At 49.3% G+C, this 142,386-nt stretch overlaps 4 protein-coding genes across 5 annotated transcripts in view; 1 reads left to right on the forward strand and 3 right to left on the reverse strand.

The window, feature by feature from the left end:
• The window catches only part of SIN3B (SIN3 transcription regulator family member B), a 35,944-nt gene extending 25,276 nt beyond the window's left edge, over window positions 1-10,668 (reverse strand). The window contains exons 1-5 of the mRNA XM_040629092.1: window positions 10,531-10,668; window positions 10,179-10,285; window positions 8,760-8,913; window positions 2,271-2,471; window positions 186-329 (exon numbers count right to left, since the gene is read on the reverse strand). Coding sequence (XP_040485026.1) covers window positions 186-329; window positions 2,271-2,471; window positions 8,760-8,913; window positions 10,179-10,285; window positions 10,531-10,647 — 723 coding nt within the window. The 5' untranslated portion in view covers window positions 10,648-10,668. The remainder of the gene's footprint in view (window positions 1-185; window positions 330-2,270; window positions 2,472-8,759; window positions 8,914-10,178; window positions 10,286-10,530) is intronic.
• An 8,780-nt stretch (window positions 10,669-19,448) lies between these two features.
• NWD1 (NACHT and WD repeat domain containing 1) lies at window positions 19,449-75,877 on the reverse strand. Its single transcript, XM_008703968.2, is given in 19 exon segments — window positions 19,449-21,651; window positions 23,200-23,305; window positions 25,747-26,297; window positions 27,793-28,069; window positions 29,792-29,946; window positions 34,257-34,347; window positions 35,664-35,936; window positions 39,676-39,884; window positions 46,143-46,265; window positions 49,032-49,229; window positions 53,745-53,903; window positions 54,560-54,677; window positions 55,286-55,445; window positions 56,449-56,652; window positions 62,535-63,807; window positions 69,133-69,430; window positions 73,706-73,822; window positions 75,798-75,832; window positions 75,835-75,877. Coding segments are annotated over 19 exon segments (4,692 nt in total). The 3' UTR covers window positions 19,449-21,349.
• Window positions 75,878-99,053: 23,176 nt separating this feature from the next.
• Window positions 99,054-119,886, reverse strand: TMEM38A (transmembrane protein 38A). The gene is made up of 6 exons (XM_040629093.1): window positions 119,689-119,886; window positions 105,793-105,949; window positions 105,343-105,527; window positions 102,995-103,082; window positions 101,462-101,579; window positions 99,054-100,649 (listed from the first exon to the last, which is right to left on the reverse strand). The coding sequence occupies exons 1-6, from the start codon at window positions 119,810-119,812 to the stop codon at window positions 100,422-100,424; spliced, it is 900 nt and encodes a 299-aa protein (XP_040485027.1). The 5' UTR covers window positions 119,813-119,886; the 3' UTR covers window positions 99,054-100,421.
• A 960-nt stretch (window positions 119,887-120,846) lies between these two features.
• Window positions 120,847-131,449, forward strand: SMIM7 (small integral membrane protein 7). Of its 2 annotated transcripts, XM_008703971.2 has the most exons (5): window positions 120,847-120,945; window positions 121,029-121,070; window positions 121,554-121,606; window positions 125,417-125,507; window positions 130,333-131,449. In XM_008703971.2, exons 1-5 carry the CDS (start codon window positions 120,920-120,922, stop codon window positions 130,346-130,348), a joined length of 228 nt encoding a protein of 75 aa, XP_008702193.1. In that variant the 5' UTR covers window positions 120,847-120,919; the 3' UTR covers window positions 130,349-131,449. The 2 variants fall into 2 exon arrangements, with proteins under 2 accessions (XP_008702193.1, XP_008702192.1); XM_008703970.2 differs by lacking the exons at window positions 120,847-120,945; window positions 121,029-121,070 and adding an exon at window positions 121,145-121,455 and having other exon boundaries at window positions 121,528-121,606.
• The last annotated feature ends 10,937 nt before the right edge of the window (window positions 131,450-142,386 follow it).

Consider the following 142,386-nt stretch of genomic DNA (forward strand, 5'->3'; position numbering starts at 1 on the left):
CTCCTCACCCTCTCTGCCCTCTGCCCCCACTCCGCAGTCACTGCCAAGCCTCAGACTGCCCCCACCGGCACCTTCCCATAGGCACTGGTTACAAGCAGGTCTCCACAGCGGGATGCTCTCCACCTCCCAACAGGGTCCCAGCTGAGGAGGTGGCCCTTGGGCCAAGGTGGGCACTCCGTACTCACCAAAGACCGCTTGGCTTCAGGCAGGAACTGTCCAAACTCGGACAGCAGGTCCTCCTGGCCCCGGAAGAGGTTGGCCACCTCGGTAAACACCTCCTCTTCAGACATGCCGCGGAATGGCCGGCCCTTTGTGCTTAGCTGCTCCTTCTGCCGATTTTCAGGAAAGGGAAAATGAGTCATTAGCCAAGGAACGAGGCACCCCAGGCTGTGACATTCAGGCATCCCACCGTGGAGGGGACAGAAGGATGACTCACGAAACAGAGAACCGCCTGGCAGAGCCCATGCCCGCCACCGCTGGGAGAAAGGAACCCAGTCCACCACCCTAACAACTCGGGGTGCCCTGAATGCTTCTGTCCTCGTCCCACCCCACAACAGAGCCCGAGCCCTGGCCAGGGATGGGGCTTACGTGGGAGTGGGAGGGGATGTGGTCAGGGACACAGTCATGGAATGATCTGGCCTCAGTCTTTGCGTGTGCTCAACCAGAGGCAGGGGAAGTACATGGTCAGTGACGAACCCACTGCCCTCACAAGGGCAAAGGGGGCCCTTTAAGCTGGACAGGGGGCGGGGAGTGGGGAGCTGGCACTGGGCCTTGGAAACAGGGTGACGAGGGAAGGAAAGGCACTACCAGGACAAGGGACCTGGCCACCCAGAGTCAGAAAGACCCCAAGAGTTCAAGGAAGATGGCCTAATCCAGAGCTTAAAGCAACAAGATGAGGACTGAAGGGGACCCGGGTCGGGAGGGCAGGAACTCAGGAAGCAGAACTCAGGATGGCCATTAGAAATACATCCCTGTCAACTTTACCCCCGAGAATGTGACAGAGCAAGAGGTGGCGGTACTGGGGCTCTCCCAAAGCACACAGCTCGAGATTCCCACACCGTGGCTGGAAAGGGCATGAGACGACCCCTCAAGAGCCCTTGATGTCTCCCTCCCCTTCCCTCAGGTCCCCTGAAGCTGGCGGTCTGCTCTGACCCCCAGGATTTTGCATAGGCTGTTTCCAGTACCGAGAAAGTCCACTCTTTGTCTATACTCATTTGCCTGATGGTTCTGACTGATTTCTCAGGATTCAAGCTGAATCGGCCCTTCCTGACAACCCCACCCACCGGCCCCAGTCGGGGCTCGCAACCGTGAATCCGGACAGACTTCTACACGCTTCCCTTTTTCCCACCCCATCCATCTCTAAGTCTCTTCCACATCCCGACTGAACTAAGCAGCAGCCATTCATCTCCGCTGCCCCGCTGCCTGGCCCAGGGCCCACTTGTAATCCACTTGTAATCAGCATCAACAGAGGGGAGCTGTGTTGTCAAAACACTAGCGAAGCCGTCTTATAAAAAGAAGACCATCTTCTCAGGTTCTTTCTAAATCCCTGTACTGTGAGTTTCCTAGCACTTCTTGGGATGCACAGGGGCCTCGAGGAGCAAATGAAAATCCTAACAAAACCAAACTCCAACAGGTATCTGGATGCCCCTGTTCACAGCAGCATTATTCACAGGAGCCAAAAACGGGAGCAACTCCGGTGTCCAGGCATGGATGAACAGATAAACACAAGTGGTGCGTCCAGGCCATGGAATGTTCTCCAGCCTTAAACAGGAAGGAAGTTCTGACCCAGGCTACAACACGGATGACCCTCCGGGACATCACCGTGAGCCAAAGAAGTCAGACACAAAAGGACAAGTACTGTATTATAGGAGTTCCCTCGAGCTGTCGAATTCACAGAGACGGGAAGTGCGACAGTGGGAGCCGGAGCTGGGGGAGGGGCTGCAGGAGTTACTGCTCAATGGGGACAGTCTCAGTTCTGCACGATGAACAAGCTCTGGGGATGGATGGTGGGGAAGGCTGCACGCATGAATGTACTTAATGCCACTGAACTGGACACTTAAAAAGGGTTAAAACGGTAAGTTTTATGTTATGTATACTTTATTACAGTAAAAAGAAAAAGATTAATGCAAAGGGGAAAAAAAGGGAAAAAACGCATTGGAATTGTACAGGATTTCATGAATTTCAGACCAGAAAATGCGGAAGCCTCAGATGCCCCCTGAAAGCGGGATGGCACCACCTGCACCCACCCAGTGTGATGCGGGGCCTCGTACCTGGTAAGTGTGCAGGATCTCCAGGAACGACCTATAGATCTCTGGGTGGTCTAGAAAACGCGTCTTAATCTTGTTCACGTAGCTGATGGCGTTGTTGAACTCCACGGAGTCCGACTCCAAGGGCACCTGCGGCTTGTCCTCCTTATACAGCATCTGCGGCTTGAAGTTCTCTGCACAGTCGCTGTGGCTGTGCGAATTCTCCTGCCAACAGCACGACAGTGAGTTACGGGCAGTCCCGACCCCGCAAACAGATGTAAGAAACACCAGAGCCACGGTCTGTCTGAGAGCAAGCGACACCCAGCAAGGAGCCAAGGTTTTTAAGGAGATGCAGGAGAACGTTCCTTGTGGGGGCCTGGAGGGAAGGAAGCGGGGAGGGGGGGCCGGGGGGCACACACAGGCAGGTAACCCCTCCCTCACTGCGCCGTGGGTCTGCCCCGTCCTCGGTGAGTCTCATGAACCCACCTCCCTCTGATCAAAGAGCATGGAAGTTTGACGGACACCCGACACCTTGAAAAATGAGCATGCAGGAGAAATAAACGCGAAGCGGGATCGTTTAATCCCCTCTAGAGTGGAGTTTGGGGCTGTGTTTACAAAAGCCACCTTCCACATCTCCTGCCAGCCCATTCAGCAAGACTGTTTTGAGGCGTGAAAGCACCTGCTGTCAGCAGCGCTGGGCAAGTGGGGACCCTGGAGGTGGGGGGGGCCCACCGCCCAGGTTGTCTAGGACCGTGGGACTCTTGCTGCTAAGCCGGGGGTAAGCCACTTAAGAGAAGAGACGGGCCCTGACCAGTCATGGTGCTTGCACTCCATCTGTGTGCTTTTCTGTCCATACAAATAAAAATAGAAAACAGACACACACGTCTCTCTCTAGAAACCCAGAATCCTGATTTGGGGTGGGACTGATCCCACCCCCCTGAAGGACGGGATGTTTATGTTTCTAAACTGAAATTTTATGCATGTCTGATGACTCCCCACAAACCACGACTGGGCTGTCAGGAGTGACCCCCGGCACCCTGCAGGTCCGACACACACAGGGGCTGGTTCTCGAGCAGGTCAGGAACCCCCCAGCGCAGCTCCAGGCATCTGTCAGAGGACACCTTCTCAGCAAGTCTTCCAGAACGCGGGGCTCCAAACCAAAATGGCCTCTGTCTCCCAGCACTCCGAGCCCCTTTTTTGCTCTATTTTTTTCTGTGGCACATGTCACCTTCCGACACACACGTATTTTACTTATTTTATTGTCTGTCCACCCTTGACCAGATGGCAAACGCCCTGAGGGAAGACAGTCCACACTATTCACTGCCATAGCCCAAGTGCCTGGAACAGTGCTTGGAACAGAGTGGGCTCCAGCCAGTGTTGGGAATAATCAGACGAATGGATGAAGAACAGACAGCCTGGTGTTTCCATCCCCCTCGGCACGGGGCACCAACCACGGACCCGAAGACTCCAGCAGGATGGGGAACGCCGGGCACAAAGCTGCAGAGCTGTCATCAGGATAGACGCACTTGCTGGGCATGCTCGCTCTCACCGGGGCGGGTGTGTCCCACTCTGCTCAGGCTGCCGTAACAAAACACCAGACTGGGCGGCTTACACAACAGAAATTTAGTTCCTCACAGTCCTGGAGGCTGAAGTCCACGATCAAGGTTCAGCAGAGGTGGGATCTCTGGAGGCGTCTTGGCTTGTGGGCGGCCGTCTTCTGTGTCCTCACGTGGTCGTCCCTCTGTGTGGGGGTTGCTCCACGTGTCCAAATGTCCTCTTCTTATAAGCACACCAGTCAGACTGGATTAGGGGACACTCTAAGGGCCTCATTTTACCTTAATGACCTCTGTAAAGGTCTCCAAAAACAGTCCCATTCTGACGTACTAACAGTTAGGACTTCAACCGATGAATTGGGGTGGGGGTGGGGGGTTGGGGAGAGGACACAATTCAGCCCAAACTGTAGGTGAGAGGCAACTCTAGAAAAGTCTGAGCTGAGACAAGCAGAGACACAAGAGACCCACAGCAGCCACAATTCTAAATACCATCTCTCCCTGGCAGTGGGACGCTTCCTAAGGCCCTCTGGGGACTCTCTTACTGATTACCACATTCCTTCCAGGTGTGCTGGCCTGGCAGTGGAAGGAGCTAAAAGGAGCCAGGGAGGCGGGCAAGGGGGCAGCCTCGGAGCGGAGATCTGGTTCAGAGGAGGCTGTGAGCTCGTGGGAGCTCCGCACCACTCCTCAGGGGCATTTTCAAGCTCCGTGCACCCCTTCCCATGCCCTGGACTGAGGCGCGGGGACAAGATGGAGAAGCCCCTCAAGGCCAGGGCTTGGCAAGGAGGGCCAGACAGTAATGGTGCAGCTGCCGCCGCCAACAGCCTGGCAGTTTTCCACAAGTCAAACGTAGTTACTGCGTGACCCGGCCAGTCCACTTCCAGGTATCTACCCGAGAATCGCGAACAGGTGTGCCAACGACCCAAACGTCTACCAAGCGGTAACGGATAAACGCACATGCCGCATCCCTACGACGACCTATTCCTCAGCTCTAGAAAGGAATGTAGCTCTGACACGGGCTGCGAGGATGAACCTCGACACCATCATGCGGGGTGGGGAGGGGGCCAGACACAAGGAGTTACACACGATTCCACCGAAACAAAACGAAACGTCCAGAACAGGCAAATCTGCAGAGACAAAGTGGATTAGTGGTTGCCAGGGGCTGGTGGGAGAGAAGAACTGTGAGATACGGTTTCTTTCTGGGGCGATAAAAATGTTCTGGAATCAGGGGGGAGTGGTTGTAAGATACTGTAAATACGCGCAAACCTGCTGAATTGTATACTTTAAATAGTTACAAAAAGTGAGTTTATGTTAATATTGTCATAATTTAAGAACATTTATCTCTGGAAAATGTAAAAACCACTCTCCTACAAATACAAGCTGGCTCTGGCTCCTTGGCCAACCCCTGCTCTGACCCTTCCGGAACAATCCAGTTTCTTCTCTTTTGTGCCTGCCCTGGGCGGCCTAATCCAGGCACAGTCAGGTATACTCCTAGACACCGATGGGCAGCCCTGCACAGCCCACCTCTGAGTGGCCACACACAGCCCCCGGGATACGTACGAGACACCTCATCCAACAGCACATTCCAAACACAGAGTGGCGCCCCTGCCGTCCCCACCGCTGCCAGGCCTCCCTCACCCCAGCAGGTGCTGCCACCTTCACCCAGAGCCTGAGGCATCCTAGAATCTCCTTGGACTTCCCACTCTGACTCCCTGCCCCCCCCAGTCCTCATCACCACCCACTCTGCCTGGATCACCGGAGCGGGGGGCGCCCCCCGTCCACTTCTGGCACCACAGCCAGAACGGCCTTTTTGGAACTCTCTACGGGTTCCCCCATGCTCCTGGCTCTCTCCCCCACCCTCTCCACTTTACCTCTCAACCCCACAGGCTCCCTGGGCGTTTCTCAAGCACACCCACTCATTGCCACCTCAGGCCTTCAGACCGGGCCCAGGAAACCCCCGCCCCGAGACACAGGCAGGGTTCCTGAGCTCTCACGTGGCCTCTGCCCATGGCCCCTCAAGCCCTGCCCCTGCCTTCACTCACTAAAGCCCCTCACGTATTTCTCATCTGTCCACCCGCATCTCACGAGTCCCCACCTTGCCATGCAAGAGCCCCGAGCAGACTCTGAATAAACCCCAGCGCCTGGCACAGAGGAGGCCGCCGACACCTGGTCCGCGTGTGACTAAGACACATATATGAGAGACAACCCACCAGGGACTCACTGAACTTCTAAATGACCCTCCCCCCGAAAGAGAACACGGCAGGCCTGCCTCTGAATGTAAAGGGTCACTTATCGTACGAGCTCAAGGGTTAACCTTTACCTGTGTTCAAGCCGGCTGGGGCCGGCTCCCAGGAGGCAGGGTTGGCTCTGAACGGAACCCGGGAGCTGAGATTCATCACCTTCCCACCGACACACGGTGTCTTGCTCCTCCAACACGTGCCTGGCACCGCCCCAGAACAGGGACACAGTCATGAACTGGACAAGGGTCCTGCCTGATCTGGGCTCAGTCGGCCAGGCGAGGCCGACCAAGACACACTGGATTTCCAATTTCAAACCCTGGCTTTGCAATTTTACAATATACAAAATGGGGCTGTACAAGAATGACTGGGGGGTGGGAGCAGAGGGCTCTCTGGGGAGTGATGTTACAACCAAGACCCGATGACCAGCTCCAACATGATACTGACTCAGGAGGCTGTAGCCCCAGCAAGGGGACATTCTTCCCACCATGCTGCCGTGGCTTTCCTGGGGCCACATGCCCCACATCATGGCACATGTCTGTCTGTCTTCCTCTTAGACTTGTGTTCTCAGAGAGGCCCGTTCTGTCCCCCAGAAGGCACTTAGCGACGTGTGGAGACACTTCTAGGTTGTCACATGGTGGAGGGTGGAGGCCGGGGCTGCTGCTCAGCCCCGTAGAGTGCACAGGACAGCCTGCTCCAGAAAAGAACAATCTGGTCCCGAGGGCAATAGGGCCAAGGCTGAGAAACCTGCACCAAGGGCTCCCCACAGCCTGGGACTCCCCGGCTTCCTCTTCCCCAGCACCTCAGAGCTATTCCCTCCCTGCCTGGAGTTGACAGGACCCACGAGGAGATGAGAAATGAAAAAAAAACAATGAAGGTGAACCTCAAAATACGGAAGCTAGAAAAACCAGTAAAACAAAAAAATCACCAGGGCATGGCACGTGGGGAGCCCTGAGCCCTGAGAAGTTCTCGGGCTACTGTGGCCTCTCAAAGGACTCCAGAATGCCAAGAGGCCTTCTCGCCTACGCCTAGTGGGAAGGAGTGCTGAGAAGCAGGGCAGGACACCTGGCAGCTCAATCGATGTGGACAGAAACAGAGTGGGCAGCGGAAGAAGGGGGCCCTAGACGTCGTGGTTTCGGGCTTTAGCAAGACCACAAAGCCGGGTTACATAGTAGCTGTGAAGTCAGGGGGAGACAAGGCCGGTCTGGTCTCGCTCTGTCCGCAGCACCTCTCCACGGAGGGAGCACAAGAGCAAGGGCCTTATGGCTACTGACCGGAAGGGCACCTCCAAGTGACCACGGTGCGGTTCACACGGAGATCCAGCCGCACAAGCTGAGCTGCTCCAATGGTCCGGGACTGAGAAAGGCGATTTCTACAACTGAGGTCTCCGACCTCCGCTCTTTCTTAGGGAGTGATGGTCACAACACACCCATGTTCAGACTCGTCCGAGTGCTCCCTGCGCACCGCTGCAAACGAGCCTGCTTTTCTTCCCAGCCGTGATGGTTCCGCAGATGAATCCGTGATGGCTCTTCATCGTCCGGAGCACCGAGCCCTCCAGCTGGCTGGCCGCGCTCCATCTGTAAATGTGAAATGGAAGCAGCTCTCTGGAGTTCAGCGGCCATGCGCTTGCGAATTCCTTTTCAAAACTGAGACGCTCTCCTCGGCTTTAATGAGGCAACATGCTGGTGGCGGAGCTTGCCTCGCATAGAGAGAAGGCAGAATTGACATGCGGGTCCCTCTCGGAGAGGGAGGTCACTGTCACACTGCCTCTGGCTGTTCTCCTTCCAAATGCGACTCCTGTGTTGATACAACACCGCAATCTCCTCCATCAGAGGCAGAACCAAAAGAAGGCTTCCTGGGGTAGATTTTTATATCCCCACTAAAACCCAAAGCCCTGTGGCAGAGACAGAAGAGGCTGAAAGAGCTGGTTCACGGAGACCAGGGGTTCTCGATGTTGGCGATGGGGCTCCCAGCAGTCATCTGGCAATGTCTGGGGACGCTTTGGCTGTCGCCATGGGGGAGGGCCTCGTGGGTGGAGTCAGGGACCCTGCTAAGGCATTACAGCGACGGGGCCAAGGTGGAGGAAAGGCAATGGCTACTTTATAAGAGGAAAGCTCATGCAGGCTTTCGTTTCCTCAGGGGGTCTGGTGGGCTCAGGCAAGAAGGGACTGTAGGGACAGAGGAGGCAGCAAGCCGCCACCAGAGACAGAAGGAACCAAGCCACAAGCCTGAGCTGAGCCAACGACCCTGCTGGCAATGAAATGCGGCCCAGAGACAACAAAATGGTTATTCCCACACGCAGCTCAACAGCTTTATTTTGTGGCTGGCACCTGGGATGATTAGAGAGAGCCCATACCGGAGTACAAGTGCGGCCTGCCTGGCGCCCTCACGGGGAGAGCCTCAGGGTAAGAGCCTGGTGATGGTGGGTGGTTATTTCGACAGGACATAGAACTGTTAAAGAGAATGCCCCCCTGACACAAACAACCATATCCACTCTTGATCTGAATCCTCCAAATGGATCAATGGGGGATAAAAAGGCTGGCTGGGTAGGGATTTTGATCTGTTTTGACCTGTGCTAGAAGGGAGCAGCGTGTCTAGAAAAAGACTAGATCTTCGCTGGCTTTCCGGCAACAAGCTACACAAGACGGGCTGCCTGACCTGAGTACCTGGGTACCAGGGCGCGCCGTGTTAGGGCCAGATCACTCCAGACCACCAGAGCCGCATACCTGGCTAGACAGAGGCGACTGTATGTTTAACTTGCCGTTCTTGGGAATGTCTATTCTGTACCCGAGGGGAAGGAAAGCGTTGAATCCAACAATGAGGTCAGGGTGTTCGTGGAAGAGCTGCGACACGCGTCGGATGACTCCAGGCGTATCGATGCTAGAACGAAAAAGAATAAGAGTGGGCAGAACAGTCCTGGGGAGCACCTGGAAAGCGAAATCTACTCCCAGCTCGCTTGACAGTGCCACCCAATGAGCTTCTCGAAGGACAACAAAACACCCTGCAATGTGACCAGTGTGATTCAGCCAATGTGTTATGTGTCATCTACTTCCATGGTAACCAGGCTCGGGCTCCCGGTGCCCTCCTAGCGAGAACCACAGGACATTTGCATGGCACAGCTCCCCCAAAACACTCCGAGCACACACGCGCTCAGTTCTGAAAATGTCAGGAGAGCCAAGTGAAAGTCCAGGACTCCAAGAAGTGGCAGGAGGCCACAGCCCTCTAAGCAACGTGATGAACTATGACACAGGTGCTGATCCCAGCAAGTGATGGCAAGGCATAAATACCAAAGGCCTTGCGAGTATGGGTTACACAACAATGCCAGGGGTCTCCCTCATGGCTATAGGGGGGCCCCCTCAAGGCTTTAGCTTGTCTTTCCTGGAAGGAAACCAGGCTAGCCCTGCCACATTTCCTCAGAGGGGGGAAGCAGCCTGATGGGGATGAGGCCATTGAGAATCTAAGAGTCAGAGTGCCCGCGTTCTAGTCCTGACTGCCCCTAAGGTTGGTCTGGGCAAGCCCTGGCCCACTCTAAGCATAAGCGAGCCTCCTGTCTGAGGATGGCATGATCTCCAGGTCCCCCATCTAGCTCTAACCCTCCTGTGTGCCTACAAAATCAGCCAATGTGTTTAAAACCCTTTCTATGTGCCAGGCCCCTTACAAAGCATTTTATGCGCATTACTGTCCAACAGTGCTGGGACTAGGGTGCCGTTGGGTGAGGCACTCACCTTGGTGACAAGATTTAAGGGGGAGAGGGAGCCAAAACACTCAGTAATCAAGACAAACAACATTTTAATGTAGTGCTTAAAAAAATTAAAATTAATTTTAAAAAATCCTTGATGAACAAAATTCATTTAAAAATCAATTTGAGTAAAGACAGGACCGGACTCTCGCGCTTGCGGACTTCTCTCTTGCTCTCTCCTCACCCCATCCCTGCTCTCCTTCCAGGAATCCCCACAAGAGCTCCACAGGGGGATACTCTCCACTCCCATTTTTTAGAAGGAACTGAGTCTCTGAGAGGTTCCACGACCTGCGCAAGGTCATCCGACTGGGGCGGAGAGGCAGCCGGGATGGGGGGTTCCCACCCCGCTCAGCCGGATCGCGGCCCAGGGCGGCCCCCCCGGGGTGGGGAGGGGTCCCGCGGGTACCTCTGGCTTTTGAACTCCTTCATGATCTCCAGGAAGCCGTTATAGGTGGCAGGGTCGCTGCCGAAGCGGATCTTCACCTGGTCCAGGTACGTGAGGGCGTCCTCCACCTGCGGGGAGGGGGAGGGTCCCGGTGGGCGGGGGTCGGCAGAGGAAGGGACGGAGGACAAGGGTCCCTGGCGGGGAGGGGGACGGGGCGAGCCTCCGGGGAGCCGAGGTAAGGGGTCAGGGGACTAGGGTCCGGGGCCGTGAGGATAGGAGGCCGAGGCGGGGCCGGGCGGGGCCCGGGCGAGGGGCATCGGCCCCCGGGGGCCGGACGACAGGGTTCCCGAGGGAGGGTGGGGGCTGCACTCACGTGCACCGGCAGCTTCTCGTGGCCCGCGGAGCCCGAGCGACCCCAGCGGGCGCCGCTCAGCCCCCGGCCCGCGGGGCCGCCACCGCCGCCGCTGCTGCCGCCGCCAGCGTGCGCCATGTTGGAAGTCGGAGCCCCGGCCCGCCCCGCCCCCGCCCGAGGACCAGCCGCGCATGCGCAGGCTCCGCCCCGTAGGGGGCGGGGGCTTGATGATGTCGTGTGAGGGGCGTGGCTCCTTGAAGGCCTTGCTCCGGGATCTTACTCCCAAAATTGAAAAGCTAACCAATGCCTTACATAGTGCGACTGAGCAAGCCAAGTCCTGCCGTTTGTTTTGTCCGGCTCCACTAGCGAACTCATAATGGTCTTCACATTTTTTAAAGTTGGAAAAATTTCAAAAGAGAAGGCTATTTCGTGACACGTGAAATTTCTGGAATTCAAATTTCGGTGCCTGTAAAATAAAATTTTACTGGAACACAGGCACACCCACTCGTGTACCTATCATCTGTGGCTACTTTTGCGCTACGACAGCAAGGTGAGTAGCTGTGACAGATCCTAGGATGTGCAGACCGTCATATATTTACTAAAAAATATTTGTGGACCCCTGCTTTATAGGGTTCATATGACAATGGGCCAGGGACACAAAGCACCACAGGGGATCTTGCAAAGTGCGTTTTTTGCTAACTGACTGCTGACATAGTTCCCTTTCTCTCTTCACTTCCCTAGCCCTGATCGCATCATTTCCCCAGTGGACCGGTTCAGGAGCCTCTTAAGAAGAAAAATTATTAAATTTCTCTAATACTTACAGCGCATTAACAAGTCCTTGAAACAGGCAGAGTAACCTTCCTCTAGGGACTCAACTGCCTCAATGTTGATACTTTGTTAAGGGCAAAAAGCAGTCTTAGCCCGACCCCCAGGATCCTGTAAGTCTACTTAAACATATAAAAATTCCTTAGGAAACTTCCTTTGTCTCTAAACCCCCCAAGATACATGTTGGCAATCATCCCCCAAGCATATGACTCACCTATATACATCTGAAGGGTCTCAGGACTCAGGTTTTACTAGACTGTAATAAAGACTTTCCCAGCAGTAGCTAGCCCCCTCAAGGTCCTGGAAACCTTGCTTCCAAAATTCCTTAGAGACTTACGCTATCCCTAACCCCCTCCCAACCTGAAAGTATATTATCGGCCACTCCTCATGACCTCGGGGCAGCTCTTTCTGCCCACGGTCCCATCCTGTGCTTTAATAAAATCAGCTTTTTGCACCAGAGACGTCTCAAGAGTTCTTTCTTGGCCATCAGCTTCGAACCCTGTCCTTCCTACATCAGCAAGAACCTCGCTCTTACAAACCTTTTCTTGCAGAATTTTCCACCCACCCTCACTACCTCTGTGGAACCTCTGTCAGTGCCTGCCCAGCCTGGCTGCTTCCCGGCCCCATGCATCAGCAACACACCATTTCTCTTGTCAGAAGCCCTGTCCTATCTCTTCATTACCCAGAAAACACCTACGCATTCTTCAAAACACAACCTCAGGACCCCTCCTCTGCCTTCCCACCATCCCCTACACCTCACCTTCTTTTTGCGCTTCCTCTCTGACACAAATCCCTGACATGGAGCCACATTGGTGAGAGTTTATCAAATGAATGAACATTCAAGCAATGACCAAATGGCATCTCTTTTTTTGTGTGTGAGGAAGTGCGGGAAAGCTAAGAACACCTTGGCAGGGAGGGAGTCATTTGCCAAACTCCGTGTCAGGATTAGAATGGTGACCAAAACGGGCAAGGCTTTTGCCCTCATAGAGGTTTCAGTGTTTCCAGAAAGACAGGGATCAAATAGTCACACACACACACAACGAAGTTTAAACTGTAACAGTTCAAAGAAAAGGTACAAGTGTTAACACTTATTATATTCCAGTTACTGTGGCTGAGACCAAACCACCCCAAGATTTAGAGGATTAAAATGACAACATTTATTTGTTCTGCAGTCTGTAATTTGGGCAGCCGGGCAGGGAAAGCTCATGGCTCTGGCCCCTCAGTGTCCGCTGGGTGGTTGGAAGGCTGGGGCTGGAATCTTCTGAGAGTTTACTCACACATCTGTCAGTTGCTGTTGGCTGTGGTTTGAAATCCGCGCCACGGCTGTTCCCAGAAGCACCTACCCACGTGCAGCCTTGAAGCCCAGGAGAACGAGGTTCTTGTCTCACAGAGTCGAAGGATGAATCTCACGGACAAAGGAGAGTGAGCAAAGCGGTCGAGTTTTATTAAGCAAACGTACAGAAAAAGCTCTCGGGAGTGAGAGGGGTCCTGACAGTGTTACCAATGAGGGCTTTTCATCTCTGGCCTTCTATTAGGACTTTCTGCGGAAATTTGCCCGTGGTTAGGTCAGGGGCCTGGAATTAGAGAGGATGCTTGTACATCGCGTGTGAGTCTTTGTTTCTTGTGACATCTGTGATCTATAGATGTGTTTTGCTAGGTCTGGTTAATCTTTATAGTGAACTTCTCCTTTGAGGCTGATCCTTTTTTGTGGTTAATTTCTATTTTCTGTGGTTACAGTGTAATTACTTAGAAAACCATGTGAACCCTAGCAGTTGGGACAGGGGTTCTGGTTTTTCTTCCTTATCTCTATTTTTGTTCTGTCCCAGTGTCTGGATACCTGAAATACCCTCAGAACCTAGTCGGGGCCCCTGTTCTTTCCCTACCTGAAGCCCCACCTTTCCCTGTTCAGCCTGAGCATTATGGCAGCAGTGTTCTAAGAACGATTGTCCTGGATCATTGCCCTGATCCAGCCTCGGAAGTCACAAAGAATCATTTCCATGGTAGTCTTTCCGTGGTGGCTGTTACAAATTTTGTCCCTGACAAATTCAGGGCATCTGGGTGGTGCAGTCGGTTAAGGGTCTGACTCTTGGTTTTGACTCAGGTCGTGATCTCAGGGTCATGAGATCGAGCCCCACAACGGGCTCCACGCTCAGCATGCAATTTACTCGAGAGTCTCCCTCCCTCTCCCTGCACCTCCTGCTTAAGCTCTCTCTCTCTCAAATAAATAAATCTTAAAAAAAAAAAAAAGAAAAAGAAAGTCCATCCCAAATTCAAAAGGAGGGGAAACAGACTCCAGAACCTGGGGAGTGACCAGGCTCTGGAATGGCACAGGGGACAGGAAATATTGCCATGACTGTTTTGCCACCCCAGGGATTTAACCCAGTCTAGCAGGGGATGAGGAAGGCTTCCTGGAGGAGGTGGCGTTCTAGATGAGTTTTAAAGGTTTCGTAGGCATTCACCATGAGCTGTGCGAGGGCCCATCGATGGGAAGCAAGGTGGTACATTTGAACTTAGAGCGAGAGACAGAGACCCCAGGGTGGTGGGACTGCAGAAGAGTCAGGGGTGGCAGTGGGGGCAGGGAGGTGCGGATAAGTGTGCTGAGGCCAGAAGAGGCAGACCACTCATCCTTATGGAATGAATTAAAAATTTTGGTCCTGGGTAGAAATCGCGCATGGGTTTTCTGTGAGGAGCTGCTTGAGCAGCTTTGAATTTGGAAGTGAATGCCCTGGCTGTTCTGCAGGGAAGTGATTGGAGGGTGGCCAGGCAGGGTGCGGGGAGGCTGTTTATCATTTAGAAGGACGATGGTGGCTTAGACCAGGAGGGGAGCAGTGGAGGTGGAGAGAAGGGGGTGGAAGGGAGCGATATTCAGAAGGTGAAGCAGAGAGAATGTGGTGCTGGGTAGATGGGTGGGGGGGTGAGGAGGAAGAAAGCCTCGAGGATTCAGGGCTCCCAGCCCAGAAAGGGATCCAGCTCAGTTTCAGCGCATTCCTGTATGAACATCCGCTAAGGCGGCCTGCACCTCTTGAGGCCACCAGATGTCTGGACTGTCATTCTCACACCAGCACCCCCTGGCAATCTACTAGTCATTGTCCTGGAGGGCCAACTGCACGTGTGGGCTTTGGACACACCGCGGGGTCCTCCCTCGGTGCCTCCCCGCCTCCAAGGCGGATGAGTGTATTCACATTTCAAGGATCACTTGAAGTTTTCCATTCTTTTTACAGATCTCACGTGATCTGAGAAAGCCCTCACTCATTTGGAGAACAGGAAACCACAAGCCAGTTCTACCTCGGATATGTGTGTGCGTGTGCGTGCCTCTGTGTGTGTGTGTGTGTGTGTGTGTGTACATTCAATATGTGGACAACAGTACACAGACATCTTTCATTTTTATTTTTATAAAGCATAAAAAATGATGAGTTTTTTTTTCCTTTACTGTTTTTGTCTACACGGATGAAATGAAAAACCTTAAAGTTGACAGTTTAGATGGACCAACACACATTTTCCACCATTTTACAAGCGTAATAGCATTATGGTAAGATTCATAGGTAGGTCTTTTCTTTGGACAGTATTTTGGCAGGGTTAAAAAAATCAAAGGATCCTACTTTGAACTAATCTGAATCTTTCCGGATAGCAAACTTTATGACCAAAATCTCTAAAGTCCAGAATCACGTGTTGCGGCAGGATTCTAAAGCAGGCCCCAATATTTTCACCCCTGGTGTGTGTACCCCATCTAATCGCCCATCCAGGAGTGTGGGCAGGACCTGTGAGTATAATGGATGTCACTTTTGCAACTACATCACACCGCATGACAAAGGATGAAAGGATTTTGCAAGTGGGTTTAAGGTCCCCTTGAGTTGATTTTGAGGCACCAGAAGAGAGATTATTTGGGGTGGGCCTGACCTAATCAGGGACATCCTTTGAAAGATGATCTGGAGGTCAGAGCCTCAAAGCCGCAGACAGGTGCGATCCTTCCTCTTTTAAGGAGCCAGCTATGTCGTGCATGCCTATGGACAGAGGCAGCCTTTTGGAACCGTCCTGCAGCAATGAGAGCTCAGTTCTGACAACAACCTGAATGAGTGGGGAGGAGGGCTGTGAGCCTCTCCGTGAGATCCCAGCCCGGCTCATGAGACCCTGAACAAAGGACCGAGCCACAGTGAGCCTGGACTCGCGACCCACAGAAACCGTGAGATCATACACGGCTATTACATGCAGCTGCTAAGTGTGGGTACGTTGTCACACTGCAACGTGTAACCAATCCTTTATGAAGTCGTCTTGCCAAAAATGTTTACCTTGTGATGATGATGTGTTAAAAAACAAAATTCAGCTGAGTAAATTTAAAGATCACATTGACTTCATTCAGTGATTCATGAATTGGGCAGTATCCCGTCTAGCAAACAGAAAAGAGCGCAAAGGAGCTGTAAAAAATGGAAGGATTTTATAGACCGAAGGGGGCAGGAAACAACAGATTATCTTTCTTTGGGGGATGGAGGGGGTCCTTCAGGTGGATTACTTCACTAGCGCGGACCAGGAAATTCCAGACTGACCGGTTAAGAGTCCAGTCCTGGGAAGGGCTATCGAATTAGGTGTTAAGGGTTGGTTTGCTGGTGTGGAGCTTAGCCCAAGTGACTGTTTTAGGCCTGTTGTTTCTTCTTTAACAGATGTGTCAATGCAGGTTTATCAAGTGTAACTAAGGTACCATTTGATAGTAGGGAGGCTGTTCGTGTCTTGGAGCATGGGGTATGTGGGAAATCTCTGTATCTTCCACTCAATTTCGTCATGAAGCTAAAACCGCTTTTAAAAGTCTGTTAGGGGCGGGGCGCCTGGGTGGTTCAGTCATCAAGCGTCTGCCTTCGGCTTGGGTCATGATCCCAGCGTTCTGGGGTTCTGGGGTTCTGGGATCAAGCCCCATGTCGGCGGGCTCCCTGCTCAGTGGGAAGCCTTCTTCTCCCTCTCCCACTCCCCCTGCTTGGGTTCCCTCTCTCGCTGCCTCTCTGTCAAATAAATACATAAAATCTTAAAAAAAAAAAAAAAAAGTCTGTTGGGGTGCCTGGGTGTCTCAGTCAGCTAAGCTTCTAACTTCAGCTCAGGTCATGATCTTGGGATCCTGGAATCGAGCCCCACCATGGGGCTCCTTGCTCAGCGGGGAGTCCGCTTGCCCCTCCACCACTTTGTGTGTGTGTGTGTGTGTGTGTGTGTGTGTGTGTCTGCGCGTGCACACATGCTCACTCTCTCTCAAATAGATAAATAAAATCTTTAAAAAATCTGTTGGGACGCCTGGGTGGCTTGGCTAAGCATCTGCTTTCAGCTCAGGTCATGATCCCAGGGTCCTGGGATCAAGTGCCGCATCGGGCTCCCTGCTCCACAAGGAGCTTGCTTCTCCCTCTGCCTGCCACTCCCCCTGCTTGTGCTCTCTCTCTCTCTCTGACAAATAAATAAATAAAATCTTAGGAAAAATTTTTCCTCCTACCTTATCCTTCTTTAAGGAAAAAAAAATCTGTTAAAAAACGTTTTACTTTGAATCTAATCAAGCTTTAAGACCAGGATCAGCACACTTCTGTAAAGGGCCAGGTTGGCTTTTGGAGCCATACATTCCCTGTCACTAATGAAAGCTGCCATAGGCTATATGTAAATGAATGGGTGTGGCCATGTTCCAATAAAACTTTATTTACAAAAACAGATGGCAGGGCGCCTGGGTGGCTCAGTCGTTAAGCATCTGCCTTTGGCTCAGAGTGTGATGCCAGATGCCAGAATCCTGGGATCGAGCCCCACATCAGACTCCACCACTGGGAGCCTACTTCTTCCTCTCCCACTCCCCCTGCTTGTGTTCCTCTCTTGCTGGCTGTCTCTCTCTCTATCAAATAAATAAAATCTTAAAAAAAAAAAAAACATAGGTGGCAAGCCTGATCTGGAATATAAGAGATGAAAGAGACAAAACAACGACGTGCAGTATGTGAACAAATCTTGATTGGGCTCTAGTTTGAAAAAAAAAACAGCAATAAAAAATGTTTTAGGGCTGATTAGGAAAATTAGGGATGCCTACTGAGAGATATTAAATATTAAATAACAACTTCATTTTCATTGGTGTGTGGTTATGCTCAAGAATAACTTTATTCCTTTTTTTAAAAAAGATTTTATTTATTGGACAGAGAGAAACACAGCGAGAGAGGGAACACAAACAGGGGGAGGGGCAGAGGGAGAAGCAGGCTTCCCAATGAGCAGGAAGCCAGATGCAGGGCGTGATTCCAGGACCCCGGGATCATGACCTGAGCTAAAGGCAGACCTTGAACTGACTGAGCCACCCAGGAGCCCCGAGAATAACTTGATTCCTGAAAAGATGTCTTCTGATGCATTTTGACAGTGAGGTGTCCTGACATCATCAGAGCCGAAATGAGGGTAAGAAGCAAGTTCATTCAAGTGCAGGGTCAAATCCCATCTATAATTTAAACTGTTGATATTTTGTTCAACGTGCATTTTTTAATCCATTTTGAGTTTTTTAAGAATATGGAAATAAAATATTACTTCCTTTGATTGCTGAGTTTTTTGGTGCACCCTTAAGACTTGTGCCTGAGGGGTCCCCCTGGGTGGCTCAGTCCGTTAAGGGTCTGACTCTTGACTGTGACTTGGGTCATGATCTCCAGGTCGTGGGATTGAGACCTGTGTCAGGCTCCGGTCAGAGAGTGGAGCCTGCTTGGGATTCTCTCTCTCCCTCTGTCCCTCCCCTAACTCTCGTGTACTCTCTCTCTCTCTTTCACTCAAAAGAAAAAAAAGCTTTGTGCCTGAGATGAGTACCTCAGTATCCTCGCCCAGTCCTGGCCCTCACTTTTGAAATGTTTTAGCAGAAGATTGATAGTGATAGGGCGGTTGTTGAACCTTGATGGTGAGCAAATTCATGTTTATTGTCCACGTATTGCAACTTGGCTATAGGTTTGACCATTTTCACGTTGGGATAAGTGAATAAATAAGAAGTCTGTAGACTTTTCAAATAAAGTAAAATTTTAAAAAATAAATTTAAACTTCAAACTTAAAAAATAAACCCCAAACTTACAGATACAGAAAACAGATTGGTGGTTACGAGAGGCAGAGGAGAGGGATGATGGGAAAAGTGGGTGAAGGTGGTCAAAAGTTATAAGATAAATCCAGTTATAAGATAAGTAAGTCCTGGAGATGTCATGTCCAGCACGGTGACTGTGGTTAATAATACTGTACGGTATATTTGAAAGTCGCTAAGAGAATAGATCTTAAAAGTTCTCATCACAAGGGGCACCTGGTTGGCTCAGTGGGTGAAGCATGTGACTCTTGATCTCGGGGTTGTGAGTTCAAGCCCCACATTGGGTGTAGTGATTACCTAACTAAATAAATCTTTAAAAAAAAAATAAAATCTTTAAAAAAAGTTCTCATCACAAGAAAAAAAATGTGTAACTATTGTGGTGATGGATGTTAACTAGATTTATTGTGGTGATCGTTTTGCAGTATATGCAAATATCAAATCGTTATGTCATATACCAGAAACTGATACAGTGTTATAGGTTAATTATATCTCAATTTTTAAAAGTCTCTGGAATTTCGTATAATTCCTGCTGCTACTAAAGGGGTGTCTATTCCACTCATCTTGGGACAATCCAGTTTTTTTTCAATGGTCGGGAGTAATCTTTTAAAGCCCCACCTTTGCTCTCAGAAGTGTTCCAGTTTGGATGCTATGTTACATGGTCCTGCTCAGTGTAGGAGATCGAGGTGGAATCGGATTGCCGTAAGCTTGCTTTCATCCTGGCTCCGCCATGGCTGGAGGACCTTGGCTAAGTCATACCTCCCTAAAGCACAGTGCTTGTCAAACTGTCAGAGCAACCAAACTCTTTCTCGAATAAATGAGAGCTCACTGCAAAGAACTCCAATAGAACAACAATTCAGAGTCACATTTTATTAGTAAAATATCTCCTCCTACGTTCAAAGTAGTATTTACGTACAAGCAATGGATTCTCACTGAGGCTGTTGAGCTGGACACACACATCTTTTTTTTTTTTTTTTAGGGTTTTATTTATTTATTTGACAGAGAGAGACAGCCAGCGAGAGAGGGAACACAAGCAGGGGGAGTGGGAGAGGAAGAAGCAGGCTCCCAGCGGAGGAGCCTGATGTGGGGCTCGATCCCAGAACGCCGGGATCACGCCCTGAACCGAAGGCAGACGCTCAATGACTGAACCACCCAGGCGCCCCTGGACACACACATCTTAAACCTGAAGTTGTGGCTGAAGTCTTACTCTGTCATGACGTCCTCTATTTCCGCAATGGGCAAAGCCCCCGGTTCACAGAGAAGTAGTGGCCAAGAGTAGCTCTCCTCAAGGGCTCCCATCAAAATCTCAGTTAAACGATGATGGAGGGAGAATCCTAAGTGAGTTTTCTCCAGCACCTTAAAACCTGCTGCCTCACCCAGCTGACCATGCATTTTAAAATTACAGTTTAAAATATTTTTTCAAAATGGAATTTGATGCTAACATCTGCAGAACTGCCAAAGCCCCACCCCCACCCCGGGAACCCTCGTTTGGGAAATGACTGAAGAAGACAGTCAACGGGGTCACATCTAACTTCAAAGCCTCTGTTTCTAAGGTTGCGTTTTCTGAAACTGTCTGGAATCCGACAGAGGGGAGAGGGCATAGCACCTTGAAGTTTGGACTTTCCTATCTTTATAGCGCAAGCCCCAGAAGCAAGGGGGAGCTTTCGGAAGGCTGTGGGCAAAGAAGCAAGATCCATTTTAGTGGAACAGAAACGGTTCCCTCTGCTGAACTTGGGGAGAGCAGAGCTGGTCCAAAAGCTCAGCACAGAGAGGTCGGGAGCTCGTTTTGTCCACTTCCAAGAGCCTCCAGTTTTTGAGATAAAAGAGGATCTTTAACCTCAAAGTTTGGGAGCCAGGGAGTAGGGATGGAAGAATGAAAACCGGTTTATTGTTTTCATGCTGGCTTGGGTCATGAAGTCAGCTCCTGAACTAGAGACACACAGGCTAAATTTGCCTGTGGATGTAAATTTGAGCCAATCGCCGACTTTTAAAAATGGGAATATTTTGCATAGAAATCTGGGCTTCTGGCTTTGTTTACAATAACAGGAAGCTCTTGCTGCTTTTCCCCGTGGCCATTCTGGGGTAGAGTCAGGGTGCCAATGTCCACCCAAGGCAGAGCACCCATCCTCCTCAAGACCCATGGTCCCCATCAGTCTCTGCTGCTCACCCGGGTGCACGGCAATCATCTCAATTACTCGCTGGCCCCGTGGGCATGTGAGTGTGTCACCTGTGGAATAGTCATGCTTCCGAGACTAAAATTAGAGGGGGGTGGTCCAACAGGATGGGGATAGGACGTCTCCTGGCTCTCTTTTCCCAGACCTCTTGCACTTCAAGCTTGTGAGCCTGAGAAAATCACAGCTACCTACCAAGGCTCAGTTCCCTTGTCTGTAAAATGGATGCAGAAACTCCCACCCTCCCTGAAGTATGGGCTGTGATAGGATCAGACCATAGCACCTAATGCTTTATAAATTATAAAGCTCTATGGTCCACATCTGTGGTTTGATCAGTCTCACATCCATCCACCCTCCCTTTGCCTTGTACCAGCAGCCCAGTTCCCCTCCCAGGATTAGCCTCTCCCACGCTCAGGCAACCTGGGTGGGTGGTATTTACTCTATCCTCAGCCCTGGTGGGCACGGGATCAGGCTGGCCAATCACAGCACTGCATTCTCCCAGAGACAGGTGCATGAGCCCACTGGGGCCAACAGAATCAGGGCCAGCATTTTGGTTCAGACTGCTGGCAGGGGGAAGGTCTCTTTTCTACTGACCTTGGCTGTCATGTTGCTAACCTGGGGGTAGCCAGTCTTTGACTGCAGCCAACAAGGAGAGAGGAATAGAAGTGTGGCGAGAAACAGGGTCTGAGTCATATAATCTGAGGCTTTGGGTCCAGATATACATCAAAACACACATACTCTTTGTGTCAGCCAGATTGAATGGGGTGAACTCACCGGAGTCCCATGCCCTTATCAGGGGGTTCTACACTAGCAGGCAGACTTGTGAACGTTTGTTCGATTTGCATTCATTTCTCTGGGCACTTGCTGATCTTGAGCCTTGGTGTGCTCCTGCAGCAGCTGCCAGCTCTTCTCTCTGTCTGGATTTGACCTTCCACACTGCCTTCTTGAAGTTCTTGAGAGGGTCCTGCTGCAACGTCCTTGACGAAGGGCACTGGAAACGCTCGCGGATGAGATAGCCATGTCTAGTGGGGGCGATGAATCCATTGGAAGTTGGAATGATCCTGTTCACCACAGCGTGGACAAACTGGACAGCCAGCAGGGTGCCTTTTGGGGGTAGAGGGCAGGGCACTAATGAGAGAGTGGGGGCTACAGAGATCCAGTTTCACCCATTGGAGAGTTGGCTGCATGGGGTCAAATCCTTGCTATGTTCCTTACTAGCTTGTGCACACATTCTAAACTCTTGGAGTCCCTCTTGCTTCATCTGCAATATGGGGATGATAACTAAACCCACCTGCAGAGGGGAATTCTAAGACTCGAAGAGGTCACGTGTGTCAGGTGCTTTGGTATTAGTTTCAGCCCAGAGTGAGTTCAGTAAATATTATTAGTGGAGGAGGAGGAGGAAGAGACTTTGTGAATCTGCCCAGGATGGGCTTTTACGGCCACAATCTGCAGCTCTCAGCTTCTGAACCATCTGTGACTTTTTGCCAGGCATCTTTGCCACAAAGTAGTAGACTACACTATATTTGATTGCACTGTATCTGATTACAATGTATTCAAATCTACCTGATCTTCATTCACTCACTTGCTTTGTGACCTTGGACAAATCTCTTAATCTCCCTGAACTTCAGCTTCTTCACTTTGGCACCTGCCTCCCTGCCAGTGTCATAAGGGGTCCTTTCTCTATAGGAGACTATGTAGGAGGGTGACAGGTGACCATGGGGACCAGGCAGACCAGCTGCGAACTACTGCCTACCATTTATTCACTGTGTGACCTTGGGCAAGTCACCCCATCTCTCAGAGCCTCAATTTTTGCTCTGTAAAATGAGGTGGCTGTCAAGAGAGTTAAATAGCTTAGTGACAGTACCCAGTACAAAGAAATGTTCACTCTCATTAATATGCCTTTAGGGTAGCACTGAGCAGACCAAGAGATGTGGCGTTTTCAAAGCAGTTGGTCTTAAGCAAGCTGTCCCTATCATTTACAAGACCTGGCGCAAGAGAAGGAATCAAGGCCCATATCCTATAAGGCACAATACGTAAATGTTGCAAACCTAGCTGATAAACTATTAAGTGAAATTTGCTCTGTCCTCCTACACTGATGGATGTACTTTCAGAATCACGTGGAAGGTCATGTTTGGGTAGAGAATCACCAGGCTTTTCAGTTCCATTATAGAATGTAATGGTGTGGGAGAGCTAGTCCCCAGCTTTATGCAGCTTGGCCCCCTTCTCTTCCCATACCCAGCTCTGTTCTGCACTCCTAGGGGCCTCACACATATGCATGCAAACCGCCTGCCCAGCTCACGCATCCAGACTCCATGCTCATCACCCCATGGCCACCCCCAAGTCTAGGGGTGCTCCCACTAGGGGGCACAGTCCACCCTCAGAAGGATGAGCCTGGGGAAGAGGACTGCTCAGGCCCTAAAGAGGGCACCATCCCAGGTGGGGAGAAGGTTTCGGGGTTCCAGGTACCCAGAGCATGGGTCTAGAAGAGGAGATGTAGCTCCAGGGGGGCCTGTCCCCTTCACCTGCAGACACCTCTCTCTAAGCAGCTCCCCCCCAGCTGGGGAAGGCCAGGGCAGGGCCCTCCAACACCCAGAACCCAACACAAGGCCTAAGATCTAAGCTCAATCTTCCCCTCGAAGCAAAATGACTCACCATCCTGCACACTCCAGACGATGATGGAGCGATCCTTTAAGCCCGCATACACATAATTGTCATCCATGGAGAAGCAGACACACTGGACTCCTCTACAGTAAGAATTCTGTAGAAAAAGACAATGTGATCTGGAGTTCAAACTGAGACACCCAGGAGACCCACCGCAAGGCACTTGTATCAGAAGCCAGGCATGTAAGCCTCCCATGGGGATGGATCCAACGAAACCCTGGAGAGATGGGTATATTCCATCACCAAGATTCCCAGGACCAAAACACATTTTCATAGGGATTGGACTGAAAGGTTTGCAGACAGTTGGCACTGGAAAGCAGGAATTACCAGATTTAATTTCCTAAGTGACCTCAATTCTACAAGCAAGCGTTAGCTCTCATGGTCTCTAGTTAAAGGCTATATGCTAATTGCAATAGGGCATCCTAGATCAGATCCTAGACCAGGAAAAGGAAATTCACTGAAAAACGTATGATCCCAATGAAGATGGTAGTTTAGTTAACAATCCTGTCCCCGTGGTAATTTCTTAGTTTTGACAAATGTACTCGAGTTACGTAAGATGTTAACATCGGGGAAGGTGGGTGAGGAAGAGGTAGAGGGGAACCTTGTACTATCTTCATGACTTTTTTGTAGATCTAAAATCGTTCCAAAATTAAGTTTATTTAGAAACAAAAAGGGAGGGAGTGCCTGGGTGGCTCAGTCAGTTAAGCATCCTACTCTTGATCTCAGCTCAGGTTTTGACCTCACAGTCATGAGTTTGAGCCTCACGTTGGGCTTCACACTGGGTGTGGAGCCTACTTAAAAAATAAACAAACAAACAAACAAAACCAACAAGCTAGGTGTGTTTAACTTCTATGGTGGCATTTCCCATCTCAACAAGACAAAAGATGACTGACAGCTCAGTATTAGAGTGGTTTCATAAAAGTAAAGGTCAGATGGGACGAAGGCCTTTTAAGACAAAACTATCTGTACTCTCTTCTCATAGTTACAAGATCGTCTCCCTAGGTTTATGAATAGTTTTTACATCTTGCAACCAAAAGTATGGTCTTCATTCCCCATTTGAAAAACTGGAATAATAACACCAAACTTATAAGGTCGTTGTGAGGATAAAACTTTAGGATGATATTTTAATATATGCATTTTATATAATATGTAATATGAATATATGAATATATTTATTAAAGCCCTTAATTATATGGATATAAAAAAACTGTCACAGCTTCTTATGAGATGGGCAGCGTGGACTCTGAGATACTTCTTCTGTTAAGGAGTCAGTTTCCATCTTCAGAGCCTTCACAGCTGCTGTTCCTTTTGCCTAGAATGCTCTTCCACCAGACTTAGTCTACCTTCTTTTTTTTTTTTTTATTTATTTATAATCGCCACACCCAACATGGGGCTCGAACTCATGACCCCAAGATCAAGAGTTGCATGCTCTACTGACTGAGCCAGCCAGGCGCCCCCAGACTTATTTGACCTTCCTAAATAGCGGCCCTTGCCATTCTACCCCATTTACCTTGTCCTATTGTCTCCTCAAAGCTCTTGTCACTCCACAGCCCATCATGTTTTTGCTCTTTTGTTTTTATTTTTTTATTTTATTTTTAAAAAATATTTTATTTATTAATTTTAGAGAGAGAGAGCACAAGCAGCAGGAGCGGCAGGCAGAGGGAGAAGCAGGCTCCCTGCTCAGTGGGGAGCTGGAGGTGGGACTCGATCCCAGGACCCTGGGATCATGACCTGAGCCCGAAGGCAGATGCTTAACCGACTGAACGACTCAGGCGCCCCCACTGCCTTGTTCATATTCTACAAACATTTACGGAGCCCTGAGGACAGGTCGGGAGCTCTCCTAGGGATGGGGGCCACCTCTGTAAGCAAAACACAGAAAGATCCTGCCCTCCCGGAGCTCACGCAGTGTCCCCTCCGAGAGCGGGGCTCTAAGAGGCAGGACGGTGTGTGCCCTGGCCACGGCTAGAAAGGGGCCTACTGCAGACCGGGCAATCAAAACTGTCGGACGCAAGGACGGCGGGCAGGATTAGGGTAAGGAGGGGCAGGCAGAGGTGTGCTGGGGCAGGACTTGATCCCGTCTTTATTTAAAATGATATTTTGGGGGCGCCTGGATGGCTCAGTCGGTTGAGCGTCTGCCTTCAGCTCAGGTCGTGATCTCAGGGTCCTGGGATCGAGCCCCGCGTCATTGGGCTCCTTGCTCAGCAGGGAGTCAGCTTCTCCCTCTCCCTCTGCCCCTTGTCCCTGCTCTCTCTCTGTCTCTCAAGTAAATAAAATCTTTTTAAAAATGGTATTTTGTTCTTTGTGGATTTTTTTTGTATTTGTTTCGATGTTGGTAAACATTGCATTAAAACAGCATCTCTCTTGATTGCTGAGTTTTTGGCTGCCCCTTAAACTCTGCTCCCAGGGTGAGCGTCTCTCACTGGCCTCACCCCGCTCCCGACCCCGGGCGACAGTTCGCAGTGTGCACTTAGTACAGGACACCTGTCCTCAGCTTTCTAAGGCGGGGACCTCGCGTCACGTGGTGTGTGGGCCACGCACCGTGTAGTTCATCTGAAACCTCCACTTGCAGGCCTGCAGGTCCCAGAGACACAGCAGGGCTTCCTCGGACCCGCTGACCGCCAGCTGCTCCTGGTGGCTGACCTGCATGCAGGCGACCTGGCTCCCGTGGGCCTCCAGAGGGAACACTTTGGAGTTCGCACACTCGTAAAGGAAGAGGTCGCCGTTGGTCATGCCGTAGATCACACGGTAGTCGGCCAGCACGGCCACGCTGGCTATGGTCTCAGGCAGCTGGGTGTAGAAGGTGTAGGTCGGCCCGTCGATGACGGGACAGGGATCCCCGGGGCTGATGTCCAGCACCAGGACGATGCTGTCATAGGCGATGGCCAGGCGCTCCTCGCCAGTGCTAAGGGCCATGCAGTTGATGGCTTTCCGGGCCTCAGGAGGGGGAATGCACATCACATCCTGTCTGGAATTCAGAGGGAACACCAGGACCACCCCCGAAACGAGGCCGGTGAAAAGGAGATTGGCCCGCTGGGCAACCTCCAGACACCTGACCTCATTGGAGGTGTCCAGGGCATCTTGTTCCTCCCCTGCCACGGAGAGAAGACCACGTCAAGAGCAGCTCGGAGGAATGCTCGTGCCACAGTTTTCCTATTTCTAAGGATTTTAAAAACTGCTTTCCTGATCCGTACTCCCCAACGTGTCCACTGCCATCCCCTTGCCTCCACTCCCGTCCTGCCATCTCCTCACCACCCTGCCTACCACCTTCCAAGGATATTTTGCTCCCCATCGGGACAGACGGACAAAGGGACATGCATGACCTCTCATCCCAGACCTTTCCTTTACAAACGTCTGGAAAGGGTCGGAGAGTAAATATTTTTGCCTTGCGGGCTGTATGAGCTGTGAGTGCAAGCTCTTCACAAATGGGCTTTAGTTTGCACACTTCTATCTCATGCCCCACTGTGCCCCCTACCTTTGTGCCCGGCTTCACCCCACAACTAGCCACAAGCACCTCAAACATTGTAACCTCATCCGTCTTGCTCCCTGCCAACCCCAGAGCCCGGCTCCACAGCTGGCACTAATCAAACATCTGCCAAACCCACGAAAGCAGGAGGGTGAGAGTCAATCTCTTTTCTCATAGTATTTTATCATTAACAAGGAATTTCCGTACCTCCGTTCGCCCCGTGGAGATTACAGCAGACACCATTGGTGACGTGCCCAGACCCCCTTTACCGGCCAGGGCGCCCAGCCCCAAGGCTGCCCACTGCCTCCAGGGGAAGAGAGCCCCTTATCTCAAAATGCTTGGGGGGCTGGGCTCACCACCCAGAATGGCCTGCAGCCAGAGACTGCCCGATATGGGGATACAAAAGATTGGCCCTCTTGCTTTGAGATGGAACAACTCTGAGCTGCAATTTATACTCCAGGCCCCCCCTGAGGTCAGGCTGAGCCCACCTCCTTGTTCAGCCCTCCCCCTGCCCCTGCCTGCTTCCCTCACTCCCTCTCGGGTTTCTCCAGGAGCTCCCCTCCACCCACCCCTTGTGCAAATATCCCCGTCACATGCCCTGCTTCTGGGAAACCCGAACTAACACAGGGATTGATGACCAGATGGCCAATTACCCGCACGCTGGAAAAGGTATAAAATCAAGTCCTGTCTCTATTAGCCACTTTCAAACTCACTGGAGGTATGGGGGTGTTATGGACTGAGTGGGTCCCCCCATAGTAACATGTCAAAATCCTAACCCCTGATGTGATAGTGTGGGGAGGTGATGAGGTCAGGAGAGCAGAGCCCCCACGATGGGATTAGTGCCTTTACATAAGGGACTGGGGAGCTTGCTTCCTTCTCTGCGCTCCTGTGAGGACATAAGAAAGTGGCCATCTGCAACCAGGAAGCCGGCTCTCACCAGACACTGATCTGCCGGTGCCCTGGCCTTGGCCTTGGCCTTCCCAGCCTCCAGAACCATGAGAAATAAATGTCTATTGTTGAAACTGCCCAGTTCGTGGTGTTTGGTTCTAGCAGCTCAAGCCGACCAAGACAGGGGCTCTCGCTCTTCCCCACAAGAACGACCATGCTTCTATCTTACCAACCTTCCGCTGAGTCCCAAATGGTGACTTTGTTCTTGTCCCCAATCTTGGGGAAGTAAACGTAGCCTCCATTGTGTGACACTGCAGTGAGGCCGGTGCGATCCAGAAACGGGGTGCAGGCCCTCGGCTTCTGAACGTCAGTGAGATCCCAGACTTTAAAAGATGAGGACTGCTGGGAAGCAGATGCCACCAAGGCCCCACACCAGGCCAGCAGGTTCATGGGGGCCCCAACGCCTTCCAGAATGTCCAGCAGGGTCCCCTGCTCTGACAGACTCCACACCTAAGGATGGACAGCAGAGGGCCAGAGCTGACTTCTTCCTTCTGCTGTCATAGCTCAGAAATAGGCATAAGTCTATTTGTCCACCCAGGGTGGAGTCTCAGGCTGCAGTTCAGGGGCCTTCACCAGCCCCTCGAACTTCCCCACACCTCCTCCCATCCACTACCACAGCAATTCTCAAAGTGTGTTCCCAGGGAACCCCTGGAGGGTACCTCCAGGGATCGTCAGGAAGGCATGCAAAGGCAAAACTGTGTTTATAATAATTCAAGACGTTATTTGCCTTTTCTACCCTCTTCCTCTCACGAGTGAGCACTGCAGTTTTCCAGAAGCTACGGGACATGTGCTATCATAACAGATAAGAGAATGCAGAGTCAAATATGAGAAGCCGGTTTATCTTCTACTAAGCCAGACATGAAAGAGATTTGTCCAAATGTGCAACAATGACGCTCTTCCCATAAGTTTGTTTGTTTCAGAAACTATAGTTATTTTCACAGAAGTCTGTTGTTACACTGACGTGTAATGTTCATGAATCGATGGATATGTATTTTTGGATTTCCTCATGTCTAATTTTTAATATGGTAATTACCAATAGATACTAAATACAACGTGGGATCCTAGATTGGATCCTGGAGTAAAGAAAAAAAGGACATTGGTGGGAAAGCTGGTGAAATCAGAACAGAATCTGCAGATCAGTTAATAGTATTATCTTAATATAATTTTTTAGTTTTGACAAAGGGCTCAGGTGGCATGAGATACTAATATGGAGCAAGCTGGGTGAAGAGTAGATATTTAGATATGGGGCTCTCTGCTTTTTTGGCAACTCTTCTGTAAGTCTGAAAACTATTCCAAAATAAATCATTTGGTAAAAAATTATCAACCAAAATGATATAACAGACATAAACAAAAGCTTTTTGGGGTCCTCAATAATCTTTAAGAATGTAAAGCAGTCCTAAGGCCAGAATGTTGGAGAACGGCTACTTGTGTTATTTTTTTATTTTTTTATATATATAGACAGAGAGCGGTGGGGAGGGACAGAGGAAGAGAGAGAGAATCCTCAAGCAGACTCCCTGCTGAGTATAGAGCCCCACATAGGGCTCGATCTCAAGACTCTGCGATCGTGACCTGAGCTGAAATCAAGAGTCAGATGCTTGACTGACGGAGCCACCCAGGCGCTCCGAGAACCGCTAGTTTATTATGTACTTCTCTCACCAGCAGGACAACTTTGAGCTCAATGGGAATTTTCCTCCATGTACCCCCAACCCTGCCCCACTCTGAAGGCCAAAATCCTCCCAGGTTTTCAGGTTTCGGTGGGAACGCTATATCCTTTGTTGAACATTTTGGTAATTCCCGCCCCCCACCCCCAGGTCTGTCGCTGGGTCTCGGGGATCCCTCCCCCACATCCTCCCAATGACCTGCCCTGTTTCACCTGTACTAGGGTTTTTTTTTTTAATTTTATTTATTTATTTGACAGAGAGAGAGCCAGCGAGAGAGGGAACACAAGCAGGGGGTGGGAGAGGAAGAAGCAGGCTCCTAATGGAGGAGACTGATGTGGGACTAGATCCCAGAACGCTGGGATCACGCCCTGAGCCCAAGGCAGAAGCTTAACGACTGCGCCACCCAGGCGCCCCTCACCTGTACTAGGTTTTATCTCTATATTTTGAAGCAAAAAGACCCCTAAGGAATCATACTTTCTATGTCAGAGGCGGAGTGAGGCTGATCCCTCACCTGAATGAGTGCGTCCCGGGAGCTAGTAATAATCAGATTGTTCTCAGGACCAAAACCGGCTGTCTCCACTATGTCCTCATGTTCAAGGTCAGTGGCCATGAATCGATGAAACCCCTGTGAGTCGGCCAAGAATATCCGCACAGATCTTCCAAACCCTGAAATGCAAGGCATGGGATTACCCCTTTCACTCCTGGAGGAGCTCGAGAGTAATTCAGTTCAGTCAACAAAGATTTTTCTGAGCACCTGCTACAAGGAGGTGGGAGGAATACGGTGTTGAACAAGAGAGACATCCTCACCTAGCCTGTAGCTGCGGAGAGGGGGGCAGCAGACCGCATTGATCAATAACCTCACAGGAAACAGCCAAGTCATCTGTTATCACAAGACTATTTGTTTCTGGAACCCTGGGACTGCCTGTCTGGGCTGCTCGCAGCGTCCCAGAACCAGCACAAAACTGGACATACGTAGGCATGTTTTGAAGATGGAAGGGAGGGAAGGAGGAAGATAGGAAGGAAAAGAAAGCAGTTACAGTCTGTGATGAGGACAATGAAGTCAGGGGACTGGGTGCCGTGAGATATGACGACACAGAGACACACATGGCGGTGAAGGCAACATGGAGGCAGAAGCAGAGACCGAGACATGTGGCCACAAGTCAAAGAATCACAAGGCAGAAGCTCAAAGGGCAAAAAAAGAGAGAGAAGGATTCTTCTCCAGAGCCTTTGGAGGGAGCGTGACCCTGCCCACATCTTGATTTTGGACTTCCGGCCTCTAGAACTGTGAGAAGAGAGATTACTATTGTGTCAGAGCCATCACGTTTGTGTGGTCGTTTGTTACAGCAACCACAGGACATTGGAACAGCCATATGAGAAGGGGGCAGGCACTGGAAGAGCAGGAGGTAGGAGAGGCCTGGGTATGTCTCAGGAGCAACACAGAGGCCAGTGTGGCTGGGGCGGAGTGGAGGAGCGGGAGATGAGGGAGAGAGAGGGTTGCTAGATTTAACACAAAGCAACACAAAGCAAAAAACCCAAGGGACAACTCCATTAAATTTGAATTTCAGATAAACAGTGAAATTCTGATTAGTATAAGTATATCCCAAATATTACATGGGATATACTTATACTGAAAGCTTGATTGGTTGTTTATCTGAAATTTAACTGTATTCTGTATTCACAATGGGCGTTCTGCATTTTCTCGGGCTCCCCACCCAGGGCGACTAGCTCATGTGTGTTCCAAAATGGGGTGGGTGAATGCTTTGTTGAGAGGACCCCTGGCGGTGCAGGAAAGTGGGCAAAGGCCAGGTTATGCAGCTCTTCCAGGGCCCGCAGCCCTGGGGGTGATGGTTTGGGGCTGTGTGCTATGCACCTGGCCTGCACCAACTCAGTTCCATTTCCTGGAAATGCCAGAATCAAGTCGGCGCAGGAGAAGCTGGGGGCTGACAGCCCATCTTACTGCCTCTCCAGGCCCTCCATGGAATTGTTTCGCTGAACTCGACTGGAACCTGAGGCTCACACAGAAGGACGTTACTGGAAACGGATCAAGTGCATCAGGACATCTGCTATCCAAGGATATCTGCATTCCATTCTTGAGCGGTAAAGGATTAACTGAGCAGCTTGGTGTTGTTGACATCCCGCACACGCATGGTTTGGTCCTTGCCTGGCTCCTGAGAGCTGCCCTCTAGGCCCCTGGAATGCCCTGCTTGATCAAAGTCTCCTTGTTTTCTGAGGCCTTGGGCCCACGGGATGGCGTGTGCTCACATGTGATTTATGGTGGGAGCTTTGGGACACGTGGTATCGGCTTGACCTCAGGGGGTGTTAGAGACTGAGGTCAGCTGTGTAGGTGGTCAGCCGGATCCACATAACAGACCCCCAGGAAAAATCCTGGCCATCAAGGTGGGGTGAGCTTCCCTAGTTGGCGGGACACTGTCGTCACACCCTGTTGTTGAGAGAAGTAGGTGCTGTCCCCGTGACTCCACGGGGAGGGGACAGCAGGAAGCTCGTGCCAGGTGCCTTCTGGACTCAGCCCCAAGTGCCTCTACCCTTCATTGATCTTCATCTGTATCCTTTCGAGCACGAGCCTGAGTTCTTTGAGCCCTAGCAAATCATCAGACCTGATGGTGATCTTGGGGACGCCAGAGCCGCAATTCCGTTTATGACACTTGGAAGAAATCCCTGCCTGATCTAAGTTGGGATCAGGGTACATCTCCTGAGCAATGGGTGGGGTCCCAACATTGTGGATGGGGAAGCCGTTCAGGCCCCTCTTCACTGGCTGCTGGACAGAGCCCCACTGGAGACCCACTGTGATGAGGCTCTAAGTCACTGAGGTCCTCAGTGCCTTTGGCCTTGGTCCTGATTCCATGGTGTGCCTCTAGCCCTCGTTTTTATTTCTTCTGTCATTCCTATTCCCCATGCTGCATTTCACACATACTTACACCACCTAAAATTCTTCTGGAAACAGGATGGAAGATGTATGATCAGTCAATCATCCATCAGTCAGGCTCAGAGGCTGTTTATTTCTTAGACCTGCGCTCTCCATGTGGGTATGGTCACCACGAGCCACGTGTGGCTCTTACTGTGGCTGAGCCAAGTTGAGACGAGCTGTCAGTGGACAACATGTGCCAGGTTTCATATCCTTCGCACAAGAATTTTTTAAAATGTGAAATAGACCATTAATAATTTTTATATCAATTTCATGTCGAATTTTTGGATGTGTTGGATTCAACAAGATATGTTATTAACACGAATGACACCTGCATCTTTTTGCCTTTTTCAATAGGGTCATGAGGACACTCGGTTACAAACGTGGCTCACGTTTGTGGTTTGCCTTACTGGACAGCACTGGTCTACTGTTGTCTTTGATTGCTGGAAATGGCTTTATAAAAATCAGGCTGGGGGCGCCTGGGAGGCTCAGTCAGTTAAGCATCTGCTTTTGGCTCAGGTCATGATCCCGGGGTCCTGGGATCGAGCCCCGTGTAGGGCTCCCTCTCTTCCCCGCTTGTGCTCTCTTTCGCTATCTCTGTTGCTATCTCCACCTCTTTTGCTCAAATAAATAAATAAAGTCTTTAAAAAACAATCAGGCTAATTTTAGGGCAGAACAAATACCCTGAGATTATGATGGTGAACATATATCATTACACATGAGATTACGTCTGTCCAAACCCACAGAATGTACAACACCCGGACTGAACTGTAAGGTAAGCCACGGACTCTGCGTGACAATGACGTGTCTGTGCAGTTCATCGTTTATAGCAAATGCGACCCCCTAGTGGGGGGGGTGCTGATATTGGAGGAGGCTGTGAGTATAGGGGGTAGGAGGTATAAGGGAAATCTCTGCACTTTCTGCTCAATTTGGCTGCAAACCCCAATCTGATTTTCTTTTTTTTTTTTTTTTTTTTTTTTTAAAGATTTTATTTATTTATGTGACAGAGACACAGCCAGCGAGAGAGGGAACACAGCAGGGGGAGTGGGAGAGGAAGAAGCAGGCTCCCAGCGGAGGAGCCTGATGTGGGACTCGATCCCGGATCGCCAGGATCACGCCCTGAGCCGAAGGCAGACGCTTTAACGACTGCGCCACCCAGGCGCCCCCCAATCTGATTTTCTAAAAATATTTATTTATTTAAGTAATCTCTACACCCAAGGTGGGGCTTGAACTTACGACCCTGAGATCAAGAGTCACACACTCCTCTGACGGAACCAGCCAGGCACCCTTCAAAACTGATCTTTAAAACATAGTCTTAAAAAAAAAAAAATCAGGCTGAAGAGTATCTGTTGGTCACCGCCTAGGAAGCCTTCCCTGATTGCTTCAGACTCAAGAAGGGAAACCCGTCACACCCTCCTATAACCCTTGATTCTTGTCTGGTCATTGCACCAACCACTCTTCCTTGTGGCTACCTTACCGTCTGCTAGCCTGAGAGCCCCTAAAAGCAGGGGTCGCGTGGGCTGGCTCACCCCTGAGTGCACCCCATCCTCTCACGCGGCACCCCTCCATCCCTGTACCCGTCTGGCAGGGATAACCACCCCATCTCAGAGATAACGAACAGGGGTTGGCAAGCTACAGCCCATGGGCCACAGCTGGCCCACCATCTACTTGTGTATGACCTGTGAGCTCAGAAGACTTTTCACATTTTTAAATAGTTTCACGAAAATAAAAATATGATTCCTGTTTTCTGACAGGTGAACACGATACGAAATCCAAATTTCTGCCTTCATAAACGAGGTCTGACCGGCGCGCAGCCACGCCTACGTGAGACAGCATCTGTGGTGGCTTCCACATTACAGGGACTGGCTTGATTTGGGTCGACAGAGACCACCGGGTCTGCAAAGCCAAAAATGCATACCGTGTGGCCCGCTGCAGAAAAGGTTTGCCAGCCGCTGGTCTAAGACGGCCTCCCTGCCTTGCCCCAAGCCCGTCTGCTCTTCCAACCAAACCCGGGGTTGCCTCCTCATGGCTCCGAATAAGAGCTAGACGCTACCTGCAGCAAGAAGGGACTCGTCTTCAGAGAGTACCAGGAACCTCACGGCTTCCGGAAGCTTCTCCAGCAGGCTGTCTCCTTCGGGGGAAACCTGTACAAAGTCAAGGGTGCCTATCAAGTATTTTCAGGGGTAAAGGGTCCAGGGTCGGGAGCTTGGATGCAAGGCTCTGCCACTCATCAGTTTCTAAGCAAATGCCTTAGCCCTTGGGTGCCTTAGTTTCCTGATCTGTGAAATGGGCAATGATACAAGACCACGGCACAGGGCCATCATGGCCTGAGAAGTGCGTAGAATGCCCACCGCCCCCACCCCCGGCACACAGTCAGCCTTCAAACCCTGGCAGCTAGTATTATTGTTGTTGATGCTGTTTTTGTAATCAACTCAGAGACCTGGAGAACATTCCAGCATTTGTTTTCTGCCCCTGGGGGAGTGCTGGAGATCTCAGATAAGATCGAAACACTGGTTTCTCCCCGTTCCCGAGTTTCAGAACTAATTTTGTTCAGACCTAAGAGGATGGTTCATTCCTCAGTCCCGCAGCCCCAGTCCAGCTACTGACTTCTGAGTATCTGACCGCCACCAGTCCATGAGCCAAAAGCTGTCTGCTAGTTATCTCAGTGAGGGGCACAGACGGGACACATGGGGGGGCCAAGAAAAGTGAGTTGTTTGCACCAATCCAAGCCAATACTTAGAAAATATAAATTTGTTCACCTTTATTTAGCAGGGGTAGGAGAAAGTGAATTTCCCCGTGGCTGTTATTGATGATTTTTTTTTAAACATGTTTCTTGGGGCGCCTGGGTGGCTCAGTCGGTTAAGCGTCTGCCTTCGGCTCAGGTCATGATCCTAAGATCCTGGGATCGAGTCCCACATTGGGCTCCCTGCTCAGCAGGGAGCCTGCTTCTCCCTCTCCCTCTGCCCCTGCCTGTGCTCTCTCTCCTTTCAAATAAACAAATAAATAAAATCTTTAAAAACATGTTTCCTTTAAAACTTAAAAAATTAAACAACAATACCGTATAAGGTGGGGGGAAAAAAAGAAGTATCCAGAGCACACCATGAACCTCTCTTCACCTTTCCTGCCATCCTCCCCTCCCCCCAGAAGGGACCGTTGTCTGCTTTGCGGGGCATCTGTTTGCAGAGATGAGCACTTGCACGACCCATCAGAGACACTCTTCTGCAAGTTTGCTTTGTTCACTTTATGTGTCCGGGGCAGCGGTTCTCAAGGGGTGGGGAGGGCAATTTTGTGCCACCCCCGCCGGCCGAGGACAATTGGCAATGTCTAGAGACATTTTTGTGAAGACACCAAATGTCATTTATGAAATGATCAAAGGTGAAGTGGCTTCTCCCCACTTCTGGGACCCCTGGGCACGTTGGAGCTGAGCGGTGCGGGCACCACATTCAGGAGAGGGACTTACCCAAGAGATGGAGCCCTTGCTAAACCCCGTCACCATCTTGCCCTGCTTCTGGACCGAGACCCCACAGGTAGGTGTTTCTTCTCTGACGCTGGACAAATGTTGCTTCCCCTGCAGTTTTCCTGTGGCTGAGCTCCACAGACTGACCACGCCAACCTCAGACACGGTCAGCAGCGCGGCCCGAGAAGCCAGTGCCGCTGTGCACATCCATCGGTCGGAGACATCTCCCAGGATATGGAAAACCAGCTCTGCAGTTTCCAGATTCCAAGCACTGACCTGATGGAATCATGCCAAGGAAGAGAAATCTCAGTGAGAGACTCTGGAGTCGGCTGCAAAAACTGTGTTTTTTCATAGTGCGTGCATTTTATTTTCAACAGTTAGTGCCAAAAAAAAAAAAAAAGGCAGAGGGGAGAGGTATCCTGGATTAGATCCTAGAGCAGCAAAAGGACATTTGTGGAAAAACTGATGAAATCGGAGTCAAGTCTGAGTGAGGTTGCTAGAAACTTTACCAGTATTCATGCCTTAGCTGTGACAGATGTTTCCTGGGTATGCAAGATGCTGACATGACCGAAGACTGGATAGCAGGGTATACGGGAACTCTCTATAATAGCTTTATAACATGTCCATGAACCTAAAATTTCTCCAAAATAAATCTTAAAAATGGGGGAAAAAGTCAGCCATACTGTATGCATTCATGTATCTGTCCACTACAAGTAATTATTGAATACGGCAGGTTTCATAGTTAACCTCACCAAAAAAAGTACCTTTTAAAATCAATAGTAACCGGGGCACCTGGGTGGCTCAGTCAGTTAGGAGTCTGCCTTCAGCTCAGGTTGTGATCCCAGAGTCCCGGGATAGAGCCCCTCAGGGGGAAGTCTGTGTCTCCCTGTGCCCCTACCCCCACTCCTGCTCTCTCTCACTCTCTCTCTCAAATGAATAAATAAATAAAATCTCTTAAAAAATCAATAGCAACCATTTAAAGAGTAAACATTTGCCCATTAATTCTACTTTTGGGGTTTACTCTAAAGAAATAAGGAGAGGGGCGCCTCGGTGGCTCAGTCGGTAAAGCGTCTGCCTTGGGCTCAGGTCATGATCTTGAGGACCTGGGATGGAGCTCCCCGCTCAGCAGGGAGTCTCCTTCTCCTTCTACTCCTTCATCCAACTCGAGGGGGAGGGCACACATGTGTGTGCACTTGCTCTCTTTCTCAAATAAATAAATAAAACCTTAAAAAAATGAGAGATACAAAGATCTATGTATAAGAAAAGTTGTCTCAGTTATTTGAAAGTACAAAGAACTGGAAACAACCTATATGTCCAGTAGGAAGGGATCAGTTTAATGAACTGATAGTGGAGTCAATGCAGGACATCTCACAAAATCACTAAGCCTGCTGTTTCTGAAGAAAGTTTGAGGTATGGGCAAATAAAGATAGATTTTTAAAGCTGCATAGCTAGCTTTCTATCCCCATTTTTATCCCCATTTTGTGTTATACTTACACACACATACACACTTGTATGTGCACACACATTCCACAGAAACAAACTCATACATATGTTAAAACAGTGGTTGTCTTTGGGATTAATTCTTATTTCTTATTTCTTTTTTTTAAAGCCTTTTTAAAAATTTTTTAAAAAGATTTTATTTATTCATTTGATGGAGATAGAGACAGCCAGCGAGAGAGGGAACACAAGCAGGGGGAGTGGGAGAGGAAGAAGCAGGCTCCCAGCAGAGGAGCCTGATGTGGGGCTCGATCCCATAACGCCGGGATCACGCCCTGAGCCGAAGGCAGACGCTTAACGACTGAGCCACCCAGGCGCCCCTTTTTAAAAAAGATTTTATGTATTTATTTGACAGAGAGAGAGAGAGAGAGGGCACAAGCAGGGGGAACAGCAGGCAAAGGCAGAGGGAGAAGCAGGCTCCCTGATGAGCAAGGTGCCTGACATGGGGTTTGATCCCAGAACCTTGGGATTATGACCTGAGCCAAAGGCAGACGTTTAACCGACTGAGCCACCCAGGTGCCCTTATTTCTTTTTTCTTTTCTTTTCTTTTCTTTTCTTTTCTTTTCTTTTCTTTTCTTTTCTTTTTCTTTCTTTCTTTCTTTCTTTCTTTCTTTCTTTCTTTCTTTCTTCTTTCTTTTAGATTTGTTTATTTTAGAGAGAGGGAGAGCAAGAGAGAGTGACTGAGTGAGGGAAGAGGTAGAGGAAGAGAATCCCAAGCAGACTCCCTGCTGAGTGCAGAGCCCAACACCGCCTCGACCTCACAACCCTGAGATCATGACCCCAGCTGAAACCAAGAGTCAGATGCTCAACCGACTGAGCCACCCAGGTGCCCCTATTATTTCTTATTTCTTTATTGTGTTTCCCAAACTTCTGCTGATAAAAAAAAATGATTTCTTTAACCAGTTTTTGAAATCAGTCAACACGTCTCTAATATTTAAGCCTGCACTGTCAAGAACAGTATAATGCAAGCTGTGTGACTTCAAATTTTATATTAGTCCCTTTAAAAAAAGTAGGAAGAAACAAGTGAAATTGATTTAAATAATGTATTTTGTTTAACCCTATGTCCAAATGTTATCATGGCAACATGTAATCAATATCAAATTCCTATTGAACTCTTTTACATTGTTTCTATGGTACTAAGGCTTTGAAAGCCAGTGTGTGTTTTGTACTTACAACACATCTCAATTCAGAATAGGCACATTTCAAGGGCTCAGTAGCCACATTTGGCTGGTGACCTGCCATATTGGACAGCACAGTTGATAAACCACCAATATTATTTATGTTAACAACTGCCCGCTACTAATAAAATATAATAATTAATAGCTATTGAGTATTTGGTGCTTACTATGCACCAAGCACTATGCCAGGTGTTTCAGTCACAATCTCATCAGGCAGATGAAGAATGGAGGCAGAGCGGGAGGGTGACATTCAAGATCACTCAACTTGCAAAGAAGTCAACTGGGAGTTAGGTACAGACTTTCCCCCATGCCTTTAGTTCCTAAACTTTCTTTCACCCGCTGTGCTACTGTGTCTCTATTCATCACACACTCAGATCATAGGGTTATAATTGACATAAAGGAATAACACAGCAGAATACATATTGTTTTCAGATGTATGGGGAACATTTACCAAGAGAGACCCTAAAATGAGTCTCAATACATTTGAAAGTATTCATCATACAAATGAAATTAAGTTAGGAAGGAAAAAAGTAAGCTACCTGGGAACTTTTCAAATATCTGGGAATGAAGAGCATACTTCTAAATAGCCCACGGACCAAAGAGCAAATCAAAAGGGAAATCTGAAAGTATTTTAAACTGAAGGTAAATGATAACATGACAGAGTAAGGTTTGTGGGATGCAAGTAAGGCTGTACTCAGAGGGAAATTTATAGCACTAAAAATGACCAATTAAAAAAAATTAAGTGTACCTGGGTGGCTCAGTCAGTTAAGCCTCCAACTCTTGGTTTCTGCTCAGGTCATGATCTCATGGGTCATGAGATGGAGCCCCCCGCCCCATCAGCTCCCTGCTGAGTGGGGAGCCTGCTTGAAGATTCTCTCCTCTGCCCCTCCCCACCGATACTTTATTTATTGATTATTTTTAGAGAGAGTGTGTGTAAGAGAGTTCAGGGAGAGGGGCAGAGGGTGAGGGAGAGAGAGGATCTCAAGCAGACACCCCGGTGAGCCTCAAGCCCAATGTGGGGCTTCATCTCATGACCTTGAGATCATGACCTGAGCAGAAATCAAGAGTCAGAGGCTTAACCAACTGAGCCACCCAGGTACCCCAATAAATATATCTTAAAAAAAAAAAAAGGTGAAAGATCTCAACTCTTAGGGTCGGAAAGAACTGTCAAGATCATCTAATCCAAGTTTGAAACCCTTTATGGCATCCTATCCAGCGATTGTGCACCCCTGTTTATGCCCGCCCCGTATCGGGGAGACCCACCTCCTAGAAATAGCATATGCAGTCTTGGAATGTTCTGGTTGCAGCTTTCCTTTGCAAACAGGGCAGGTGTTAGTTACCTTTGAGCCAGATGCCACATACACAACCTTCTTTGCTTCATCCATGTGAAGACTCCAGATCTCAGGGTCAGTGGGAGATTTTGAACCTCCATCCCAAATGGTGAATTTCTCCTGCCCAGAGAGTAAATCCCACAAACGCAGTGTGTGGTCCTTTGAGGCAGAGAGGGCGAGCGTCCCTTTGGCAAACACCTCCACACACCTCACCTCTCCTGCAGTAGACCAGGGTTAGGGAGAATATATTAGCTGGAAACATTTTTGACTTCCAACTCCCAAAATGCCTGTTGGTTTAGAAAAGATGATGGATTCAAACATAAGCAAATTACAAATAATGGAATGTGGCAAAACTCAATTAAGAGCCCCAAACTGGCTGTGATTAAAGCAATTGTCCATATGTGAATGTGATAAACAGAGATCGCTGAAATTTACAAAAGTTCAGCATCATCCAGGGAGTGCTTAAAATCAATAAACGTGTAAAAACAAGATAAGGTTATAGAGAAGACTTTACAATCTTGGAGAGATATTTTCCAAGCAAAACATGAAACTTGGAAGACATAAAGAGGGAAATTTGATCAACTGGATTACGTAAATATGCAAAATTTCAGGAGGATAAGTTGAATATATAGTTGAAAGTCATATGACAGATGAAGAGAAAATATCTGTAATATATAACAGATAATGGATACTCTCCTTAATAAACAAAAGTTTCTTCCAAATAAGCAGGGAAAATGCAAACAACCTACTCAGAAATTGGACCAAGAATATAAACAGGAAATTTACAAATATAGTACACGTACACAATAAGCATTAGAAAATGATATGCAACCTCACTAGTAATCACAAAAATGCAAGATGAAATACCAATATACCATTATTATGCAAAATATTGGCAATTTTTTTAAGAGAGAGAAAGCACGCGCATGTGTGCACGCACAAGTTGGAAGGGAGGGGCAGAGGGAGAGGGAGAGAGTCTTAAGCAGGCTCCACGCTCAGTGAGGAGCCCTACACAGGGCTTAATGACCCTGAGATCATGACCTGAGCTGAAATCAAGGGTCAGACATTTAACCTAGTGAGCCATCCAGGCTCCCCTGGCAAAAATTTTAAAGATTGATCCCTGGACTGCTACCAAAGATACAAGAAATAAGTTACTTTCATACTTTGCTGATGGAAGTATAAATTGATATGAATTTGTAGAGGGTAATTTGGTAACACTTACTAAAAGTTAAAATGTGTTGTCTCTTGGTTTTGTTAATACACTATAGTTACATAAGATGTTGCCATTCTGGGAAAGTGATACAGGGTACGAGGGACTTCTCTGCACTATTTTAGCAACTTCTTGTGAGTCTAGAATTATTTGGAAATAAAATGCTCAGAAAAAGAGGGGAAAAGGGAAAATGTCCATACAATTTGCCTCAGAAATTTCACTTCCAGGAATGTGTCTTTGCTGAAATAATAGCATAGGTGGGTAAAGATATAGGATGTTAGTTGCAGTGTTGTCTTCTAAAAATAAAATTACAAACCACCTATTTATGAAAAGGGAGTTGTTAAATAATATCGTACATCCTTATAAAGAATGTCATGCAGCCATTAAAAATAATAAGATAGATCTACATATACACTTAAACGTAATAAATTATTACAACAGCCAATACTTACCGGGGGTTTTCTATGTGCCAAGTGTAGTGGTTAGTACTTTGCATACATTAAACTCCTTTAATCTCATAAAAATGCTATGAGGTACTATTATTATCCCATTGTACAGATACGGAAACAGAGGCACAGCTGAGTACAGTAACTTATCCAAAACCGCATGGTTAATAAGTAGTGGAGCCAGGATTCCAGCCCAGAGCCCAAGCTCTCAGCCGCTACAAAGTATCATTACAATACATTGTGAAAAAAGCAAATTACAGATCACTGTATAAAATAGCACCACCTGCTTTTGACAAAAACTCAAAGTACATGAGCCTATACAGAGCTATGTCTGCATAAGCCCAGAAAAAAATTGCTTATGGCATATAACAAACTGTGAGTACTGATCACTTCCATGGAGACTGACGGATGGGAGAGACCAAAGGGAGTTTTACTTCTTTATAATTCAAATAACAGGAGGAGAGTGGGTAATTTTTATTTGTTACAATTTGGATATATATATATATATATGTATATATATTTATATATATATATATTTATATATATATATATTTTAAAGATTTTATTTATTTATTTGACACAGAGAGAGAGCCAGCCAGCGACAGAGGGAACACAAGCAGGGGGAGTGGGAGAGGAAGAAGCAGGCTCCCAGTGGAGCAGAGGAGCCTGATGCGAGGCTCGATCCCAGGACTCTGGGATCATGCCCTGAGCCGAAGGCAGACGCTTAACGCCTGATCCACCCAGGCACCCCAATTTGGATATTTTTTAAACCCAAAGTGTGTATAAATAGTAATGTGTTACAAAATATCCCCATACATGGAACACTATGCCACAGTTAAAATGAATTAGATATATACGTAATATGGAAAGAGGCAAAATATGTGATGTTACGGGAAAAAAAAAACAGGTTATACAAGCAAAAGCTTACATGACTTTCTATAAAACCACATATACTTATGTATGCCCAAACAGTCCTTGGGGGAAGGGACTAGAACAACAATATGCTAGTAAATGTCTCACAACTGGCTCTCCAAGGAGTTTGGGGAAAGCCCTGATTTGTGGCATTTGCCAATTTCCTTGGCATAAATATTCTCACCCCTGGTTGATTTCAAGCCACTAACATGATGTCATTGAATGTAGGATTGTAAAGAGAAACCAGTAGCAAGCACCCCATTTCCACCACACGGGTATAGTAGCCAAGAGCATGGGTAACAGAGTGTGTACAATACCTAGAAAGTGCTGAGTTTTGGACACCTGGGTGGCTCAGTTGGTTGAGTGACTGCCTTTGGCTCAGGTCGTGATCCTGGAGTCCTGGGATCGAGTCCCGCATCGGGCTCCCTGCCCGGCGGGGAGTCTGCTTCTCCCTCTGACCCTCCCCCATCTCATGCTCTCTCTCTCATTCTCTCTCTCTCAAATAAATAAAATCTTGAAAAAAAATAAAGTGGGTAGGCAGTGAAAGAGAAATATCCAGGAGAGAGCAAGGTCATAAAGGAGGAGAGCCAGAGAATTTGCCTCAACGTTATCACAGAAGGGAAAAATGTAAGGACCTGGTGTTACAATGTTAACTCTTAAAAAAAAAAAAGCGATGAGTTTTGTGTATTTATTACCTTGTTTTAATAGAACTGATTTAGCTGCAAGCTTCTATAATTGGATATTTTATAACGGCTGTGTTTGGGGCCCCGGGGTGGCTCAGTTGCTTGCTCAAGCCAACTCTTGATTTTGGCTCAGGTCATGATCTCATGGTCACGGGATCAAGCCCAGCATCGGGCTCTGCTCACAGCACGGAGTCCGCTTGTCCCTCTCCTCTCTCTCTCCCTCAAATAAATAAATAAATAAAATCTTTTAAAAAATTTAAGAAAATAATGGCTGTGTTTGACAACCGTCGCACCACATTCCCAAAAACTTCACCATCATTCCTCACAAGCCAGGACAAACAACATCCAGCTTGCTAGCATGTGATGGGAAACATTCACTTTCCTTAGTATATATGCCTCTAATGTTCTCTGTTTTGCCAATAAACTGATTACTAAGTTTCCCTAATTACAAAGTTTGATGACTTTTTCAAAAATAAATCAAGGTCCATTGGTAAATGGGTTCAGGTCTTGAACAGACGGCTCACACTCACAAAAATAAAAATATTCAATAGACCTATACAGAATTAGCCATCCCGATGATAATAAAATGAATGGAATCTTATTTGACAGACACTCTATCAGGACCCACCTCACTCCCAGCCCTTGGAAGAAAAAAAAAAAAAGTTGAGAACATCTGATGCTGGTGTCTTTGGGGTTGGGGAGGGTGGTTATTTTGTTACATACATAGAGCCTATTTGGAAAGCAATAAGATACCACTTCTCAAAACCCGCAGAAATGCTCCCATCCTCCAATTCAAGACTCCTACTCACTGGAAATATTCAACAGAAGGGAAAAAAAACATCGATGAGAGTAAAAAGAGATTCGTCTCAGTGTTATCCGCAATAGCAGATAACTAGAAGTAGCCTAAAATAGCAAGAACCAAAAAATAAATAAATAAAGCGGAATAAAATAAATTACAAAAAAGTCATGTAATACATTCTGGAACATGATCTGTTGCAAAGAATGAACTATTTTTGCTGCATTTCAACATGATAAAGATGACACCCGATGGATCATAGCAGCGAGACTCATACCAGCCTCAAACTGGAAACCATGTAAATGTCCTTCAACCAATGTGATCAACTGATAAACACAGGCTGTCCCTTCCATGCAACGATGGACTCGGCAATGCAGAGGACCAACTACTGCCACATGGCACAGCGAGGACGAGCCTCACACACGCTGGGCGGTGCACCAAAGGATCACATCATGTGCAATTCCACCTGCACGAAATGTCCAGAAAAGGCAAGTGGATAGACCCAGGAAGCACCTCGGTGGTTGCCACGGAGCTGGGGGTGGGGGTGGAGATGGACTACAAAGTGGGCAGTCAGTGCAAAGAGAACTCCTTGGGGTGCTGGAAAGTTCTAGGATTATGGTGACGGTAGTGCAACTCAGTAAATCTACCAAAGATTGTTGTATCCTACGCTTAACACGGGTGGAATGGTATGCCAATTACAACTCAATAAAGTTGTTGAAAAAAGAGTCAATGGAAAGAGAAGAATGATTATGGCCAAATGTTGAGAAAAAAATGATGAAACAGTATATATACTTGGTTCACAATGATATAATATTTTTTAACACCTTTACTGAGGGACACCTGGGTGGCTTAGTCGGTTAAGCGTCTGCCTTCAGCTCAGGTCATGATCTCAGGGTCCTTGGATCGAGCCCCACATGGGGCTTCCTGCTCAGCGGGGAGTCTGCTTCTTCCTCTGCCTCCCCCTCCCAGCTCATGCTCTCTCTCTCTTTCTCAAATAAATAAATAAAATCTTAAAAAAAGACTTTATTGAAATATAATGCACAGGGGCGCCTGGGTGGCACAGCGGTTGGGCGTCTGCCTTCGGCTCAGGGCGTGATCCCAGCATTATGGGATCGAGCCCCACATCGGGCTCCTCTGCTATGAGCCTGCTTCTTCCTCTCCCACTCCCCCTGCTTGTGTTCCCTCTCTCGCTGGCTGTCTCTATCTGTGTTAAATAAATAAATAAAATCTTAAAAAAAAAAGAAATATAATGCACAAACATAAAATTCACCCATTACATGGACAATGGTACAATTCATTGGTGTTTGTATGGTCACAGAGCTGGGCAACCATCGCCACGGTCTAAATTTAGAATATTTTCAAAACCTGGCATTCTCTCCCCTTCCTCTCCTAACATGTACACCATTTGGAGGTGTGCAATTCAGTGGCATAATAATTCACAACGTTGTGCAACCATCACCTCTATCTGATTCTGGAACATTTCCATCACCCCAAAAGGAAATCCCATCCCCATGAGCAATCACTTTCCATTCCTCCCTCCCCAACTAGCAACTGCTATTCTGTTTTGTGTCTCTCTGGATCTGCCTGTCCTGGACATTTTGTATAAATGAATCATATCCACAATGTGGGCTTTTGTGACTGTTTCTTCTATTTGACACAATGTCTCAAGCTCCAGCCTCATGGCTTCCTTGCTGTTCTGCAAACACGCCAACCTCCTTCCTGCTGTCAGGGCCTTTGCACTGGCTGCTTCCCATTCCTGGGATGCTCTTCCTCTCCCTACCCCTCTGCCCTCCGCCCACCTCTTTCTTCGCACCCTTTGTGTCTTGGCTGAATCGTCCCCACTGGAAGAAATGCCTTACCTAACTGCCCTAAGTGGGTCACTTTGGTTACTGTTGCTGATGACACCCTGTTGTCCTCATTACAATATGTAACTATATTTTGCCTTCCCAAATACCGGAGTCTGACTTGGGCCAGGATTAAGGTAAGGCGAGCGAGGCGCTCATCCCGGGTGCCAAGTTTAAGCAGGTGCCAGATTACTGAGTTTCCCTTTTGCCGCTGGCTCCCATATGGCTTGGCACAGCCCTATTGCTGATCCTGTCGTTAAGACAGCTTGATATTTATTCATGGTGGATTTTTTGCATTAATTTTGATTTTTTAAAACATGGCGTTGAAACATTATTTATCTTTTTTTAAAGAACATTTTATTTATTTATGAGAGAGAGAGCAGGAGTGGAGGAAGGGACAGAGGGAGAGGGGGAGGGACAAGCAGACTCCCCACTGAGCAAAGCCGGACGTGGGGCTCGATCCCAGGACCCTGAGATTACCACTTGAGCCGAAGTGAGATGTTCAATGGACTGAACCACCCAGGCGCCCCGAAATCTTATTCATCTTGATGACTAAGTCGACAAACCCCACTTTCCGAGCCTCACCTGTGTGTCCAGTTAGGATGTGAATCACCTGCTGTTCTCCCATGTCCCACACAGCCACGATGCCGTCCTGGCAGCCAACAACCAGAAGCTTCTCCTCCAGGCTCCACGCCATGGCAGTGATGCCTGCGGCCACACAGACACAACAGTGACCACATCAGCTCCTGTGCTTAGCTACGGGGTCCTCTAATGGGCCTCTACTTCACAGATGGGGAAACTGAGGCACACATTCAGTTCCCTGTCCAGAGCTACACTCCTAGAAAGTGGCAGAGCCAGGATTTTGAAGCCAGCGCTGTCACAGGCCAGATTCAGATCTCAGCTGTAATGTTTATGTTGCTCTTAGGGACCAAATCACATCGAGGTCATAAGTGTCTCTCAAGTTCGGTGGTTCTCACCTAGGGGCGATTCTGCTCCTGGGGAATGTCTGGAGCCTGGGGACACTGGGCAATGTCTGGAGACATTTTTGGTTGTCACAACTGGGAAGTGGGGCGCTACTGCCATCTGCTGGACGGAGGCCAGTGGTGCTGCGGACCACCGTGCAGTGCAGAGGATGCCCCCTACCTCCCTGCAGAGGATGACCCAGTCCCAAATGTCAAAAGTGCATGGTTGAGAAACCCTGCCCTAGTTGGACAAGACGCAGAGATGGAATTATATTGGCTGAGAACAAGGACTCTGCTTCTGACTTCTCTTTGAGTTCAACATGTGTGAAAAAATAAAGGCTGGCGCTCCAAAGAAACAAAACATCTGCCGATAATTTGGGCAAACCCAGCCCAGGGCTCGCTGCTGGGTCCTGATTGAAACATCGCTGAGGAGAGAGAGGCACCAAGTTACACGGGAGAAAACACTGGCCCAGGTAGCTGGAGACCAGACTTTCTGAACGCCTTCAGGTAATTCCTTCCCTTGTTTCGTGCCTCAGTTTCTCCAGATGTAAAATAGTCATGGGGGAAGTGTTGAAATCAGAGCCAGTCCAAGTCTGAGAAGCCCGGATTTTGTTCTTGCCTCATTGGGACAGGGAGTGAGGACATGGGATCTTTCTTTCTTTCTTTCTTTCTGTTCTGGTCACTTACGGTGTGACCTTGGAAATGTGAACTCAAATTTTCATTTACAAAATGACCAAACTGGAGCCCAGAGTGGGTAGAAACTTTCTCAGCTTCGACAGGACTGGGGCTTGTATGAGAGGCACAGTGGGTCCAAAACACAGAACATCTCCGCACCGGAGGGATGGCAAAAACAAAACTTCGCTCTGACTGTAACTTCTACGCCTGTGCTCCGCTAGACACCACAAATCAGTGACTGCACTATCTGTGATTTGTCCCCTGGGGCCATTCTGTTGTGTTTCCTTTTGTAACCAAGCCCGCAGCGCACAGATGTTAGCAGAGTCCGCACTCACCCTGACCCCGTAATTCCCAGGCTCCCTTGCAGCTGGAGATGGCCAAGTTCTTGCCAATGAGACCCTCCTCCCAGGGGTGACAAATTCTGCTTCCAGAGCACGCCCTCAAAGAGAAGAGATGTGCCATCCACCTCCCCTTCCCACTTCCCACTGGCTGGAAGGCCATGGTGTGAGTCAGAGCGGGAACAACCATTTTGAACCATCAAATGGAGGTTTCGCATTGAAAATGGCAGCAAACAAGACTGAAAGAGTCTAGGTCTCTGACCCCTTGGAGACTTGGAGTTTCACCTCCGCTTACGCCTGGACTATTATGCGAGAGGGAAATGAACTGCTATTTTACTTAAGTTACTGCTATCCTGTCCTTTATTATATAGCATTTGAACCTGTAACCTAATAAATACAGAGCCTTATCCAGGAAACTAGATTCGGCCTCAGAAGGCTTCTTAACACAGCATTCAAGCAGCTGTCCCGAAATCAATTCCTCCATGCATCATACTTAGTCTCTTAGAATTTCTATTTTGGAAGCTCTGTGCTGTGGGAACGTACTGACATTTGAACCACAAGTTAATTGTCTATTTGGTGGCCTTATAGTTATGCAAAAGATTACGGGGGGTAGATGAAGGGCTGGAGGAGTGGAGGTAGACTGGTGCATGAGGGGATAGCTAGATGGCTGGCTGGATAACTGGGTGAGCGGATGGATGGGTGTGAGAGGAGTAGATGGATCAATCAACTGATAGATGAATGGGCGAGCTGATGAATGGCTGGGTGGATAGATGGCCGGAGGGGTGAGTGGATGGAAGATGTCCAGAAGAGGGAAATGGAAAGATGAGTGGTGTGGAGAGAGGGATGGAAAGAAGATAACTAGTGAAAGTATGGATGACTGATGGGTGGATGGAAGGAAGAAAGGAAGGAAGGAAGGATGATAGATGGATGATGGATAGACAGAAGGACAGACAGGAGAAGGAAGGAAGGAATGTAGGAGGGAAGGGAGGAAGGAAGGAAGGGTGGATGGACGATGGATGGATGGATGGATGGATGGATGGATGGACAGAAGGACAGACAAGAAGGAAGGAAGGAAGGAAGGAAGCAAAGGAGGGAGGGAAGTGAAACATACAGAGTGAACTAATCAGAGTCTTGTCTCTCTGATGTTCTGGTGACCTGGGGAGGGGGAGGGGCAGGGGCGGGGTGGAATCTACTAGTTCCACCAGCCTCTCAGGGGCCCGTCAGGCAACAATTCCTACCTTTGGACTTACTAGCACGAGCCAGTGAATCACAAAACTATCTGTAGGCAGTCAGTACCCCTTGCTCTGGGCTCATTAGCAGTATTTACAATACTAATCTACTGTCCCTGGGGCGCAGAGACAGTCGAGTCAGCGTGAGACAGCAAGGGCACACCCTGATGGGACCCTCGGGGCCTCCCTACCAACAGAGGGGAGCCCCAGAGAGCTGCCCTCAGGCACGACAGGACCTGGCAGGACTTTTGCTGTGCTGGGGAGACTCACCCTTGTGACAGCCTGTGAGGGTTGCCCGGAGGGGTCCTCCTGGGGGCTGCAGGAATCCCCCAAGGGGTATGAGCACAGGGTGGGGGCACACCCGGAACCAGCTCTGGGCCTGTTGGCACAGCTGTCCCACCAGTGCTGGATGTGAGGCGGCGAAGAAATGGAGTCTGGCCAGGAGTTCTGTATACAGGACGCACCTCTCTGCAACAAAGTGGACTCAGGTTAAGGGAAGGGCACTGTTGACGGTCGAGTCCCTCTCCATCTTCTCCTGCCTCCTTCGGTCCTTTCCAAGGATACTCACCCCTACTTCAAGGGCACCAGGTGGTTCCTAGCCCTGTTGGCCAGGCAGTTCCCTCTGCCTGGAACACCTCCTCCCCCACCCCTTTCTCATGCTAAATATCTCGTTTTGGCTCCAGGGTTATTTCTCCAGCGCAGCCCTCTAATCCACCGGCCGCACTCCCCCAAGCTCATTAGAGCTGCAATCGACATTTCTTTGTGTGTTTATTCCCTCACTACCCTAGATCTTGATTTTCCCCAAGAACAGGGATGATGTCTGTCTTGTTCATTGTGTTCTTAGCTCCTAGAACATCACAGACACCCAGTAAATTGTAGAGGTTGCTTTTCAGCAAGGGGCTCGAACAATTGAATGCAGAGCAGGGAAAGGGGCCCACAGCGACCACTGAGCTGAAGACAGGTCCATCAGGCGAGTCACCACAAACTATCCAGAAGCCCTAGCTGACCAGAGGGCTACTGACAACCAGGCACAGTTAAAAAAAAAAAAAAAAGGCGGGGAGGGGGGGCGGGGGGAATTTCCATATGTCCCATACCGCCTGACCTTTCCCCTTTAAATACAGCTCCTCCCACTCTCTTGGGGCAGACAGCCTCCCCGGTGTGGTCCTGCGCAAAGCTCCCTTGGTGCGTATTCAATAAAATTTCATCTCCTTTGTTCTCGAACCTTCTGTTTCCTTTGTTCTAGAAACTTCTATCTCCTTTGTTCTGCCTCAGGTGAATTCTTTCACTGCTGGAGCCTGAGCCACCAGCTTCCACCCGGTCAACATAGCCCCACTCTCCATCTCAAGTTCCTTAATTTAATCCGGCCCTTTGCCATATAAAACAAGAGTCACAGATTCCAGGGATTAGGAAGTGAATATGTCTTTGGAGGGGGGCAGTGTTTTCTGCCTACCACAACAGAGGTATCATCATTGTTATGCCAAGTTCATAAAGGGGGAAATTGAGGCTCAGAGAGGGTAAGCAACTTGTGCAAGGTCATACAGCCAGTAAGAGGCAGGAATCTTCCTCGAATGAAGACCAGGGACACTGAGGGCAGGTGGTTCATTGTTCCTGTTGTTGTCTTGTCCTAACTGTGGGGTTTGGGGCAATGGTGATGATGCCCTGTGCCTCGGTTTGCTGGTGGGTGAAATGAGGCAAGGTCAGGACCAGGGGCAAGTGCCCCACTCACCATGGCTGCAAAATTTAAGGTGGCACCACAAAACAACCATCCAAATAAATACTATTTTAATGCAGTATTTTTAAAAATAAAAATTAATGCCCCCAAACCCACGACGAACAAAATATCAGCTTTTAAAATAAAAATAGGGTCAGAAACAGCACCACACCAAATCATACCGGAGCCTGAGGCAATAGGAGAAATCTGGTGGGCTTTGCCTAGCAGGCTCAAAGTCCTGGAATGTGCTGGAACTCACATTCACCACTCAAGGTTGGCCAGCTGCGACCTCTGGTGGCAACATTCATTCCTACACTTTCTCGTGCAGGCCACAGGTGGTCAATCAAGGATTGTTGAAAAGAACATGCCCTGATCCGGGCTTTTAAATCTTCCCTCAAACTGGGCAGTTGTTCCCAAGGCTGTTTTCCTGATAAATCACTCCCTGTGAGGTTTACAACTGCTGAGCATGAATGCACAAGAAAGGCCAGACTGATGGTGGGCACCGGCGTCTTCCACTTGGGACATACTTTTAGTTCAATCCCATATTTTGCAGATGATGGAAGCTGAGGCTCCATGCAGAAGTGACTCGTCCAACAAAAAAGCCAAGGAAACAAACAACAACAACAACAACAACAGAAATGGCTCATCCAAGGCCGTTCACCTCAACAATATTGATGCTATCATGTGACAGTATTAGGACTCTTGGATGGCGTCATGGGGACAGGCTCTGCAAGAATTGACCTGCGTATCTTTCCTTGAAGCTCTAGGTGGGGAGGGTGACCAGCATGCCCATTTTGCAGATGGAAAGACTGAGGACAGCAAGGTGGAGGGTGGGGTGGGGAGCATAAGGGACTTGCAAGGTCACACCACCAGTAAGTGGAAAAGCCCAGATTTGAATCAACACAGTGGGGCTCAAACTCTGAGTTCTTGGCCAGGACCGGTCTATGTGGTAGGACTGGCAATTTGGCAGGGAGCAAGTGGGTGATGCCCCTGCCGTCGCAGAGCTCAGAGTCTGGTGGGGCCCACAGGTGATACAAAAGAAAACCGGCAGAAATAATAATTAAGAACTAAGACAGATGGAGAAAGGGTGCGGTGCTGGAGAATGCAGGGACTGGGGAGCCGGAGGGGGGGGGGTTCAGGTTCAGTGGTAGCTGGACAGGCTTCTCCTAGGAGGAGCATTTGGTTAAGCTCCAAGGGAGCCCCGGAAGGGATATAGGGACTTAAACACCTTTATAAAACTCCTTATAAAACCCTCGAATGAAAACCACATGGGAGTTGTATAAGAAAAACCGCCCTGGGGGCCCCTGGGTGGCTCAGTTGGTTAAGCGGCTGCCTTTGGCTGGGGTAATCATCTCTGGGTCCTGGGATGGAGCCCCCTGTCTGGCTCCTTGCTCAGTGGGGAGCCTGCTTCTCCGTCTTCCTCTGTACCCACCCCCCACCCCCTGACTTGTGCTCTGTCTCCCTCTCTCAAATAAATAAATAAAATCTTAAAAAAAAAAAAAAAGGTACACTGGCCACCTCATACTCATTAGGATGACTATTATTTTTTTTTTAAGATTTTATTTATTTATTTGACAGAGAGAGAGACAGCCAGTGAGAGAGGGAACACAAGCAGGGGGAGTGGGAGAGGAAGAAGCAGGCTCCCAGCAGAGGAGCCTGATGTGGGGCTCGATCCCAGAACACCGGGATCACACCCTGAGCCGAAGGCAGGCGCTTAACGACTGAGCCACCCAGGTGCCCCAACTATTATTTTTTTTAAAAAATCAGAAAATTGGGGCCCCTGGGTGGCTCAGTCAGTGAAGCATCTGCCTCTTGGTTTTGGCTCAAATCGTGATCTCAGAGGCGTGAGATCGAGTTCTGCACGGGGCTCCACGCTCAGCATGGAGTCTGCATGAGATTCTTTCTCCCTCTCTGCTCCTCCCCCTGCTCTCTCTCTTTCTCTCTCTCTCTCAAGTAAATAAATTTTTAAAAATCCAAAAGAACAAAATCAGAAAATTAAAAGTATTGGTAAGGATGTAGAGAAATTGGAACCCTTGTGCTCTGCTGGTAGGAATGTGAAATGGTGCAGCCACTGCGGAAAATGGAATGGTGGTTCCTCAGAACAAAATAATCAGAATTACCATTGGATCTAGCAATTGCATTTGTGGGTGTGTACTCCAAAGAAGTGAAAGCAAGGACTTGAAAAGGTATTTGTATACTCGTGTTCACGGTGGCATTATTCACAATGGGCAAAAGGTGGAAACAGCCCATGTGTCCATCAAGGGATGAATGGGCAAACAAAATGCTGTCCATCCCTACCATGCAAGGTTATTCAGCCTTGCGAATGAAGGAAATACAACATGGACCAACCTGGAGGACATCATGGTGAGTGAAAGAAGCCAGTCACAGAAGGGCAAATACGATACGATTCCACTGATACGAGGTCCCTACAGTGGTCAGATTCATAGACACAGAAAGTAGGATGGCGGGTGCCAGAGACTAGAGGTGGGGGTGGGGAGTTGGTGTTTCGCGGGGACAGAGTCTTGGTTTGGGAAGATGCAAGAGTTCTGGGGATGGATGTGGTGATGTTTGCACAACACTGTGCACGTGCTTAATGCCGTTGAGCTGTGCACTTAAAAATGGTCACAATGGTAGATATTATAGTCCGTGTATTTTACCACAGTTTAAAAAATGAAGATAAAAACAGACCAACGAAACACCATCCTGGACAGAGCATCAGAGATTCTTCAAGCTCTAGGGCAGAGAGTGGACCAAACCCAGCCCCACGGCTTACCCCGGGAGCTAAGGATGGTTTTTACGGATCAATATTTGCAATGGACGGGGTGGCAGGAAACGCTGACTTTGAACCCCAATTAAGCAAAACGTTTCTCCCAGAGCAAACACTCCCCTCTTCTTTCTCTTGAGTAGACTCGTGTTGAAAAAGTCATGTTCAATTATTATGATTGTATTTTGGATGTTATCAATAAAAAATTGTAGGAATGTGTTTTCTCTCTTGTGATATTAAGTACTGACATAATTTCCTCAATTTTTGCCTGAGATTTTTCCTTTCTGGCCCTTTCTAGAAAAAGGTGTGGGGCCAGGGAAGGGGGTGGACACTGCTTGGGGAGTTTTCATTCCAAAGCTCTTCCAGGTTCAATTCAAAATTCTAGAAACCCTGCATGTGTAGACAGGAAAGGTGTGCGGGTTAATGAAAATCCAGCTGGGGGCTCAGTGAGGAGAATGGGCTTCTAGAAGTCAGTGCAGAGTGAAAGCCCCCAGCTGGGCCGACTTACCCATGCCTCGGAGCTCCACAGCCGGGCGGCACAGCTGGAGAGCGTCCCGGACCAGGCTGACCTCGGGACAGTCCAGGTGAGGGGCATACAGGTCAAAGTCGTCCAACAAGCCCTCGATACCCCCAGAGATGCCCCGGCAGGAAATCCAGTTCATGCTGCCTGTAGGGGGAAGGGGGCGTCGTGGGGGCAGGTGCCTCCCTCGGGTTCACACTGGGAGTCGGGTTCTCACCTGTCCATTTCTCTGGGGGTTCTCAGCCTCGGCACTGCGGGTGTTTGGGGCCGTGTACTGTAGGATACTGACCAGCACCCCTGGCCTCCACCCACCAGACGCCTGTAGCGCCTCCCCAGTCATGATAGTCAAAAACGGGAACATTGCCCCAAGAGTCCCCTGGGTGCAGAACCACCCAGAATCACAGGGGGGAACACATGGCTAGATAGATAGACAAATAGAAAGATGGATGGATAGGTGGATGGGTACACAGGTGACGATAGATGGAGATATAAAGATGAAAGATGATAGATATGATAGACAGACAGACAGGGTCTCATTCTAAGACCACATTTCTCACCTCTGCACTATCAACTAGCACTAGATGCCAGTAGCGTCCCCCTCCCCCAGCTGTGACAACCAAAACGTCCCCAGACATTGCCAGGTGTCCCCTGCTGATTGGGGGGGGGGGCACAGAATGACCGCTCACCAGGAGGAGCCAAGGGTTCTGACTTTTGCCCTTTACCCTTGCCAAGCCGCGGGAGGCGGGAGCACAGCGGAGGGCTGGCACCCGCTCCCTGTCCTCTGCAGCGGGCGCGACTCTTACCCAGCACCTCCTGTTTCAGCTCTTCGATGCGGCCTGAGTGCACCAGGTGATGGGGCAACTCCTTCAGCTTCCGCAGATTTGCCACCGTGTCTGAGAACCACAGGGGCTGAGGGGCCACCTGTAGGGGAGGAGGGGGCTGGCAGTCAGGCCGTGATGACACAGGCTCATTCATTCACTCCACAAACACGGGCCAAGCCGCCACGCGTGGGTGACACTGGAGGGGACGGGGACACAATTCCAGACAGAGATGCCCCTTGCCCACCCCAGGCAGGGCCAGGACAGAGGGAGGAACTTGGCGTTCAGGGAATCCAAGGGGCATCAGAGCTGGGTCTCAGAGTTTAAGTAGGAGTCTGTCTGGGGAGCCCTATCGGAAAACAGTGGTATTCCCAGGCAAGGGAATGGCACGTGCAAAGGCCGGGCGGGGGAGGGGGGCGGTTTCCAGGAGTTCAGGGTGGTTCTGTATGCTCCTGAATGTTGTGATTCTTACCCTGTACCCTGGAATGTTGGGGGTGGGGGGCATATTCTTCATCTGCTGCTCCCCATCCCCCCCATTATGCTCAGAGGCTGAGGGGACATTCTGCTTTCTGTGGGAAGGGAAGGGATGGGAAGGGAAGAAGGGCAGGAGGGCTCCTGGGTGGCAAAGAAGGAAGGATCGAGGTGGTCCTTGCCTGCACAGCAGGGTGGGGCCTGCAGGTTGAGAGCAGGGGTCCCAGACGGACACCTCACCTTACGGTCCAGGTTCAGGGGCTTCCCCACCAGTGGCAGAGTGATGAGTTTCTTGGTGCCCTGGCTCCAGGCCCCTGAGAAGAAGTCAGCCAAGACTCCGTGCCTCTTGGCTCTCTCAGGCCCAGGCAGGTAGCGCTCTTGGACCACCTCGGCCAGCTGCCTGCAGAGAGGGGACACGGGCTCATGGGCCTGGGGGATAGAGTGAGCTCAGAGGGGGCCACCAGCCTTCCAGGAAGCTGTCCCCAAATGCAGGTCCCTCCTAGACCACCTGTCGGATGCTTACTGGCTCTGCCGACCACCTGTCCTACTTGTTACCTAATATTCATCTATAAATTGGCCCAACTTCCTTTTTTGCCCTTAAATATATTTACTTCGAAAAGGAACATTTGGAGTCCTCAATAAGTTAAACTTCAAATGAGGTACTGTAGGACCCAGCAACTCCGTTCCTGGGTATAGACCCAAAAGAACTAAAAAAACAAAAAATGAAACAGATATTCAGAAGAAAACTTGTGCTCACGTGCTCACGGCAGCACTGACCACAATCCCAAGGAGTGACCCAAGTGTCCATCAGTGGCTAAACAGATAAACAAAATGTGGTCCATCCACGTAATGGGGTATTACTCGGCCGTGAAAAGGAACGAAGCCCTGATTCATGCTACATCATGGGTAAACCTTGGAAGCCTTATGCTGAGGAAAGCAGCCCGACACTAACGGCCACATGTTGTGTGATTCCACATATATGAAATGTCCAGAATAGGCAAGCCCACAGAGACAGAGAGCGGATTCGTGGGTGCCAGGGGCTGGGGGCAGAGAGGTGGGGGGATGGGGAGTGACTGCTGATGGGGACCAGGTGTCCTTTTGTGGGGATGGAATTGTTCTGGAAAGATTTAGAGGTGATGGTTACACAACACTGTGGGTGTACTCAATGTGACTGAATTGTACACTTTAAATGGATGAATTTTATGTTATGGGAATGTATCCTCAGTTTAAAAAGCAAGTTAGTTGTATCAGAGTCAGTGGTGTGGAACCCCCTGAATGCTGTCCAAAGCGCCCTTGTTTCGCTGGGAACAGGGATAAAAGAAGGATCTGGAACAAGGAGAAGCCTGATGAGTGAGCCCTCACTCCCGGAAGCCCAGGCAGCATTACCACCATGCCGGACCCACCTGTGGGCGATGGCCAGGAGCGTGAAGCCATCCACGGGCCGCCGGGCCAAACAGTGGCCCAGATCCCGGCGCAGCCTCACCCACAGCAGGGGTGGGAAACGCAACAGCTCCTTGCTGGGCAGGCTCCAGTCCTGGTACACCACCTGCAGGACCTCGTCGTCCAAGGACAGGACGTCCTTCAGCTCTGCCTCCGAGAGCCCATGCCTGCGGGGAGGAGGGACGGGCACTGGGACACGCTGTGTCTCCTGTGGTCGGGGGGTGCAGACGCCCAGGGACGGGGAGACGTGGCCAAGAGCACAGCATCCCGCCCGTCACCAAAGGGTCCACCCCAAGGGTCTGCATTTGGACGGTGCCCAGCAGGGACTGATGCCCGGTTACAGCCATGCCCATGCCCTTTCCTGCTGTACACACACCTGCAGAGCCATGAACCAGCCTCTCCCCAGACTCACATGAGTCAGGCAGCATAGGGAGGGAGACAGGAGGTGATTTAGAAAAATAATGCAGAAATCAACCATGCCCACCCTGGCCTCGCCCTTGGTTCCAGGCCCCAGAAAGGACAGAGTGAGAGAAGGGAAGCGGCCCTAAAGGGAATGAGTGATGGAGTTTCGGTGCCGGATCGCAAGGGACTTCCTAATACCTGATGGCATCAAGTTGGAAAAACTGGATTTGCCTGCACATTTCATCCGGGGTGGATAGTAATCAGAGCGCCCTTTGCAGCAAGGGACCTGCATGTGTGTGTGTTTAACTCTCTGATGTGGATCGAAATCTTCATTTTGATCAGAACACCTGCCACATATATAGAACACCTGCTCACTTCGTGTTTTCCAGCGTATAACACGGTGGGTGTCCCCTGGGGTCTCTTCTGCGAGATCAATCATCTCAGACAATTCCAGCTACAAGATCACAGTTTTCTCCAAATCAGAATTCCTGGGAGCCACACCTCAGGTTCCATTTGATAGCACCTCTGTGTGGTCCTGTGCCTCCCCAGAAACCCCCTCCTTCAGAATAGCAGCTTCTTTCCCACTCTTTGACACCCCCTCAGTACACATCAAGCCTGGGTCCCCTCCTTTCAGGCTCAGGTTCAATGGCTCGTCCCACCTGATCAGGATGGAACAACTCGGCAGGTGTGCCGAATGGCTATCAAGGAATCTGCAGTCCCATAATTCCCTGGCATCGTGTCTCTGCACAGGGCCCTCTGGGGAGGGGCCAGGCCAGTCCATTCATTCTCAGAAGCAGACGCCGGGTCCTGGGTGGTCAATGGCTCATCAACAAACCACTGGCAGGTTTGTTTAACCATTACTCATGGAGTGATGGCTTTGCGCAAGGCACCACGCTACTCCTGAGCGACAGAGAGCTTCGACCCCCCCAAAGCTTATCTTCTCATCCACAGAGCCAGGTAGGAAGTAACAGGAAAAGAGCACACAGAAGTTGGGTAACACCAATGGCTAGGAAGAAGGTAAATCACGTCACATGAAAAAGAGCCACAAGGTGGGGGGGGGGCAGAGATGGTTCTTGGAGGAGGTGGGTCCCTCTGAGAAGGTGTCACTGCAGCTGGGATTGGGTGGGAGGGAAGGGGCCGACATGAGATCTGGGGCCAGGGTGCTCCAGGCACGGGGTGGAAGGCAGCCAGGTCCAGTTGGCCTTGGTAAGGTGGCTGGATATTTTTCTCAAAGCGGGGAAAGTCACTGGAAGGGTTAATCAGGGCAGGAACTGAATCTGATTTATGATTTTAAAATCTCCCTCTGGACAGATGTTCAAACCACGACTTGCACACACATGTTTAGAGCGGCAAAATTCACAATAGCTGGTGGAAACAGTCCAAACGTCCATGCATGGGTGTGCGGAGAAGCAAAATGTCATCGCTACGGACTCAGTGTGTGTCTCCCCCAAAGCCATAGGTTGAAGTCCTAATCCCCAAGGTGATGGTATTAGGAGGTGGGGCCTCTGGGAGGTGGCGAGGTCATCACAGTGGAACCCCATGCATGGACTTAGGACGCCACAGAGCTCCCTTATCCCTTCTGTCACGTGAGGACGTAGCAAAAAGATGCCCATTTATGAACCAGGGAGCCAGCTCTCACCAGACGCTGTATCTGCCGGCACCTTGACCTTGGACTCCCCAGCCTTCCAGAACTGTGAGAGATAAATTGTTTCTAAGCCACCCATTCTATGGTGTTTTTGTTACAGCAGCTCAAATGGACCAAGACAGGGGTGTATCCATACAATGGAATATTCTTTGGCCATAGAAAGAAACAAAGTACGGACACACACTGCAACACAGATGAGGCTTGAAAACAGTACGCTCACTGAAAGATCCGTCACAAAAGACCACACAGTGTATGATTCCATTTACTTGACATGTTCAGAGCATGGGATCCAGAAAGCCACAAGGTAGACGAATGGTTGCCAGGTGCTGGATAGAGAAGTGGGGGAAGGCACAAGGCGTGCTCCTCCCAGCTTGACTCAGCCTCGCACTGCTGACATTTGGGGTTGGATCACTCTTGGTGGGGACTGTTCTGTGCATTGCAGGGCTTTTAGTAGCACCCCTGGTCTCCGCTCACTAGATGCCAGCAACATCACCCCCAAGCTGTGACAACCAAAAATGTCCCGGGACGTGGCCAAGGGTCCCCTGCGGGCAGAATCTCCCCAGGCAAGAACCACAGGCCTAGAAGGACCTAGATCTGCTCTGAGAGCTGGGCTCTCCACCATCACAGCACACTAACTGCGTGGGGGAAGCATGACGTGTTTTCCTGGAACAAGAGGTACTGAAATCACCACTCATACAGGCTCCCTCCCTAAACCACCTGCCCCGCCAGTCCCTGGACGGTTGGTTCGACCTTCCCATCCGTCCCCCCCCAAATCACTGTGAGGCCCTCAGCTTTACTAATTGGACCAGATGTGGGACCGAGAAGGTCAATTATTTTTGTCACCCCAGATTTTGGAATCAGGACTCAGGAAGGAGCCAGTAGGGTGGTGCCAGGTCTCTGAAATGGGACCTAGTGATGCCAGTAGGAGCTCGAGGCGGGTGGAACAAAGGAAGAGTCCAGAACAGAAGCCAGTGGGCAGAGAGGACCCAGAGGGCCAGGGGGTGAGAAACTTCTGGTTCTCAGGGCTTTCTGGTTCCCATGACAACCCTGCCTCCTCCACGCAGACTGTATCAGGTTGGCCTGATGGCCCACCCCTTCACCTGGAACATTACCCAGTCTGTCTTTGTACTCTTAGAGAACCCAGGCTCAGCCTCCACTCTGGGGGCACCAGTCACAAAATCTGGGGTATGGCATGAGATCAGGCCTATGCCCCCCTGGAGTTGGCCAGTGGGTGGGTGGTCCTGGATCCCCTGAGCTCTTCCCATGGCCTTGGCATAAAGCCCTTACTTCTTACGCAATCGTGTGAATGGGATTCTGTGTCTGGCAAACAAACAAACAAACAAATGAACAAAAAGCCGCCCTTACTGGTCTGATCACCATCATCTTGATTGATGGGGGCAAAAGACAAAGGTCTGGAAAAAAAAACCTGCCCCTGAAACTGAAAAGAGGCAAAACCAGCTTGTCCAGCATTTCTGATGGTGGGCTTGAGTGTTGGCTTTGTTGCCGTGTGTCTGCTAATTGGCCTTCGCCCCGCCCTCCCAGGGGTCCGGAGTCTGCCTGCTGGCTGCGGGATGGACACACTCCCCTCTCCCGCTCCTTATTTCCGACTGTCTCCGTCCCTACCCGGCATCTCGGCATCTCGGAGCAGCAGCTCCTGACCATCACATGCGCAGGTGCAGCCCTGAGACTTTCTCTGGGCCGAGCAGCCAGATGTAAGCATTCAGTCCTTCAAGCTCTAGAAACACATTGAAATTAGATTTTCCTATTTGCTCTTTTGCTGATTCCCATGCAATAAGCTTGGGCCGAAGTGTCGATGCATGCTGGTGGTCAGTCCTTCAGGGTAACTGGCTTTAAAAAGGTTTTTCTGGGGCGCCTGGGTGGCACGGCGGTTAAGCGTCTGCCTTCGGCTCAGGGCGTGATCCCGGCATTCTGGGATCGAGCCCCACATCAGGCTCCTCCGCTATGAGCCTGCTTCTTCCTCTCCCAATCCCCCTGCTTGTGTTCCCTCTCTCGCTGGCTGTCTCTCTCTCTGTCAAGTAAGTAAATAAAATCTTAAAAAAATAATAAAATAAAAAGGGTTTTCTGAGATCTCTCTATAACATTGCCTATTAAATACAGAGGCGAGCTCACAGATTTACAACGGGGAAAAATAACCTGTGCCCGAGAAGGGCTGAGCATCCCTCAGGTTCAACCTGAGTGTGATCACGAGGAAACATTAGACCAACCCAGACGGAGGGACCTTCTATAAACTGCTCCCCCCAGCCCGGGTGTGGTCCCCCAGACCAGCAGCAACAGCATTGTTCTCGGGGAGGGGCGGGGCATGGGATTCCTGGCCCCACCCCAGACCTGCTGAATCAAATTCTTTCTGCAAAAACAAGACCCAAGATACGCATCCCCAACGAGGGTTGAGAAGCACTGATCTCATCGACCAAATAACTGGCCTGGACTCTTCAAAAGGACAAAACCAGATGGTGGAATGTTCCAAATTAAAGGAGACCCAAGCAACTTGACAACTAAATGCAACATGCTATCCTGGTTTGGATCCTGGATTGGGGACAAAGGGGGGGGGGGCAGTGGCTGTAAAGGATGTTTTTGAGACAATCGGCAAATTTTCACTGTAAACTGTGCTTTAAATAATATTATTGCATCTGTGATGTATTTCCTGAATTTTGTCATTGTCCTGTAGTGACGTGGGGTTCTGATTGTCCTTGCTCTAAGGAAACATGTAATGTATTTAAGGGTAAAGGGGAACAATGCCTGTAGTGAATTTGCAAAAGAAAGAAAGAAAACCAGAGGGGGTTAGGGAGGGAGGGAGAGAGAAAGCTAACGGCCAATCAGGGATTCTGGGGGAAGGGTGTATGGCAGTGGTTCTCAGCCGGGGCTACTCTGCATGCAGGGCACTCTTGGCAATATTCTGAGGCAGTGTTTGGTTGTCACAGCTCAGGGGTACTACTAGTATCCAGGGTCAAGGCCAGGAACGCTGCTCGACAGCCTACAGTGCATAGGACAGCCCCCTAGGACAGTGATGTGGCCCCTGGTATCAGTAGTGCCCAGCCTGAGAACCCCTGCTGTGTGGGCCAGTCTTTGCACTAGTTTTGTACTATGGGAATTCCTCCACTAGTCTATACTTTCAAAGTATTTATTTATTTATTTAAGATTTTATTTATTTGAGAGAGAGCAAGAGAGAGCATGAGCAGGGGGAGGGGCAGAGGGAGAAGCAGAGGCAGAAGCAGAATCCCCACTGAGCAGGGAGCCTGATGCCAGGCTTGATCCCAGGACCCTGGGATCATGACCTGAGCCGAAGGCAGATGCTTAACCTACTGAGCCAACCGGACGCCCCTCAAAGTATTTCAAAGTAAAAATTGTACAAAAGAAATACCACCGGCAGGCCCATAGAGACAGGAAGCAGGCTGGGGGCCACCAAGGGCTGGGGGTGGCGAGTGGCTGCTATTGGGGATGGGGTTTCCCTTTGGGGTGATGGGAATGTTCTGGAGATGGACAGCGGTCACACTGTGAATGTCCCCAATGTCACTGAAGCATACACTTTGAAAGATCGAACTTTATGATACATGAATTGCGTTGGGTCGAATAGCGTCCCCCAAAGGTCATGCCCACCTGGAGCCGAGGAAGGTGACCTTATTTGAAAACATTCTTGAGAGGAGCCATCAGTGTATGATGAGGTCATTCTAGATCTGAGTGGGCCCTGAAGAGGGAAACTGGGCCAGGAAGGCCCGCAGGGAGGAGGCCACGAGATGGGCAGAGGCAGTGGTGGGAGGGATGTGTCTACAGGCCAAAGGTGGCTGGCAACACCAGAAACTAAGAGAAAAGCCTAGACCAGCTTCTCCCCTAGTGCCCTCAGGGGGATCGTGGCCCTGTCAATGCCTTGGCTTCAGACTCTGGCCTCCAGAGCTGTGAGAGAAGACATTTCTGTTCTGAGTCCTGAGGGGCGAGTGCATGAATTCTGTCTCAACTACAAGGAGGGTGTAGACAACAGAGACTTACCGGGAAGACACGATGTAGCCCAGCACGTGGGCCACCAGGAGCTGCCCGTGTGTCTGCTCCAGCCGGGCACACAGTTGGTGCATTGCTTCCCTAGCGGTGGAGGCCAGAGGGGCAGGTATGGTGAAGGACGCCCATTTCCGGGCCTCCTCAAAGGCCAGCCTCAACCGTCCCGGGTGCCCACACTCTGGGAGGCTGGCCCAGAGCAGTTCCCTCTGCTCTGGGCTCAGCGTCCTCCTCGAGGATGCCAGCAGGAGCTGGATCATCTCTTGCCCTTGGTTTCCAGAGAGGGGCTTCACCTCCCAGTAGGCCTCTGGGTCCGTCAGCGTCTGTCGCATGGTGTCGAGAACCCCCTGCCGCCCTGAGCAGGCTGAGAGGATGAGGTGGACCCTCGGCGGGCATTTGGGAGGCAGCCAGGGGACCCTGCGGGCGCGGCGGACAGAATCCACATCATCCACGGAGTCCAACAGGATCACCAAGGACTCGAAGTTTCGGCAGGAGACAGTGTGGAGGAGGGTGTGGAAAAACTGGACCACCCTGGCGTGGGCCTCCAGGACCTGGGCCGGGGGCAGGGGCAGCCCATAGGCCAGGCAGAGCTGGAAGCAGATGCTCTGGAGGAGGCCCCGGGCGTCGGTGCTCATCTGGGACGTCCCCAGAAGCCGCAGGACGGTCACCGTCTTGCGGCCAAGCAGTCCCGGTATCTGCTCCGCCAGCTTGCACATCAGAGCTGTCTTTCCGATGCCTGGGGGCCCAAAAAGCACCAGGGGTGAGTGCGGCCGCCCGTCGCTCTGCCGGAGCTGCTGCCCCAGCTGGGCCAGGAGCTCCCGGCGCCCGCAGAAGATCCGGGTGGCTTCGGCGCTCAGCCCCAGGTGGTGGCGGATCTCCTGGTAGAGCCACGCCAGCTCCTGCCGGCCCGCCTCCAGCTCGCGGAGGTGCTCAAGGACCTGGTGGTTAGCCCTGGCCACAAACTGCTCCCCCAGCTCCTTCAGGTACCGAGCATGAGCCTTGTTTTTGGGGTTCACCAGGTCTCGGCTCCATGGCAGGTGGTGAGCCTTGAGGACTCCGGGTTGCACGTCGGCAATGCGTCCCTTGAGGCCACTGAGAAGGTTCTGGGCATCCGTGTCCAGGCAGCCGTCTGCGAGCCGGTCCACCATCTTGAGGGCACAGTCTTCCAGGATGTGTTTGTTGAGGTCTTGGATCTCTCTCAAGAAGACGGTCGCCCCCTGGTCTCCGTCTGTCAAGCTCAGCAGGCCCCGGTCTATCTCCCATTCAATGACTGAAAAAGTGGGGGAAATGGGAAGAGAGTGTGGTCATCATTGTGTGATCAGCTGGCCCAAGTGGAGACACTTGAGAGACATATTTGGCAGGTGGGGACATTGGTTCTCCTGCTTAATGTGAGCTGGAGTCACCTGGCATAACCACAGATAATATGCAAACTAATGCACTCACCTGTGTTCCAATAAAACTTTATTCACAAAAACAAGCAGTGGGCCAGATTTGGCCAGAGGACTATAGTTTGCCAGAGTCTCCTGGGGGCTCAAAACACCCACATGGGTGGGCTCTGCCTCCAGGAGTTCTCATTCAGGAGGTCTGGGTGGGGCCCCTGGGTTTGCATTTCCAAAAAGCTCCCAGGTGATGCTGAGGCTGCTGGGCCGGGGCGGGGCCAAGAAGAGCGCTGATTTAGTCATTAATAATCAAAGAAACCTTGGTATAGGCAGCACAGAGATTCGATGTGAGAAGTAGCCCCGTCATAAAACAATACCATCAAATGCAAAAAGTTAAATATGGAGTTTCTATAGGAATTCCACTTCTAGGTATGAACCCAAAAGAGCTGAAAAGATAGGCAAACAGATAACATGTGCACCCATGCTGACAGCAGTATCGTCCACAGTAGCTCGAAGGTGGAAACAATGCAAGGGTCCACCAAATGGTGAATGCATAGACACATGTGATCCATACATCCAACCGAATAGTATGGATGAACCTTGAAAACATCGTGCTGAGTTCAAGAAGCCAGACATAAAAGGCCCCACGCTGTCTGATTCCATGTACACGAAATGTTTAGAACAGACAAACCCATACAGACAGAAAGCAGACTGGTAGTTGCCAGGGGCTGAGGGTTGGGGGAAGGGGATGGGGAGTGACCGTTAATGAATATGGAATTTCTTTGGGGGTGAGGGAAATGTTCTGGAACTAGATAGAGGTGGTGATTGCACAACATTGTGAATGCACTAAATGTCACCGAATCTTTTACTTTACAAAGGTTAATTTCACGCCATGTGAATTTCACTTCAGTTTAAAAAAAAAACAATGTCAATTTTGGGCGCCTCTGTCATCACACAGTCATTCAACAAACATTTATTGAGCTCCCACTTGTGCCAGCCTCTGCTCTCCATACTGGGATGTCTAGCAGTGAGAAAAATGCCCAAAGGTCCCTGTTGCCTTTGTGGGATGGTTATTCCAGTCTTAGTGAAAAAATGGACACATAAATGGACAAACGGCAGAAAAGAATATCTGTCCATCCTGGGTGGAGTAGGGCAGGCAGGGCATTTGAGGCCACAGAAAGCTGCTGCAGATGTTTGGACGCCGGGGAGAAAGTTTTTAATGAGTCTGGAGGCTGAGAGCAAGGGTCAGTGTGCTTTTCTGTAAAGGGTCAGATAGTAAATATTTTAGGCTTCACGGGTCGAATGGTCTCCATTACAACTAGTCAACTCTGCTGCTGTAGTGTGAAAACAGCCATAGATAACATGCGAGCTAGTATGTCAAGTGTGTTCCAATAAAACTTTATTTATGAAAACAAGTGGTGGGCCGAATTTTGCCTTTGGGCCATGGTTGGCTGACCCCTGGCCCAGAGCACACAGCAGCTGCCCTGAGGACCTGTATTTTCCAGAGCCAAGAGCAGACACTGATTTCTCCTCGGAGGCCACTGTTTTGAAATAGCAGTCAGACCTGAGGAGTTATTTTTTTAAGCCGCCCTGGGCTCAGCAGAGGCTCCCAGGTCTCTGGAGCTGAGGGAGTCAGGCCCTTGGAGACAGGATTCAATCTCAGAGCCAGAGATAGGAGCCACTCAAAAGCCTTCCTTGGAGTGATACCACACCCCCCTCAGGCCCTCGAATGGAAGTCAGGGATAAAGGCAACTAACAGTCCTGAAACGGGATCCTTCTGGGACACATCTCAGCAAGAATCAATGCAAGACCACCTGCTCTGCCACCAGCAGGCTGTGTGACCTTGGTCACATCACTGTGTCTCTCTGAATTTGTTTCCTCTCCCATAACATGGCTGTACTAGTTTAACCTTTTTTCTTTTTTTTAAGATTTTATTTATTTATTTGTCAGAGAGAGAGAGAGAGAGAGCACAAGCAGGCCGAGCGGCAGGCAGAGGGAGAAGCAGGCTCCCCGCTGAGCTGGGAGCCCAATGCAGGACTGGATCCTAGGACCCTGAGATCATGACCTGAGCCGAAAGCAGATGCCCCACCGACTGAGCCACCCCGGTGACCCTGTACTAGTTTACCCTTGGTGAGGCTACCGGCAGGATCGTCTATGAAACAGTGCTTGTGAAAAGCTGAGCTCGTTACCAAAGGAACAAAGCCAATCTCCAAAGGTTGTAGACTGTGCGATCCCGTTCTGTAACATCGTTGAAATAACAAATGATAGAGATGGAGACGGATTACTGGTTGCCAGGGACTGGGGACTGAGGGCAGGGCCGGGCGTGACTCTAAAGGGGTAGTGGGAAGGACCTACGCAGTGAGGAAATAGTCCCGTGTATGGCCTGTGGCAGTTATTCAAAGCTACACAGGTGTTAAAATTTCTTAGCGTGAAATACACATGTGCACGTGCACACACACAAATACACGTCTGGAAAAGTGGTGCTTTGTCAGGGGTGCCTGGGTGGCTCGGTCGTTAAGCACCTGCCTTCGGCTCAGGTCGTGATCCCGGGGTCCTGGGACCGCGCCCCGCGTGGGGCTCCCTGCTCCGCAGAGAACCTGCTTCTCCCTCTGCCTCTCATGAATAAATTAACAAAATCTTTTTTTTTTAAAGTGACACTTTGGTTGTCACAACATCCACTTTTTGGTTGTACTATTGTACTTTAGTTTTGCAAGATGCTACCTTTGAGGGAAACTGGATGAAGGATACATGGAATTACTTCCTACTTTTTTTTTTTTTGCACTGTCCTGTGACTATTTCCAAATAAAAAGGCTGAAAGGAAGAAAACTGAGCAAGGGGCTGGAAATATGCTCTGAGACACTGCTGTGAGCATGCCTTTGTGCTTCTGCTACTTTCAAGAAGTTTCTGTTTGTTCTTTCAAGTGGGAATTCTTTTTTTAAAATCTGTTTATTTGTTTGAGAGAAAGGGGGAGAGCACGGGAGGAGGGGCAGGGGGAGGGAGGGAGAGAGAGAGAGAGAAGCTCAAGCTGACTCTGTGCTGAGCACAGAGCCGACACAGGGTCCATCTCAAGACCCTGAGATCATGACCTGAGCCGAAATCACAAGTCGGATACTTAACTGACTGAGCCACCCAGGCGCCCCTCAAGTGGGAATTCTTAATGGGCTAGGTTTGATCGAATGAGATCATGGCTGGGACGAGACCATGGGACAAGCTCCCCACAATGACTCTGTGAGCAATAACACATGTGGCTTCAGGTCACAGAGCAAGCAATACCAACACAGTAAGTGCTCAATAACGTTATTATTCACATAAACACTATATTCAAAATTGATATGTCATTTGTAGTCTTAACCAAAGTATTGGGTTAGCATCACTTGTGATGTCAGGGGGGCATCATGTACCCCTGATCTGATGGGAGAGAGAAGGAACTTCACCTCTGTGGTCTTCCTCCCGGAAACCTATAACCCCCGTCCGACCATGAGAAAACACCAGACAAGCCCAGATTGAGGGACATTCTGCAAAAGACATGGCCAGGGCTCCTCAAAGTCATGAAAAACAGGGAAAGGCTGAGACACTGTCACAGTCCAGGGGAACCTGAGACGTGACAACTAAACACAACGTGAGAACCTGAATGAGATCCTGGGACAGAAAAACATTGACGGGAAAGCCGATGAACTCTAAATAAAGTCTGGAGTCTGTACTGATGTTAATTTCTTACTTCTGGCAAATGCACTGTGGTCACCTAAGACGTTAACTTCTCTGTGTGAAAAACAAACAGAGACTCTGTACTTTTTGCAAATCTGAAATTATCCCCAAACAAAAAGTCAATTTTTAAAAATTGACATGTGGTTACTAGGATTAATATATATAATAGGTAATAATCAATATATTTCAGTACAATTAAAGTACTATTGACATAAATTACTACATTCAGTATCTTTAAACAAGCCAATATATTTAATATGTTCATACTATAAATCCATATATTTAGGGGCACCTGGGTGGCACAGTGGTTAAGCGTCTGCCTTCGGCTCAGGGCGTGATCCCGGCGTTCTGGGATGGAGCCCCACATCGGGCTCTTCCGCTATGAGCCTGCTTCTTCCTCTCCCACTCCCCCTGCTTGTGTTCCCTCTCTCGCTGGCTGTCTCTATCTCCGTCGAATGAATAAATAAAATATTTTTTAAAAAATCCATATATTTAATATGTGGATAAAATCAGATCATGTTTTTAATAATTTTAGTAAAAGAAATTCATATACTATAGTTTTGGTGATATAAATGGACATATCTGACATATTCCTGAACCCATGAACAATAATTATCTGTTTCTTGCTGGCAGTGAGCAGTGGGGGAAATGGCGTGGCGACATTGCCATTTTTTTTAAAAGAGTTATTTATTTATTTATTTGTTTGTTTATTTATTTTTATTTTAGAGAGCCAGAGAATGTGAGAGGAGGGGAGAGGCAGAGGGAGACGGAGAAAGGGAATCCCAAACAGGCCCCACGCTCAGTGCGGAGCCCAACGCGGAGCTTGATCTCAAGACCCCGTGATCATGACCCCAGCCGAAACCAAGAGTCGGACGCTTAACTGACTGAGCCATCCAGGCGCCCCGACAACACTGCATTTTTAGAAAAATCTTTCTAGTAGCCAGTGCGGAGGATGGAAGGGCCAGAAGTTGAGGCTAGAGGTGGAAGGTAAGGGGCCAGCTGGGAGCTGGGTGATGGACTCTGGTCGGATCCCTATTCCCCATCTTAGGTGAAGGAGACACCTTCCTGTGCCTCAGTTTCCACCTTGAGGCAGGTGCAGGGAGGTGGGAGGACTCAGTGTCCCCAGCAGAGCGTGGCTCCTGGGCTAACATAAGGTGACCCACTGTTCCCGTTTTTCCAGGACTATCTGGGTTTAGCCCTAAAAGTCCCAGACAAACCAGGATAGTGGTTATCTTAGAACCCTTCCTGCAGAGCCAGGAGTCTCCCTGGGAGAAGGGGAGAGGGACCTGGAGGAGGACAGGAAAGGAAGGTCCTAAGAGATAGAGAATTAACCAGGACGCGGCTGAACTCTTGGATCAGTACAGTAACCTCTTGCGGAACCAGGGACCCAGGAACTAGGCTGGTCTGGTAATTACAGAAGTGTAGGCTATGGCATTTGGACAGCACTTGACGCGTGTATTTGAATGTGGGGCATTTCCTGTGGACCCTGATGGGGTTCCCGGCAGCCTCACCTGACCAGTGGTAGCGGTGCCACTGTTCCTGGGTGATGAGGCCCAACCTCCAGGCCTCCTGGGCTCCGGAGCGCAGCACAGAAGTCAGCGTGACCTCGTCGGGCCCGTGGGCCTCCACGGTGCCTAGTGCCTGCAACAGGTAGGTGGGGGGCACGGCATTCTCGTCCCTCCGGAAGCGTCGAGCCACCAGCTCCAGGTCGTGTGGCCTGGAGGTCAGCTGGGCTCTCAGAGCCTCCCACTCCTTCTCCTCGATCAGCGTGGGGACTGCACAGGGGCCGTACTGGTCACCTAAGAGGGCCTGGCAGAGAGAGGGGCACGGTTCAAATCTCAGCTTGGGCGCTTAGCTCCGTGACCCTGGGTGAGATGCACTGAGCCCTCCCAACGTGGGCCCGGCTGTGGTGTCACGGTGGTGAGCACATTAAGAAGTGCAGGCTAGAGGTTCACTGGAGCACCTGCGTGTGAAGGTCCCTGAGAGCAAGGGACATCGGACAGGTACATCTGATCATGTACCAAGCATCAAGGAATCTTTTGCTGGGAAAACCCTCTGCGGAAGCTGAAATAACGGCCCCCAAAGACAGCCAACTCTAATCCCTGGCCCCTGTGAACACACCTTATACGGAAAAGTTGTGATGGTTATTTTTAGGTGTCTGTTTGACTGGGCTGAGGGATGCCCAGAGAGCTGGTCGAATATGATTTCTGAATGAGCCCGTGACGGCGTGTCTGGAGGGAAGCCGATGGCCCTCCCCAATGTAGGTGGGCATCACCCAATCCACCAGGGGCCCAAACACGACCCAAAAAACCAAAACCAAAACAAAACCAAAAAATGAGGAAAGATGAATTCCCTCTCTCTGCTTGAGCTGAGCCACCCTTCTCCTGCCCTTGGCCATTGTTGCTCCTGGTTCTTGGGCTTTGGGACTCAGATCGGGACTTGTATCTTCAGTCCCCTGCTTCTCAGGCCTCAAGTCTACCACTGAATGACATCGCCTGCTTTTCTGGTTTTCTAGCTTATCGATGGCAGATGGTGGAACTTCTCGGCCTCCATAACAGTGTGAGCCAATTCCTGTCATAAATCTCCTCGTATCTCTCTCTCTCTCTCTCTCCTCTTGGTTCTATTTCTCCGGAGAACCATGACTAGCACCAAGGTCTTTGCAGATGTGATTAAGTGAAGGATTTTGAGCTGGGGAGATGATCCTGGATTATCAGAGCCCCAAATGCAATCCCAAAAGTCCTCAGTAAGAGACAGGCAGAGGGAGAGAAAACTACAGCTTCTCATACAGAGGCACCAGCTTGTCCTGGAAATAGAGCTGTGTCAAGAGCTAAGGCTTCCATTGGCCCTGCCCAAATCTCATGCTATGATGTGGTCCCTAGGACAGGTGGGTCTCAAAGGTACAGGGCAGACCCTGTCTTTATTTAGATTTAAGGATCGAGCTGAAGAATAAGACACGAGAAAGTGTGCATTAGGCAGAGTTCCTTGAAAACAGAGGGGACAGCACGTGCAAAGGTCCTGTGGCAGGAAGTGGCTCCAAAGAGCCAGAGCAGGAAAGCCGGGGTGGGGGAGGTGCTTGAAACACCAATGAGGAGGGGGCAGTGGTGAAATAAAAGGCCACCCCCTGTGCTCACTTCGGCAGCACATATATTAAAATTGGTACGAAACAGAAGGCCATCCCCGTGGACAAGATTTTGCGGTGGGTGGGGGTGATGAGACCCTAAGACTTTGAGGCTTTTTTTTTTTTTTAAGACTTTGGTCTTAATGCCAAGAACCCTAGGAGGCTCTCTCCCTGCCCCAACAGAAGGGGCAAACTGGAATGCTAGAGAATTAGTAGAGGAGGTCTAGGACGCCAAGACTGAAGACTTGAGTTTCCTCATCATAAAATGGAAGCAGTCACCTGTCTTCTTTTCACTGGGTTGTACCAGAATCTTCCAGGGGTGTGCACGGAGGAAACCTGGATAAGTGGATCCTGTGATGACGGGAGGCTGAACAGGAGGCCACTCTCTGGGGGTCTTTCCCCCAGCGGTCAGCCTTGGAGCAGTGCGAGAAGTTGGAGAAGTCAGCAGACCACAAACCACAGATCTTAGGAGGGAGACAAGATGGAAAATGCTTCTGCCTGAGGGACCCAAGCAAGAACAGGAAGAGCTTGAGAGAAAAAGGTCAGGGCCACCAGGAGCAACTCTCTGGAGACGCTGGAGCTGCAGGTGGCCCAGGAGAGGCTCAGCCTCTAAAGGAAGTACCGTGGGGAGCCGTCCTCTGCTACTCACGCTGCCTAATGACTTATTTACCGGAGAGACACCTCTCCAAGGGCCGCCAGCACAGCTCTGATCTCCACAGGAAGAAGACCCCCCATTCGGAGCCACTGAAGGAGAAGGATGCCATGACTCTGGGGGACAGAGGGGAGATGCCTAGTTCAAGAGGAAAGCAGGAAGCGGGTAGAGGTCAGCCAGCCACCCAAGGAGCCCTTCTGGAAGGACAAGCAAGGTCCCCGGGCCGGTCGGGCCTGGGGGAAGCTCAGAGATCATCATCCCGTCCCCCATGCCACCTGGAAGCTGCGTTGCACTTTTCACTGCCTGCAATTTGGGTTGCAAAATCAAATTCCTCCTGGAGTTTCTTTTTTCCCCATCGCTCATTTTTCTTTAGAAAATTTCTTTTCTTTCCCCCCCCCCTTTTTTTTTTGAAACTCCTCAAAATGATCAATCATCAGGCTCACTTGGAAAACGAAATTGGAAGACTGGGGGGAAATGTATGAAGGAGATATACAAGCAGGAGGGTAGAGCCCTCCAAACACTAGGATCCATTTTCAAGCAATAATTGGAGCAGGGAGGTTCAAAGGGCACAGACTTCCAGTTACAAGAGAAACAAGTCCTAGGGATATAATGCACAACAGGAGGACCATAGCCGATGCTGCTGCACGTGTTTTCGAAATTTGCTAAAGGGTAGATCCCGAGAGTTTTCATCACAAGGAGAAAACCCACCTCTTTCTTGCCCTTTTTTTGCTATCTATAGGAAATGATGGATATTAATTAAATTTGTTTTGGTCATGGTTTCATAATACAAGTAAGTCAAGTCATTAACGCTGCATGTCTGAAACTTACACACCACTGGATGGCAAAAACAATGCAATCAAACTCGGAGAAAGAAAACAAAACAAAAAAAAGCAGCGCCAACAGAGAGAGAAAAGCACAGAGTGAAAGACTGAACATGGAAGCCTGACTCTATCGATCGCACTTCATACATAATAAAGAAAGCTTCTCACACATGTTGGCCAGGTCGGAGTTTCTTTTGGGGGGGTCTCATCTCTACGGCACCCCTAGAGGCTTCGGGGGAGGGAGAAGTGTGCTCATCTGTGGCATCCAATGTGGTGGCCGGTTACCACATGGACTATGAAGCCGTTGCCATGTGGCTGGTGCGACTGAGGGACTGAAATTTGAATCCTACTCGATTTTCATATATTTACCTTTAAATTTGCCTTGTGGGCGTTGTGGCTACTGCGCTAGATAATGCGATTCTGAAGCCAAGCGGCCCTCAAATATTTCTCTTTATTTCCCTAGAAAACAGCTTTATAATGGGGACCACCCTCTCCTACACTCTCCTCTATCTCCAGGAGAGGTTCCGGGGAGTTTTCTTTTTATTCGGAACTGCTCGAAGCTTCTTGGTGACCAACGTGTCTTGGGCAAAGATTCTTCCTTGACTTTTTCCCTGTTTACGTTTTAGGACAGAGGTCAGCAGACTTTTTCTGGGAAGGGTCAGATAGCGAATCTTTTCAGCTTTGCAGACCAGGAGGCTTCTGCCCCAACTATTCGGTTCCATATGTAAATGAAGGAGTGTGGTTGAGTGCCAACAAAGCTTTATTGACAAAAACAGGCAATGGGCCGGGTTTGCCCCGGAGGCTATAGTTTGCTGACCCCTGCTGGAGGATTTATGAGCTCAAATGTCATAGTTCTTGGATGTACCTGGAACCTGGTCGTGTAAGAAATCAGGACTGTGGAATAGCATTTGCAGATCCGAGCCCAAACCACTAAATGTGACCTGGGAGTTATTTTGGGGACAGAGAGGGTGCTGTTGGGGTGGGAGGAAAGAATACCCTGGAACACGGAAAAACTGGTCGCACCCAGCATCAGAGGAAGTTTGCCCTGAGGCAGGCTCTAGACTGAGCCACAGAGGCTGTTCCTGACACCATGAGGCACACAGGAGAAAAGAATTCCCAACATCCTGTGGGTTTCCATCCTCTCTATGCTTTTCCAGGATCCCCAAATTCCACACACATGAGGTAGATGAGGTGGGAAAGCTGGGGGTAGGTCCAGAGCAAATTCTAAGATTGCCGGGGGCTTTTACCCTCTGCTTTCGAGCTCACCTGCTGCTTCCACTTGGCTGCTAATGTCTGGATCCCAGCTAGCTCCGTAGAAAATGAGTACTGTGATCGATTAGCAATGTCTGCCACGAGCAGGCTTTGGAGATTAGGTACTAGAGCAGAAATGCCACCCACATCCCTCCACGGATGGGTTTGGCTAGTGGGTAGGAGCTGTATATTGCGGCTGGAATGAGAAGTAAGCACCAACCCATCCCTCCCAAGAGACTCACAACAAAAGCGGGGCCTATGGATGTTTTCCGACACCGGTCGAGCTCCTCCAAGCAGAGTTCTGTGGTCATGTGGTCAGTGGCCTCGGTATTCCGAATACCCCACCTCAGATCAACAACCTGGAGATTATAAGCGTGGGTGGGTCAGGGAGGCGGCAGAATGGGTGATATTTTTCAATTCTCTTTGACAAAGGCATGAAGTTTCTTTCAGTGATTTTTGACAGTCTCTCCTCTAAAGGGGGGGTGTGTGTCCAAATTGAAAGAACTTGAATGAAGCCCATAACCAGGATCATCATGAGATAAACATCAGACAGACCCAGATGGGGGGCATCCAGGAGGACGGCCAGTCAGCCCTCTCCAGGACGGCCAAGGTCTTGAGCAACAAGGAAAGACTGCCTCAGACCAGAGGGAACCCTACTGGGTTCCCTGGACAGGGTCCTCGGCCAGAGAGAGGACCCAAACGGAAGAACGGGTGACATCTGAATGAGGCTGGCTCATAGCATTGTGATAATGTCCATTTCTTAATTATGACAAGTGTGCCCCTATGATGTAAGATGTTCACAGTAGGGGGAAAACTGGGTGCAGAGCACATGGGAACTCTGGACCGTAGGCCACCTTCACACAAATTTCAATCCGAAATAAAAAGTTAACTTAAAAACAACATATCAGGGGCACCTGGGTGGCATAGTCATTAAGCGTCTGCCTTTGGCTCAGGGCGTGATCCCAGCGTTCTGGGATCGAGCCCCACATTAGGCTCCTCCGCTGGGAGCCTGCTTCTTCCTCTCCCACTCCCCCTGCTTGTGTTCCCTCTCTCACTGGCTGTCTCTGTCAAATAAATAAATAAAATCTTAAAAAAAAAAAACATATAAAAAAAAATGTGTTTAAAGAACTTGGCCATATTCAAACTCTTCCTTTCTAAGTGAAGGCATGTCCACACTTGTTCCCAGAGCTTTCTTTGCAAAGGAGGGTGTTTAGTTTGGCCAAAATCAGACTTGGCAGAGTCTCCTTGGCAACCGCATGCTTGCGGTCCACTTTCGCCTGCTTGCCTGAGGGGGGGGGGCGGGCAGAATGGCTCAATTCAGGTAGCAAAACTGACTGGCAGAAAGTTGGGATAAAGGGGGGTGGGCCGGGACTCAGAACGTTCCCTCCTTCCCTAAATTCTTTTACCTAGAGGGAAAGACGCAGAAATTCCTAACGAACTGAAACATGGGGATAAAAGCACCCAACTACTCAATGTGGCTGAATGGAGAGGGAGAGAGGGTCAGCCCCCGGGCTCGGGCAAGAGCCTTGGGCTCTGTGGCCACCGCCTCCCATCTGCGCATTGAGGGTGTTTTCAGTGCTTGTCATGGCACCTGTGTGGACCTGAAAGGCACAAGCATCAGTTCTCAGCATGTACGTTTCCCTTGTTAGCGCCTCTGCCATTGAGCTGCGTCTCATGATCGATGGCAGGTGGAGTGGAATCCCCTAGCACGGCTCCTTTCTTAGTAATACAGAAACTCCGGTGCGTCTTATAATCAAGGGGGCCTCTGACGGCGTGGATCGCTGTCATACAGGTCAAGGAGTCAGGGTCAACTGAGGCCAACGCTCCAAAAATGCTTTGTTGATTTCCGCAAGAAAACGTGCAGGGGGCAACGTCCCACCTCCGGATTGGTGCAAGAGCCAGAGGGGCCTCTGTTTGGGGACTGCAGTCCACTGTGCCCCGCAGGTGCACCATCGGTGCTCCCGAAACAGGCACCTCCCGCTTCCTCGTACACCCCAAACACCCCACAGTCCTCTTAGACTCCCCCTGAAGCTGCCCCACTGCGGGGAGGGCCAGGAGCGCAGGACAAACCAACAAGGAAAAGCAGTTCAGTGGCATGCCCAAGGAGCAGGGTCGCAAGGTGGCCACTCCTGGCCCTCCCACACCTCCTGGGCTCCCTACAGTGCCCATGGCCATAATCCCCCCTCCTCCCTTTTTAGAGGACTTTCGTCTCCACCGTGCATCACCAATGTGGAGCCTCTCGGAGCAAAAGGTCCCATATGACAGCATGGGTGGCACGCCCTTGGTCCCTCATTTCGGGAGGGGGGGACACCAAGGCAGGGAGGAAGCTATTACCTCGAACATGAGCCCGTGCTTTTGGCAGAAGGTTTGCACTTCGGGGAAGGCCGTGCTCTGCAAAGCTTCTCGTTCTGCATCCATATCTGCAAGGAACAGCAGAGAGCACCTTAGCTGGAAGATTCCAGAACCCTTTCTTGCCCCCAAGGCTCTGCTTTTCGCCTCATTTGTCCCCACTAAGGCTAGCACCCTGCTGGGCAAATGAAAAGGTACAAAAGACTCGAGGTAAACCAGGGAGGGACTCTCCCACATCCCAGGAAGCCCCTCAGTCCCAGCTAACCAGGATCGTTGGTCAGCCTCGCTGAGGGTTGCCAGATAAAGTACGGAATGCCCAGCTGCATTCGCACTTCAGATAAGCAACGAAAAACTTGATAGCATAAGTATATTCTGTTCTATGCACAATTTGGACACACATCTGATAAGCCCAGTTGAATCTGCATTTCAGATAAACAACAACTCATCTGTTAGCGTATGTCCCATGCCATGCACTATTTGGGAAATGCTTATACTAAAGGATTATTCATTGTTTATCTGAAATGCAAATTTAACTGGTGTCCTGGTTTTTGCTGTTTGTTTTTGTTTTTTTGCTTTTGCTAAATCTGGCAGCCCTACCCGGGGTAAACCTGGATTCTAAGACCTTCTGCACTACTGACTTCACCTTGTGGCCCAGTGCCAAGTGTCAGGCTATGCTCAGTTTTCCCCTCTGTAAAATGGGGGTGATGCTTCTACTTTGCAGGGCTGCAAGTTCCCCGAAGTCAACGCCTCTGCTTGTCTTGGTCATGGCTAAATTCTTAGCACTCAACGCAAGGGCTCAGTGGTAGTGGTAGTTGAGCTGCTGAATCGTACAAGTAAAAGCACCTAGCATGAGATAGACATGGAGGACATGTTCGCATTCTCCCCCTGCTCAGGGGGAGGTCATCGGAGGGCTCAGGGAAGGACTCCCAAAGCTGTTGGCACAAAGAAGCCTCCCAGGCCCTGGGACGGGAGCTGACCTGGGTTCCACTCTTGGCTGTGCCTCCTACCCTGCCCTTCCCATGCCTGTCTAATGCATTTCACCCGTTATTCACATCTGTCCATAAAGTATTTATTAGAAAGTTGCTTTGTGCTCAGAACCTTGCTTAACCATCGGGGGCACGGTAGCAAACGAGACATCATGGGGATGACGCCATGTGCTGGAGCCGGCCCTTACTGGCTTGGAAGAGCCGAGTGCTAGATCTGGAGGAATTTTGTGAGCCAGTTTTTCGCGTAGCCACTATGAGCAACGAAGTCATCGGAACTTAACAATGGAAAGGGCAGATTTGGCAAATACGCAACACTCATCACTTCCTGATTATTTTATGGCACTTGACTGTGAGCGCTGTTCTGGAGTTTGGTCCTGGCTGCTGATGTGTGTCAGGGCAATATTAGAGAAGGCTGAATTACCGCACATCTCTGCCTGCCTCTGTGTTTGGAAAAGTCCCATCGGCAGCTCGAAATGGACCCTGGCGGAAGGATTTACACCACGGAAATTGGCAGACAGTACAAATCGGGTGTTTTGGTGTTGTTTTGTTTTGTTTAGATTTGGGGGGGAATAGGCTAGTAAACATCTGCCAGCACACTACTGTATGTAGTCTTTGCCCCCACAGGGCTAGCAGCCTGCTCGGAGGAGCCAGACACGAACCACCCACATCCCTGACTACCAGTTATGCCGCCCGGGGCTTCAAGGGTCCCACGACCTGCTGGAGCCCAGGGTGACTACAACACGGGGGTGAGGGGAGAACCCTATGAGATTAAGATGGGAGATAAGGAGGGTCAGGTCATGCAAAGCCCGGTGTCTGAGGGGAGGGAGGGAAGGGCGCTCACACTTTTTACGCCTGGCGTGCAGTACATTCATCATAGATGTTCGTTGCCATATGATTTGCTACTCACAGCAACTCTAAAGTCAGGCTCTCAGCTAGGCGTATTGAGGAGGAAACAGGGTCTGGGAGGCTCCCCCTCACCAGTTCCCACATGGGTCACTGGCCAGGCTGCATTCTTATCCAGGTCTCCTAGGGTACCCTATGAGCCATGCCCTGGCCACCTTGCCCTTCCCAGGAGTAGCTGCTTGCCTGTCACCCCCCAGCCCTGCCCTGCCCCTTACCCGAGACCGTGGAGCTGATGAAGATGGCCACACTGCTGGACAGAGGCGCTGGGAGGGGGCCTGCCTGACCCTGGAGAAGCCGCCGGCGGGTACCCGGGCTGAGGGGTCCCACGCTCATGCTGCCTGTCCACCTGGATGACGTTTCCCCAGGATAGGGCCTGGGATTCAGAGACTTCAGGCTAGAGGCCAGGTGGCCCTCCTGGGAGGGCAGCCAGGCAAAGCCTTCTGGAGTGGGGCGTCCATGTCACCCCCTCCGTGCCCTGGAGTCCCCGCCACCTCCAGCGCTCCTGGGGAGCTGCAGCAGCTGCTCCTCACTGCTCTGCTCGGTCTGCAAGCACCAACGGGGGGACGTTGGGCAGCGGCCTCCCAGCCAAGGTCCCTGGATGTTGGGTCCTCCAGGCACTGGAGGCTTTTGCCCCTCAACCAGCCAGCTCTTTACCCCAAGAGCTCAGCAGTCGCCACGGCAACTACGGTTTCCTGGAGCCCTGCGTTGGGGCCTGGGGACCAGCCAGCCTCTGGAACACCTAGGTCCCCTGGGGATCCATGAAAGTCGAGCCTGGGCCCAGGTGTGCGGAGGGAAGCTGTCAGATGCTGGGCGTCGTGCCAGCCTTGGCGGGGTGGGCCAGAAGGACAGACACCTAGTGGAACCCCCACCTCATGCTGCACGCACTGTCCCTTCCAAAGGTGGTCCAGGCACTGGGTGTACAGTTCGAACCAACAGTGCTCAACAGGGGAATATTCTGCTCCCCAGGGACCCTTGCCACGTCTGGAGACAATTTGGGTGTCACAACGTGGGGGAGGGAGAGCTGCTGGCATCTCGTGGGTAGAGCCGAGGGAAGCTGCTCGGCCCCCTACAAGGCACAAGACAGCCCCACCCGAGAGAATTATCCGTCCCCGAATGTCCACAGTGCCGAGAAACTGAGAAACCAGCTCTCAATCAACTCCAGCCAGATCTCCTTGCTGGCGGGAGGCATGGAGCCTGAGGCCAGCTCTCTCGGATGAGAAGGGAGATTAGCAAGTCTCCAGGGGCAGTTCGGGACCTACCCATATCAAACTGAGATGTGCTCTTTGAAATAATCCCAAAACGCTACTTGTGATAACATGAAGAGACCTGGAGGGCATGATGCTAGGTGAAATAAGGCGGACCTAGAAAGACAAATACTGTAAGATCTCACTTCTACGTGGAATTGAAAAAAGCCAAACTCATAGAAACAGAAAGTAGAGTGATGGTTACAGGGGAAAGGGGGTGGGCAGATGGGGAGACGTCAGTCAAAGTTTACAAAATTCCAGTTAAAGGACGAATAGGACCGACCTAGGGATCCAAAGCACAGGATGGGATCACAGCTAACAACACTGTATTATACGCTCGAAAGCTGCTAACTGCATAGATCTTAAAGGTTCTCACCATGAAAGAGAGACAGCAATGAGGCGCGTGGTGGAGGTGTTAGCTAACGCCACTGCGGTAATCACCGTGCAAGATACAAGAGAGAAGTGCATCGAATCAGCATGTTGGATACCTTAAACTCACACATACACCGATTATCCACCAATAAAGCCGGGGGAGAAAAATGAACCAAAAACATGGCCTCCATGACCAGGGAAAGACCTTCTCATTATTTGACCTTACTGAAAATGCCCTGGTGATCTGCCCACTCACCTCTCCATGGTCACAAACTGCAGACAGAAGGAACGCGTACCTGAGCGTCCGTGGGCCTGGGTGGGATGCTGGCTCGCCCATGGCTGTCCTGGAGGAGTTGAGCAAGTGGCCTCCCCTGGGACATCAGCCACATCATCCGCGAGATGGGAGTGAGAACCGCTCGAGGATGGGCTAGGATCAGGAGAGAAAGGCGCTCTGCTTGGGATCAGCACGTAAGGAAGCAGGATAAGCCTGAAAACCAGAAGGAATGCCAGACACGCCCAGGATGACACCCCGGTGAGCGAGGCATTTGGGAGCTGGGATGTCAGGTCCCCGCTTTACATACAGGCACTTGAGAAATGGTGGTAACAGTTCAACCAAACAGCCCGAGCTTTTTATACCTTTTCCTTCTCTGCCTCAACTTCCCTTCCCTGCCTCTCCCACCCAGGAAAAGAGTCCGCCTTTCAGGGGTCCCCAAGACCCCCCTCAGATTCGAGGATTCGTTGGAAGGACTCAGAGAATTTGGGAAAGCAGTTCTCGTGGTGATGGTTGATGACAGTGAAAGTACGCAGATGGAGGGCAGCCAAGGAAAGAGGCGTGCAGGGCTGTGTCTGGGACACACCAGGCTTGGGCTTCTAGTCGCCTCCCAGCAGAGCTGCGCGAGCAGCGCTGGATTTTCACAGCAACAGTGTGTGACAACACGCTTGGAGGACTGCCAACCAGGGAAGCTCACCGGGGCCTTGGTGTCCAGGTTTTTCCTGGGCATTGGTCACACAGACATGGCTGACTTCAGAGTCCAGTGCCCCCTCCCCCCGGAACCCCTCCAAAGAGGCTACCACGTGACCCAGGGTCCCCATCAGAAATCACATCATTAGCATAGACTTCCGATGTGTTCCAAGGCCCCCAGGTAAACAAACACACTCCTATCAGGCAAGACATTCCAAGAGTTTAGGGGCACGTCCTACGAGCCAGTCAAGGGCCACACCGTTCATGTGCAGACTGTGGACAACCCAGGCCTGCTAAGGGAACCTTTCCTGCACAGACCTAAAAAATATTGTACCATAATCGACTGTCACCATTTTACAGAAGAAGAAAACTGAGGATCAGAGTGAGAACTTTTTCAGTAGCCTGGAAGGGTAGGGTCAGGGAGTGAGTGCTGGTCTGGCCCCTTCTTCTCCAGGGACCCTCTCAGAGCCAGGCTGACCATCCACCCACCTTCCCACGATCCACCTAGACTCTCTGATTTAGCTGCACCCTGTTGACCTCACCTAAGCCCCAACTCTTGACTCCATGGTCGGTCTAGGCCATTTCCTATCACCTCCTCACCAATCTCTTGACCTTGAATTTGCCTCCCACCAAATCTCTGTTTCTTCCTCCATTTATCTCAGTTCCCAGTAGGCCCCTTCAACTTTACCCCCCACTCGAGTACACGGCCACATTCCCTTGTTCACAACCTCCTGACTTCACAAGAGGATCGGAAGGTTTTGGCCTTGACGCTCACCCTAGGCTTTCTTTCTATCCCTGTAGCCCAGACTTTTCCAATATCTGCATTCCTGGCATCTGGGGCCAGATCGTTCTTTGCAGTGGGGGCAACCTGTGCACTGTAGGACTGTTGTGGACATCAGTAGCAGGGGTCCCTACCCCTTGCCAAAGCTGTGACAATCAAAAATATCTCCCGACATTGCCAGCGTCTGCTAGGGGACACAGTCATGCTGGGTTGAGAACCCCCAACCGGCTTCTTACAGCCTCAGGGCCTTATGCCGACCTGAACTCCGGATTCTGAATGCTTTCATGTCATCCACACCTCGGCTGGAATACAGCTTCCTAAGAGGCTCTCCAGGCCATCCCATTGCTCGAGGACCACCCTCCCCAAGTCACTCCCAATGCCATCACCCTATTTTACTTCTCTGCATGGTACTCACCACCAGCTGATATGTTTCTTCTTGCTTCTCTACTGCTTGTCTTTCCACAAGAGCCTGAGTTCCATGAGTGCAAGGACTTTGTCCACCAAGGTCAGCATGCCTGGCACATAGTAGGTGCTCACTAAATAATCATCCCATCAACGGCCTCATCCAGAACTGTCCATCTTCCTTGACTCCTATTTGTCACCACAGGCAACTGAGCAAGATTGGATTTCCCCAGGAAGGACAGAGGCCCCTTGCAGGGCCCACCTTCTGGTGTTTCTTGGGGGCTCTGGCCTCCCTCTCACTCCTGGCCGTGGTGGAAGGGCCAACTTCAAATCCTCTGGGGAAGTAGGCTGGAGAAGAAAGTTTTCTGGGCACAACAGTGCCCGGAAGCCTGGCCCCCGGCAAGCCTAGAAACTTTTGTCTTAGGTACTTCCCAGGTCTCTCCCTGCCAATTCACCCAGCAACCGGGATAATGAAAGAAATTGTGTGGCTCTCAGGCCCTGGCTTAGCTGGGCACTTAGCCAGACTTGACGGTTAACCGTTGTGTGCCGGGCTAACACACTCATCATAGAAGAGGCCATTTGTTAGGGGTCCATGAGGTCCCAGCTGGTTGGCACCCCGCATGGGCAGTGTGCCTGAGAAGCAGACATTATGATCCTGTTCCACTGATGAAAAAAAATGAGGTCCAGATAGATGAGGCCCCTCGCACGGGCCACTTGACCTCTCTGGGCTTAAGGTTTTCTTCATGATCTCCAGAGTTGGCGAGACAAAACGAAATCCACTTACACGGTGAGCCTAACGCCATGTCTGTGGCATGCAAAGGGCCCATGAAATGTTGGCCATGATTAATTAACAATCATTTCCAGGCTCACCCAACAAGTGCCAGAGTCAGGAAGCAGAGCGTCCAATGTCAATGTCCCCGCAAGCGTTAAACGAAATCTAAGTTTCTAGAACAGGGTTTCTCAATCCCAGCCCTGCTAATATTTGGGGTGGGGTGTGCACATTGGAGGAGGTCATCAAGAACACGTGACTGCAGATTTGACCCGCCAGCTGGACCAAGGCAGTGAGAGGCTCCCCCTCCCCTTACACCACCCCCCACCCGCCCGTCCTTGGAGTGCTGGCTCCACTGGCCTTCCCCACACTAGATGCTCCCCAAGGACACAGCCTTGAGGTAGTGATGTGGTGTTAAGACCATCTGGATGGCGTACGAGACTGAACTCAGTTGAGGCCTCTATATAAATGTTAAGATTCTGGCTGGTAGGTCTACTTGTCTGTGGCCACTCAAGACAAGCCTGGGAAGGAAGTTCCCTCACTTATCAAGCCTGCCACCTACCCATCTGAAATGGCCTGGTCTTGCCCTGCCCTCCCAGGGTGGGGGCTGGTTTCAGATTACATACGGGAAACTCCCACGAGGAGGGAGCAAACTACTGTGCAGGCATGAGCTCTAGGATGCTGAGTAGCTTCCCCGGGCTCCACCAACTAGATGCAAGTAGCACCACCTCTCCCGATCACAGCAACCAAAAGTGTCTCTCCTGACATTGCCAAGTGTCCCCCGGGGAGCAGAATCCCCACCTCCACCCCCTGGTTGAGACCCACGGCTCGATGGTGTTACTAGATTCCTGTGACCATCATCATGTCATTACATGATGAGGAACTCTTAGCTTCAGGTGCTAAGATAACATACAGTCTCGAATTCTCCCTGTGACCTGGAGGCTTCATTCGGCTACCCTGGTTTACCAATGATGGAAATAAGCTTCCGAGGGGCACCCGGCTGGCTCGGTCGGTAGAACATGTGATGCTTGATCTCGGGGTTGTGAACTCAAGCCCCACGTTGGGTGCAGAGATGACTGAAAAATAAAAAAAAGAAAGAAAGAAAAGCTTCAGAGAACTTCCGTGATTTGCCCAAGCTCCCTTGGCAAGGGAGTGACAGCACTGAGCCTCAAAACCCAACATTTGTCAGCTACATAGGCATCTGTAGGGATTAGAGAATTCTTGGCGAAGTTTTTAAAGTGTGATGATGGTATCGTGGTAACGTTTTTTTTAAAAGAGTGTCTTTATCTTTTAGAGATGCATAATAAAATATTTATAGAATAATAAGGTTTCTAGAATGACTGGGATTTGCTTTGGAATAATAATCCCAGACGGCAAGGTTCATTATACAATTCTGCCCACTAAAGTGTTTCAAATTCTCTTCAGTGGAAGTGTAATATATTCTTCCAACCCTGCTCTTAGGGAATAGTTACAAAGATCATTACGTGTTGGGAAGGGGCTGAGCCCTAGGCGAGGGGATTTCCACACCTCTGCCTAACTATCATTCCCATTTTACAGGAGAGGAACCCTGAGCCAGGGAGGTGTTAATAACCAAATGAAACCCTTAGTTTGGAAGGAGGTGCCTGGGCTGAGGATGAGCGGGGAAGCAGCGCCCCCTGCAGGTCAGCGCAGGAGCTCCCGCGTGAACGGGCAGAAACCGCTAGAGTGCAGGACAGAGTGGGAGGGGGAAGCAGGAGAGGGGCTGGCCGGCCTGGTGTGCCACATTTTGGAGGGAGGGCACACACAAAAACCCTGCAACAAAAATAAATAATAATTTTTTTCATTTTTATGGTGATACAAGTGTAATGTTTTAAGACAATATTTAGAAAAATTAAAATCAATGCAGAGAAATCCACAATGAATGAACTACCACCATTTTACATGCAATGAGGCAAGTGAGGTAAGTATACACATGCTGGGGTGGATCTCGTTTTCATTAAAATCTTGATGTTTTGTTCAGGCACGGGTTTTTTTGTGCGGATTTTGGTTTTTAGAAAATATTACTTTAAAATATTATTTACCTGTAAATCAAAACCACAATGAGATAGCATCTCACACCTACTAGGATGCCAATAATCAAAAAAGTAGAAAATAAGTATTGGCAAGGATGTGGAGGAATTAGAACCCTTGTGCACCGCTGGTGGGAACGTAAAGTGATGTGCCCGCTTTGGAAAACAGCTTGGCGCCTCCTTGGAAAGTGAAACGTAGAATTACCGTATGATGGGGCTACTCCATTCCTAGGTACACACCCCCAGAGAACTGGAAACAGGTGTTCAAACAAACCTGTACAAGGATGTTCAGAGCAGCACTAATCAAAATAGCCAGACGTGGAAACAACCCAAATGTCCATTGACTGGTAAACGGATAAACAAAATATGATCAATCCGTACAATGAAATGTTACCCAGCCTTAGAAAGTCAGGAAGCGCTGACATACGCTACAATGTGGAAAGAACCTAGAAGACATTGCGCTGAGTGAGAGAAGCCAGTCACAAAGGGCCACAGAGTGTACGATTGCATTGATAGAAAACGTCTGGAAGGCAAATCTGTGGAGACAGGAAGCAGACTGGAGGTTTCCAGGGGCTGGGGGAGGGGGGAGGGGGAGTGACCTGTCCCGGGACAGGGTTTCCTCTGGGGCCATGGAAATGTTCTGGAACTAGACAGAGGTGACAGTTGTGAATGTACAAAATGCCACCCAATTATGCACTTTAAACTTACTTCTTTTAAGATTTTATTGTTAAGTAATCTCTACACCCAATGTGGGGCTTGAACACCCCAAGATCAAGAGTCGCACGCTTTACCCACTGAGCCAGCCAGGCACGCCTAAGATTATTTATTTTATGTTATATGAATTTTACCTCAATTTAAAAAATGGATTTATTTATTTTGTATTTTGTATTTTTTAAAAATGGATTCAAATAGGAAGCAAATACTTATCTGGTCGTCACTGGTGTTTTGGGTACCCCCGCAAGTATTTTGCCCCAGGCGAGTGCCTCTCCCCAGTCCTGGCCCAGCTCACAACTCCTTCTAGGTGTGGCCACTGTCATCATTCCTAGGTTACAGATGGGGAAACTGAGACCCCTGGTCACACAGCTAGTAACTGTGTGTAGTAACTGCATAGTAACTGGAGTGGTGTATGAAACCAGATCCTGTATCATCCGTACTTTGAATTACAGAAGGGTCCAGAATGACTGCCCAGTGGAAACCGGCCATTGGCCTCATTTTTGCCCACTGGTTCCATCAGTTTTTTGGGGTTACAAACCACACTTCAACATCCTTGATAAAAGCTCTGGACCCTCTCCTAGAACAAGACATGTACGCACAATTTTGCTTACAGTCCCAAGAAGTCTGTGGAACCTCTAATTCCTCCTGTCCTTGACTGGAACTGGGCCAATGAGATCTTGGTTAAGAAGCTCAAAGTCAGACAAATACTCTGAGATTCAACCACTTAAGAAGAACCAAACGCATAATTTGTTACTAAAGAGACACTCACCTGCAGGTAGAAGAGACATATGCCGAGAACAGCTGTCACTTCCTGAGTGTTTACACGTGCGGAATAGACTGGTCATAGTGGCTGCCTCTGGGATGGGGGGTTGTCGGTGAGAGGAGAGAAGTCTCTCTCTCTCTCTTTTTCTCTTTATGCATTTCTCTTAGTTTGCATGTTTGACAACCAGACTGTATTCTTTTTATACTTAAAAAAAATCTGAGTGGCACTGGAGTGGCTCAGTTGGTTGAGCGCCTGCCTTCCGCTCAGGTCGTGATCCTAGGGTCCTGCGATCGAGCCCCGCAGCAGACTCCCTGCTCAGCGGGGAGCCCGCTTCTCCCTCTCCCGCTGCTCCCCCTACTTGTGCTCTCTCTCTGTCAAATACATAAATAAAATCTTTTTAAAAATCTGAAAGATGCACAAATAAAAGTCGTTGCTTTTACAGGGCTTGGAAAACAGTGCATGCCTTCAGGAAACAGTCTAGGATGTTCAGTGGGGACATTTATGTGACAGTCCAATAGCACGTGCCCGTCTGCGGGTCCAGACAGAACCGGCCTCCTCACTCACTTACCTACTTGGAACTTGGTTCCAGGTCCATGGTTCAGGGAGAGGTTCCTCTTGGCATTTTGTCTAATGGGTGTATCCGTTTGCTGAAACTACCATAACAAAGTACCACACCCTGGGGGGCTTCAACAACAGAAATGGATCGTCTCACAGATCTGGAGACCAGAAGTCTGATAGCAAGGTGGCGGGAGTGTTGCTTCTCTCTGAGGGTTGTGAGGGAGGATCTGTTCCAGGCCTCTCTCCTGGGCTTGCAGCTGGCTGTCTTCTCCCTGTGTCTCCGTGTCGTCGGCCCCTATGCAAGTCTGGATGTCCTAATTCCCTTTTCTTACAGGGACAACCATCACATTGGGTTAGAGCCAACACTAATGACATCTTGAACTTGATCACCTCTTTAAAGGCCCTCTCTCCAAATAAGGTCACATTCTGCAGTACCGAGGGTTAGGACTCCATCCTGTGAACTTTGGGGGACCCAATTCAACCCACAACAGTGGGTTTTGCTCACATATGGTTGTTAAAGTGTGAAGTTGGATATGGGCCCCAATGGCTCCACGTTGGGATATATTTATGGCCACCATATCAGTGAACAAAACCTTCACTACTGGGGTGCCTGGGTGGCGCAGTCGTTAAGTGTCTGCCTTCAGCTCAGGGCGTGATCCCGGCGTTATGGGATCGAGCCCCACATCGGGCTCCTCCGCTGGGAGCCTGCTTCTTCCTCTCCCACTCCCCCTGCTTGTGTTCCTTCTCTCGCTGGCTGTCTCTCTCTGTCAAATTAATAAATAAAATCTTTAAAAAAAAAACAAAAAAACCCCTTCACTACTGCCCACCACATCCCACCTGGACCTAGAATTCCCAGTGAAAGGGACATGCCATCTTCAGGGAAACCCAGAGATCCTTCCAAGAGATAACCGCTATGAACAGTCCTTGTATTATACACACATAAACACATGTAGGGAAAAAGTTTTTTCTGTTTTGACCAAACTGAAATCATACCATACGCTCCCTTTGGCACCTTGCTTTTGTCACATAATAGTGTAACACGGACGCCTTTTCATGGCGGTCTCCTGGAGATCTAGTTCAGTCATTTTAATGGCTGGATACCATTCTATTGAGTGGATGGGCTGTAATTTATTGATCCAGTCTCTCCTGTCTGAGCCCTGAGGCCTAAGAATCAGGGGCCTGAAGGTGTAAGTCCAGATCTGAGTCCGAAAGCTCGAGAACCAGGAGCGTTGCTGCCCAAGGGCAGGAGATGTATGTCTCAGCTCCAGCAGAGAGAGAGAATTTGTCTTTCCTCTTTTTTGTTCTATCAGAGCCCTTGATGGATTGGAGGATGCCCACCGGCACTGGGGATGGCCATCTGTTTCACTCAGTTCATCAATTCAGATGCTAATCTCTTAGCATTAGATACCATCCCAGACAGAGCTGGAAATCATATTTGAGAAGCTGACTGGGCATCCCTTAGCCCAGTCAAGTTGACACCTAAAATTAACCATCACAGTGATGGCATTTGGAAATAGGGCTTTTGGGAGGTGATTAGGTTTAAATTATTGGGTCAAGAGGATGGGCCCACCCTGTTAAGCTCTGAGTCCTCATACGAAGAGGAGGACAGAGCGGAGAAGCCATGTGAGGACGCAGCAAGAAGGCGGCTGTCTACAAGCCAAGAATCAGGCCCTGACAAGACACCAAATCTGCCAGCACCTTGATCTTGGACTTCCAGCTTCCATGCTGCGAGAATAAATGTCTGTTGTTTAAGCTGCCCAGCCTCTGGTATTTTGTTGTAGTGGCCCGAGCAGACCGAGACACGGAGCTTGCTGCATACCAGGTCTCTCATGGTGGAGCCCAGACCGGGCCTGGGGGATTGGATTCCTGGGGCTGTTGTAACACAGTTCCACGAAAGAGGCGGCTTAAAACAACAGAGGTGGCTTCTCTCCCAGTTCTGGAGGCCAGAAGTTGCAGTCAAGTTGTCAGCAGGGCCGCACTCCCCCAGAAGGTTCTAGACGAGGCTCCTTCCAGGCCTCTTCCAGGTTTTGGTGCTGGCTGTCCTCGGCGTTCCTTAGCTCTCTTGTCACACGGTCTCCTCCTCATATCTCAGTGCAACTTTTTCTCTTCCTGTAAAGTCACCAGTCATATTGGGTTAGGGCCCAAACTGGTGTTCTCACCTTAACTCGATGACACCTGCCAATAACCTATCTCTAAATAATGTCGCATTCGTAAGTGCTGGAGATTGGGGCTTCAACATCCCTTTTAGGAGGACACAATTTACCCCATAATGGGCGAGTGCATGTCTTTCAGATATTTTGTGTGACAAAACGGGAGGTACCCAGAAAGCCCTTCTACTGAGAGCTAACTTCAGTGGTCATCTCCAGGAGAAGCCCTTGAAGGAAGGCTGGGCTCTGTTTTCAGGGAACATCATTTTCATTGGAAATGTCTGACCAACCATGATTCAGACTTGGCTGTTTGGCGACATTTACTCAAAAATGAACAAAATGAGCCTGTCACTCCAAGGAAAACAACTCAGTTCTGTCGCCAATGATAAAATTCAAGCTTTCAAGGGAAAATAAGAATTTTGGAAAACCTGCATCTGCTGCTATGAGCGGGACTGCTTTCTAACACTCAAAGAGAGGCTTTTCTGATAATATGGGCAGCGATTTTAATGACTGACATTCTGATATTGAAACGTGACAAGCTCTGTATCACCAGATCTAATATTTTCCAAATGACCAATGCATGATGTTACAATCAATGTAGGAGATCCATTCAGAGTGCAAGACAGATGGATAGCTTTTAATGCAACCAAGTGTTGGGGGTTGCATGGTGGCTCCCAGAAAGTTATACTCAGGTCCTAATCCCTAGAAACTGCAAGTGTGATCTTATCTGGAAAAGTCTTTGCAGATGTGATTGAGTTAAGGATCTCAAGATGAGATTCTTTTGGATTACCAGATGGGCCCTAAACCCAAAGACCAGTGTCTGTATAAGAGTGGGAAGAGAAGAAGGCACAAACAGAGAGGAGCAGAAGGCTATGGCACAGTGAAGGCAGAGATTGGACTGATGGAACAAGAGGAAGCTGGAAGAAGTGAAGAAGGATCTTCCCCTAGAGAGGATGGCACGTGCAAATGCCCCGGGGGTGAGGGAACGTGCTGTATTCTAGGAATTGCAAATAGTTTGGTGAGGTTCAATATTAGATATAATGAATTCAGATATAAACTATGAATAATGAAATATAATGAAATATATGAAATTTATATAATGAAATATGAATTCAGATATAAACTATGAAAATATGAAACTAATAATACAGTATATGTTAACTAAATAGAATTTAAGTTAAAAAATTTTTAAAAACTATAAGAAATAATAAGATGGATACCCATGTATCCACCACCTCGTGAAGTTTTTCTATAAAGGGCCAAATAGTAAATATTTTCAGCTTTTCAGTTCAGACAGGCTCTGGTTCCGCTATTCAGCTCTGCCACTGTAACTCGAAAGCAGCCGTAGACGATACCTAAACAAATGGGCATGAATGTGTGCCAGTAAGACTATTTCTGGACACTGAAATTTGAATTTCATATAATTTTCACATACCATGAAATAGTCTTCCTTTTCTCCCGCCCCCCCCCACAACTATTTAAAAAAAGATGTGAATCCATTCTTAGCTCTGGGGTCGTACAAAATCAGGCAACCTTGATCTAGCTTAAGAAAGAGAATATTTCCAGTATTTGAAAGCTCCCTGCACCCCTCCTTGTTGTCTGTCTCCCTCTCCTGACAAAGGGCAGCCTTGGTATTGCTTGTGCTCACAGTCTCTCAGCTTATGTGATGATTTTACCATAAAAATACGTATCCTGAAATAATATATCATTAGGTTTGTATGTTTTTGGCTTTCATGTAAAGGGGAACAATGCCACAAGTATTCTGATGCAACTTGCTTTTTACATTCAATATGTTTTTGAGATTTGTCCCTGCTCTGGTTTGCTCATTTTTATTGCTGTATGGTATTCTGTCACATGAAAAGCAATTTGTTCATCCTCCTGCTGTCAATGGAATTTGCATTTGTTTCTAATGTTTTTTTCATTAGAATTTTCTGGAACATTCTGGAAGGGTTTGAGTCAAAGTTGGAGGTGGTCAGACTGATGGGTTAGAAAAGGAATCCCCCCAACCCCCAAGCTATTTGTCAGGCAGGCCTCAGTTATAATAAGAAGCAATGGTTTGTGGCTCGGATGGATGGACAGATGGAGAAACAGGCTGAGGTATTCATGGGGAGAAACAGTACTCACGGGTGTGGCAGGCAGCCTCTAAGATAGCCCCTGGTGACCTCCCCCTCCCTGAGGCACTTTTTTTTCTTTTTAAGATTTTATCTATTTATTTGAGAGAGAGAGAGAGAGGGAAAACAAAGGAGGGGAGGTGTGAAGGGAGAGGGAGAAGTAGACTCCCCGCTGAGCAGGGAGCCCCACGCTGAGCTCCATCCGAGGACCCTGAGGTCATGACCTGGGCCAAAGGCAGACGCTTAACTGACTGAGCCACTGAGGCACCCCTGCCTGAGGCACACTTCCATGGTAGCCTTCTCCCACACTGCCCCAGCGTTAGTCCATGTGACCAGTAGAATATGGCAGGAGTGGCGGGATGTCACTTTGAGGATTAGGTCATAAAAGACTGTGGTCTCCATCTGGGGCGCTCTCTTGAATGCCTGTGTTCTCCTTGGGTGTCTCCCCTGGGAGAAGCAGCTGGCACTTGGTGAGTGGTGCTGTGGTGAGGACTGCAACCTGCGTCCATCAGCCAACGAAGAGCCGAGGCCTGGAAGAGCTGGGGGAGGGATCTGGAGGGCCATTCTCTGTCTGTAGTCCGGTTTGTAGTGACTGCTTCTCTGAGAGAGACTGAGCTGAACCCGCCCAGCTGAGCCACTCTGGGATTCCTGATGTTCGGAAGCCATGTGAGATAATAAATGTTTGTGGTTTTAAGCAGCTACAATTTGGGGTGTTTTCTTATGCAGCAACAGCTGACTGATACAGAAGTTAAACCTTTCCGCTCCTGGTCTAGGCCCTGATAGGATGCCCTGCTTCTCCTGGTCCGAGTCTGTCTGCCTTATTCCCACAAAAACTCTTTAATGACCATTTCCTATCATTTTTCGGCAGCAGAGACACACTCTTGGGGGCTCTCAGGTGACCCACAGACGGGATGATAAAGGTGAGGCTCTAGACACAATCACAGGGAGGGACTGGCCAGCCAGGAGGGACTCTACAATACCTGGTGGAGCAGGGGCCTGCAGATGTCTTCTCGACCGGTCCAGCCAGAGAGTCCTCAGATAAGTGTTTTCTATACATTCGCACATCCCAGCCACGCTGTGGTCTCTGTCTGGAATGCTTTTCCCAACATCTTTTGATCCTCCCCGTGTATTTTAAGGCCCCAGATGAATCTCTCTCCTCCAGGAAGCCCTCCTTGACTCTCCATGACCCCTCTGAATCTCCCCACGGCACTTCCTTCTGTCTCTCAGGGAACTCCTTGAGAGTCAAGCTCGGGCCTTTGCATCTCTGTGGCCCTGGGGCACAGCACAGGGACAGGCACACTGAGCGTTGGCAAGCGTTTGTTGAATGAATTCGTGCCTACTTTGATGTTATAGACTCAATATGTATACACCCCTGGCCCCCAAACTACATATGTTGAAATCCTAATTCCCAGCGTGATGCTATTTGGAGGCGGGGCCTTTGGGAGGTGATTAAGGTTAGATTAGATGGGGAGAGGAGAGCCCTCATGAGGGATTAATGCCCTCATACAAAGAGAAGCAGACACAGGATCTCTCTCTCTGCGTCCCCCTGTGTGAGGATACAAGGAGAAGGTGGGTGTCCACGAATGAGGAAGAGAGCCCTCACCAGACAGCAGATCTGTCAGCACCTTGATCTTGAACTTCCCAGCCTCCAGAACTCTGAGTGATGTCTGCTGTGAAGCCCCCAGTCTATGGTAATTTGTTGTAGCAGCTTGAACTAAGACACCTGATGATGGTCTGCTTTTACCGAGAAAACGTGGACTCTTGAGGGATGGTCAGATGTCTATTGGTGGCGTGACACAGAGTTCGATACAGCCCTCTCAGCTGTACCTAGTTAATTGTACTGTTCATTTCTTGTATGAATTATCAGGTTTTTAGATTTAGAAACCATCTTAAAAATCATCTAGTCCAGGGGTGCCTGGGTGGCTCAGTGGGTTAAGCATCTGCCCTTTGGCTCAGGTCTTGATCCCAGGGTACTGGGATCAAGTCCCGCATTGAGCCCCGCGTCGGGCTCCCTGCTCAGTGGAGAGTCAGCGTCTCCCTCTTCCTCTCCCTCTGTGATCTCTCTCGCTCTCTCTCTCTCTCTCTCTCTCAAAAAAAAAAAAAAAAAAAAGCAAACCAAAAAAACCCATCTAGTCCAGGGGTTGGAGAACTTTTCCTGCAAAGAATCGGATAGTCAGTATTTTCAACTGCGCGGGCCAGGTAGTCTCTGCTGTAATGACTCAACTCTGCTGTTGTAGCTTAAGAGATGCCAGCAACGGTATATAAACAAATTAGTGTGTCTGTGTGCCAATAAAACCGTATTTATAAGCACAGGCAGTTCGCCAGGTTTGGCCTGTAGGCCATAGTTTACCTACCTTTGACCTAATCCAACATTTTCATTTAACTAGGAGGGGTTTGCCCAGGGTCACGTGGGAAGTTAGGAGCAAAACCAGAACTCATTCTCAGGCCTGCCAACATCCTACCTGGCCGCCTTCGCTTTGACCTCTTGGCTGGCTGTTACGGGCTCAGTTCAACTCTCATTTCCTCCACTAATTGAGCTGGGACTTTTTCCCAGACGCCTCTGGGCAGATACCAACCAGAAAGGGCAATGTAAATGCGCTTATAAGCACCTGTGTCTGCGGTAACTGGATGATTGCCTTATCTTCTGAGAGTTGGAGACTGCTACACTCCTCCCACGCGTGTATCTTAGGCTTCCCTAAAGAGACTCAGAGAGGTGAAGTGTAAAGGGAAAAGCATAGGATTTGGAATGAGATACACCTGGGTCCTAAATCCGCCCCACTGTGAGCTGTGTATGACTGCTGGCAGGTCACTTTGCCACGGAGCCTAAACGTTTTCCTATAAAATGGGAGGAACAACCCACCTCAAAGACAGACCGCTTGTAAAATATCTGCTTTTGTGCTTGGCATGTTGTGAGCACTTAATAGGAATTCCTAGGTGCAGTCGTGGCCCGGATTTGCTTACGGCAGAGTGGGCGGCTTCCGGGGTGGTCCCTGTGGATCCCCCACTCCTGGTACTCATGCTTTTGTATAAGCTCTATCCTTGAGTGTAGAGGACTTGGGATTTGCTTTTAATGAACAGAATATGAAAAAGGGAATTAGAATGTGGCTCCTTAGACAGTTAAATATACAATCATCCCACATGATCCAGAAATTCCCACTTCTTGGTACATATCTCAGTATATATCCAAAAGAATCACAAGGAAACTTTTTAGATGATAGAAATGTTCTCTATCTTGATGATGGTGGTGATTACATGGGCGTTTACATTTGTCGAAACTGGGTGAATGGCACGGGGTGTGATGGAGGGGAAGGTGATGGGATGTTACTTCCAAGATTAGGTTGTAGAAACCTATGACACAGAAATTCTTCTCCGAGCTTTATAACCCAAAGAACTGAAAAGAGGTGTTCAAACAAATGTTTATAGCAGCGCTATCTGCAATGACCCCAAAGTGGAAATAACCCAAATCTCCAACAATGAACAAAAGGATGAACAACAGGTCATAGATGCATATAATGGAACATTATTCAGCCATAGGAAGGAATGGAGCTCCGACACATGTGAAATGTGGAGGAAGTTAAAAATCGTGATGCTGAGTGAAAGAAGTCAGATGCTGAAGGTCATAGAGTGTGTGATTCCATGTATATGAAATGTCCGCAACACGTAAAATCCAGAGACACAGAAAGCGGATTCGTGGTTGCCAGGGGCTGGCGGTGGGGGATGGGGGGTGACTGCTATGGGCACGGGGTTACTTTTGGGGTGATGGAAAGGTCTCGGAATCAAGTAGAAGTGATGGTTATACAACATCGTGGACGCACTAAATGCCACTGAATTGTTCACTTCAAAATGGTTAGTTTTACGTTATGTAAATTTCACCATAATTAAAACAAAACAAAACAAAACAAAACAAAAAACCTCTATGACTTCCGTTTTTCGAACAGGAAGAAACTTCTTGCTGGCTTTGATAAAGGAAGTTGCCGGGTTGGAGAGGCCCCCGTGGCGGGGAATTGAGGGCAGCTGCCTGCCTACAGCTGGTGAAAACCTGAGGCTCCCCGTCCAACATGCCACAAGAAACAAAATTCTGCCAACAACCGTGTGAGATCGGGAAATAGATCCTCCCAGGACGAGATCTCTCCACTCTTGTCGATCCTTACAATGGCCCACTGTGGAGACGATGGTTGAATTTCAAGAGGTAAAGTCACCTGCTCCAGGTCACATTGTTGATGGGTTTACCTGAGCCCAAGGCTCTGCTCATACCCCTAGCTCTGTGACTCCTGTGGCTAACATCTTTAAGAGGCACAAACAGCCAAGGTACAGTTGTTCGCTTGATAAATATATTTTTTTGATTCCTCCTTCCCTTTCTTTGGTAGGGAGTGCAGAGAGCATCACTTAATGGTTAAAAGAAGACTGCAGATTTCTCCCTACAGGAGAAGACTGTAATATACCCTGCACTGTTGGGCTGGAATTGGAAGTTTCCTTTCCTTTTCTTTCTTTCTTTCTTTCTTTCTTTCTTTCTTTCTTTCTTTCTTTCTTTCTTTCTTTCAGATTTTATTTATTTATTTGTCAGAGAGAGAGAGTGCGAGGATGTGAGTGCACAAGCAGGGCAAGTGGCAGGCAGAGGGAGAAGCAGATTCCCCGCTGAGCAAGGAGCCCAATACGGAACGTGATCCCAGGATCCTGGGATCATGGCCTGAGCCAAAGGCAGACCCTTAACTGACTGAGCACCAAGGCGTCCCTGGAACTGGAAGTTTCTATGCAAACTCATGGCTGATGATAGATATATATAACTGAATACAGATATGTGTGTATCATATTCATACGGACCCAGAGGCTCTGCTTCCTCCCCACCTTTCCTGCTTCAGCAACCTTCCTCTCAATTGAAAGCAGGGTCTTCAAGAGACAGTTGCACACCCATGGTCACAGCAGCATTTTTCATAATAGCCAAAAGATAGAAACAACCCGAGTGTCTGTTGATGAAGGGATAAGCAAAACGTGGCATAGCTATACAATGGAATAATATTTACCCTTATGAAGGAAGGAAATCCTGACGCAGGCTACACACAGATGAACCTGGAAGACATTGTGCTGAGTGGAAATAAAGCCAGTCACAAAACGACAAACACTATATGATCCCACTTACATGAGGCACCGAGAAGAGTCAAATCCATAGAGACAGAATATAGAATGGCAGGGGGCTGGGGGGAGGGACTGTGGAGTTTGTGTTCCATGGGGAGAGAATGTCAGTGTGGGAAGATGAGAAAGTTCTAGAGAGGGATGGTGGTGGTTGTACAAGGTTGTACATCAGTGCATCGTACTTAATCCCACTGAACCATGCATAAAAAATGGTTAAGACAGAAAATTTTATGTTGTGTATTTTACCATAATTATAGTAATAATGATAATGATAGTGATGATGATAAAAGAACATTTCTTTCAATCCAGGACGGAGGAAGCTACTGAGCATGACTCCTGCAGCTATAATTAGGCTGGACTTGAGAGCCTGGTCTTCAGAGTTCTTACACCTACAGGGGCGGCAGGGTCAGCCTGCCCTGCCAATCATCTCCCAGGCAGACGGTGGCCTCCCCACCCCCTTCCCAAAATAGGGGAGGCTATTTTGGTACAATCTGTTCTCTCATAAAATGAGATCCTAGAACATCCATCGGTGCCCCCGGGCGGAGAGCCGGCTTATCACCCACACCCACCAGGTGCTAGATGAGCCCCAGCAGAAGTGCTCCGAGGAATCTGACTCCGGACACTCCCGCTAGTCATCCTGAGAGGAAACTGAGGCTCAGAGAAGGGGAGTTACTCCCCCAACGCCACGCACCTGGCAGGCGAAAAGCCAGGATGTGAACAGGTCCGAGAAGCTTCGCAGCCTCTTCTGCTTTTCCTCGCCTTTTTAGATGAAGCTGGAATTCTCAGCATACATTTCTGGAAGTTTTGACAAAGACACTCAGCTGTGGACTGCCCACCACGATCAAGATACAGAACCGTCCTATCCCCCCACCCCCTTCTCCTGGCCCCTTGGGAGGCAGTCTCTCCCCCTCCCAGTGCCCGGCCCTGGAACCACAGATCTGTTTTCTGTCCCTATAATTTTGCTTTTCTGAAAATATCCTCTAATCAGAGCACACAGGATGTAGTCCGAGTCCGGCGGCGCTCGTGGGGCAAATGCCTCTGAGACGCATGCGCGGGGCTGTGCGAATCAGCCGCTCGGTCCTTTTCACCGCTGAGCACTAGTCCGTCGTGTGATGGGACCCTTGGGCGAGCTTCAGCCACTCACCAGCTGCTGGACATTTGGGATGCCTCCACTTTTTGGTGATTCCCCCAAACAGCTGCTTTGAACATTTCTTGCGTGAGCACGAGTCTGTATCTCACTGCGGAATGGGATTGCTGCGTCATTCGGCAGAGAGAGACCCCCCCCCCCCCAGCTGTTTTCTACCTGCCGTCTGTGAGCGCTGCGGTTGCTCCGTGTCCTTACCAGCACCCGGCTTCGTGAGCTATTCTTATTGTAAACATTCGAGACAGTATCCTATTAACTTGCTATGGCGGCCATAAGGACAGCTGAGTGGCTTTTTTGCAGAAATTTCTTTTCTTACAATTCTGGCAGCTAGGAGTCCAAGCCAAAGGTATTGGCGGTTCTTCATTGCTTGTAGATGACCATCTTCTCCCTGGGCCCTCATAGGGTCTTTGCTCTGCTCATGTGTGTGTCCTATTTTATTTTATTTCTAAAAGACATTTTATCTATTTGAGAGAGAGAGATTGACAGAGCACAAGCAGGGAGGAGGAGAAGCAGGCTCCCCACTGAGCAGGGAGCCCTATCCCAGGGCTCGATTCCAGGATGTTGGGATCATGACCTGAACTGAAGGCCACGCCCAACTGACTGAGCCACCCAGGCGCCCCTGTCTGTTCAAATCTTTTGCCCAATTTTTAATGGATTTTTTTCTTAAGTGAAAAAAAATTTTTTTTTACATTTTTATTGATATATAATTGACATACAATAAACTGCACTTTTTTTTTTTAAGTAGGCTCCACGCCCAACGTGGGGCTTGAACTCACAACCCTGAGATTACCAGTGGTGTGTTCTACCGGCTGAGCCAGCCAGGTGCTCCTAAAATATGTAATTTGATCAGTCGTGGTGTGCATGTAGACCTGTGAAACCACCACTACAGTCAGGATAGTTAAGACTTCCATCGCCCAGTTTCTATGTGCTTCTTCGCCATCCCTCCCACCCACCCCGCCAAGCATCTATTGATCGGCCTATTACTATAAATTAATTTGCCTTTTCCAGAATGGGCTCATAGAGTATGTATCCTTCTTTATATGGTTTCCCCCACCCGTTGTAATGCATCTGAAGCTCGCTGATGTTGTCCCATGCTGGTTCCTTTTGCTAATGGAATCGCTGAGCACGATTTCACTGGATGGAGCAGTTACTCACTCACCCCCTCACTTTTTTTTTTTTTTTAAGATTTTATTTATTTATTTGACAGAGAGAGACAGCGAGAGAGGGAACACAAGCAGGGGGAGTGGGAGAGGGAGAAGCAGGCTTCCTGCTGAGCAGGGAGCCTGATGTGGGACTCAATCCCAGGACCCTGGGATCACGCCCTGAGCCGAAGGCAGATGCTTAACGACTGAGCCACCTAGGTGCCCCATCGTCCCCTCACCTTTTTTTTTTTTTTCGTCCCCTCACCTTTTGACGGACATTTGTTGTTTCCAGTTTGGGGCTATTACAAAGCGCCCGTGCACATCGCTATACGTGTCTTTTGGACCCACATTTTCACTGGTCTCGGGCAAGTACCTGAATAGCTGGGTCATATGATCAATGAACATTTAAATTTTTAAGAAATTGCCACTGTCTCCCAAAGCGGCTGCACCATCTTATATTCCTGCCCAAGGAATAAGAAAGTTCCCGTTGCTCCACATCCTCGCCAGCACTCAGTATGGCCAGTCTAGAGAGTGTAGTGTGTACTTTCCCACCCGTTTCCCTGATGGCTAAGGATGCTGAGCATCTTTTCATGTGTTTTTTTTTTTTTTAATGCCACCTGTATATTCCCTATGGGCAAGTGTCCATTCAAACCCTTTGCTTGGTTTTAATTGGGCTGTTTGAGTTTTGGGACTTCTTTATATATTCTGGATACAATCTGTTTATCTGATGTGTGATTGCCAGGTTGTTCTCTTAACAGGGTCCTGCACAGACTCTTAGCTGCAACCCCCAATTGCCCCATTAAGTCTCCCATCTGTCTATAAAGGGCAGTGATAATCATTACCCCCTATTCCCCAAGAAGCAAACAGGCTTGGAGAAGGGAAGGCCCCATGACCTGTCGGTGGCACAGTAAATATATGATCTCCAAACTCGAGACTCTACCAGCAGGCTCCAGGGGGGCCGCCATGAGCCTCATCTCCCGGGAAACTCTGAGTGTCTCTAAGGACACAGAACCCCACTGCGTCCTGAGGCCGAAAGAGCAGGAATCAATCAGCCAGGCCAATGTGCTTCTTTCACCACAGATTTATTTGCTGAACCTTCATGCCGAGCCTTGACAAACATGCAAGAGGATGAATTCGGAGCCTCAGGACCCACCCGGCTCCCAGGTGTCACCACATCAAGGCACTTTACCAACAGCTGGGCAATACCTGGGACCCTGCCGACCCTGTGGTGATCTTGATGCAGCTGTAGCCTGCTGCTCTGATCACCCCGGTGCAGAGGACAGCTCTAAGCCAGCCCCGCCTGGGCCCAAACCCCACCTGAGACAGGCCACACTGCATCTACCCACCCTATCTCGGACGTCCTGGTCACACAGGCTGAGATGAAGATGGCCGGTGGGGGTGGGGGGATGGGGGTTCAACTACCATTCCCGTCACTCACCCTGAAGCATGCTCCGGGCCCGCCCAGCAGCAGCACAAGGCTCAGCACAGAGCAAGCCGACTCCTCTGAAAGACTGAATGAGCGGTGGAGGACGCCAGCATGAGGGAGGCCCGAAGCTTCTAGGGCCTGACAGCAAGTGTTCGGAAGCCCTAGACAGAGCTGGATCTTGGCACCCCTGCCCAGCCAGCTGCATTTCTTTGGTTTAGGGGTGGCCTGAAGCCAAAGATCAAAAGAAGCCTTCCCCAGCCCCCCCGCCCCCAAGCTCTCATGACTGGCCCAGATGTGTCTACTGAAGGCCTCCTCTGTGCCAGGTAACTTGCAGGGGTTCTCCGATCCACAAACACAAATAATCTAAAATGCAAAGCTGTTCTCAAGCAAGATGAACATCCGTCAAGGCCTCCCCTCCCGACTGCACGGTGCTTAAGAGTTGATGAGGCTGGTTCACATCCAGGCGCGCGCCAGCACTTCCGCTCGGAGGAGGGCTGGGGGCCTCCACTACACAGATGGGGAATGCAAGGCTCGGAGGAGGCAGCTTGCCCGGTGCCGTCCAGGAGGAGTGGGCACGAAGAGACGGAAGTTGCAGCTGCGGCCTCAAAGCAGACACTTAGGAACCGTCCGTCAATTTCATGAGTCTCAACCTGACCTGAAGTTCTTTCGGAGTCGAGATATAGTTTTAGAGGGGAAATAGTAGAACCAAGAATATAACTGCTAGGGTTTCTGGCTGGGGCCACTGCCAGGATGCTGTGGGCCTCCTCCCAAACACAGCTGTGTCGCTACAGTGGCCTGGTAGAAAGAGAGAGGGGACCCCTCCATTCCTACAAATGCCCCTCACCCCCATATCTCATTTAACCCGCCCCCAACATGGCCCCAGTTTGCAGACTGGGAAGTCGAGGCCCGGAGAGGGGAGAGCTGAGCCCAGGATGCCCCCACACCAACTTTGAGGGTCCTGAGTCCGGGTTCTCTCCCTGGCACCCCTCAAGGCCTCTGGGCCATCCACTAATCTGCCTTTTTGGTCTTCTTCTTCCTGGAGCCCTCACTCAGCTCCTCCTTGGACTTAGCAGGCAGGGCTGAGTGTGGCGAGCCGGGCCCACCGCCGCCATGGGACCCACCATGGTTGTCGTGGTGATGGTTGCCCCCCCAGGCGGTCCCAAACAGCACAGGGCAGATGTAGCCCTCCAGAACATCAAAAGGGGAGCTGTGGGAGTGAGTGGCCGTCAGGAACACCTGAGGTGGGGTGGCAGAGGGATAGGGAGATAGCGAGAGAGACAGAGGGAGACCGAGGCAGAAAGCAAAGTGGGGGAGGGAAGAGGGGAGAGAAGGTCAGCTAGGTCAAGGCCAGAGGTAGCCCAGACCCATCCTTCTGGCTTTATGCACCCCCAGGAGGGTGACTACCTGTCCCAGGTTTCTTGGGATACAGGACTTCTGGTGCTGAAACCCCAGACAGCATTGGGCACACGGGGACAGCCGATCTCCCCCCTCACCTCAGGGGCCCCCCAACACCTGGGCTCAGAGAAGAACAGTGCTTGGCTTGAGGCTGCTCACTCCCTTCCCCTTTTCAGTGGCCTATGGGTCCCCTCCCAGGGAGCCAGCAGCGAGCTCCCCAGATCCATGGGGGAGGAACAGTGTGGTCCCTGAAGACCCCTCCTGGGTGAGCTAACCCCAGCTCAAGGCCTTAGGATTAGACCAGCACCATTCCTGATCTAGCCTAAGTCCCTGGTGTCCTGAATGTGCCTTCCTGGGTCCTGTCCCTCAGCTCTCCACCACCAAGGCTCGAGGCCCCAATTGTCTGAACAGACTCCCCGTGCTCCTGCCCCACCCCCAGGCTGGGCCCTCTGCCCAGAAGGCCTTATGCTCCTTACCCTGTCCCCACCTGCTGGACGCTCCTCTTATCAGACCGTCCTCCCATGCACAGACCTACTGGGACCCCTTCCCTAGCCCCCTGCCTTAGGGCTGTCCTTTCTGGGACATGAGACTGCAAGTCTGAGCTCCCAGCGTGGAAGCTGTGGGTTGGTGTGGGGCAGGGCAAGCAGACTTACCTTACAGGAGACCATGAACATGGTGAAGATAAAGATGAGGCTAGCTTTGGACACCGGGAGCCAGCGGGTCTGCTGCAGGGTGAAGAGTATGGCTCCATACAGGCTGGCCTTTGTGGGGCTGGAGGGGGCAGCTTCTGTTACCGCGAGGCGCCACGCAGCTCAGGCCTTTTCCCCTCTGGCCCAGACCCCGTTCTTCGCCTGCCCACTGCCGGCCCCAGCTCCCATCCCCGCTTCTCCCGTGTGTGTGGTGGGAAGATGCCTGTGTGGCATAGATCAGGTGGGTTTTCCCTGCACAGTACAGGGTTAACTTGGCCCAAAGAGAGGTGTGGCTTTCCCCCCTGGCTCCTGGGAGGTAGCCTCAAAGCCCTGGAAATATTCTGCCTGATAGGAGTGTCTTTGCTCACTTGGGGACTTTGGGTCATACCAGTTAGGAACGAGGTGATTTAAGGTGGGGTCTTGGGCCACGTGGTATCAGTTCGACCTCTGGAGGGGCTGGACACAGGTCAGGCAAGCAGGCGGTCAGCTATGTCTGTGTGACCAAACCCCAATAAGACACTGGACACCAGCATAGTCCCCCAGAAGGTGGGATTACAACACACGGTTTATCGTAACTTTCCTTTTCTTTCTTACGGGATAGGTTCACAATATTTTAACTTGTTCTGGAAGAGAGACCCATGACTTCTGTTCCCGATGTCTGTTGTTCATTGCTGTCCTTCATGGTGATAATCCTGCCTGATATTTCCAGAGCACTCACCAGGTACCAGGGTCGGGGAGTTTGTGAGTGTGATTCCATGGAACCCTCACCCTCAGCTGATGAGGCCGAAATAGAATCCAAGAGGGGCAAACACTTGCCCACTTAGTAGCAGGCAACACAACATTCTGGGTCCCCGTTTCCTTGTCAGCGGACTGAGGGTGGGACTAGACCTCTAGGAGGGATGAAGTGAGATAACGCTCTTCTCTGAAGTATGGAATGGGAATTTTCATTTGCGTATGGGTGAGCCTTTTTAAAAATCTTGTCATTTTTTAATGGCCATCACTTTCTTTATTGTAGATTGGGAGAAAATTTGATTAGCCCAAACCAATGAGGTCTTTTAAATACATATAAGCTAAATGTAGCACGGGGCCCTAGGTTGGATCCTGGATGTTGCCCCCAATGCTCTGTACTCCTCCCCACCCACACTCTGCACTCTGACCCTGCAGAACTGGGCGGAATCACTGCTCTTTTCTGACTTGACAGCTGGCAGAGGTGCTGGCCTCTGTCCGGAGGCTCCTCCTTTGCCCGAAAACTCCTACTCACACTTCAAAACCCAAATCAAGTATCTCATCTCCCTGCAGCTCTGCCTGCCCCTCCCCCCAGGCAGAGCCATGGTTCCCCTTCTGCTCCATGGATGTTCCATGACCTCTGGAAGCTTCTGGAAGACAGAATTAGTGGCTGCGGCTTCCAAGTTACCAGGAACATCCAACCCAGGGTCAGGCCCAGGAGGCACCTGTACATACAGGAGAGATATGGGGGGGGTGGAATGGGATACTCACAAGGACATGTGCAGGATCTCATTGGTCTCTGGCTTCCAGACTCCTCGGAGCAGCTGCTCAACATTGGACATGAGGGCGACACCAGAGCCTAGGAGACAGGGTGCTCCTGAATAAGCCTGCCGCCTCCAGCTCCCCATTCTGCTCAGCTGAGTTCCCAAGGAAGCAGCTTTGCTGCCCCTAGTCTTCTCCAGAGGGACGCTGAGCCTGGGTGTATGACCATCAGTTACAGCGGGGAGAGTGAGGCTCAGCAGGGTCACGTGGCATATTTGGAGCAAAACCAGCATGAAGGAATTGAGGTCATATCTCACCTGCAAGGTATGTCTTTGACAAATCTGGCTTGTCTGCCCTGATGCCTCTAGTCCAGGACCCTGAGCTATGCATAAGGCTTCTAGAAGGCTTCCCATTCTAGGCGCTCTCCTTCCTCAGGGCTCTGAACTTTCAATCCTTCTTAAGCCACTGCCCTCTGGGAGTCATGCTATACCCCTGGGGAATTTATTCCATAGCACAGGCTTCCTGGAGAGTGAATTAAGGAGACCCATATGGGACATAATGGTTGAAGTTCTAGAAGAATCTTCCCATTTATCCCCAATGTACTGGCTAAAGAGGCTTGAACACCCACTCTAGGAATGGCTGTGCTGAGGTGCCTGGTATGCACCACTGGACCAGGGGTTCATATCTGGAGTGATTTTGCCCCCAAGGAGGCACTTGGCAATATCTGGAGACATTTTTGGTTGTTGCAACTGGGGCAGGGCTGCTACTGGTGGGTTAAGACCAGGAACGCTGCTCAAAATCCTACAGTGTATAAGATAGTCTCCACCACAGAGCATGATCCAGCCCATGTGTCAGTGGTGCCAAGTACACTGTGGCTCAGTGGAGCGTGTTCTGGGCCCTGGCATTTTGGCAGCACCCACTTTGGTTTCAGGGAGTAAGGATAAGGCACCCAGTGGTGTTAGCACTTGCTTGAGCCTTCTTTCCCAGTCCTCCTGTTACTCCTTGGTCCACCTCTACAACTATTATTGTTGAATTGTTTATTTCTCCTTTAACTTCTCAGTTTTTGCTTTATATATTTTGGGGCTGTTTTTAGATGCATATATATTTATAATTGTTATACCTTCCTAGCGGATTGGTCCATCATTGTAAAGTGCCCTCTTTAATTTTTAGTAACATTTTTTGTTTTAAGGTCTCTCTTGGTCTGCCTCTTAACATAGCTAGAAGAGAAGGAAAAAGAGGACTTCAAAAGTAGTTAAGAAATTGGATGTTGAATTCAGAGAACCTGGAGTCAAACGTAGCTGCACCCCCTTAGCTGTGTGACCATGAGCAAGTCATTTCATTTCCCTCCTCAGTAAAGAGGGGATGATGTTAGATTTTTCCTAGAGCAGAGTCTTAAGAATCAAATGAGATAAGATGCACAAAGGCCTCAACTCAAACCTGCCCTAAGGCATAATGTCTTAACCTGGAGTCCATAAACCCAGACAGGAAACAGAACTACACCTTCATTTTCATGTCCCTCACTGCAATACAGCCCTTCCTTCCACTGTGAAGGGAGGCAGTAAGCTGAGAAGGACCTGCAAGGCTGTGACTCCATCACCAACAGAATTCATGGATTTTTCCCTTTTCACATTCCCATTGTTGCAGATAGTTTCATAATATCATTTATGCTTGACAACACTTCAAAAGTTTGAGAAATACCTATTTGCTAAGTGAATGGTCTCTTATTTAATGCTTTGGTAAAGACGTATAAAATGACTATATCATATTAAAATTTTTTGGGTAACTTTTATTAAAAAATTTTTTTTGATAGCTATTTTAAAATAACGGGCCTCTTTTATCATCCTATATATTTTATCTTGTGCACTTAAACACGTAAAAGGCCTTCCTGGACTCAAAAAGGACCATGGTCCACAAAGGTTAAGAACCCCTGTAGTTATAGGGGTGTGATTTCTTCTCCAGGAGGCGTTTGGCAACACCTGGAGACATTTCCGGTTGTCCCACTGGGGGCGCTACTGACATCTGGTGGGGGGAGGCCAGGGATGCTGCTCAGCTTTTTCCAATGCCCAGGACAGCACTCGCCAGAGGGTGACCTGGCACCAAACATCAGTAGTGTCACAGCTGAGAACACCTGCCTGAGAGACAGCTGTCATTGTCGCGTGGTCCTATTTATCTTTGACAGTTAAATTCTGGAAGAATCTTTCCACTTACTCTAAAGCTGTTGGCTAATGAGGCTGGACTCCCACAAAAGTCCTCTTAGCCTGGAGCAATGCCTGTGCCAACCTGGGGGCCTGACCCGTACCACTGAGCAGGGGTTCTCAACCGAGGCGATTTCCCATTGTTACTAGGGTCCTATTTACCTTTGACCCAGCCAGTGGCAATCATGACGAACCACCCGTGGTGGTAGTGGTGATGGGCATGATGGATGCCCACGGCGATCTTTCGGACTCTCACTACCTCCTTCATGGCCACGAATATAAGTTTCACAGGCAGGAAGCAGACACACTTGTAAAAGAGGTCCAGGGGGCAGAAGAAAATCAAGTACCTTTGGGGAGAGAACACAGAGTGTCAGGGAGGAAGACAGACCATCAGGGGTCCCTGGGAGGTGAGGCTGTGTCCAGATCCCCCTCCTCCGCCTGCCGGGTCAGGATAGAGCTGGGCAATGGAGAGCAGTGCGTTCAGGACCACTGTGGACATTGTGTGGATGGGTCCTATTTCCTCCAACTCCCTACCTCCCACCTCCCCAGTGGCTGGGTCACCCCCACCCCCAACTCTGCTCTCCCAAGCCCCACCAGCCTGATGGTGCTTACCAGACGGCTGAGGCCAGCAGGATGCTGGAATTGTTGCTGAAGTAGTCGATCAGGGGCTCCCCGAGGAGCAGATCAGCCAAGATGTAACTCCCGAAACAGTGCAGCATGGCACACAGCCAGGACGCCATGGGATGGCGCCGGGACAGCTCGACGGCTCCTGGGGGGCACAGAGGTGTCCCCCACCGTCACCAGGGTGCCAAGGGCATGCTTTGTCCCCATGCCCTCTAGTCAGCCCATCCTAATTCAGCTGCCCTGCAGTTTGCCCATTTCAGAGGAAGAACCCAGGCTCAGAGAGGCTGGGCACATGCCTGAGGTCACACAGAGAAAAGGCAGAGCAGGGTCGGGGCTCTTTCTTCTGTGCTCAGAGAGGTGGCAAGGATGGTAATGCCAGGTCCCATTTAGCAAGCACCTCCAGGCCTCAGACACTGGGTTTACATGTATATGAAGGACTCGCTAAATCCTTATTGATAATCACGGCCAAGCGATCACTCTCCTTATCCCTACAAGAGAGGGAGGCGTGGAGAGGGAGCAGTGTGCAGATGGGAAGACTTTCATGCGGCTGCTTCTGCCTTGGGCTGATGCCAAGATCCCTACAACCTCACTCCTGTCCTCTTGGTCTCTCCCTCTTTTTACATTTTTTTTTTATTGCGGTAAAATATACATGAAATGTGCTACTTTAACCATTTTTAAGTGCACAGCTTGGTGGCATGAAGCACATTCACACTGTCATGCCCATCACCGCCATCCATCTCCAGGACTTTTTCAGTGTTCCCAGCTGAAACTCTGTCTCCGTTAAACACCAACTCCCCATTCCCTCCTTCAGCCCCTGGTTCCCACCATCTACTTTCTGTCTCTGTGAATTCGACTCTTCTAGGGACCTCATGTAAGTGGAATCACACAGTATTGTCCTTTTGTGTCTGGCTTCTTTCACTTAGCATCATGTCCTCAAGGTTTGCTCATGTTGTAGCAGGTGTCAGAATTCCTTCCTTTCTAAAGTTGAATAATCTCCCATTATATGGATATATACCACATTTTGTTTATTCACTCATCCATCGATGGACACTGGAGTTGTTCCCACCTTTTGGCTATTGTGAATAATGCTGCTAAGAACGTAAGTGTACCAGTAGCTATTTGAGTTCCTGCTTTCAACTCTTTTGGGGATATATACCCAGAAGTGGAATTGATGGGTCAAATGGTAATTCTATGTTTAATTTTTTTGAGGAACTGCCATATTGTTTTCCATGGCAGCTGTACCATTTTGGATTCCTACCAGCAGTTCACAAGGGTTCCAACTTCTCCGCATCCTCCCCAACACTTGTCTTTTGTTACAAACTAGTGGCATAGAAGGAGCAAAGACACAAAAGCAGAAATGGCCAAGCACAAATGCCACCTCTCTAGGAAGGCTCCTTGCTCTGCTGGGTCAGTCACTCCTGCCTCTGGGCTCCCACAACCCTGTGGACTGTATCCTATTATGGGTCTTGGTATTTTATTTAATTTTTAACACCAAGAAAAAGTAGATTAGAGGTTGCTTAGGGCTGGAGGGAATGGGGGAGATGGGAGGGTGACAGCTGAAGGATACAGATTTCTTTTGGAGTTGATGGTTGCACAATTCTGTGAATATACTAAAAACCAATGAATGGGATGCTTTAAATGGGTAAATTGGGTGGTATATGAATTATGGCTCAATAAAGCTGTTATAAAATAAAAGGGACAACAGAAGAATGTAACTTATTGCAGTTTCTGTAACTGAGGATACACACTCATAAATGATAGTAAATTGATTCTTCCTATAAACCCAAGGCAACAAAATACAAAAAGGAACGGTCTTGCTTAGTGAACAGAAATAAATCCCGTTCATCAAGAAAATTGCTCAGTGCATTGGCCTCTAATTTGGCTGTACATCAGCATTACCTGGGGACTTTACAAACCAGACACCTGAGCCCCACCCCAGAGCATCTCAACTGGCGAGTCTGGGGTGTTGCTGGGGTTAAGGATTTTTTTAATGCTCCTGGGCGATTCTTGCATTTACTGCTCCATCTCCATGCTCAGGACAAGACTTTGTTTCGTTTTAAAGTAATCTCTACGCCTAATGTGGGGGTCAAACTCATGATCCCGAGATCAAGGGTCACGTGCTCCACTGACTGAACCAGTCAGGTGCCCCTCAGGACAAGATTTGGATTGAGAAAGGGAATCCGGTGTTCACAGCCATGAACACGACTGTTCATAGCAGCTTTATTTGTAAGTAAGTAATTTGTAGAATGGCTTCAGTGGGCAAAGGGATGAACAAACTGTGGTACACCTATATCATGGAATACTACGCAGCAACAAAGAACCAACCCGGGATACGTGCAGTAACTTACATGGATGTCAAGGGCACTCTTCTGAGTGAAAACAGCCAATCTCAGAAGGTTATATACTGGGGCACCTGGGTGGCTCAGTCGGTTACATGTCCAACTCTTTGATTTTGGCCCAGATCATGATCTCAGGGTCAGGTGATCCAGCCCCACATTGGGGTCCACACTCAGCTTGGAGTCTGCTTAAGACTCTCTTTCCTCTCTCTCTGCCGCCCCCCAGCCCCCGCTCGTGCTCTCTCTAATAAATAAATAAACCTCAAAATAAAGAGAAGGTTCCATATTATATGATACCATTTCTATGAGTTTCTCTAAGTAACAAAACCATAGTGATGAGTGACAGAGAGCAGACCAGTGGTCACCAGGGGTTAGGGCCTGGCAGAGGATATAACTATAAAGGAGCATCACTAGGGAGTTTCTTTGGGTGGCAGAACCATTCTGTACCCCAATTGTGATGGTGGTTATTAGAATCTACACACATGATCAAATACAGAATGGTACAGGGGCGCCTGACTCCCTCAGTTGGCAAGCACGCGACTCTTGACCTTGGGGCTCTGAGGTGGAGCCCCTACGTTGGGTGTACAGATCACTTAAAAATAAAATCTTTAAAAAAATACAGAACTGTATTTAAGAAACTGTAAATACTGCTGAATAAAGTCAGTAGTTGGTGTTAATGGGATTGTACTGATGTCAGTTTCCTGGTTTTAGCAATGACCCACCATTATGTAAGACGCTGTCATTGGGGGAAGCTGGATGAAGGGGATTTGAGAACTCTTCACACTACTTTTGCAACTTCTTAGGAGTTTTAAACTTTTTAAAAAATGTTTAAATCCCACACTAAATAGAGGGGAAGAGTTCTCAAAAAATAAGTTTACAAAAAACACTAGGGGTACAGGATTAATGTCTGTTAGTCAAAGTCTTACACTTTGTATTACCCACTTGAAGTCTTCAGAATTTTTATAAACAGGTCCTATCTGTATGTTAAATTATTTATTTTATTTACGTTTAAGTAATCTCTGTGCCCAATGTAGGGCTTGAACTCACAACCCAGAGATCAAGAGTCACACACTCTACTGACTGAACCAGCCAGACGCCCCCATCTTTATGTTAATATGGTCATAATCCCCTATGGCCACACCCCAGAGTTGCAACCTGGGTGTCTCCTGGTGTGACAAGTGTTTCTTCATCTACATTCCTTCCCTCCCCCATTAGTTTCACTTTCCAGATAATGCTTTTAGGATTAAGTTGTAAGGCACAGCTACTTAGCTCTCAGGGCCAGAGCTGGTACCAATAACTCTCCTTAAACAATTCACTTGAATTCAATGACAACTGCCCTCAATGTGGATGTGAGATGACAAGGTTACTTGTGATCTACTAATCAAAGACTAATCAAGGGGCGCCTGGGTGGCTCCGTTGGTTAAGTGCCTGCCTTTGACTCAGGTCATGATCCCAGGGTCCTGAGACTGAGAGCCCTGTGTTGGGCTCCCCGGTCAGTGGAGAGCCTGCTTCTCTCTCTTCCTCTGCTGCTCCCCCTGCTTGTGCGCATGCTCTCTCTCTCTCTGTCAAATAAATAAAATCTTAAAAAAAAAACAAAACCCAAAAACTAATCAACAGAAATGATCTATTCAGGTTTTGTGTTTTTTTTTTTTTTTTAAGATTTATTTATTGAAGGGCCCCTGGGTGGCCCAGTCGGTTGAGCGTCTGCCTTTGGCTCAGGTCATGATCCCAGGGTCCAGGGATCGAGCCCTGCGAAGGGCTTCCCGCTGAGCAGGGGGTCTGCTTCTCCCTCTACCTTTCCTCCCTGCTTGTGATCTCTCTCTCTCTCTCTCGCAATAAATAATTGATTTGACAAAACCACACGGAGATAGCACCTTACTCCAGTTAGAATGGCAAAAATTGACAAGGCAAGAAACAACAATTGTTGGAGAGGATGTGGAGAAAGGGGATCCCTCCTACATTGTTGGTGGGACTGCAAGTTGGTACAGCCACTCTGGAAAACAGTGTGGAGGTCCCTTAAAAAGTTAAAAATTGAGCTACCCTATGATCCAGCCATTGCACTACTGGGTATTTACCCCAAAGATACAGACGTAGTGAAGAGAAGGGCCATATGCACCCCAATGTTCATAGCAGCTCTGTCCACAATAGCTAAATCGTGGAAGGAGCCGAGATGCCCTTCAACAGATGACTGGATTAAGAAGTTGTGGTCCATATATACAACGGAATATTATTCAGCTATCAAAAAGAACGATTTCTCAACATTTGCTGCAACATAGACGGCACTGGAGTAGATAATGCTAAGTGAAATAAGTCAAGCAGAGAAAGACAATTATCATATGGTTTCTCTCATCTATGGAACATAAGAACTAGGAAGATCGGTAGAAGAAAGGGATAAAGAAAGGGGGGGTAAACAGAAGGGGGAATGAAGCATGAGAGACTATGGACTCTGAGAAACAAACTGAGGGCTTCGGGGGGGGGGTGGGGGAATGGGATAGGCTGGTGATGGGTAGTAAGGAGGGCATGTATTGCATGGTGCACTTGGTGTCATACGCAACTAATGAATCATCGAACTTTACATCAAAAACCAGGGGTGTACTGTATGGTGACTAATATAATATAATAAAAAATATTTAAAAAAATAAATAATTGATTTGAGAGAGAGAGAAAGAGAGTGAGCTTGAGTGGGGGGGAGGGGCAGAGGGCAAGGGAGAGAGAATCGCAAGCAGACACACTCACTGGAGCCCAATGCAGGGCTCGATCTCATGATCCTGAGATCATGACCTGAGCCGAAATTAAGAGTCGGATACTTAACTGACTGAGCCACCCAGGCGCCCGGTTTTTTGTTGTTTGAAAATGTCACTTTGGGGGCATCTGGGTGGCTCATTCGGTTGGGTGTCTGCCTTCAGCTTGGGTCATGATCTTGGGGTCCTGGGATCCAGACCCGTATCAGGCTCTCTGCTCAGGGGGGGAGCTGCTTCTCCCTCTCCCTCTGTGCTCTCTCTCTCAAATAAATACATAAGTCTTAAAAAAAAAAAAAGAAAATGTCATTTTGTTTCTAGAAACTGGATTCCTTTTGTCTCTAAGCTGTCAATTCTGAACGCTTGGCCTCTCCATGACATGTGCCACGGATGAAGCTATTCACCTAAATACCTATACATACTGTTGATACACGACAAATTGATTTGATCTTTTTTTTTTTTTAAGATTTTATTTATTTATTTGACAGAGATAGAGACAGCCAGCGAGAGCGGGAACACAAGCAGGGGGAGTGGAAGAGGAAGAAGCAGGCTCATAGCGGAGGAGCCTGATGTGGGGCTCGATCCCATAACGCCGGGATCACGCCCTGAGCCAAAGGCAGATGCTTAACCGCTATGCCACCCAGGCGCCCCCAAATTGATTTGATCTTAATCCTTTGGTGAGTATGGGGACCTCATCAGTCTTGCCCGCTGCTGCACCCCCAGTGCATGGCACTATGCCTGACACATAGTAGCCGCCCAATAAATAGTTGTGAGTGAATGAACTCCCACCCTCACGGAGCTTACATTCTAGTAAATGTGGACGGAACACCTCCTAGGCATTGAGGTTGTGTCAGGCACTTTGGGTCGTACGATAACAACACCTCCCTTGCTCCATTTATTTATGGAGTTACTATTTTGTCCCAGGCAACTATATGCCTTCATTCCATCCTTGAATAATATAAGGATCAATATCCCCACTTGTAGGGAGGTATATGGGGGCCCGTGTCCCCCAGCCTAGAATTCATGTCCACCAGAACCTCACAATGTGACCTTATTTGGAGCAGGGTCATTGTAGGGTCTTTCATTCCAAGAAACATGAAGCCTACTCCCTCTATAGAAGGGGCTTCTTCGCTTGGTCAACCTCACGGAGAAGTGGGGATGGGGGTGGTGGGAATATCTGCCCCTCCTCCAGAGGGAAAAAAGCCCAAATTTTCCTCCAGCACACGGTTGGGAGGATCTACAGGCATCACCACCTTGGAGGCCATATGGCAATAAATCTGAGCAAATCTGAGACTGTGCATTGCCCGTGTCTTAGCAATTCCGATCCTCACTCCTGACCCAAAAGAAACTAGCAAAGGAGATGTGGGGAGGAGGATTTCACTGCCACACTGTTACGGTAGAAAGGTAAAGTCTACCATCTCTCAGGGGCAGGCTGGAGAGTCACACACAGAGCTGCTATTTAGAAGTGAACTAGGTCTACACCCAGGCTCCTCAACTGCATCTGGCAGTGCGTTCCTACGGGGCTGTCTTGTGCCCTGGCAACGCGCAGCAGCCCGCCTGGCCTCCCCCCACTAGATAGCAGGGGCATGCCCCCACCCTGCTTGGGACAGCCAGAACTGTGTCCGGATATTGCCAAATATCCCTGGGGACAAAATCCCCTCTGGTTGAGAAGCACCACTCTAGAGAAATCAACACGGATAAATCCCATTCGGTTATTACTGAGTAAAAAGGTTAGGCTGCAAAATGATACCTATATGTATATCTTATGCATATATTTAAAACACAACACACTCCATGTAGTTCATAGACACATATATAGCAGAGAAGGTGTAAATACAGGCATGAAACAATACAGAAGGATTTTAGGGTGGTGGTCACATCTAGAGAGGGAGGGAGGGAGAAGGGACGAGGCTGGCTGCGTCTCTCAATCTATTTATCTATTAAAAAACCATCCGAAGACGGACACCTGGGTGGTGCAGTTGGTGAAGCGTCTGACTCTTGGTTTTGGCTCAGGTCATGATCTCAGGGTCGTGGGATGGAGCCTTGCGTCAGGCTCCACGATCAACTCGGAGTCTGCTTGAGATTCTCTCCCCCTGCCCCTCCCTCCATTCGCACTCTCTCTCTTTCAAATAAATAAATAAATAAATAAATAAATAAATAAAATCCTTAAAAAAAAAAGAACATCTGAAGCAAATCTATGTTCACATCCGTTCAGTCTCTGTGGAAGGGAGAGAGGTGTCTATGACATTTATTCTGTGTGTATGAAATACTTAATCATCAAAACTAGCAAAAACAAGAGTCCCCCGGAAAGCTTACAAGCAGGAGGGACATGAGGTGCTCAGCTGCTTCATCACACCGGGCTCCACAGGCCCCCTCATCGGACCCTCACTACCTGCCCCCTCTCTGATGGCCATGATCAGAGGTCCAGGAACAGGAGGTGGACAGTGGGGAACCATGCTATATCCTACTGAGAGAACCCAGCAAAAGGTTCCGGAAGACTCTTAAAAAACAGTGTTCACAGCAGCACTATTCACAATTGCCAGAGGGTGGAAACAACCCAAGTGTCCACCAAGAGATGAACGGTTAAACAAGATGTGGGAGATCCAGACGATGGAGTATCATTTTGCCTTAAAGAGGACTTAAAGTCCTAACACACGCCACAAACATGGGCAAATCTTGAAAACACGCTAAGTGAAAGAAGCCAGACCCAAAAGGTCACATAGTGTGTGATGTCATCTACATGAAATGTCCAGAACAGGCAAATCCACAGAAATGGAAAGCAGACTGGTGCTTACCGGGGGCTGGGGGAGAGAGGGATGGGCAGTGACTGCTCGTGGTTTCTTTTTGGGGGGAGGAAAATGTTCTGAACTTACATATTTCATATAAGTGGAATAATATAACATAGCCTTTTGCCTCTAGCTCTTTCACTGAACACAGTATTTTCAAGAGCAATATTCATTTTTCTCTGCTGTCAGGTATTCCAACATAGGAATAGATCACAAGTTCTCTCTCCATTCTCTTGCACAAACTACAGTTTATAATCAGGAAACATGCTTAATAAAAGTTGTTTGAGAGAAAATCGTAAACGCACTCCCCTTTCTCTTCGCCACCCCCAACTAACTATGTGACCTCGGACCCACCATTGTTCCTCTGTGTCCTGCTCCTTCTGTGAAGTGCAAACCCCAATCCTTTCTTTGCCCAGCTCCTTCAAAGGCTGGAACTGAAATTTCCCTCCTCCATCTCCCCCACAGTGCATCTTCTCCCTGCCCTCGAGGTTGTCCTAAGTCTCAGCATTTACAAAGGTCCTACAGGTTGAAGCAGAATGTTCTCTTCTTTTCTCCAGGGTATCTATTTAAAATGCTGCCAGCTGAGAGTTAATCCTTCAGAGCAGCTGGTGGGTCCTGCAAGGGCTGGGTCAGGTGAGGCACCCATGTTTTGCAGAAACGGATACCTCTGCATCTAAAAATAATCCTTAGGGGTTGAATTCTTTCCAGGGTCATTCTTGTGCCCTCTGGGACCATCCCAGGGACTGAGGCTAGGGAGCTGGCCGGGGGGTAGGGCGGGTTGTGGGAGTAAAGCAGGCTCCCATGTTTGTACCATGGGTGAGTCCTGGTAGAAAAGTCACAGACCCAGGTTTGGCTCTGCCGCTTACTCTGGTGTGGCTTTGGGCAAATGACTGCTCCCCACCAGCCTCAGCTTCCTCTGCTTTCGAAAGAAGAGGATGAGGGCACCCCTTCCCCAAGCTGTACTGATGATTCAACGTGGTGTGAGTGATTATCAAGATGATTCTTAGCTTTATCAAACTTACTTATCTCAGCAACCCCAGAAGAGCCAGATCAGTTTTCCCATTGCCACAGAGGAGAAGATGGAGGCTGATGGGGGATGGGCCTGCCCTGAAGATCCACAGCAAGGTGATGCCAAGAACCTTCCCTCTGGCTCTTTCTTTGCCATAGTCCTTCCTGGCTTCTCTTGCTGGGTTTTGGGGCAGCATCAGGAACCAGGAGAATGTGGGTTGCAATCCCAGGTTTGCCACCAAAGCACTCCCCTCTTGCCGGGTGAGCTTTGGCCAGTCACTCCTCTCTCCGGGCTCCAACAGGTGTATTTGTGTATAACGGGGGTGCTGTCTAGAGGGACCACCCATCCCGGTTTGTCTGGGACCGAGGGGTTCCTGGAACGTGGGGGTTTTGGTGCTTGTCTTAATGGAACCTGGGTGAGGTGGTCACCCCAGTGCTATTATTCATTTCAAAGGGCGCCAGTGAGGACAAAAAGAAATTGCTTAGTGCTTAGCAATTATGCACGAGTTATTCCTGGAACTGAACTGAAATGGAAAGTACCTGTGGGTGGAAATTTTAGCTGGTGGATTTATAAAAATCTGCTCTGCCTGAGGAGGGAGAAGGAAGCCCTGATCGCATCCCTAGTTCTGGCCTGGGATGGGCATCACAACATTCCCTCTCTGGGGGTCAGAGTCCTGTCTATGGAAGGCAGGGAAGCCCTAGAATGTTCCCTGGGGCACTTTCAGCACTGCCATGGCTCCGCGCTATTTAGTCTGAGGTCTAAACATGGGAGGTGTATTTATAGAGCTTCTCAGGGACTTGAAGGCAAGTCTTCTCCTGAGCCTTCAAGCTCAGGTGTCTGCCTTGGTTTCTTCCCCTGTGAGAGATGGCAGCCCCTGCCTCGCAAGGTTGGAGGAGAAAAGCTTACGGTTCATGCCAGAGGTCTCAAAACAGGGCTCAAGGAGCTGTCTCGTGAGCCTCACAGCATTTTAGAAGATGTTCAAACCGCAACCAGGATGCCTTTCATTAGGTGAATGACTAACTATGGTGCATATGTACCATGGGATATTACTCAGCGATGAAAAGAAATGAGCTCTCAAGCCACGAGAAGACATGGAAGAAACTTAAATGCATATTGCTAAGTGAAAGAGGCCAGTCCGAAAAGGCTACACACTGTATGATTCCAATTCTGTGATATTCTGCAAAAGGCAAAAACCATGGAGATGGTAAAAAGATCGGGGGTTGCCAAGGGCTTGGGGGAGGGGGCAGGATGCTCGCGTGGAGCGCGGGGTATTTTTAGGTTAGTGACACTACCTCTATGATACTGTAATGGTGAATACATGTTATACATTAGGTGAAATCCACAAACTGTACAACACAAAGTAATCCTAATGTAAACTGTAGACTTTGGTTGATATGTGATAGTGCTAATATAATAATAATGATGTGGGCTTGTGGATTATAACAAATGTACCCCTCCGTGCAGAATGCTGATGGTGGGGAGGTCAGAGAGTACACAAAAACTATACTTGCAGCTTAATTTTGCTGTGGATCTAAGACTGCTCTAGAAAATGGCCTATCAATTTCTTAAAAAGAAAAAAAATGTTAATTATTTTTATTTTAAAAATGTTTTTATTTTATTTTAACGACTTTGTTAAAAAAATGCTTGAACAGCCAATATATACACATAGGGAACTGCATATCACATTTCCAGCTTCCCTTGAAAAATCATTTCTGGTGGTTCTTGCCCCAACCAGGCAAAGATGTGCATGGCTGGATCTCACCTGGGGACAGTCCCCACCTGGCTGGCTTACTGCTTCCCATACATCACCTGCCTGGCTCTTGAAAGCGCTGGAGTTTGAGACTCAGTCTAGATCACTGGTTCTCAACTGGTAGCAACTACATCTGGGGATATTTCTGGTTGTCACAACTGGGGAGTGCTACCAGCATCTAGTGGGTTGAGCCAGGGAGGCTGCGAAATATCCCAAAACGCCTGTGATGGCCCTCACCCCAGATAACGCTCCGGCCCTCACTGTGACTTGTGCAGAGGCTGGGCAACACTGGTGCACAGAATTGATTCTCATCTGGGGAACTTTAAAAAAAAATACTTACGCTGGTACTGCGCACAGCGATTCTGATTTAAATGGAGGGATGCTGCAGGAACGAGAGGATTCTGAAAAGCTCCCCCGGTGAGTTTAATGTGGAGGCATATTATTCCAGAACCACTGGTCTGGAAGATTCTTGGGATATCCAGGACTGTCATTCATTCATCCAATCATGTAGCCGACGTCTAGCATAGAGCTTCTCTTCTTGCATAGAGCTAGCGGTCCTGGAGGTGAGCCAGACCTTCTCCTCCCTGCCCTATTAAGGAGCTCCAGGTTCTAATAAGGAGCTCCTGCCTCTTTTAGTTCATCCCTTCTTACACGTTATGCAGATTCTGATTCAGCAGGTCTGGGAAGGGGAGGGCCTGGCATTCTGCATTTCCTAACCAGCTCCCACCTCTCAGATGCTGTTCACCTGAGTACTGCACTCCAAGCTCTGTCCTCATTCAGGATTCTCATGAAAGCCTGACCCAGAAAATGCCTGCGTCCCAGGAAACACATCCACCCACGGCCTTACAAATAATTGTAACCACCTTTCCCAAGCGCCTTAGACCCTACTACTGACAAAGTTCTCAATACATCTTCACAAGAGCCAGGCAGGAGAGTTCAGGATCATGTTCCGATGAGCCTATTTCATAGATGAGTGAGCTGAAGCTCACGGAGGTAAGGTAACCAGCCCGGTGTTTAGTGGTGGAGACAGAGCTGACTCCTAATTCAGAGATTTTTTTTCCTAAAAGCCAGCTTGGCTCTCAGCTCCACAGGTGTGCTACCTGTGCCGTTGCCCAGGACCCTATGATCAGAAGGGTTCCACGTTCAGTTTAGTGCTCTGTTGTCCCCATCTTGAAATTCTGACTTCCTGAGTGAGGGGCCCTGCAAATTCTGTAGCTGGTTCTGCAGTCAGCACATAGATTCTGAGAAGAAACCTTTGTAGAGGCTCCGCTGGGGGTGGGGGGATGGGCAATAGCTAAGTCCAACTCCTCCCTTTTCTAAAGGGAAGCAAGTACCCCAGAGCAATTGGAGTGAGTCTTGGGGTCCAGCAGATCTGAGTTTGAATCCCAAGGCTGTCATCTACCAGCCACAGGACCACGGGCTCGCTGTGTATGTAAATTAGCTTAGCCACTATTTCCTATTTCCCCAGTTACAAACAGAGGGGGTTTGAACTGGGCAGGGGTTTCTCAATCTTGGCAGCATGCAGCAATCACTGGGGAGGGGAGTTTGAAACATGAGCATGCAGGGCCCTATCCCGGATATACTGATTCAATTTGTCTGGAGTGGAGATGAGATGGGGGTTTAAGGGCCCCTAGGATCCCCTAATAAGCAGCTAGGGTTATGCACCACTGAATCTTCCCCACCTTCAGGAACCTTCAGGCTCCAGTACCTCTAGTTCAGATGACTTATTTACTCTGGCAGAAATTTCTAGACCCCTCCAGCATGCTCCCAGCCAGGCTGAAGACCTCTTTCCTTCAGACACTTGTGTCCTACATCCCTATGAGGCTCCAGCCCTCCACAGTTTTAGATTTCTTAAGGTATGCTAGGTTCTGTATTTGCCCAGGGGACCGGCCTGAGCCACCAAAAATTTGTCCTGGACAGGAAATGCAGTCCTGTGTTCACGATAAGGCAATACAAAGCTTATTTTGCTTTGCAAAGTAACTGAACTGCAGAATAGCTTTTAAAGAATAGGCTCTGGCTTGTGAACGGGCAAAAATAAAATGGAACAAAGACACTTGGCACACAGAATATGATCCTATTTGCATAAAATCGTGCTTTACCATCTCTAACTACAGGGTTACAAATGCATAGAAGAGAGGTCTGGAAGGGTCGGCAATACGTCAACTGTAATGATCTCTTTTCTCTTTATGTTTCTCAGCCTGATTTTTAAATACACAGAAGCACCTATTTTTATAATCTGAAAAAAAAAGCAATTTCAGTCCTGAGAGGAGAATATAGAGGTAATTTACATAAGTGGGAGAAAGGGTCACAAAGTTTCGGGATGATCGATCCCTTTTCTAACACTAAATGCTCTAGTCCCTTTCGTTTGCAAGTGTGCTATAATAGTTAAAAGGCTAGAAGATGAACAAGAAACATCAGTGAGCCTTACCTAAAAATAGAACGTATTCTAAGGAAGCTATTTACCATCATCTAAAAAAATGCTCTAAAAAACCCCCAAGAAGCAGAGTCTTTCTTCCCTTCCGCGATTCTCCGCGGGGGTCTGGAGCTGGTGGGGTTAGCTAACCCCAAATCACCCTGCCCTAGGGCGGATTCTGCTCAGTAAGTGGAAAGGATCCGCGCCACGGCTGGAAGAATTCCCGCCGGGCGCGGGAGAACCCAGCTTCGCTCGGCCCGAGGAGGGGAGATTGCCCGAGAGCCGCAGAGGAGCGGGGGCACCGGTGTCACTTTCTCTGAACCGGATTACTGCCCCCAGCACTGCCGGCCCTTATATAGACACTCAACAGCCGCTCGGGCTCCGCGCGCCAAGGGCAAGGAGGGAGGTCACGGCTGCGGGCGGCCAGGACATCTGGACTGACCCACAACACCGACCCCCGCCTGCGCCCTCACCACGACCTATGCCGCTTGCTCAAGTTCATGCGACCCTGCCGGGACCCCTGACCTTCTCTCCCAGCCCCCTCCCCAGCACCTGCTCCCCCTCCTCCATACAGTCGCATTCCTCTCCTGCCATCCAGCCCGCATCTACTCCCCCTCCCCCAGCCCCACCATCCTGGGGGTTTCTCTCCTTGCCCTCCCTCTTGTCTCTCCCCCTCCCCCGCCCACTCCATGTGGAAGAACCGCACGATCCCGGCACCTGCTGCTCCCCCAAACAGTCCCTGGGGCTGTGCCCCGCCATGATCCAGGGCTTCCCCCGCCTCGCGACCCGCAGGTTTACCCCCGCCCCCCGCCCCGCAATGCCAGCCCCCGTGGGCTGCTGGCTCTGGCTCACCTGGCTCATACTTGAGGTAGAGAATGGAGACGATGAAGTAGCTGAGGTCGAAGACCGGGAATAGCGGCACCCGCGAGAAGCTGAGCGCCAGCTCGCCTAGGCTTAGCGCCGAGAGCAGCTCCATGGCGCCCGCTGGGTCCCACCCCAGCCCCCGGCCCAGTACTTCCCGCAGCCCGCGGCCGGGCGACTGCGCCCCCGCCGCAGGACCCGCCCCCGCCCACCAGGCACCGCCCCCAACCCGGCCCCTGCGGGAGAGGAGGGACGACCGCTGGCCCCGGGGCGGGTCGTGGGGCCGTCCTGTCCCATAAAGCCCAGCAGGGTGTCCCATACTCCGTCCCTCGGGCGATCACGAACCCCTTCAGCCCAGCGAGGCAAGGTGTAGAAGGCCCTGTGGTGTGAGTTGGGACAGGGTAGCTGTCTACTGGGGGTCCTTCCCGTACGGAGCTCACCCAGAAGGAACGAATCAGTCAAGACCCTGTCCCGGTGGGACTCAAATGGGATCCATGTCCTCTCGAGCCCTTGGATCGGGATCTGCATCCTCTGTGGGGTCTCGACCAGTTGTGAACCCCATCGTCCCGTGCCCTAGAGGGTCAAGATCCCGGTCCTCTTCGGAGCTATCATGACCCTAGTCCTCTATGGGGCTCTGTAAGTCATGACTTCCATTCCGTCCCGGGATCCCTGTTCTCCGAAGGGACAGCTCGGTCGGACCTCCGCCCCCCGTAGCTCCAGGCTAGTGGGGAACCCTGCCTTCCATTTGGCCCAGGAGGAACATCCTCCCCGCGGGAGTCCATGCCCGGGAGAGCCCAATGCATCAGGATCCATTCCCCTGCGCAGCTCAGTGGTCAGGAGGCCGGGTTTCTCCGAGAGCCGCGTGCGAGACCCCAGCCCAGAAGGCAGAGCTACGGCGCTAATTCTCCAGCTCGCAGGGCCCTCACGCCTGCGCGGCACGCCTCCAATGCGTAACCCAGTCTCGCCCCGGATGACTCCACTCCCGGGTGACGTCACACCCTCGCCCCGCCCCTCTTCGCTACCCTCGGGCCTCCCTAGCGAGAAGGGGCGCTAGTTCTTTCCTAAAGAGGCCTGGCCTGCAGAGGGCGGGACCCTGCCTGCCTTGGCCTTCGATTGGACCAGCCCTCGCCAGCGCAGCTTCGGGATTGGTCCTCTCGTGCTCTTCTCTCCTCCCCCTCCGGGATTTCCGTTTCCGGTTCTGACGGACGCTTCGGCCGTAACGATGATCGGGGACATCCTGCTGTTTGGGTAATTAGGGGGGGCCAGAGGCTGGGGTAAGAAGGGTTAGAGGTACGAGGGGCGGCCCAGGTAACCTCATTCTCCCTTCGCAGGACGCTGCTGATGAACGCAGGGGCGGTGCTCAACTTTAAGCTGTGAGTAGGCCGCTTTGGATCGCGGCTCCACCCAGGGGACCCGTAGCCCCGCCTCTCGAGCGTGGGCCCGCCCCGCGCCGTAGGCCACGCCCTTAAGCCCCAGCCCTCCCTCTGGCCACGCCTCCAGCCTGGTCCATCCTCGTGTGACCCTTCGCTCCACGGTGGCTGGAAATAGAAGCTCTCCGTTTCCCGAGGATCTCTCTTCTCGCATCCCGGAGAGCCCCCAACTCCCCCCCAAACTTCTTAGCCCTATTCTGTACCCACGGACCAACCTCTCCACCTTGGTGGCTGCAGGCCTGTGATTGGCAGGTAGATGATGGCCCAGAAAGGGGCATTGAAACACCCGAGGTCACACAGCAACCCAGCTGCAGGGCTAGAGCCGAAAGTGAGTGTCCGAGGCCCTCTGAGCTGGAGGTCAGGGCCAGGGGATCGAGTGGTCTTTATGTCCCACCAAAAGTGGACATCATCTGTTCCTCTTTGTAGGAAAAAGAAGGACACACAGGGCTTTGGGGAGGAGTCGAGGGAGCCCAGCACAGGTAAGGCCTCCTTTCTGGACTCTGAAATTGGTCCATTTCAGAGAGGACAATTTTTTCTCACCAAGCCCTACCTTAGTTTTCTTTTCAGTAGTGTGTGTGTGTGTGTGTGTGTGTGTGTGTGTGTGATTGCGAGAGGGAGAGATGGGCCTGCCAAGATGTGCTGTTCTTTCTGCTCACCTCCGTCACCCTCTTCTTTGTCCTGTCAAACCTCCCTGCATATGTCACCACTCATATAACTTCCTACAGTCATGATTTTCCTTTATGAATACTATCATTTGGCTAATACTTGTCCCTCATACTTGCTCTTGCTTGTTTTGGCCCATTCCTCTGTCCTTGTGGTGCCCATCCTCCAGCATGAATGAATGAATGAATAAACAAGTAGCCATTGCTTTCAGAGTGCTGAAGACGTAATTAGATGCCAACATTAGCTTTCAAATAAATCAGATGTCACATAAAAATTCAGATGTCTGGTTTATCAAGAAAAATCTGAACATCCTACAGCTCAGGGTTCAAGCAACCTCTTGGCACGTATTGGATGAAAATGAAAAGAAAGGATCCCATTGAGGCAGGGCCTGTGGTCTCTACCTCATCCCAGCCCCAACCCCCTCTTTATATCATCTCACCTGTCCTCGGGGCCCTGGAATTTATTCATGTAACTATTTGAAACCTAATGGACCTGCACGTGACTCCTGTGTCCATGCATCATTCACCAAGCATTTATCGAGCATCTGCCACATGGTGGCCACTGTCCTGGATGCTGGCGATATGGCAGAGAACAAGACACATGAAATTCCTGCCTTATGGGTTGTACTACTCGGGTGGGACAAGCAGTTCCTAAACAAGGAACAAATGGTGACGGAAGTGAGGAGAGGTGACGACAGGGATGGGGTTGCTGCTCCAGCTGCAGTGTGTGGAGGGAAGGACCCCTGAGCAGGTGGCACTGCAGCCAGGGCGGTGGGTGCCATGATGGAGTGTTGCATGGGAACGATAGGAACCCCGAGAACAGTGACTTGAATGACGACCAGACCTCTCCCTTTTATTGGGGGCCTACCTGGTGGTGTCTGTTTTGTTAGCTGCTTCTTGTGGGTGTGTCACTCCACCTCCAGCCCTAAAAGGTAAAAGGCATTTTCCCATTTTACAGACAAGGAAACTGAGGCTCAGGGCTGTGGCTTGACTTGTGTGTGGCCACGTGTGAAATCAGTGACAGCATCCTGATTGCACCTCGATTTTTCTGACCCCAGAGGTTGTCCCTTCAGTCACTAGAGCATCCATCCATTCGTTCTTTCGTTCATATGTTCATTCAGCTGTATATATCGCTTACCCGCGTTGTGGAAGGTACTATACCAACTCCTGGGGCTCTGGTCTAGATATCTAAATTCGGGGCTGGGGTAGGGGGTGGGAGGGTAGAAGAGCTTGGTGGCGGTGAGAGTGTCGGTGACAAGGACAGTCACAACAGTGACTTCCCTCTGATCAGGGGCTCTCTGCACATCTCCTTCCAGCCAGCAGTCTGTGCTTACTGCTGCTACTGCAGAGAATGCCCCCCTCCCTGTGCCTGGCTCACCCTCGATACCATAGTGGCTGCATTTGTTGAGAGCCGTCTGTGTGCCAGGCACTGCGCTAGGTCTTCCTAGTCGCTCGGCACTCCCATTTACATAGGAGGAAACCGGGACATATGTAGGCCGGGGACTGAGCAAGGTCACCTGGGTGGAAGGGCAGTAAACTCCTGCCCGTGTTTAAGGTCAGAGCTTATGCACTTCCTCGAAGCTTTCTGACCCCCCACTCCCCGACAAGGGCGAGGTTGGCATGCCCCCATTGTATGCTCCCATGGCACTGGCCATGGTGAATAATCAGGTGTGTGATTACTTGTTTAGTATTTGTCCTGCGTGTGAGCTTCTTAGGGCAGGGATACCTGCCTTGGTCCTCCCTGTATTCCCTGCACTTGGCTGTGGCCTGGAACAAGTGGCCATCACTTAGCATCTGTTAAAGGTAGGAGAGCCTGTTTTTGTGATGGTGGGCCCAGAGAAGGACCTTGTCAGGCAGCGCCTCTCAGGCATCCTGGGGCTGGACCCCTGTTTGACATTTGCAATCTGGGCTGGGCTGCATGTGGCTATGCCCGTGGGTTGGATGATACCAGACTCGTCTAAACTGTGTTCAGCAAGACTGTGTGTGCTTATCGTGTGCTTGGATGGTGCAGTGGTGCCAGGTGGCTGTGTGAATTTCTGAGTTCCCGCCTGGTATTCTGTACTTATGGGACAGCCCTGGTCTATAGATGACACTTTAGGTAGCACCCTTGTAGATTACCCCACATGGACCCATTCATTTCACTCTGGAGGATTAAAGAGGTGAGTGGCTTAAAACCCTGGAGGAAGGGTCTGGAACCCACGCCTCTGGAGTCTTAATGTACCAAGTTGCTTCCTCTTGGAACAGGTTCTGTTCTGTGGCAGGGGACTAGAGTTAAGTCACCATCAAAGCAGAACTCCTCTTTTACTTGCCTGAATTAGTATGCTTTTTCAGGTGCCAACACTGAAAACCCAGCCCAAAGTCTTTAGAGCAAACAGAAACCTCCAAGGGTGGGACTGTTTTCAGGCACCCCCGGCCTCAGGGCTCAAACCAGCCCTCCTGTGTGTGACCCCACCAGCTCTCGTTCCTTCTGGGTTGGTTTTATTATCAAGCCAGCTTGTGTTGACAAAAGATGACCCCAGAGCAGGGCTTGGCCCAGGGTTCTGTAACGGTCAGATCATAAACATTTTTGGCTTTGTGGGTCATTCCTTGTCTGGTGCAGCATGTCAGCTCTGTTCTTTGAAAGCAGCCATGGGAGATACAGGCATACCTTGTTTCATTGTGCTTCTTTATCGTGCTTTGCAGATACTGTATTTTTACAAACTGAAGGTTTGTGTCAACCCTGTGCAGGCAGGTCTCTTGGCACCATTTTTCCAACAGGTTTGCTGACCTCGTGTCTCTATGTCACATTTTGGTAATTCTTGCAGTTTTCCAAACTTTTTCATTATTGTCATATTTGTTCTGGTGATCTGCGATCAGTGATTACGACTTGCTGAAGGCTCAGATGATGCTTAGTGTTTGTTAGTGGTATTTTTGTAATTCACGTACTGACATTTTTTAGTTGTAATGCTACTGCACACTTAATAGACCATAGTATAGTGTAAACATAACTTTTATAGGCACTGGGAGATCAAAACATTCATTTGACTTGCTTTCTTGCGGTGTTCTGGAACCGAACCCACAATATCTCCAAGGTATACCTGTATATAAATGAGCGGGCATGGGTGTATTTTGATAAAACTTTATTTGTAGACACTGAAATGTGAATTTCATGCAATTTCTGTGTCTCACAAGATACTCTGTTGATTTTCTTTTTAACCATTAAAAAGTCTTTAAAAACATTTTTAGCTCGTGGGCCACACAGAAACAGGTGGTAGGGGCTGGCTTTGGCCCATGGGCCATAGTTTGCCAACGCCTGCCCTAAAGGACTGGGCTTACGCCTTCCAACCCAGAAAGGCTGACAGAAGCAAGTGCCTCCTCCCCAGTAGTTGGAACAAAAGTCCCAGGACTGACTCTCACTGGGCAGACTTGGGTCACGTGCCCCTCCCTGAGCCAGTCAGAGGCTGGGGTCTCTCAGGGGTTGCTCAGTGGCAAGCTCTGTCAGAGTGCCAAGGGCTGGGGAGCAGAGGCGACCCGCAGGAAGTGCCGTGCTGCCCCCAGAACGGGGCGGATGGAAGCTGCAGAAGCATACTGCAGCCACGACAACAGAAATGTCGGCAGTGCTTGTAAAAACGCGTTCTGACTTTCCAGGTGACAACATTCGGGAGTTCTTACTGAGCCTCAGATACTTCCGGATCTTCATCGCCCTGTGGAATGTCTTCATGATGTTCTGCATGATCGTGTAAGTCTGACCTGCCCGTCCCCTTCATTGTCCTGTCCTCGGTGTCATTCTCCAGAAAGACCCACTGGATGCCCATTCTCTGTCTTCTCTCTCTGCGCTTTCACGTCCCGCTTTCTGCTTAGAAAATAAGAACTCTCCCCAGCTAGAGAGGGAAGCAGGGTCTACAGAGGTTAAACTGTGTCACTGTGGTCTAGGCTGGAGCTTTGATTGGAACATGGTGTTCTCCAAGTCCTGGCTGTTCTGGTGCCTCAGCAGAGGCTGCCAAGAGATGCCTTCCCTCAAGCCCATGGCCCTGTTGACCTCTTGCCAGCTGTGCTGTGTTTAGCCTATACTTGGTGTCTGCCAAGGTGGAAAGTGTGGCTTAATGGCCAGTGTGCTGCTGGGTCCTGCTCCTGTCCCGCTGGTAGCCCTCAGAAGTGTATTTCAGACTTTTCTCTGTTTTCATGCCCGTTTTTCATTTCCTCGTTAGGCTTAAGAAAATCTAATCAGCTTGGTTTTCCTTCCAGCATCGGGGCCTTAACGATTCTCATGAATTGTGAGACTCAAGAGTAAACAGGCTCAGGGGAATAACCGTAGGAGAATCTGGCGTGTTAGCATCTGGGCTAATCGTGCTGGGCTGGTCCCATTCTTCCCACTGAAGAGGAAGAGAATGAAAAGTCGGCTCTCCTGAGTAATTGAGATGCTGAATTTGGGGTTGCTGGGTGGTCCTTGTGCCAGCCCAGTGGCTGTTTGAGGGGATGATTCCAGGACTTAGGAGTTTCACCATGCCACCGGACAGTGTTTTAGAGCCCAGAATGAGCACCGTGATGTATGTCCAGAGAAGCCCTTTTTGGGAGCTCGGATGAGACCTGCGCAGGTGCAGAGAGGGCTGGTGAAGAGATCAGGGAATTTGCAGAAGAGGATGGGGAATATAACTAGGATTCATGGGAAGTAGAACAGCGTTGGTCTTTCCAGGTTCCCACCCGTCCTTCCTTCCTTCATCTATTTATTTACAACTATCCAGCGTGGGCTGCGCCTTGGGCTTATAGCTGACACCAAGATAGCCATCGTCCTTGCCATCAGCGAATGCACAGTATAGCAGATGGGACAGGGACCGAGAAACAAATAGGGAAAAGTGACTCATGAGGCGAATGGGAGGCCTTCAGTTTAGGTGATGGTCGGGAAGAGGCTCACAGAGAAGTGCTATTTAAATCAAAACCTAAAGAACGAGAGGAAGCCTTGCTATTTGCAGAGCTGAAGAGAGGCATGGGAGCACATGCACAGGTCCGAGGCAGGGCAGAACTCTGTGTGTTCGTTATTCTTTTCTGTCTATTGGCTTCATTCATCTTCTTGCCCAACTAGCTCCCTTTACTGCTCATCTGCTGGCCCGTGACCAAGATGGTCACCTTAGGCTCTGTGACCTCCTAGCTCAGCTCAAGACTATCTTTGTCTGTAGCCTGGTGTCCTGATTTTGCTTCCTGGGAGCAGAGCCTGCTTGACCTAGCTAGGTGTGACCCAGGTCCAGTGAGATTGGAGCTATCCTGATTGCAGCATAATCACTGAGGTCGAATCAGCAAACCACGGCCCATGGGCCATATCTATCTGCTTCCTGTTTTCATGCATGAAGTTTTATTGTCAGGCAGCCACACCCATTTCTGTGACTGCATTTGCAGCGGAGGGGTTGACACCATGTGACAGAAACTGCCTGGCCTGCAAAGCCCAGACTACTTACTGTGGCTTTTTTGCCAACCCCTGACCTGGGCCCCCTATTCAGTAGATGCCACGAGTGAGGGAAGATCCTTTTCAGAAAGGACTCTGTTCAGGGAGGCAGTGGCCGGCTTTCCCAGGGTATGAAAAAGCTGGAAATCATCTAAATGTCCAAGAACAGGGGAAGAGTCAGGTAGCTCAGAAGGACGCCCAGACGAGCCGCCATCGCGGCTTCATCACTGATGATGTGCTGCACGTTCTGTCTGCACAGGGGAGCGTTTCGAAAGCAAAGAAGGCGGGGTGTCACTTACATGCACACTCTGGCCTCCGCTGCGATTTACATGCAGTAAACACTGAATAAATGCCCGAAGTCTGTGGAGAAAACACTTCTGGCCAGGGAATTGGAAGGATCTACTTCAGGCTGTCCACAGAGGTGACCATGCTCGGATCACTGAGGAGATTAACAGGGCCTGAGGGGGTCCTCCCCACACCCACTTTTATATTGCTTGAACTGAGCTACTTGGGAAATTTTAAGAAGTCATGAAAAACTTGAAATACAGAGAGAAATGTGCCTGGGTGTTTAGGGACCGAGTATTGGTATCTGCAATTTAACTATGAAACATACCAAGAATAAGGTAGACAGATAATTGAATTAGGTACGCTGTAAGGCAGTTATTTTTTTATTTATCATTTATTTATTTGAGAGAGAGTGAGTGAGAGCATGAGCAGGAGGAGGAGCAGAGGGAGAAGCAGACTCCCCACTGAGCAGGGAGCCAGACGTGGGGCTGGATCCCAGGACCCTGGGATCCTGACCTGAGCTGAAGGCAGACACTTAACGGACTGAGCCACCCAGGCGCCCCAAGCAAAGTTCTTTGTTGTTTTTTAATTTGACAGAGAGAGAGAGCGCATGGGGGAGGGGCAGAGAGGGAGAGAGCGAATCCCAAGCAGAGTCCCTGCTGAACCTGGAGCCGGATGTGGGGCTCCATCCCACGACCCCCGAGATCGTGACCTGAGCCGAAATCAAGAGTCGGAGCCTCAACTGACTGAGCCACCCAGGCGCCCACGTAAAGCAAAGTGTGAATTGTAGAATGGAGGCGGTATATATGCGGGTGTTCACTGAACTGTTCTTTTAACTATTATATAAGTTAAAATCTTCAAAATAAAGTACTGCGTGGGACAATACGGAGAAAATGTGGGTGTCAAATCATGGAGCAAGGTTAATAAGTGAAAAGTAGAAGTCAGTCTTCACAAGTCAGTATTTTGTAGTATATTCACAGGGTTGTGAAACCACCATAATGCAATTCTAGAACGTTTTCGTCACCCCAAAGGGAAACCTCATCCCCATTAAGCAGTGACTGCCTCTTCTTCCCTCCAGCCTCTGGTAACCACCTATCTGCTTTCTGTCGTTATGGATTTGCTAGTTCGGATATTTCCCCTACACGGAGTCGTAACAATACATGGCCCTTTTTGTGTCCGGCTTCTTCCACGCAGTGTGATGTCTTAAAGGTTCCAGCGTGTTGTGGTGTGTGTCAGCACTGCATTCCTCTCTGTGCCTGAAGAATAGTCCATTGTATGTCTGTGCCGCAGCTTGTTTATCTGCTCATCAGTCGATGATATCTGCAATGTTTCCATTTTTTTGGCTGTTTATGAACATCGCTGATACAAACGCTGGTGTTCAAGTTTGTGGGTAGGCAGACTTAAGTTTTCGGTTCTGTCTGGTATATACCCAGGAGTGAAATTGCTGGGTCATATGGTAACTCTATATTTATCTTTTTTGAGGTTCTGCCAGACCATTTTTTAAAAGTAGCTGCAGCAATTTGCCTTCCCACCAGTAGTGTGTGATGGTTCCAATTTCCCCCACATCCTTGCCAACGCTTGTTATTGTCAGTCTTTTTGATTAGAGCCATCCTAGTGGACACGAAGGTTGATGAGCATTTCCCTAGTGGTTAATGACATTGAGCCTCTCTTCATGTGCTTATTGGTCATTTGTATACCTTCTTTGGAAAAATGTCTATTTAGGTCCTTTGTCCATTTTTAAATTGGGTTATAACTGAGTTATAAGAGTTCTTTTTATAGTCTAGAAACCAGTCCCTTTTCAGGTAACATGCTTTGTAAGTATCTTCTCCCATTCTCTGGGTTGTCTTTTCACTTTCTCGATGATAGTCCTTTGAAGCACAAAAAAAACCCTTAATTTTGATGAAGTCCAGTCTATCTATTTCTCCTTTTGTCGCTTGTGCTTTTTGTGTTGTAGCTAAAAATCATTGCCCAACCCAAGGTCATGAAGATTTAGGCTTAAGTTTTCTTTTAAGAGTTTTGTAGTTTTAATTTTAATAGTTAGGTCTATGATCTACTTTGAGGTAATTTTTGCATATGGTGTGAGATAGGGATCCAGCTTCATTCTTTTGCACGTGGTGATCCTGCCCCATCTCTTGTTCTTTTTTCACAAAACCTTTTTATCTTGAAAAGAGTTTAGATTTATAGAAATGTTGCAATAACAGAGTTCCCATGTATATATATCTTTTTAACAGCTCTATGGTTTTCCCCTGTAGACCTCTGTCATAACTTACGTACCCATTCTCAACTTCATGGGTTTTTTTAATACACTTTCCAGGCCTTTCCTATTCAGATTTCCTTCAATGAACAGAGTTAACTGTAATCATCTGTTTACTCAAAAAAAATCATCTTTTTTTTCAATTTACGAAAGTCATCATTGACGTGAAGTAATAAAGAATGGACTAAAATAAAATGTTACAGATTCTGATGAAGTAGATACTTTCTTAAATAGCTTTTTTCTTTTTAAAATGTACCGGTTGGGGGGCGCCTGGGTGGCTCAGTCAGTTAAGCATCCGACTCTTGCTGTTAGCTCAGGTCTTGATCTCAGGGACGTGAGTTCAAGCCCCACATTGGGCTCCATGCTGGGTGTGGAGCCTACTTAAATAAAATAAATAAAATAAAATGTACCGTTTGGTAGCGTTAAGTATATTCATGTTGTGTATCAGAAGAGTTACTTATAAAATCGTAAGTAATATAAAATCATCTTAATAATAGTAACATAAAATATTTTCTGAAAGTGTTTTCCGAGCTATAGCTTTACATCCTTCCTGTCCTCACGGACATCTCTGCCCTCTGAATTTTCCAGGCTGTTTGGCTCCTGAGCCCCAGATACTCACCTTCCTGGGAACCAGGAACCAGGAAACACCTTCCCAGATGCCGAGTCTCCCTTTCTCCGTTTGTGACGACTTCAAGAATGGTTTTGACCGGAAAACCAGCGACCTTCCCAGAAAGCCCAAGTTCGTGGTGGGTGGAAAAAATGTTCACCAAGCTGCACACGGCTTCCCAGCCACGTCATTGTTTTCTTTTCAAAGATATTTTCACTTTGGTCTCTGCGTTGAAATACTGTCTACTTAAGGAGTTTTAGGAGGGTGTATGGAAGGGAATGTGATAACATTGCATTCCCCAGGTAAAAGAACGTCGTCTAGATTGTTTTTTTAGATTGGAATTCCTCTTCTAGCAAGCTTCTACTAGAAACTCATTTCTGGATATTTCTTGGTTTATTTTTAATAACCATTCTTTTTGGTTCAAATTATACAGATTTTTCAAAATAATTTTTATCTGGGGATCTGAAACAGAAAGGTTGGCTTTTAAGATTAATGCAGCCTCTTTATTGGACTGTGTTGAGGAATAACAAGCGAGTTCATTGTTTCTGGGCCTGTGTCCAAATTCCTTTCCTGTCTCGATGGGCTCTGCTTGGCCACTGAGTGCCTCTGAGGTCATCCCCAGGACTTGAAGGGTGAAGCATTACTGCTTCCCATGGAAGAGAGGTACAGAACAGTTGGCAGGGGCAGATATGGGTGTTATGAGAAATTTTGCCCTGCCTTGCAGCCCTCTGTGAAAGTAACCCTTGGGGCCATTAAATGTAGAGTTTCAAGAATGAGAGTGACTTACGTGGGGATACTGGGACTCTAGTTGTGAAAGTTTGGAATTTGAGTCTTCTTTTCAAGTGAGCGATTCCAAGGTTGAAAAGCAGTGAGCCTCAAAATAACAGCATTTTGCACAGAACCTCCTTGGAAAGGCAGGTCCTTTATCGCCAAAATGCAATGCCAGTGGTCAACACCTAGATCCTACAGGTGTTTTGACTTGTTTGTTGTGGGTTTTGAATTCCTGATTTGCTGGTAAACCCGGTGGGAGGAAAAACTAAATATGCAGACTTTTCAGAACTAAGAAGTACTGAAAATAAAGCTCATTTCTAAAAAGGATCTTTTGTTTATACATTTTTTTAACCAAGAAATTATCTGACTTCCAACTAGAGTTGTTTTGAATTACACTGTGGGGAACATGGAGGATTCATTTTGGAGGCTGTCAAAAAGTCAGAAGAGAAGCAATGTTAGATTTCCCATTTTGGATTTTCCTTAATAATAACCAGGCCAGAATTGGGCAAAAGGTCTTTTGACTTGGTTGCTTTGGGAAGTATTGAAAGAGCCAGTCAGAACAGTGGGGTTTTGCTAGATGAGGGGCAAATCCACTTTTACTGCTGCTTAGCTGACGTCATTCTCCTTCACTGCTTCTGTAATTTATTCCCTTGTCAAACCCGGGCCTATGGTTTGTTAGTAGCTGGGAACGTAGCTGCTGAATGGAGCTTCGCACAGGCCTGTGTCCTTGTCGGCAAGAACAGACGCGCAGAGATCTTGGCTGGTCACTCCTCAAGCTGTGTCAATGGTGCGAGGAAACCTCACTGCCTTATTCAGACTGGTGCTGAGGTTTCAATGAGGCAAGGCACTCGTAGGTTACGGGGATGAATCATGCGCTGAGAAGAGAATGCTGTCATTGAGATTTTGTTTCAATAGTTGTGTTTTTTTTCCAGAGAACTGTTATCTCATTGTTAAGCTTTCACAAGCAGTGTAGCTTCAGAGGCGGCTGTCCATTTTAAAAGTTGCATCTTTAGGAAGCTTTTCAAGAACCCTCGTTAACATCACAGGTTATCAGAGTTTGAGTTTTGGGTGCCTAGTGTTCCCCAGCATTTAAGGGCTCAGTGCTCTGGGCCAGTTAGACGTGGGTTCAAGTCCCTTCTCTGCTTCTTACCAGTGGGACCTTGGCCACTTGCTTCCCCACTCCCTGCCTCAGTTTCCAAGCTCCAAAATGGGTCTGCAAGTCCCACCTGCCTGAGGTTGTTGAAAGGCTCAGCACGCTCAAATGTGGGCTGAGTGCTTGACTGAGTGCCTGGCACCCAGGAAGCGCTCAAAACCTGGTGTCCTCACTGCCAGCATCTTCTGTTCTCTCGCCTGTGTTTGTGCGTGTAGTCTGCACACACGCCGTGAAAGAGAGACGGCGTCGTTTAAAAATATTAGAAATAGTTTTCCAGCATGAAAAACCTTTTCCCGCCTTCCTGTTTCCTTTCCAACATTTTCCTTATACCTATCAGTATACAGGCATACCTTGGAGATACTGTGGGTTCAGGTCCAGACCAGACCCAATAAAGCGAATATTGCAATAAAGCAAGTGAAACGAGTGTTTTGGCTTCCCGGCGAATATGAAAGTTACGTTTACACTGCATTGTGGAAGTGTGCCGTAGCATCACGTCTAAAACACCAGCGTGCGTGCCTTAATTAAAAAAATACCTTATCGCCAAAAAATGCTAGTCATCATCTGAGGTTTCAGAGAGTCATAATCACTGATCACAGATCACCAAAGTAAATACAGTCAGCATGAAAAAGTTTGAAATATTGTGAGAATTACCAAAGTGTGACACACAGACAGGAAGCGATCAGACGCTGTTGGAAAAATGGAGCCAAGAGATTGGTTGCTGCAAACCTTCGGTGTGTAGCAAACACGATGTCTGCGGAGTGCAGTAAAATGAGGGATGCCTGGATATGACATAGTTTGATCGTGGTTAAGGCGGCTTAGGTTCTACTGTGGATTTCGGCATAATTTCCTTCATATCTTGCGGGCTGCCTATCTTCATGGTGCCAGGTTTTCATTAATTGTCAGTAAATCTCTCTTTAATCTTGGCCCTCTTGCTGGTCCTCTCGTACGTGCTTTGAACTTGTACTTTGCCTACTGTTATAAATGCCACTGCGACCCCCATTGTCGTGACCTTGGTTGGCTCGCTTTGCTAGTACTGGTGCATTAGCTAGGAAGGCCACGTTGGTATATACCACCATTGTAGCTTCAGTGGCTTTTGTTCGTTTTGTTGTCAAGTGTCTTACTATCAATGCTTGTTCATTATAGAAGAATTATAAAATGTAGCTTTGCTCTAAGGGGTAAAACCACCAATAATCCTCTTCCCTCAGAGAGCATCACTCAAGGTACATCCTTCTGGCTCTTCCTCTATTCATGTGCATTGGGGGTGGTGCACACATTTTCGTGACGTAAATTGTATCTGTGTGCCTTCTAGCCTGCTTTTCTCATCTGAGCATAAATTTCTATTTTTTTCCCTACAATCACTGTTTTTCATAACTGCAGATAAGTCATTATAATGATGTGCCATAATTACTTGAACTCATCCCCAGCTGATGGAGACTTGTCTCCAGTTTTTGTCTATTATAAATAACACTGTGATGAACATCTCAGTATGTCATCCCTAGTGAATTTTTGGGGTCACTTTTTTTTTTAAAGAATTTATTTATTTATTTATTTATTTATTTATTTATTTATTTGAGGGAGAGAGCATGCACGCATGAGTGTGGTGAGGGGCAGAGGGAGAGGCAGAGAGAGAAGCAGACTCCCCACTGAGCATGGAGCCCGACGTGGGGCTTGATCTCAGGGCCCAAGATCACGACCTGAGCCTAAGTCAGGTGCGTAACCAACTGAGCCACCCAGGCGCCCCTTGGGATCACTTTCAAAAAGATATCTATCTGGACAGCTTTGGGCTAAGAATTCCAAAGAAAAACGCACCTTGGATGACTTGCATCTTTGTTCATTTGTTCATACATATGTATGTTCATACGTACAAGAACTGGGTTCTGGATCCCCATCAGCTTTGATCGAGAGTGGTATTAGCCTACTTCAATTTGCTTAACCTGTTAATAAGGACGAGAATTAGGTAACAGTTTCGCTGTGCAAGTGACTGCAGTTGACATCACGCCAGGTGGCATTCCACCTTGGTCCTGATGGTTAGGGATCTCCACTACCATCTAAGTACTAAATGCCCACTACTGCTTGCCGCAGAGCATGTTACATGGAGTCACGGCCAAGGTGAGAAGCTGCACGTTGAGAATGAAAACAAGGCCACAGTTTGCAGCACCTGCCCTTTGGGGTTCATGTTGGAAACCCCCTTTCGCTTCCTCCACCTTGGCATTTCAAGAGGTGGAACATGTCCCTCCTCTGGTGGGTTTCTCTTTGCACTTCAGTTCCAGCTATTCTAGAGCAGAAGTTGGAAACTATGGTTCCCAGGAAGAGCCTGGCCTGCCACCTGTTTTTATAAATAAAGTTTTATTGGCACCCAGCCACGCACCTTCCAATATGTATTGTCTAAGGCTGCTTTAAGCCTGCTACAATGGCAGTGTGTGATGGAGACTATCTGGCCCATGGAGCTGAAAATATGGTCTTTCTGGCCCATTTATGGGATGCATTTGCTGACCCGTGAGCTAGGGATGATAGAGAATCTCGAGGTGCTCTTTCCCCCCAGAGCCACTCAAATGGAGTCATTGGCACACCTTGTGGTCTAAATTTTAATAAACACATTCGAATTTGCTGAAAATCAAGCCAGCCTTTTCAAGCATGTGCTTAATAGACCAAAACGTAATTTTATTTCTCTTGGTAGTTAGGGGAGAGATCTCTTCTGGGCTCCCTGTGATTCTCCCGAGCGGGAGTTCCTCTACACCAGCAGCACAATGTGTTAATGAGATCGGCTCTCCTCTGAAGTGGTTAGATTTGAAAAGCCAGCGAGGCTGTCATTAGCGAGGCATTTTCTTTTCATTTCAACTGTTTCATTATCTCCTTCTTAACTGCATTTGTGTTTATGAAATATTTGACAAACCTCCCGATGTTTTCCCGTGTTGATGAAACACGGACGCTGTTTGTGTATAAAGCAAAAGGCCCGGTCTTTTTAAAAGGAAGATGTAAATTCAACTTGGGGGTTTGTTTTCATCATTCCCTTGATTTCCATTATTGCACAGAGAAGAGTACTTGATCTGCTTTGAGCCCTTCTCTGAGAGTTGCTGGAAATGAGAGTTTGGTAATAGTGAGCATTCCTGCATGGGAAATTGGGCAGAGGGGTCAAGAGCAAGTTAGAAATTCGAAATCCACATTTTTCAATTAGAAAACAGCAAGAACTAGTTCAGCGTATGGCTCTGTGGTTTTCCTTTTGACCAGTAGGTGGTTTTAGATCAGACCAGGGGTCAACAGACTGCTGCCCACATCTGGCTCGCCACCTGTTTTCATGGCCTACAAGGTGGAATGGTTTTCCCATTTTTAAATGGTTGAAAAAGGATCCAGAAGAAAATGGAAGGAAATTCCGGTTTCTTTGTCCATAAATAAAGCTTTATTGGAACTCTGCCATGCCCCTTCATTTACGTACCATCAGTGGCCGCTTTCAAGCTGCAAGAACACAGTTGAGTCCTTGCGACAGAGACCATCTGGCCCGTAAAACTAAACATATTTACTGTCTGACTCTTTGGAAAGGTTTGCCAACCCCTGGACTGGACAGTTTTTTTGTTTTTTGTTTTAAAGATACCTTAAGAGTGGATCATGTTCACCTGTGGTTGGTTCGCATTATTGTTGTGGCCATTAGTGATAATGTGGGCCACAGGGTACTGGAGTATGCTAGGGAAGTTGTAGAAGTTATTTTAAGGGAAATAAAGCGTTGGTGCAGTTAATTAGAGTTTACTCTGTGAATCAGAAAAACGTGGAGAAGATGGTTATGGTAGAAAGCAAGATGGCGGTCTGGGCCAGATTGCAAACACCTCTGTCCCTTACAGAGTGTGATGTGGGGCAGCGAACTGGCATCTTTGCACCTCCATGTCCTCATCTGTGTTACGGGGACAGTGAGGAAGAGAGCCTTGACACGTACCTATAGCCTACCTCATACGCGGCCGGCACTCAGTAAGTGGTAGTATTTTCATTGCTGTCATTCCTTTTATTAAAAGACCTCCTTGATGGGGTTTTGTGAAGCTTAAATGAGATAGTGTTTTAGTTTGCTCAGGCCGCCATAACAAAATGCCACAGGCTGGGCAGCTTAAACAACAGACGTTTATTTTCTCATAGTCCTGGGGGCTGGCAGTCCAAGATCAAGGTGCCAGCAGTGTTGGTTCCTGGTGAGGACTTTCTCCTTGGCTTGCAAATGGCTGCCTGCTTGCTGTGCACATGCGCATCTTTCTTCTTACGAGGACACCAGCCATATTGGATCAGGGGCCCACCCTTGTGACTTCGGTTAACCTCAGTTACCTCTCTAAAGGCCTTATCTGCATGTGTGGTCACTTTGGGGGGGTTAAAGCTTTAACATAGGAATTTTTATGGGACACAATTCAGTCCATAACAGATGGTCAAAGGTCTGCCCTGTAGTAGAAATTCAGTAGCTGTCAGTTCATGTCCTTGGCTAATAGTATGCTTCGAGGTATTAAATACTTCAGAGAACTCCCTATGGTCTAGGAAAGCTGACCCTGACACCTGGTACAGAGGGATTTTGCTTCCTGATGTTCTGTAGTATTTGTGTGGAAGTGGGGTGATAGCGTCTCAGACCTTGGTGTCCCCATGAATCCCCTAGAGGGCTTGGCTAAGTGTAGATTAGACACAGCAGGTGGGAGAGGGGCACAGGCTGCGGTTCTGCGTTTCAACTAGCTCCCAGGTGATGCCCATGCTGCTGGTCCCCGGACCACACTTTGAGTAAAACACTGTGTTCAGTAGCCATAGCCCCACACGTGGCTTTTTCTGTGTCCCTGTCAGTTAACTAAAATTAAAACCCCAACCCCTGAGTCACGAGTACATTTCAAGTGCGTTTCATGGCAGAAACCTCTAATTGGGCAGCACTGCCTCTAAAGAGAGAGAGTGGTAAGCTTTCCTCGTCAGGAGCCTGCATGAGTTAGTTGCCCTGTGGCTGCTGTGACCAATGGCCACAAGCTTCATGGCTTAAAATAACACAGATTGATTATCTTACAGTTCTGGAGGTCAGAGTTCCAAAATGGGTCTCACAGGGCTAAAATCAAGGTGTTGGCAGAGCTGGTTTCTTCTGGAGGCTCTAGAGAATCTGTTTCCTTGCTTTTTGCCGCTTCTAGAAGCTGTCCGCATTCCTGGTTCGTGGCCCCTCCCTCTACCTTCCAAGCGGGTAGTGGCTATGCAGGTGTTTGTCATGATGCCATCTGATTCTGCTTCTGCTTCCTTCTTCCCCGTTTAAGGACCCTTGTGATTACATTGGGCCCACCCACTGGGATCGTCCAGAATCATCTCCCTGTCTTAAGGTCAGCTGACTAGCATGCTTACTTCTATCTGCAACCTTAATTCACTCTTGCCATGTATCATCATTTATTTACAGGTTCCAGGGATTATAACCGGGACATCTTTGGTGGGGGGGAGGTGACGTGGCTTAACACAGGGCCAGTGAGGAAATACTTTTGGCTTTGTGGACCACACAGCCTCTTCCTCAGCCATGCAACTCTGCTGTTGTAGTGTGAAAACAGCCAGAGGCTGCATACACTGACCAGGCCGTGCTTGCTGTGTGACTTCTTTTTCCATCTTTAGCTTTCGTTTTTTCTTTTTTTCTTTTAAGATTTTATTTATTTATTTGCTAGAGAGAGAGAGAGCATGCACAAGAGCATGAGCAGGGGAGAGGAGCAGAGGGAGAAGGAGAAGCAGACTTCCTGCTGAGCAGGGAGCCAGATGCAGGACTCGATCCTGGGACCCTGGGATCATGACCTGAGCCGAAGGCAGACGCTTAGCCGACTGAGCAACCCGGTGGAGAGCACACCGCAGGTTCAGGAAAGGCCAGGAGGAATTTTGATAAACGGCTTGGTCCTGTGCACGTGTGTGTGTGTGTGTGTGTGTGTGTGTGTGTAAGAGGTGGAGGTGTGTATGCACAAGTACGTGTGACATATGGGGTATGTGTATGGCATGTGTCGTCTGAGTTTGTGGCCTGTGTGATGTGTGTGGCGCACGCATGTGATGTGTTCTAGGAGCTGCGGTGTGTGTGCTTGTGCTGTGTGTGGTGTGAGATTCTGCATGCGGTGAGGGTGGTGTGGAATGTGCCCATGTGCAGTGTGTTGTGTGTTACCCGTGCTGTGCGTGACGTGCGTGAGACCTGTGTGTAGTGGAGCTGGTGTCTGTGGTGTGTGCGGTATGTGCATCGCCAGAGGCGGGAGTGGGTTTTTTTTTTTTTTTTTAAAGAATTTCCCTTTGCTTCTTTTTTTTTTTTTTAAAGATTTTATTTATTTATTTGACAGAGAGAGAGACAGCCAGCGAGAGAGGGAACACAAGCAGGGGGAGTGGGAGAGGAAGAAGCAGGCTCCCAGCGGAGGAGCCTGATGTGGGCCTGGATCCCAGGACTCTGGGATCACGCCCTCAGCCGAAGGCAGACGCTTAACGACTGAGCCACCCAGGCGCCCTGTGGGTTTTTTTGTTTTGTTTTGTTTTTAAGATTTTATTTATTTATCTGACAGAGAGAGCACAAGCAGGGGGAGCAGCAGGCAGAGGGAGAGGGAGAAACAGACTCCCCGCTGAGCAGAGAGCCCGACATGGGCCTCGATCCCAGGATCCCAGGATCCCGGGATAATGACCCGAGGCGAAGGCAGACACCTAACGGACTGAGCCACCCAGGTGCCCCTGGGGTTCTTTATTGAACTGCCCTTTATCTCTTACTACATGAACAGAAGTCAAAGTCATTGTGCCCTGGCTTTACACGCATAACCTTTATGCTTTGGCACAACAAGGGGTGACCAAAGTATCGCTGTCATCCTGTGTTTCCCAATGAGGAAATTGAGGCCAGTCCAGGGAAGTGACTTGCCCAAAGTCCCCAGGGTCATCAGCAGAACTGGCATGAAACCCTGGTCCCCTGACCCTTCTCTCCTTCGATGCTGCCACACTCCCACCCGAACACTTTTATTTGGGCTCTGCCATCCGTTTGCTGGCGTGGATTAGGAAAGCACATGGCTCGTGCCCAGCACACCTGGGAGACCTGTCCAGAAGCCTGGGGTACCAGAGCCAGTTCCAAATTCAGAACTTCCCTTGCTTTCCGGCAGCACGTGCTGTATATGCCATGACGTCCCAAGGCATCTGGGCCAGCTCTCGCTCATCAAAGAGTGATATTGCTGCAGCAAAACAGCCTCACGTTCACACAGAGCTGGGCCAGCAGAGACTGAATGGCCTCGGACAAGCTTTGCCAACCACATGGGTCCGATGCAAAGTTAAATTCTTTGGGTTGTTTGAGCTGTGGGTTTGGGAACGGTGGGGAGGGGGTCGTGGGCCTGCACTGAGTCTCCGCCTTGTCCCTCACTTGCCAGCAATGTTGGGGACAGGTCATCACTCCTATTTGTGTGTCAGTTTCTCTATCTGTGACCCTGATGGCTTGGGACCCAGTGTTGCCAGGACTTAACACTCCTTCTTCTCTCTGTGTAGCCTGTAGTGTTTGTAGGAAATACTTTCTGAATCATATTACCTCTCATCATGTCGCTTTCTGCATTGAGGCCCAACACAGCCTTTGTTTCTGAGACATTTCCATGGGCCAGTTGGGGACCTTTTACTGTGGCTCCTGTCTGCTTCTGTCAGCTCCTGGTGGCTTTTTGACATCAGTCCCTTGGCCCTGTTCTGCTCCTTGGGGAAATGGCTTGTACCTGACTTGACTTGGCTCATGTGTTTTCTCTGCCACTCTGGGAACCCTGAGCGCTGGGCTGGAGTCATCCTGTCCAAAATCCAGTCACATGACTTTAGCCAGATGCCTCCTCTGAGGAACAAGGACCAAGTCACCTGGTTGCCTAGTGAGGTCAGCAGTGTGACAGGAGGGGAGGAAGCCCACTCCTAGGGGTGGTGAGGCATAAGGTTGGCCAGGAACGTGGGCAGTGTGTATGTGTGCGACATGTGGTGTGTGACAAGGGGGTCTCACAAGGCCAAGGGCTTAAGTGAGATGAAATGGGAGGTCTCTGAGTTTTTGGAGCGGGGAACAAGAAGATCCAAACCGTGCTGCAAGAGATGGTTACTTTATCCTGCAGTTCCTTTACTGAAGAAGAAAGGATTATCTCATTTCTGTAGACACGTAAATAAGAATGTTTATCAAAGTCATTCACTAGAGAATTAGAACAGTTCCTGATTTTGTGTCTTTGCTTCATAAGAGTTACTGAGAGAACAGAAAACTGCCTTCAGCAAAATAATAGCCTCTAATCTAACAGTGATTCAGATCACCTGAGTGAGGGATGAGATTATTTGAACATTTCAAAAACACTACTTTAGCAAGTTTTTGGAGGTCTTTTTTAAAAAAGAAAAGGCAAGAAGAATCATTTTCTGACTACAAACCAAAAACAGACAAAATTGCTTGTATAGGTTCCCCATCATATTACCTGTTCTGTCTTCTGAAGAATTAAGTGTAAATGAAAGAGATCGATAGGAGTGTTCTTGTAGCTATCAGGAAAAAAAAAGCGTGGTCCACAGTGGGAAAAGTGGAATCAAAAGAGAGACAGAGTGATCCTGTATTTTCTTTGTGTGTACGTGTATCTGTGAAGAGATGTGTGCGGCGTTGTTTTTCTGTATGTTTATTCATTACCCCGTACTTAGCTGAAGGTCAGCTTAATAAAGGAGATGATTACAGCTTTAAAGAAAGTAAGCTGCCTGGACATGTGTGTGCTGCAGATTGGAGGAGAGAACTGTCAGCAGGCGAGAAGATTGGGACGGGGCATGGGTTCAGGAGAGGACAGAAACACGGGGGACACATGGCCAAAGACAAAGGCCAGGTGGGAGGGGCCCAGGAATTAAGGAGCCATGAGGGCTGGAGAGCATGGTCCAGAATCAGAAAGATCTAGCCTGGAATCCCTGCTGTACCACTGGGGGGCAAAGGGGCCGTGTGTGTCTCCTCACTGTCTGACCTCAGGGTCTTCCTCGTGTGTCACTTGAGGATTACATTAGCAACTGTCTCTCTCTCTGTTAGCTAGCACTGAGTAACAAATGATCCCAGTACTAAGTGGCTTAAAACCTCTCTTACTGAGTCACAGTTCTATGGGCAGGAATTGGATGGGGCACAGTGGGGGCCGGCTCTGAGCCCCAAGGGCTTCTCAGCTTGTGTGCCTGGCACCTTTCCCAGGGCATCCCAGCCTGCTGGGGTGAGGCATATGGGGCTCAGTGTTCTCTGTCACTGGGGACCTTGTTCTCCTTCACAGAGGCCTGGGGCCCCTATCTCTTGCTGAGAGGCCTTCCAGCACAGTCACTAGATTCTGACATGGCAGCTCCCTGCCCCCAGGTCTGCAAAGGTGGATGCTGCCAGGCTGCTGCTCCCTCTTTTTCACTTCTTCTCATTCCTTCTTATGGTTGAATAATAGTCCAGCCTGTGGATGTACGTTTCATTGATGTGTTCACCAGTTGATGGACATCTGGTGTTTGTACCTTGTGCCTATGAATCATCCTGCTGTGGACACATTGACCTGTATAAGTCTCTGAGTGTAGGTTTTCGGTTTTCTTGGTGAGGTTGATAGCAGTGGATTTGCTGGCTTGGGTGATAACTGCTAGGCCACCTTAAAGCTTCAACCTAGACCATGCAGAGCATGGTTCCACTGGATTCTCTAAAGCAAATTGTAGCACCACTCCCCCCGCACCCCCAGTCAAGAGGAGAGGCTGACACAAGGGCCTGACTGCCCAGAGGGGTTCATCTGGGTCCTCAGGTAAAGCCCTCAGCGTAGTAGGTACTCAATAAATGGTATTCTCTTTATTGCTAAGACAAAACTGGGGCAGTAGGCCAAACAGACTGTTAGGACTTAGATGGATATCCATCATTAGGCCTGATAGTAAATCCCTGTTCAGGATTTTGGAGATTATGGGCACGCTTCAGATTAGCGGTATCCAAGTCAGAAGATGACAACTAGAGGCTACTAGAGGTCAGAATAACCCCAGCACCGGAGGAGAGGGGGAGGCGGCACCGTGTGTTCATTCTAGAAAATGTGGAACTTCAGGGACAAGTGTCAGAAGAAAAATCACCTGTTTTTCTGTCTGTCAGACCTGTAAACATTTTGGCTTCTTTCCTTCCAGTACTTTTTCTGTGCATCAGGTACATTAAGCGTCCATATTTTTA

The sequence above is a fragment of the Ursus maritimus genome, unplaced genomic scaffold (assembly GCF_017311325.1).
Source record: "Ursus maritimus isolate PB19 unplaced genomic scaffold, ASM1731132v1 scaffold_14, whole genome shotgun sequence".
Classification (NCBI taxonomy): domain Eukaryota; kingdom Metazoa; phylum Chordata; class Mammalia; order Carnivora; family Ursidae; genus Ursus; species Ursus maritimus.

Bases quoted from the DNA above. Each gene is read 5' to 3' on its own strand.
- TMEM38A (XM_040629093.1), bottom strand. From the start codon at position 119,812: ATGGAGCTGCTCTCGGCGCTAAGCCTAGGCGAGCTGGCGCTCAGCTTC. The intron at 105,528-105,792 runs GTAAGCACCATC...CTCTCCCCAAAG, and splicing joins CTGCTGGCCTCAGCCGTCTG to GTACTTGATTTTCTTCTGCC. The intron at 103,083-105,342 runs GTAAATAGGACC...CCTGTCTCCTAG, and splicing joins TGCCACTGGCTGGGTCAAAG to GCTCTGGTGTCGCCCTCATG.
- SMIM7 (XM_008703970.2), top strand. From the start codon at position 121,384: ATGATGGCCCAGAAAGGGGCATTGAAACACCCGAGGTCACACAGCAAC. The intron at 121,456-121,527 runs GTGAGTGTCCGA...TCCCACCAAAAG, and splicing joins CTGCAGGGCTAGAGCCGAAA to TGGACATCATCTGTTCCTCT. The intron at 121,607-125,416 runs GTAAGGCCTCCT...CTGACTTTCCAG, and splicing joins GTCGAGGGAGCCCAGCACAG to GTGACAACATTCGGGAGTTC.